Source organism: Dendropsophus ebraccatus, chromosome 11 (assembly GCF_027789765.1).
Source record: "Dendropsophus ebraccatus isolate aDenEbr1 chromosome 11, aDenEbr1.pat, whole genome shotgun sequence".
Classification (NCBI taxonomy): Eukaryota; Metazoa; Chordata; class Amphibia; order Anura; family Hylidae; genus Dendropsophus; species Dendropsophus ebraccatus.
In genome coordinates this window covers 16,511,806-16,655,984 of record NC_091464.1, presented here as the reverse complement: position 1 = coordinate 16,655,984, position 144,179 = coordinate 16,511,806, and the positions used below count along the sequence as shown (strand labels likewise).

Sequence of the window (144,179 nt, the reverse complement as noted above, 5' to 3'; positions counted from 1 at the left end):
AGAATCTTCACTGTTTAATCACACCTGTGCAATGTTTCAGCTCTATGTGTAGCCTTTCTCGAGCAGTGAGAGCCGAAACGTTGCAGTGGTGTGAATAAACAGTGAAGATTCTTTTGTACTTCTTTGGATTTCTATACGTACCAGGGTCCAGTTTGGTGACACTTGCACCTATACACTATTTTGTCTTGTGCTGCTGAGACTTTATGAATAGGTTTTCTCCCAGACTGACACAGTGCTCTCTGCTGCCACCTCTGTCCATGTCAGGAACTGTCCTGAGCAGCAGCAAATCTCCATAAAAAAACCTCTCCTGCTCTGGACAGTTCCTGACATGGACAGAGGTGGCAGCAGAGAGCACTGTGTCAGACTGGAAAGAATACACCACTTCCTGCATGGCATACAGCAGCTGATAAGTACTGGAAGAGTTGAAATTTTAAATCAATACATTTTAATAAATTTTAAATCTTTTAAAAAAACGTATTTACAAATCTATATAACTTTTTGGCAGTTGATCTGAAAACATTTTTTTTTCACCAGTTTACCCCTTTACTAGTATTCAGAATTATTTTTCTCAAGTTTGAATCAATTACCAAGAAAGAGCTTCCTCCAAGTAGAGTGATGATCCCTTTATACAGACTAACTAGCCTCCCTGTAATACTAAGCATGGAGGGACATGACTTTGGGAGGGGGATTTTAATCCCTGTAGTTCTATTATCACTGTAATAAATTACATGTTCACAGCATCCTTCTAAGCCCAGGGAAGGTGTCAGACTACAGCCATGGCTCCCTAGGGGGTTTCCGCATATGTTTTTTTATTTGCTAAGTGTTACAGGACGACTCTCAGGAGTGTTGTAGTGTTTAGTCCCTGTTTCTCGGTTTTTACTTGATGATCTAGATTAACCTAAGGGTGTAACTAGAATAGATAGGGCTCCATAGCAGTATTAGATGGGCCATAACCATTCCTAATACTATCATCGCTTATTAGGCTGGGTTCACACTACATTTTTGCAAAGACGGATGGAAAAATGGATGGAAAATGTTTTGATCCGTTTTTCTATTGATCTCTATTATAAAAGAAAATATAGAAAGAGACAAGGCACTACTTAACCCTTTCAAGACAGAGCCCTTTGATGCACAAAAGTCCGGGTCAAATTAATGCAATGTTCCTCCCCGCCTTCTAAGAGCCATAGCGCTTTTATTTTTCCACCTACAGGGCTGGTTGGTTGAGGTGTCATTTTTTAAGCCATGATCTCTAGTTTTTATTACTATCACATTGGTGTAACAGAAAAATTTTGATCGCTTTTTATACATTTTTTTTCTGATATATAATTTATTAAAATCAGCAATCCTGGTGTGTGGGTTTTTTGATTTTCCCCGTTCACCGTGCGGGAACAATAATGTTATATTTTATTAGACAATTCTGCACGCTACAATATGTTTATTTATTTATTTATATTTTTATAATGGGCAAGGGAGGTATTTTAAACTTTTATTGGGAGGGGGTTTATAAGAGGTTTTTAATACTTTTTAAAACTTTTTTTTATACTTTTTTTTACACTTTTTATTACTGTAAAATATGCAATCAGTAGATTGCATATACTGATCTATGCTATGCCATAAGATAGCATAGATCAGTGTTATCGGCAATCTCTGCATAGAGCCTGCCTGAGAGCAGACTCTATGCACAGATCACCGAACCGACAGGACAGAGGTAAGTGACTTACCCCTGCCTGTCGGTACAAGCGATCGGGGGGTCCCGATCACTCACTGACAGATGCTTGTTCTGTCACTGGCACCTTAAACGCCGCAATCACTATAGATTGCGACGTTTAAGGGGTTAAGGAGACGCAGCTGCAGGATTGCAGCTGCCTGTCATTATCTCCGGCCCCGGACACACTGATGTGTGTAGGACCGCTCTCACTACAGCGGTCCCACACACATCAGTAAGCCCCTCAGTCAGGGACGTATATATTTATTCCTACTGCACGGGGTGTGTGCGGTAGAAACGTATATACACAGATTACTGATGGGAAGGGGTTAAACAAATAACGCTGGGTGCTCAACCTAATATGACATGAAAAAACGTGAAACTAAGAAAAAAGAGAACAAACCATGCCAGATATGAATGGGTGGCACATTCACAATGAATGAACTGCCTCCTCAAATATAAACAATCTAAATCTTTATTAGTGCAAGGCACTACAAGTGCAAGACATACAAGATAAAAATCATTTAAAAACACAACAATCATAGGGCCGTGTGTTGTAAACACAGTACCAGGACCTACTGACATGTACAAATATACCCACCCCTTCTACAACTGGTTGCAATAGCCCAAGTAAAGTAAAACAAGTCCAAGGAACATGAGTATGAGTATGTAAATCTGTAACCTGAGGGACACAAAGCAAAAATGGCAAAAAATAATAAAGCCAAATGAAAGTCAAGATGAGTCTGTGTCACCAATAGAAGGGGTCCATGTTGGGGTCCAATGAACCCCATGCATTCCGTCTCTAACACGGACCATGGACCAGAAGTGACGACAACGCCATGTTAAGCCATGAGGATGTGTCAGTTATGGGCAATATGGCTCGTGACCACATCTGCTTTATTATGGACGTGTACACCATTACTTACACTTGCGTTCCACCGAATTTCCAGACAATATTCTTATTAATATTTGCGTTCCACCGTACTTCTGGTATCGGGCGCTGGCGTCCCATGTGGCGGTGCGCCATCTTGGAATTGCTGCATGCCACATGATGTCCTTCTCTCCCCTCCCAGGACCCACACCAGGTACTTGTTTTTCTTCAATCATGTTATGATATAAATACTGGACACACCACACTGTTCCTATGTATGGGAACATAACGGAACCCGTGGGGTTTAGGTGATATTGTACCAGGAGGGTTGCATGTTGCTTCATGTGATACTAGGTTATGGCACTTGGCACTTTTGGATTCATTTATTTGCTATCTTTGTACATGTCTAAGTTACATGTCTAAGTGTATTTTATCCTTTTGTGTATCTACATGCTAACCATTTGGGGCTATTTTACTTACTACCCCTGGTATTGTGGTGTTGCCCCAATGATTGTGGGGGTCACCAGTTTGTACATTTGATCCTTTGTGGTCAATTTTAAGTGGTTTAAACTTTGTTTGTGATGTTTTGACAATAAAGATTTTAAATTTTTGATCCTCATTTCTTGTGTGTATATCTGATATATAACTAGAGATGAGCGAACCTGGAGCATGCTCGAGTCGATCCGGACCCGAACTTTCGGCATGTGATTAGCGGTGGCTGCTGAAGTTGGATAAAGCCCTAAGGCTATGTGGAAATCATGTATATAGTCATTGGCTGTATCCATGTTTTCCAGACAACCTTAGAGCTTTATCCAAGTTCAGCAGCCACCACTAATCAAATGCCGAACGTTCGGGTTCGGATCGACTCAAACCCGGTTCGCTCATCTCTATATATAACACATTCGCTGTTTTCTTGGTTGTATATTATTCTAATTGGGATGTGTTGGGATGGGATTCACCACTACATGTGATATATAGCTGTGCCCACCATAGTCCATCCCAATTGTAAAAAAAAAAGGAAAAAATTGGTCAGCTCTCCTAGAACACTGTTTACACTAGGCAGGAGCACGTTGCTATGGCTGAAATTGCAAACACACAAAAACACAGAAAAATGCAACAGCTCACCGCAACAGCAAGATACAGACCCACCATAGGCATGAAAATAATTAAAAGCAGCCCCCCCAACTGCCCAAAAAATTCCCACAAAAATAATGAGTCTCTTGGTTACTATTTGCAAACAGCGTAAACTGCCTCACCACGATAAGGTGGACTCATATCGAGGCAGACCCTACACTGTATGTACACTATGGCCTCTCCATGGCGTATAATACGCCTATGCTCTGGGCATGCAAGATCCGTCTAATACCTGCAAAAATAATTGTACCACCTGGGTGAGACAGGTGGAGTGCACGACCAAATGGAGGCAGCCACTCCCCCAACTGGAACACAGAAAAAAAAAAAAAAAAAATTGGTCAGCTCTCCTAGAACACTGTTCACACTAGGCAGGAGCACGTTGCTATGGCTGAAATTGCAAACACACAAAAACACAGAAAAATGCAACAGCTCACCGCAACAGCAAGATACAGACCCACCATAGACATGAAAATAATTAAAAGCAGCCCCCCCAACTTAGACGGATCTTGCATGCCCAGAGCATAGGCGTATTATATGCCATGGAGAGGCCATAGTGTACATACAGTGTAGGGTCTGCCTCGATATGAGTCCACCTTATCGTGGTGAGGCAGTTTACGCTGTTTGCAAATAGTAACCAAGAGACTCATTATTTTTGTGGGAATTTTTTGGGCAGTTGGGGGGGCTGCTTTTAATTATTTTCATGTCTATGGTGGGTCTGTATCTTGCTGTTTCGGTGAGCTGTTGCATTTTTCTGTGTTTTTGTGCATCCCAATTGTAACCGTCTTTAACACAAGACTTTCTCAAGGGTACTGATACAATATAAGGCTATGTTCACACTACGTAAAATTACGGCCGCAGTTCTCACCGCAGAACTACGGCCGTAGTTTTGAGGGGTGGAACATAGCCTTATTTTCAATGGGATCCCGGCCGGAGCGTACACGCATCGTATGCGCTCCAGCCGGGATCCAATGCGGCGCGGGAAAAAACTGACATGTCAATTTTCTGCGGCCGGAATTCAGTGAATTCCGGCTGCAGAAAGACCTGTCAGGGTTATGGGAAGCTCCGTGGCCGGAAAGATCACCCGGCCGGTACTTAACCCTTAGACGACCCAGGGCGTATAGTTACGCCATGGAAGTCTGTCCCCAGACGACCTAGGGCGTAACTGTACGCCCTGGGTGTTTCTCCCGCTATGAAGCGTGCTCCGGAGCGGAGCGCGCTTCATAGCAGGTGGGGGCCGGCTGCAATCAGCAGCCGGGACCTCACCGGTAATGACACGCTGCAGCGATCGCGCTGCCGCGTGTCATTAACTCCTTAAACGCCGCGATCGCGGCGCGACCGCGGCGTTTAAGTGTAAGTGACAGGGGGAGTCCCCTGTCACCTACCGATCGGGACCCCCGCAGTGTGACTGCGGGGGTCCCGATCGGTAAAACGGGCCGCCGGAGCTCTCTCACCTGCCTCCGTGCGGTCCGATCGGCGCTCTGGTCACTGAGCCTGCACAGGCAGGCTCAATGAGCAGAGCGCCGATAACACTGATCAATGCTATGCCTATGGCATAGCATTCATCAGTGTAGAAATCAAACTAATGTATGTACAAGTCCCCCAAAGGGACTTCAAATGTGTAAAAAAAAAAAAGTTAAAAACACTAACACACTACCCCAAAACCCCTCCCCCAATAAAAGTTGAAATCACCCCCCTTTCCCATTATATAAATAAAACATATAAAAATAAATAAATAGATAAACATATAATATACCGTAGCGTGCGTAATTGTCCGATCTATTAAAATATAACAAGCGTCATTGCGAACGGTAAACGGCGTACACGAAAAGAGGGAAAAAAGTGCGCGGATTACCGATTTTATGTTACATTATATATATAAAAAAATTAATAAAAAGTGATCAAAACGTCCGATCTTCACAAATATGGTATTAATAAAAACTAGAGATCATGGCGGAAAAAATGACACCCCATACAGCCCCGTAGGTGAAAAAATAAAACCGTTATAAGCGTCACAATAGTCCCATTTTATTTATAATTAATTGCCAAAAAAAAGGATTTCATTTAAAAAAAATATATAACATTAGAGAATCTGCGTAACCTGCATATGGTTGTGTTCGCACTGACCTATAGAATAATAGTATCATGTCGCTGTTACCATATAGTGCATTACGTAGACACAGGAACCCCCCAAACGTTACCATATTGCATTCTTTTTTGCGATTTCACCAATTTATATCTTCATAAATAATATATTTGGGATTCCATCGTACATGTTATGGTAAAATGAATGACGCCATTACAAAGTACAACTATTCCTGTAAAAAACAAGCACTTACATGGCTTGTAGATAGAAAACTGAGAGTGCTAGAGCTCTTAGAAGGGGAGGAGGGAAAAACGGAAACACTAAGATCAAAATTTGCGCGGTCCACTGGGTCATTTTGGGCCTGGTCCTCAAAGGGTTAAAGCGTAACTGTCATGTTTTTTTTTTATTGCAGAAATCAGTAGTATAAGCGATTTTAAGAAACTCAGTAATAGGTTTCATCAGCCAAAAAAGCCTCCTTCTGTACTCAAGAAGCAATCTCCCAGCCTCCCCCCCCTGACTTCTTATCTGTGCAAACACGTCTGTGCAAACACTTCTTATCAGGCAAACACGTCTTCATTACAGAGAAGCCAGTGAAGACGGCTCTGCTCTCTCCATTGTAAGCCTATGAAGGGGGGAGGGGCTGAGGGAGATGAGGGAGCAGGAAGAGGTGACATGAAGGTCAGCTGTTTGTAGACTCTCTGGGCACCTAAAACGCTAAATTCAGGTGTCAGAAAGGTCAGTGCTTATCTATGAACTTACTGAGAGAAGATTGCAGGGTGTTGTGCTGTGCAGGACTGCTCCGTGCTCAGTCACTCCTAACAGCCCCTCCCCTCTCCATAGCCACATAATGGAGACAGAAATCCTGCTTCATCTGATGTGAGGGGGGAGGCTGGGAGATTGCTTTTTCAGTCCAGAAGGAAACTCTTTTAGTACATAAAACCTATTACAGAGTTTCTTAAAATCGTTTGTACTGTTGATATTTAATGTTTTCAGAAAAATGACCCTGAAATGACAGTTACACTTTAAGTACCCTCCGGGATGATCCGGGCTGAGACCAGCCGTTCAGTGACCCAGCCGGGGTCACAGAATGGCCGGGTGTTCACGTTGTGTGAACATAGCCTAACATAACACATATATCCCTCCGGGAAGGACCCAGCCTAGGGGTGGCTCCTGTAAGGAAACCACCAAAACCACCATATGAAGTTGCCCTATAAGTCAATGTAATGACAAGGGAAAACCAAGGCCAGGTAACCATCCACAGACAGCTGTTTCGGGGTGTTGCCCCTCACCAGTGTAGAGCAGGATTCTGGCTAGGTGGGAGCAATGCCTAGTAGAGCCATAAGAGAAACAGATCACTGATCTCAGGGAGACCAGCCAAATGATAACACTGCCAGCTGCTAGTGAAAGCGCTTAGTGCAGTGAAATCCTAGGTGCATTGCCTATGTTTCAAGACTCTTCAATAAGGCTACATTGGCTCTTCTTTTGCAAATTCATGTTTCCCAGGGGGCAATGCACCTAGGATTTCACTGCATTGAGCACTTTCACTAGCAGCCGGCAGTCTTATCATTTTACTGGTCTCCCTGAGATCAGTGATCTGTTTCTCTTATTACACATATATAGCACTTGTAATTAAGTGCAAGTGGAAAAACAGATCAAAATGGATGCACTTGAATGAATTTTGTTTTCCATCCATTTTTACATTAATGGATGAAAAAAATGGATTGCAAAAATGTAGTGTAAACCCAGGCTTAGAGAACACATGAATGCTAGATAGTATAAAGCTACCAACTTGTTATTCCCTACAAAAAGTACAATGTTCTTGAACCTGAGTATATTTTCTTAAAGGGAAAGTCCTGTGGTAATAAACCCAGACTGGGGGGGGAGTGAAATTAATAAACAAAGTGTACTTACTTGTCCCAGTGCCTCCAATGCACCACCCCCGGGTTCTGCTGAAGGCCACTGGCTGTCATCTTCTGCTGGAGTCACACGTCACATGTCCTACCCCAGTCACTGATCAACCACAGAGCCAATCATTAGCTGATCGTTGTCTTTCACCAAGTTTAAAAATCATCAGCTGCTGACTGCGCATCGCTATGTGTAATAGAAGGTGTGTGGTATAGAAAATAATAAAATTATATACTTACCTCTCTACAATCCCTGGTGTCTCCCTGCCTGTTCCCTGCTCAACGCAGCGAACGATAGCACTGATCTGAAGCCGTCCGGGCAGTGACAGGCCGTTCAGCCAATCAGTGGCCATGGCATCGACCCATTTCAGCCAGTGACTAGCTGAGCAAACTGTCACATTAGAGATGGCTTCAAACAGGCCAGAGGCAGCTGCACTAGTGACACCAGGGAGCATGGAGAGGTAAGTAAAACTTTATTATTTCACCCTAAAGGCAAGGGCTGCATGGACATCACTAACAATGTCCGTGCAGCCCTTGGTGCCCAATAGTAGGCCCGTGAAATTGCTTAGTAAACAAGCGCTGATCTAGCAGATTGGCGCTCGTTTACAGTTTATGATTGGACCATCTAATACGACCCTAAGCGAGACCCGATCTGCTACATCGCTTACAAAGCCTATTAAACGCAACAAGGGCCATATATTTATATATATATATATATATATATATATATATATATATATATATAGTTACCGATGTCCATGCAGCCCTTACTGCATATATTAAAAATAATAAAGTATTACCTTACCACATTCCTTGGTGTCTTGGGAGGCCTTCCCCAGTGTCTGCAGCTCTGCCTTCGGAGAGGTAAGCATATAATATTTAATATTTGTCGTGTCGTCTTATATGGCAGCGAGAAGTGCGATCGCCTGTACCCCCTTTAATCTACAAACTCCGAACACTTATAGCTCATGTAATAGGAGTTATTGCTGCTGTAACTATCTCGGCAGGCATACTGTAGTATTGATAGGTTTTGTGTTGTACTCCATAACTGCCTCATGTAGAAGCATTATCTATCAATATTAGTTCTCTGCAATTTTATGTTTATTCTCGGCTTGAAATCTATGGAACGAGACTGAAGTTCACTTGAGTGCAAAGACCTGAAATTAAAGAAGCAAGAAAAGAATCCTCAGACGTTCTGAGACAACTGCTAAAGAAATTGACTTCTCTGCGGTCGGCCTTCCATCTTCACAACCTAATAGACCAGCAATACAAAACTAATATTTGAAAAAAAAAACACATTTCTATCAAATTGTGCATTATTACTACGGCAAATAGACTGCGCAATAATCACTGTTCTCATTACATCTGCAGTCAGTAGTGTAGATGGTTGTAATGTGGCACTAGGGCAAGTGCAATAAACCAGCATTAAATCGACTTGACTCGCCTTATAAAAGCCTCTTTCAAGCTTTGCAGGGGTAGCGGAGACTAGGGGAGCTCTGCAGCTGTTCTTTTTAATGAAAGTCGAGAGGCTGCCTTATTTCAATGGAGTGTGGCAGCTGGAACAGCTGTTGGGGTAAGAGGAGATTTCAAACACACGGCCAGCGCTTGTGTGAAATATAATCTGAACATATGACCGGGACTTGTAGATACAATGAATGACTAATGATCTGCGGTCATATGGCCATGTACCTAATCAACACAACGAGTTTAGACCTGACATATGATAAAACATAGATTTTCCTATCTCTGTAATATTGTATTCTTTTTTTATTGTTATTATTATTATTATTATTTTATTGTATTATTATTAATATAACAGATTAGATCATGTCTGCGCTGCTGTCAGAGCCTCCTTTGGTAGCCGCCCCCCTCCCTCAGAATTGATGAGAAGAACAGTGCTGCATGCATTGAACCTTAGGATTATGGTAAAATCCTTCCAGATCAGAGTTTGTTCAATTAAGATCTCTGTAGCTTTAGGAATGAAGTGGGAAAAATTGGCACTGTGCTGCTTGGTTGATCCAATCATCTAGTTGGGGTTGAGAAACACAAATATCAAACAGGCAGCTTACAACTTATATCCTATAGAAGAAGAAGTGACTTGCAAAGCTGAAGACACCTGTTTATGACACCTCAAGCTTCTAGTTTCAGATTGGACTGTGAAAGAGTGACACCAGCTGGATATCCCTGGTATTGCAAGTTTGCCTAAAGGACATGGATTCCAACACGGAACATGGTTTGAGGGTAGCTTCGCACGTACCGGATCCGCAGCGGATTTCACACTGCGAGTTCTGCGGATCCTGTAGTGTGAAGCTGAATGGGTCCCATACATGCGCCGGATCCACTGTCTGTATGAGACCCGGCCCCTTTAACCCTCCGCAGCTGGCCACCTGCAGCCCCGACTCCGAGCATACATTACCTGCTCGGCGCCGCGGCTGTGTGAAGCTCCCAGCTCCCCTTGCTTCTCATCAGCCAATCAGTGCACGGCAGCACTGATTGGCTGAGCGGGACTGGAGCCAGGAGCCTGACATGCAGCCGCGTCACCGAGTATGCTCTCGGCGGCCGGGCTGCGGGCGGCAGGGGGTTGGGAGTATGTGCTCTCTAGGGATGAATGGGACTGGATCCACAGTGGATCTCGCTGCGGATCCGGTACGTGTGAAGCTACCTTGAAGGGGTCACTTTCTTTCCGAGACAGAACAACTCTTGTCTCCAGTTCAGGTGCGGTTTGCAATTAAGCTCCATTCACTTCAATGGAACTGAGCAGCAAAACCCCGCCCAAGCTGGAGACAAGAGCGGTGCTGTCTCTGGAAGAAAGTGGCCATGTTTTTGTAGCGTTGGATAACCCCTTTAGGCTATGTTCCTACATAGTGTTTTACTCAGTATTTTGCTACCAAAACCAGGAGAGGACTGAAAACACATAAAGAATATGTTCCCACACTTTGACATTTAATATCAAATAACGCTCGTTATTTCAAAACAATGGTCGTTGTTTTAAAGTAACAGAAATTATTTGCCATTAAATGACGGCCATCCACTAAATTTCAATAGTGTGTGAACAGAGCCTTTCTGTGTTATCAATCCCCTCCTGGTTTTGGTTGCAAAAAACTGACCAAAATACTGAGCAAAAATTCTGTGTGTGAACATAGCCTTAAAGGGATCTGTTAGTTTGGTACCATGTACAGAGCTGCAGACACAGGCAGGTAGGTGATAGGGAGATAACACAAGTGATGCCTCTGTCTTTGCTGATGGCCATTTGCAGAGTTATAAAATCCCATTATTCCTTGGAAGCTGAAGTGCTGCAGAAGTGAGGCTGAGCAGCAGCATGAATGTCTCTTCCCTCCCACACCTTCCCTGTCTTGACTCTTGAGTGATCGACATACAGGGCTGAGCAGCAGCATGAATGAGTCATTCTGTGGCACTTCAGCTTCCAAGGAAAAATGCGATTTTATAACTCTGCAAATAGCCATCAGCAAAGACATCAGGCATCACTTGTGTTATCTCCCTATCACCTTCCTGCCTGTGTCTGCAGCTCTGTACCTGGTACCAAACTGACAGATCCCTTTAAGTGTCAGAGCAACTGTGTCTGCCCAACATTTTTTTTTTAATTTATAATTTTTTTCTTAAAATTATTTGAAGTTACCGTAAATAGCAAATTACATACTGTATGGGCTCTGGACCTAAATTCGAGCCTAAGGCTATGTTCACACACAGTAAAATACAGCAGTAAAATAGATACAAAATGTATCAATATTTTGAATCTAATAATGTGCCTAATTAAAGCGACTCTGTACCCACAATCTGACCCCCCAAACCGCTTGTATCTTCGGATAGCAGCTTTTAATCCAAGATCTGTCCTGGGATCCGTTCGGCAGGTGATGCAGTTATTGTCCTAAAAAACAACTTTTAAACTGGCAGCCCCTTGCCCAACTGGCGGGGCCTACATTGTGTATGCATTAGGCTGGCACACCCTCTCTGTCCCTCCTCCCCGCCCTCCTTATCATTAGGAATGCTCCAGGCAGATTGTCTCCTATTCAGCAGCTGTGTGAATACTGAACATGGGCTGGATCGTTAAGGCACCTGTGCAGTGTTCAGTCAGGAGAAAATGTTCCAGTGGCATCCCTAATGATGAAAAGGGTGGGGAGGAGGGACGGAGGGATGATGCAAAGTTAGGGCACAGATACTTTTAGGACAATAACCGCATCACTTGCCGAACAGACCGCAGGACAGATCTTGGATTAAAAGCAGCTATCTGACGGTACAAGTGGTTTAGGGGGGAGAGATTGTGGGTACAGAGTCACTTTAAAGTCTATGGACATATGCACAGTCCATGCACACATTATACAGATGGCTGTGTATCTATAACGTAGCACATTTTCAGATTCATAATATGGCTGTGTTTTTAAAAATCGTCAGCCAGCAGGAGCAGGGGGGAAATTCGATTACAAGTACTAACTTACCTTACCCCTGCCGGGCTCTGGCGCTGACTAGTCTCAACCCAGCTGAGGACTGGCTGCTCATCCAGTCAGTGATTACGGCGGGACGCTACTCCAGCCAGTGATTGGCTAAGCGGCCGGTCCATCAGCCGGGACAAGACTTCCCCCCCCGAGTCTTGATGTCATCTCAACTTGGAGGAAAATGGCTTCCAGTGGGGGTCCCGAGGCCGGTCACGCCACTCACTGCAGACACGGGGAAAGGTAAGTTAGTACTTGTAATCAATTTCCCCTCTGCCCCTGCCGGATTTTATAATCTGCTGGACTTCTCCTTTAAACCTATTTAACTGTTAGAATTTTATTTTTATATTTATTTTTAGGTTTACTTTTATTTTACTGTGTGTGAACATCATCTTAGTTTTAGGCAAAATCTAATCCCGCTCCAGGACCAGGTACAGTATCGCTTCACGACCAACTAAATTCAAGTAATTACTATGAAGACAAACAAGGCAGTGGGCTAGCTGTCAGGGATTAATAGGTCAGTGTCAGCTATCAGGTGTCAGTGTCAGTAAATGCTGGCTCATACTCGCTGAGGACTAACATCAGACTTCCGGGTGCTTAGGACTGACAGAATAACAGCCAAGAAAATTGGAATTTGTTGTGGTCAAGTGCTAAGCAAGAATAGTAGGAGGAGGAGATGTCTGATTGGATTTATTCACAGGCTAGATAGCATTGCTTTATGGTGCGTTTACACAGACAGATTTATCGGACAGATTTTGGAAGCCAAAGCCAGGAACAGAATATAAACAGGGATCAGGTCATAAAGGAAAGACTGGGATCTCTCCTCTTTTCAAATCCATTCCTGGCTTTGGCTTCCAAAATCTGTCAGATAAATCTCCCTGTGTAAACGCACCCTTATGCTACATTTACACGGAGCGATAATTCGCCCGATCGTACGATTAACGATTTCGAAGTAACGATATTTTTTTTATTACGATCAGCGTTTAGATGGAACGATATATCGTATAGAAAATTCGTTTTGCGATCGCTTAAGCCTATCTCACACATAGGAAAAATCAGTCAACGACTGTTTACACGGAACGATCTGCAATTTTTTTTGCAAACGATCAACGACGATTTATTAACATGTTCAAAGATCAAAACAAACGATTTTTTAGCGAATCGCTTGATCGTTCGCTGCGTTTACACGGAACAATTATCGCTCAATGCCATCGTTATCGCGAAAATTCGCCGATAATCGTTCCGTGTAAACGCACCCTTAGAAAAAAAGCTCTAATACAGTTACAATTGGCAAATCTGCTTCTCTAATTTTCATCAGCTGTCCCTGTATTTTCTATGATACGATTTTGTGTTCCTCTATTCTATACTATAAAAGGGTATCTTAACTAATTTCATAGTTATACCTCTAGGGTTCGTCAAATTAAATATTACAATCATTTAGCAATCTTTCCTCCTTCTGATATGCTGCTCTTTCCCTCCCATTATTGACAGCTTGTTGTCTAGGTTACCGACCACCACTTTGCTCTAAAACCAGTGGTCTGGATGGTGTGTATATATAGCTATAATTCAGGTGTATATATACATTTATCAGTGTTGCACCCTTGGCGTACATCACGGGGGAGGCGCAGATTTTTAGCTTCTTAGCAACCTTAAAGTGTACCTGTCGTTATAACTTTCAAAATCTAAATCAACAGTAGATGTAATATAAAGCCAGGGTCAGCTTTAGGGGTGTGCGAGCAGTATGGCCACACAGAGCGCTGTGCACTCCCAGAAGGAAGGGGGCGCCACCTGCGGCCCCCTGAGCCCATATATTCGGCCCCTGCCTCGGCACAGCAGCCTTGCTGAGAGACAGCAAGGAATAAGCTCTTCTCCCCGCTCATGTGACTGCAGCATGGCCCCATCCCCCGCCCCTCACAGCGTCTGCCAGCAAACAGATGCCCCTAACCCCCCCCCCCCCCCCCCCCTCCGGACGGAGACAGATCAGCAGTGTGATCCTCCTCCTCATGGGCAGAGACATCCTCCACTGCTACTTCTGTGTGGGTAAGTATATGTATGTATCTGTCTGTGTCTATGTCTGTTGGTTAGTGGAGAGTGTGTGTGTATTAGTGCTCCTGTGTGACTGAGGTAGGACAACAACTCCCAGCATGCTCCTGTGTGGCTGAGGTAGGACAACAACTCCCAGCATGCTCCTGTGTGGCTTTGGTAGGAGAACAACTCCCAGCATGCTCCTGTGTGGCAGTGGTAGAACAACAACTCCCAGCATGCTCCTGAGTGGCTGTGGTAGAACAACAACTCTCAGAATGCTCCTGTGTGGCTTTGGTAGAACAACAACCCCCAGCATGCCCCTGTGTGGCTGTGGTAGAACTACAACTCCCAGCATGCTCCTGTGTGGCTGTGGTAGAACTACAACTGCCAGGGTAAGTTCAGAGTGAGGAATCCGTACGGACAAGTTCCCTGCGGATTCCGCCACTCACCCCCGCTCATGGCCGCACGCATCTCCGCCCGTGCCATAGACTTCATTCTATGGTTGGGCGGATTCCGCCATCTGTCCAAAGAATGAACCGGTTCATTCTTTGGATGGATGGTGGAATCCGCCCATGCATAGAATTAAGTCTCTGGCACGAGATTTGTAATTTACTTCTATTTAAAAATCTCCAGTCTTCCAGTACTTATCAACTGCTGTATGTCCTGCAGGAAGTGGTGCCACCTCTGTCCATGTCAGGAACTGTCCAGAGCAGGAGAGGTTTTCTATGGGGATTTGCTGCTGCTCTGAACAGTTCCTGACATGGACAGAGGTGGCAGCAGAGAGCACTGAATAAAATACACCACTTCCTGCTAGGCATCCAGCTGCTGATAAGTATGGGAAGACAAGATTTTTAAATAGAATTAAATTACAAATCTACAAAACTTTCTGAAACCAGTTGATTTTTTCGCCGGAGTACCCTTTTAATATATGCATGAAACTTATTGTTTCCATTCACACAATCTGATAGCACAATGCTATTAATTCTTATTCCTCATAGTAAAATGGAAAATATAGTTTCTGAAAATGACTAATAACATCTCTGACCCGTTCTTATTTCCATACATCATCCATTCTGGCCAATACAATGCTCATTCTAATGGAATTTCCATTTCCTAAGTGATACTATGATCTTTGGGTTTCTTGCTTTTCTGTAATTGAACAATTCCGAATGTTGTAATTAAAAATACAGAGAAATGCGACCTGAGCGGAACGTTCTCTGGTTTATTTCAGCAAAACAAATAGAATTTAAATGACTTTGACCTTAGGACACAGTTTATAGACTCTATTATACGAGACTCTTTTGAGAATATATGATGACGCCTATCAAGGGCGTGATGTATCAGGAAATATTGAATGACTGTGTTACTGCCTGACCGATCATCAGTAAAAAGGAAAAAAAACATGTCATTATAGAAATTAAAAAGAAATAAAAAAAATATTTATATGAAAAACTTAAAGGGGCACTCCAGGGAAAATCTTTTCCTTTCAAATCAACTGGTTTCAGAAAGTTATATAGCTTTGTAATTTGCTTTTATTTAAAAATCTCAAGTATTCCAGTACTTATCAGCTGCTGTATGTCCTGCAGGAAGTAGTGTATTCTTTCCAGTCTGACACAGAGCTCTCTGCTGCCACCTCTGTCCATGTCAGGAACTGTCCAGAGCAGGAGAGGTTTTCTATGGGGATTTGCTACTGCTCTGGACAGTTCCTGACATGGACAGAGGTGGCAGCAGAGAGCACTTTGTCAGACTGGAAAGAATACACTACTTCCTGCAGGACATACAGCAGCTGATAAGTACTAAAAGACTTGAGATTTTTTTTAAATAAAAGTAAATTACAAATCTATATAACTTTCTGAAGCCAGTTAATTTGAAAGAAAAAGATTTTCGCTGGATAACCCCTTTAAGAAGGATCTATGATTTTCAACATATAGAGCTCGAGACACTGCAGGACATGTTGTGTAAATGTCAAATCTCATTCCTCTACCGGAACAGAACTTGTTTTTTATGTTGCGCGAAGAGAAGCTGTCACTATGGCAGACCGCTTTCAATTAAAGCCTCAGTGTGATACCCTTAGACAGGAAGAAGTGCGTCCTCTGAAGAGCTGCCCCAAGTGCCAAAGGTGCTGAGAAACAAGACTCTTCCTGCTACTCAGCTCGGAAAAATATCAGATTATGAAGCTCCTCGAGTCTAGGTTATTTATGCGTGGGCGACTTGCCTCTGCTGTGCTGCTTATATGGTCCATTTCTATGTACAGCAGCAATAGAGATGAGCAAATTTACAGTAATAACAAAGTGAAGAGCTTCATTATAATGCTTGAAAAAGCTCTATATTGTAATCTGTATTCTTTTTGTTCTTCCAGCTTTCTTCTGAGATTAATACAGCCTGAACTGCTTTATGCACAGACTCTGCTCAAACTGAGTTTCGAAGCCCTCGGCGGTGACAGGTGTGCTAAGTATTTTTTGTTTTGATCGAATTTGTAGTTTTTAAGAAAGTCTCACCATCTCACCCGATCAGGCAAAGTCCTATCTAACGTTATATCCAATTACTCTAATGTGCCACCATGTTCTAATGCCCTGTCACTGCCTCCACCTCATGTACTGCACTACTGCCCCCTATAGATAATGGACTGTACTGTGTCGTTGTCTAATCATTGTATTCCAATCTTTGACTCTCCAGCTGAAAAACTACAACTCTCATCAACTGCCAGTTGGAAACAATGGGGGTTGTAGTGCTGCAACCTGAAGAGCCACATGCTGCAAAACTCCCATAATAAACTATCAGCAGGGCACGATGAAGTTTGAACTTCTGCAACCTGGAGAAGTCACCTGATATCACTTGCAGTCCTATGTAACACCACAGATAACAGTGATATCCCTCTGAGTACAGATAATGTAGTAGTCACCTGCAGTCCTATGTAACACCACAGATAACACAGTGATATCTCTGAGTACAGATAATGTAGTAGCTGTCACCTGCAGTCCTATGTAACACCACAGATAACACAGTGATATCTCTGAGTACAGATAATGTAGATGTCACCTGCAGTCCTATGTAACACCACAGATAACACAGTGATATCTCTGAGTACAGATAATGTAGTAGTCACCTGCAGTCCTATGTAACACCACAGATAACAGTGATATCCCTCTGAGTACAGATAATGTAGTAGTCACCTGCAGTCCTATGTAACACCACAGATAACACAGTGATATCTCTGAGTACAGATAATGTAGTAGTCACCTGCAGTCCTATGTAACGCCACAGACAACACAGTGATATCTCTGAGTACAGATAATGTAGTAGCTGTCACCTGAAGTCCTATGTAACAGCACAGACAACACAGTGATATCTCTGAGTACAGATAATGTAGTAGCTGTCACCTGCAGTCCTATGTAACAGCACAGATAACAGTGATATCTCTGAGTACAGATAATGCAGTAGATGTCACCTGCAGTCCTATGTAACACCACAGATAACAGTGATATCTCTGAGTACAGATAATGTAGTAGTCACCTGCAGTCCTATGTAACAGCACGGATAACACAGTGATATCTCTGAGTACAGATAATGTAGTAGATGTCACCTGCAGTCCTATGTAACACCACAGATAACACAGTGATATCTCTGAGTACAGTTAATGTAGTAGTCACCTGCAGTCCTATGTAACACCACAGATAACAGTGATATCTCTGAGTACAGATAATGTAGTAGTCACCTGCAGTCCTATGTAACAGCACAGATAACACAGTGATATCTCTGAGTACAGATAATGTAGCCCCCCCACAGTATAGACCCCCTGTGTAGCCCCCCACAGTATAGACCCCCTGTGTAGCCCCCCACAGTATAGACCCCCTGTGTAGCCCCCCACAGTATAGACCCCCTGTGTAGCCCCCCCACAGTATAGACCCCCTGTGTAGATCCCCCACAGTACAGACCCCCTGTGTAACCCTCTCATAGTATAGACCCCCTGTGTACCCCCCCTCCCATAGTATAGACCCCTTGTGCAGCCCCCCCAGTATAGACCCCTTGTGCAGCCCCCCCAGTATAGACCCCTTGTGCAGCCCCCCCCCCCCAGTATAGACCCCCTTGTGCAGCCCCCCCAGTATAGACCCCCTTGTGCAGCCCCCCCCACCCCCCAGTATAGACCCCCTTGTGCAGCCCCCCCAATATAGACCCCCTTGTGCAGCCCCCCCCCCAGTATAGACCCCTTGTGCAGCCCCCCCCCAGTATAGACCCCTTGTGCAGCCCCCCCCAGTATAGACCCCTTGTGCAGCCCCCCCAGTATAGACCCCTTGTGCAGCCCCCCCCAGTATAGACCCCTTGTGCAGCCCCCCCCCAGTATAGACCCCTTGTGCAGCCCCCCACATCGCAACATTTTTGTAAAAAATGAAAAAATAAATAAATAAACTCACCTCACCTGGATCCTTGATCTCCCTGCCAGCTTCTCTTCAGTTCAGTGAGCTTCCGGGTTGCCGGCCCTGGCCGGAAGCTCACTGATGCAGGACCGCGGCGCCCGGATTTCTCCTCTATACTGCACGGCGGCTGACATGTGACGTGATGACGTCACATGTCAGCTGCCGAGGAGGAGGAGAAGTCCCGGCGCCGCGGCCCTGCATCAGTGAGCTTCCGGCCAGGGCCGGCAACCCGGAAGCTCACTGAACTTAAAGAGGTCCGGCGGCCGCGGTCATTTAACTGCACGGGGGGACTGGATTGGGGGAGCACAGGAGGAAGTGGCAAGGGGGGCCGTGCGGGCCCCCCTAGCGTAGGGGCCCGGTCGCCATGGCGACCCCTATAGCTACGCCACTGGTTGTTGGTCTTCTACTGGGGTCTGATTCTGGGGTCTGTATTGTGTTGTTGGCCTTCTACTGGGGTCTGTATTGTGTTGTTGGCCTTCTACTGGGGTCTGATTCTGGGCTCTGTATTGTGTTGGCCCTCTACTGGGGTCTGATTCTGGGCTCTGTATTGTGTTGGCCCTCTACTGGGGTCTGATTCTGGGGTCTGTATTGTGTTGTTGGCCTTCTACTGGGGTCTGATTCTGGGCTCTGTATTGTTGGCCTTCTACTGGGGTTCGTATTGTGTTGTTAGCCTTCTACTGGGGTCTGATTCTGGGGTCTGTATTGTTGTCCTTCTACTGGGGTCTGTATTGTGTTGTTAGCCTTCTACTGGGGTCTTATTCTGTAGTCTATATTATGATGAGGGGCAGATAATGGGATTGTTGGTACATTAGCAACTATTGATACAAAGGAAAGAACTGTTTTCTTATATCACATTGTGTATAGTATGTCACTATAGTACAGCTCTCTGAAACGGCCCCATGAACTGCCTACACCTCCATAGTAAGAATAAGAGACTCTCCATGTCGGCAGCCCACGTGCACATGCTGTGTATATGAGGCCTTTAGTTGTAAAACACTTGCTGATGTTTCAGAGGAACAGCATCAGAAGATCTGTCATCTATCTCTCAATTGCCATGTTACAATGAGCTAACAAATCTATTACAGCTGTTACACAAAGACCCCGAAAACACAAGACGGTCAATTAGGCGACACATGCGGAGAGCCTGCTGACAGAAGACACTTTGCAGGAGGTCTGTGTATCTGATCAGTGCGGGTTATTGCTTTCATTTGACACTTGTAACCAGATCTATTTGCTAAGAAGTCTGATGTGCTCCTTTTATCACCACCTCTAAATGTCTACTCATAGAGAAAGGCAAAGTAACCAACATACTACTGACACTCAGCACCTGGCCAGGCTATGTGCCGCTGTGTGTTGTCTCCATATATACAAATAATTTACATGGAAACTTTATTGGGGCACTAAAAACATGACAAAAAACATATAGAGCTTAAAAAAAAAAAAAACAACCATCATGCCAAAAAATATAAAGCATGACTAAAAACATAACAAAAAACATATAGAGATTAAAAAAAAATGCCATCATACGATGCTCGAGACGAGAAATATGGCGAAATATAGCTATCTTAAATCATTCACCTTATTACACAGGATGATGATTGTTACCTACGGTTGTTCCTTTCCTGGCGACAAGGGAACGACCGAACGACTTGTTATTACACCGAACAATGTTTGAACGATTTGTGATGGATCAACGATGAAAATAGGTCCAGATTCTATCCAACGATCAACGATTTCTCGTTGGTTATTTAATCGTTGCCTGCTATTACAAAAAACAATTATTGTTTAACCCCCTCCCGCTGTTGGGCAGTAAATTAACGTGGCTGCAGCCTATGCCTGATGCTGCAAGGACCTTAATTCACAACGCAGGATGACACAGGCGCAGGGGCTGCGCCTGTGTCATCCATGGCGGGCCCCGGATGTCAGTGATAGCCGGAGACCTGTCGCAACTCTCAGCACTGGAGGAATCAATGACCCCAGGTCTAGAAGGGTTAGAGAACGATCTAGCGATTTTTTTGAACGATAATCGGCCCATGTAACACGGCCCTAAATGTTGAATTTTATTGTAAGGTATCCATAATAGCACAACTATTTTTTGGAGCAGTTCAGGTTGTTGGTAGCATTGAGGGGACCGGTCAAATTTTAGAGTTCGGCAACATTCTTCGAAGCCGAGAGCTCGGCATTTGATTCCTCACCACTGCAGAACACAGGAGTGTTCGGCAAGGCTGAGCACATAAACAAAGGGGTCAGCCGTGATTTTCCATCACATCCGACCCCTATCACCACCAACATCATCTTCAGTGGTTGTTCACGAGCGGCATGTTCGGCTGATAGAAGTCTAAGATGATCTGCAGACGAACTCGATGAATTAAGTGGCTGGGCTGCACAAACAATTATTTTATCATTCCTGCAGCCACTTAAATGTATTGCTACCGGCCGCCAGTGTGCGGCCAGTAGAAATATATTTCTACGCAGTACAAAAGATGGGATCAGCCAAGGATGGGGCATTTTCCCGCTCCTCAGTTGATCACTGTTACTTTTACACAGGTCGATTGTAGGGGAAAGGAGAGTTTCTAGCAACACTCCTGGCTGATAATCCGGTTTGGTAGGTAAGGATAGTGACATAGGAGAAGGTTTGGTAGGTAAGGTTAGTGACATAGGAGAAGGTTTGGTAGGTAAGGATAGTGACATAGGAGAAGGTTTGGTAGGTAAGGATAGTGACATAGGAGAAGGGTTGGTAGGTAAGGATAGTGACATAGGTGAGGGTTTGGTAGGTTAGGATAGTGACATAGGTGAGGGTTTGGTAGGTAAGGTTAGTGACATAGGAGAAGGTTTGGTAGGTAAGGATAGTGACATAGGAGAAGGTTTGGTAGGTAAGGATAGTGACATAGGAGAAGGTTTCGTAGGTAAGGATAGTGACATAGGAGAAGGGTTGGTAGGTAAGGATAGTGACATAGGAGAAGGTTTGGTAGGTAAGGTTAGTGACATAGGTGAGGGTTTGGTAGGTTAGGATAGTGACATAGGTGAGGGTTTGGTAGGTAAGGATAGTGACATAGGAGAAGGGTTGGTAGGTAAGGTTAGTGACATAGGAGAAGGTTTGGTCGGTAAGGATAGTGACATAGGAGAAGGTTTGGTAGGTAAGGTTAGTGACATAGGTGAGGGTTTGGTAGGTTAGGATAGTGACATAGGAGAGGGTTTGGTAGGTAAGGATAGTGACATAGGAGAAGGGTTGGTAGGTAAGGTTAGTGACATAGGTGAGGGTTTGGTAGGTTAGGATAGTGACATAGGTGAGGGTTTGGTAGGTAAGGATAGTGACATAGGAGAAGGGTTGGTAGGTAAGGTTAGTGACATAGGAGAAGGTTTGATAGGTAAGGACAGTGACATAGGAGAAGGTTTGGTAGGTACGGTTTGTCTGTTTGCTGATGACACAAAGGTGTGCAATAGGGTTGATATTCCTAGAGGTGTCAGAAATAGGGAAAACTATTTAGCATTACCAGATATGTGGTCCAAACAATGGAAACTACAGTTCCATTACAGTAAAATATTTCCATATGTAAAAGAAAACACTTGGGGAGGGGGAATCCTTTATCCGGGTATCATCTTAGCAATTCTGTGTTGGCAAAGTCCTCAGAAGACACAGAGTGCATAGTCCCCTGTACAAAAAATTTGCCTGGGCCCCCCCCATTCCCACACACTATGCATCCTGGCTGCCCCCCATCCCCACACACAGTACCCCACCTGACCCCCCAGTAGTCCTCAGGATGCCCAATGCCGCAATTGCCAATGTACGACCGCCAGGTGACGTCACTGATGTGCACGTCCGGAGGTAGGGTAGGAGCGTGGCGCCGCTGTGGCCGGCCGTGGCTGACATATCCAATAGACAAGTGTGGTATGTGGGGTGGTCTGCAGCTGCTGGCATCTCGCCACTGGTGGGCCCCAGATGGCAGGACATCTGATCAGGCGCCTGGTACATGTATGGATGGACAATATCTTATGCGGCAGGGCCCGGGCTGTGGAGGGCCCCACTAGGCTAAGGCTTAGAGTCTCAACCTGGAGGGCCCCTCTGTTGGCCTGGGCCCCTGTGCAGCTGAACAGGCTGCACAAGTGATATGTCCGCCACTGGGTATGCTTATATATATATATATATATAATGGTATGCTGGGCTGTAATATATATATATATATATATATATATAAATAATGGTATGCTGGGCTGTATGTATATAATTGTATGCTGGGCTGTATATATAATGGTATGCTGGGCTGCATATATATAATGGTATGCTGGGCTATATATATATAATAATATGCTGGGCTGTATATATAATGGTATGCTGGGCTGTATATACATATATGATGGTATGCTGGGCTGTATATATATAATGGTATGCTGGGCTGTATATATATATATTGGTATGCTGGGCTGTATATATATAATGGTATGCTGGGCTGTATATATATAATGGTATGCTGGGCTCTATATACATATATGATGGTACGCTGGGCTGTATATATATAATGGTATGCTGGGCTGTATATATATATATTGGTATGCTGGGCTGTATATATAATGGCATGCTGGGTGTATATATATAATGGTATGCTGGGCTGTATATATATATATAATGGTATGCTGGGCTGCATATATATAATGGTATGCTGGGCTATATATATATAATGATATGCTGGGTTGTATATATAATGGTATGCTGGGCTGTATATACATATATGATGGTATGCTGGGCTGTATATATATAATGGTATGCTGGGCTGTATATACTGTATATATAATGGCATGCTGGGCTGTATATATATAATGGTATGCTGGGCTGTATATATATAATGGTATGCTGGGCTCTATATACATATATGATGGTATGCTGGGCTGTATATATATAATGGTATGCTGGGCTGTATATATATATTGGTATGCTGGGCTGTATATATAATGGCATGCTGGGTGTATATATATAATGGTATGCTGGGCTGTATATATATATATAATGGTATGCTGGGCTGTTTATATATTTTGGCATGCTGGGCTGTATATCTTAGAGGTATAACCAGTAGGAAGAGGAGATTGTGATCCTCCCGTATAGAGCGCTAGTGACATCACATCTGGAATACTGTGTCCAGTTCTGGAGACCTCATCTACATAAAGTTATTGATGAAATTGAACAGGTCTAGTGATGAGCCACAAATGGTGGAGGGTGTGAGGCATAAAAGATTTTAGGAAAGACTTAAAGGGGTTACTATGAGCAGGTAAGACTAATTAAACCTGCTGATAGCCCCCTAATGCACACATGGCGCAGAGGAGGAAGGTATGTATCTTCCTTCCTTATTGGTGCTGTTCCGTACATATAGTAGTTAAATCCACGGTCGGGAGCACTGCCCCACCCCCATTGCCGACCCGCTCCATCTAATGATAATTAATGGAGCGGGCAGGCCAGCTCAGCGTGATGGGGTGGGGTGCTCCCAGCCGTGGATTCAATTACTAACTGCACGGGAATGGCCCAGAGGAGGAAGGTAAGAAACATACCTTCCTCCTCGGCACCCTGTGCACATTAGGGGGCTATCAGCAGGTTAGATTAGTCTAACCTGCTGATAATTCCCCTTTAAGGATTTAAATCTCTGTAGGAAAGAAGAGAAAGGGGTGGACATGATCGATAATAATTAAGTAATTAATTAAAATAATTAAATAATTAGTAAGATAGGAAACACTAAAAAGGCAGACTAGATGGACCCGGTTGTCTTTTTCTGCCGACAATCTTCTATGTTTCTAAATGACTATATTCTCCCTAAAGAAATATATGACGAGTCACATGACAGCTTCCGAAATGAATCGTCAACAAAGAAACGAGGACACAATCATTATAAATTTAGAAGCAGTGGGACCGAAAACTCTCGGCAAGTCTCGCCAAACAAGACGCGTTTGTCATACCCAATGACTTCTGAATAAAAAAGGGAAAAAAAATCTTACTTAGGATCTTAGTCATTTTGTGTCTATACAGAAATAAGTTCTAAATGGCAAAAAAAAGCTCCATGTCGTGTCAGTAAAGAGTGAAGCCCGTCCTTCAATCTCCAGCAGCTCCCTATGAATAAACAGAAGCATTAAAACCGAATGCTAATCAGGGCGTATTTCCATAATTCATGGTGATAATACAGTCATTTGCATATATGAGCGGCACAGCAGAACAGCTCCACAGGCTGACTTAGGGGGAGACAGCTGCCGACGTCTACTATAAAGTCATGTTGAACAACTTCAGAAATTAAATTGATCCTGAGGTGTATATTATATAAAGAAAATTGAAATTCCCTTTGTGGGAAATTATTTCCATTTTTCCCCGTGCGCACTAAATCTGCCTCATTTCCTGAAGTCTTATTTCCTGTAAATTTTCAAAGACATGTCTGGATAATTAATTCTGCTGCAGTATATGGCATAGAAAGCAAGCAGTAACATTACTTTGTTAAAGGGGAACTCTGACATTTTTTTTTTATTATTAAAACAACTGGTACAAGAAAGTTATACAGATTTGTAATTTACTTTTATTTAAAAATCTCCAGTCTTCTAGTACTAATCAGCTGCTGCATGTCTTGCAGGAAGTGGTGTAGTCTTTCCAGTCTGACACAGTGCTCTCTGCTGCCACCTCTGTCCATGTCAGAAACTGTCCAGAGCAGGAGAGGAGAGGTTTGACAATTTGCTCCTGCTCTGGTGGCAGCAGAGAGCACTGTGTCAGACTGGAAAGAATACACCACTTCCTGCAGGGCATACTGCAGCTAATAAGTACTGAAAAGCTTGAGATTTTTAAATAGAAGTAAATTACAAATATATTTAACCAGGGCTGTGGAGTCTGAGTTGAGGAGTCGGAGCTAGTTTTGGCTGGAGTCGGAAAAAATTTACCGACTCCAGCTTTAAAAAAAATCTTTAAAAAATTTAGAATTCAGTTTTGAGATGAATTTTATAAGCTTTGCTCATCAATATATATTTTATGAGCAACATTCTAATAGGACACTGGCCCTATTAGATAAGGGTGGTCGAGGAATATATCAGTAATAGGACACTGGCCCTATTAGATAAGGGTGGTCGAGGAATATATCAGTAATAGGACACTGGCCCTATTACATAAGGGTGGTCGGGGAATATATCAGTAATAGGACACTGGCCCTATTACATAAGGGTGGTCAGGGAATATATCAGTAATAGGACACTGGCCCTATTAGATAAGGGTGGTTGAGGAATATATCAGTAATAGGACACTGGCCCTATTAGATAAGGGTGGTCGAGGAATATATCAGTAGTAGGACACTGGCCCTATTACATAAGGGGGGGGTCAGGGAATATATCAGTAATAGGACACTGGCCCTATTACATAAGGGCGGTCGGGGAATATATCAGTAATAGGACACTGGCCCTATTAGATAAGGGTGGTCGAGGAATATATCAGTAATAGGACACTGGCCCTATTAGATAAGGGTGGTCGAGGAATATATCAGTAATAGGACACTGGCCCTATTAGATATGTGCTATGGCTGCAGCAGGCTGTGTGTGTTTGTATGTATGTGTGCTATGGCTGCAGCTGTGTGTGCGTGTGCTATGGCTGCAGCAGGCTGTATGTGTGCTATGGCTGCAGCAGACTGTGTGTATGTGTGCTATGGCTGCAGCAGGCTGTGTGTTTGTATGCTATGGCTGCAGTAGGCTTTTAGTGTGTATGCTATGGCTGCAGCAGCCTGTGTGTGTGTGTGTGTGTGTGTGTGTGTGTGCTATGGCTGCAGCAGACTGTGTGTGTGTGTATGCTATGGCTGCAGCAGGCTGTGTGTATGTGTGTATGCTATGGCTGCAGCAGGCTGTGTGTGTGTGTGTTTATTAGAGATGAGTGAACCTCGAGCATGCTCGAGTCTATCCGAACCGAGCATTCGGCATAGCTGGGGCTGCTGAAGTTGGATAAAGCTCTAAGTTTGTTTGGAAAACATTAATATGTTTATGTGCATATGTTTTCCACATAGCCTTAGGGCTTTATCCAAGTTCAGCAGCCCCCGCTATGCCCAATGCTCGGGTTCGGATGGACTCGAGCATGCTCGAGGTTCGCTCATCTCTAGTGTTTATGCTATGGCGGCAGCTGTGTGTGTGCTATGGCTGCAGCAGGCTGTGTGTGTGTGTATGTATATGCTATGGCTGCAGCAGGCTGTGTGTGCGCTTTGGTGTGCCCCCACAGTGACCCCTCTATATCACTATGTATGACCCCCTGTATATCACTATGGCTGACCTCTATATTACAGGTATCTGGCATTGTTAGTAGTGTTTCTTAGTGTATGGTGAATATTAGTTAGAAACATAGAAGATTGTCAGCAGTGTGATAAATAACTCCCCTGGTATATGACTGGCCATTTATGAAGGAGCAGGAGTCGGAGTAGGTCCTGATAAAATTCAGGAGTCGGAGTCGGAGCTGCGGCTTATCGACTCCACAGCCCTGTATTAACCTTTTTGGTATCAGTTGATTTCTAAACAGAAAAAAAATTGCAGGCGTACCCTTTAACAACTGCCTGAGTAACCAAAAAAATCACTTTAAGGGTGCCTTCACACGTAACGGATCCACAGCGGATTTCTCACTGCAAATTCGCAGCGAGATCTGCTGCAGATCCCTGCCCTGTACACTCTATGGGCAGACAAACTCGTAGTGGGATGGACATACGTCGGAGTGTATACATCATCTTCTCCCCGCTCCGGCTTGCTTCAGGGGTTCCCGTCACTTCCCGCTCGGCCAATCAGTGCGCTGCCCCGCCGCAACGCACTCATTGGCCGAGCGGGACGTGAGGATGCCAGGAGCCCCAAAGCAAGCCGGAGCGGGGAGCAGGTTGCTGACATACTCACAGCGGGGTGTCTGCCCATAGAGTGTACAGGGCAGAGATCCGCAGCAGATCCGTTACGTTTAAGCTTCCTATAGGTACAAATTATAAATGGTGTTTTTTAAAAACAACTAAAAATGTGTTGTATCCCCTGCAAGTCATGCGATTCTTTCATCATCTGGCTCCAAGATTTCTTTTTCTATGAAGTGGGGAAATATACACACAAAAAAACCTTGCATAGAGACATGGCGTTTTTATTCCCACCTATAGAAGTATAATGGAGGAAAATAAATAATAACAAAAGAACAAGCCATACCCCAATCATGCTGCCACAGGGCCTAAAACACCACGAAAGTGTGATAAAACACCATGTAGGTATAGCATTTCATATTCCTCTATTGACTCCAAGCTTATATCTGGTCACTGCATTTTATTTATTTATAATATAATTGATATCACCTGAAGTTACAGACAAGATCCCCCCCTTTATGCCTCTTACTACACCACCCTATGAACCAGTCCTCCATGGTATGGATTACCAGGGACCACAGACTGCATTATAAGAGCAATCCTACTAGACAACTTATAGGGACAGTGGTGCTTCATTTGATTGACATGAAGTAACTCCACACAAAGCCTTCTTCATGGTCCTTAGGGAGGCGGGCTGACGATCAATAATGTAAACAATGATTTAAGGTTTGGACCTGAAGACATAATCAGCCAATGATCGTTTTCATCAGCTGATTATTGTCTCTCTAATGGTGCGTTTACACAGAGAGATTTAGCTAACAGATTTTTTAAGCCAAAGCCAGGAGTGGATTTGGAAAGAATAAAAATCTCAGTCTTTCCTTTATGACCTGTTCCCTGTTTATAGTCTGTTTCAGGCTTTGGCTTCAAAAATCTGTCAGATAAATCTGTCTGTGTAAACGCACAATTCCATGGAGTGCTAATCGGCCGGTTATCGATCGGTGTAATAGGGCCCTAAGGATACGTTTCCGTGTACCAAGTACGCAGTGAATGCTTGTGAAAGCGGATTTTCATTGCACTGTGAGCAGGGGCGTAGCTAAAGGCTGATGGGCCCTGGTGCAAAATTTTAGCTTGGGCCCCCCCCATCTCACCCCGATCAGGCAAAGTCATATCTAACGTTATATCCAATTACTCTAATGTGCCACCATGTTCTAATGCCCTGTCACTGCCTCCACCTCATGTACTGCACTAATGCCCCCTATAAATAATGGACTGTACTGTGTCATTGTCTAATCATTGTATTCCAATCTTTGACTCTCCAGCTGAAAAACTACAACTCTCATCATGAACTGCCAGTTGGATATGATGGGGGTTGTAGTGCTGCAACCTGATAAGCCACATGCTGCAAAACTACAACTCCCATAATAAACTGTCAGCAGGGCACAATGAAGTTTGAACTTCTGCAACCTGGAGAAGTCACCTAATGTCACCTGCAGTCCTATGTAACACCACAGATAACACAGTGATATCCCTCTGAGTACAGATAATGTAGTAGTCACCTGCAGTCCTATGTAACACCACAGATAACACAGTGATATCTCTGAGTACAGATAATGTAGTAGTCACCTGCAGTCCTATGTAACAGTGAGTTCACGGTTTTGTCTACATGCAATGCCTGTATTCCTATAAAGTACACATACTAGTCATTCTAGGTCCATTGCAAATGGTCGTTACACTGCCACTACAGCTACCACAGATCACAACCAAAAAAGAGAACAAATGCTGATTTTACGTAGCAAACAAATTATGTATCTTTATTGAATATACATTAAAACAATTTCCATAAAAAAGAGAGACAGGCCAAACATTAAAAAGAACAGTGACTATCCTGGAGGTGTTTCTATAGTAACCAGATCACATGTGCTGAAATCCCTGACCAACAACAAATGTCACAGAACAGGGGGATATATTCCAAAAAATCATACAGTAGGACACTGTAATAAATATAATAAATATTAAAGTGCAAGTGCATTCAATTCATAGAGTGAACCTACAGACAATTGATAAATCTCTTATCCACCCTTCATCTATTATTATTTCCCCATCAAATCTAGAGATCCAGCCCGTTAGATACCTTTTGTGGTGATATACAATGTGTATCCTCCAGGACGCCACCACCCCCGATCCCGCGAGCTCGATGTGCCGACGGGTAGGGGTAAGCCTCTTACCTCCGTCCTGTCGGATCGGCCATCTATGAATAGAGTCTGCTCTCAGGCAGGCTGTATGCATAGATCGCCGATGGCATAGCATAGATCAGTACATGCAATCTAATGATTGCATGTTTTATAGTGAAAAAAGTAAAAAAGTATTAAAAAAACCCTTATAAATCACCCCCTTGTACATTATAAAAACATATTTCATATTGTAGGGTGCGGAATTGTCCGATCTATTAAAATAAAACATTATTGTTCCCGCACGGTGTAAAAGGAAAAAAATAAAAGCCAGGATTGCTTATTATATTAAATTATATATCAGAAAAAAATTTATAAAAAGCAATCAAAATTTTTCTGTCACACCAATATGATAGTAATAAAAACTAGAGATCATGGCGCAAAAATTGACACCCCAACCAGCCCTGTAGGTGGAAAAATAAAGCGCTATTGCTCTTAGAAGGCGGAAAGGAACTATGCACTAATTTGACCCGGACATCAAAGGGGTTAAAGATCTTTTTTTTTTTTTTTTTGTAAACCTGCTGAATCAGAAAAGGAACAGAAAAGAAAAGCGCTGCAGAAAAGCGCTATACAAATAAATGTTATTATTATTACATAAAGGTATCTGGAAACTTACAGCACTTTGATGTGCATTTCCGTGCTGTCAGTTTTCCTTTAAAGGGGTACAGTGAAAAAATTTTTTTCTTTCAAATCAACTGGTTTCTAAAAGTTCTATGATGAATCTTGCCTTTTCTAAACAATTTTTTTAATAGTGCAGATTATTATTATTATTATTATTATTCAAGTTGATTCTAAAGACGAATCAATTTTTTTTCCTATAAATCCATGTAATTTGGATGTCATGTAGATCGGGATGCAAAATCTAGGTCAGAATCCACATGGAATCCAAGTTCAGAGGGGAGTTCAGCCTATATTCCCGTTAGTGTTATGGTACAGCTTGTCTGCCCCTTCTTTGGTGTTTTTTCATTGGCAAATCCTGACACCCAGTGGCAGTAATTATTATTACAGTAATAATGATAAAGATTTTTTTTCTAAGACGGGATATATCATGTTTTTAATTTGTTCTTTTAATAAAGAACGTTTACCTAATTGATTCATTTTACATCCAGGAGCCATCGTAACTAAGCACACAGGTGACTGAGCTCCCTATTGACCTTATTGTCTTGTTCATTTCTCTTCAGTCCTTCCTGCTGAGACCTCCAGGGAGACTTAAAAGTTTCTGCTGCTTCTCAGAACAAGCAAACGTCCTGTTCAACATCCATGTTCCTGTCTCCTCAGGCAACTACAGTAATTGTAAAATGAGAGGGAGAGAAGTGGTGGAAAAGTGCTGCAAATTGAATAGAGGACTTGCCAGCCCTAAGTGTTTGTTATCCTTCACTAATTGAAAAACATTTACGCTTATTTACTATGTTGTTTATGTTGTATACATGGTCTATTCTGTTGTTGTATATGCTGTAGATGCAATGTACATACGCACACCGTACTGTATTCTTGGGTAGTTTTGCCCTGCAGTCTCTGTGCACATTTAAAGTGTACCTGTCGTTATAACTTTCAAAGTCTAAATCAACAGTAGATGTGATATAAGGCAAGTGTGCAATATACATTCATTATTATTTTTGTTGTTATCATGCTGTAAAACAAAGCTGTACTTACCAGAAATCAGGGTCCAGTCTCCTGAAGGCAGCTATATAACAGCTATACTTACTATATCCAGGTACAGTCTCCTGAAGGCAGCTATATACCAACTATACTTACTGTATCCAGGTCCAGCCTCCTGAAAGCAGCTATATAACAGCAATACTTACTGTATCCAGGTCCAGTCTCCTGAAGGCTGCTATATAACAGCTATACTTACTGTATCCAGGTCCAGTCTCCTGAAGGCAGCTATATAACAGCTATACTTACCGTATCCAGGTCCAGTCTCCTGAAGGCAGCTACATAACAGCTATTCTTACTATATCCAGGTCCAGTCTCCTGAAGGCCGCTATATAACAGCTATACTTACTTGTATCCAGGTCTAGTCTCCTAAAGGCTGCTATATAACAGCTATACTTACTGTATCCAGGTCCAGTCTCCCGAAGGCAGCTCTATAACAACTATACTTACTGTATCCAGGTCCAGTCTCCTGAAGGCAGCTATATAACAGCTATACTTACTGTATCCAGGTCCAGTCTCCTGAAGGCTGCTATATAACAGCTATACTTACTGTATCCAGGTCCAGTCTCCTGAAGGCTGCTCTATAACAACTATACATACTGTATCCAGGTCCAGTCTCCTGAAGGCAGCTATATAACAGCTATACTTACTGTATCCAGGTCCAGTCTTCTGAAGGCTGCTATATAACAGCTATACTTACTGTATCCAGGTCCAGTTTTCTGAAGGCAGATTTTCTGACCGGCCAGGACAGAGAGTCACGGCTCAGTGTGTCCATTAATCACATGACTGCCTTCTCTCTGTGAGCGCTCAGATGGCCTGAGATACACAGGACTTCCTGTTTTCTGACTGTTTCCTGTTTTTTGAGAAAAAAAAAGTCAGAAAACAGGAAGTGCCGTTTTTTTCCATGATAACTAAAAAAAAAAAGAAGTAATGAATGTAAATTGCAAACTTGCTTTATATCACATCTACTGTTGATATATATTTTAAAAGTTGTAACGACAGGGACACTTTAGGTGTTAGGATTTGTGGGCTGGTCGGACTTCACGCTGGGGTTCCACCTTAGCCTGTCATTATACTTGTCAGAGAGTTCACCGATTTGTCTATGTGCACATATAAATTGCTCCCTGTCCCCATTAGGGCTCACAATCTAAATTCACCTATCTGTATGTTTTGGATGTGGGAGGAAACTTACGCGAACACAGAGGGAACATACAAACTCTTTGCAGATGTTGCCCTTGGTAAGATATGAACTGAGAACTCCAGTGCTGCAAGGCTACAGTGCTAACCAATGAGCCACCGTGCTGCCCCTGACATAGTATATTGTCACAATAGCGCACTCCCACTAAAAACAGTATATACTAGGACTAATTCAATGCACAGTAAGAGTCCAGATAATGGCATCCTATATAAAGGTCAAAATATTATCATATATAATTTGTTACTGAGCCTGATCGTTGTCCTAGCTTCTCATAGCACCCCGCATAAGTTTGAGACCGAATATAAGTATTACCTTGTTATCAAATAAACATAAACTTCCTCCACCACCACCCTGAAATGTGTTTCGTAACCTTCGACCCCCGGACAAAGGTTACGAAACGCGCGTCAGGGTGGTGGCGTCCCAGAATCCATCAGCTGGAACTGGAGCCTGTGCTGTGCCATAAAGCCTGTGAGTTGACCCATAATTAGTGTTAAGTGGACATAGGATGAATCTATGTTTTCCTGGCAGCCCTAGGGGCAGCATGCGATGTCGTCTTCGGACGGCCGGGCCGAATCCCTCCGAGCGTCCTGGGTGCCGGCCGCCCTCTTCAGCGTCATCAGATGCTCAGCCGCGATTGGCCGAGTACAGTTTGGCTCAGCCAATCAGCCAATAATGGTTTTTATCTTAAAGAGGACCTGTCACCCCCCGTGCCGGGGTGACAGGCTCCCGACCCCCCGTTAGAGCCCCCTATACTTACCTCCCCGCGCCGGGTCCCGCTTCCTGGGCTGGTCGGGTGACCGCGATTTCAGCGCCCGGAGCCCGGCGCGCTCACAGGAGAGTCAGATGCTCATAGAGAATGAATGGGGAGTCCGATGCTCCGTCATTCTCTATGGGCATCGGACTCTCCTGTGAGCGCGCGCGCCGGGCTTCGGGCGCTGAAATCTCAGTCACCCGACCGGCTCAGGAAGCGGGACCTGGCGCGAAGAGGTAAGTGTAGGGGGCTCTAACGGGGGGTCGGGAGCCAGTTAACCCCGTCACGGGAGGTGACAGGTTTCCTTTAAAGGGGTTATCCAGCGCTACAAAAACATGGCCACTTTTCTCCCTACTGTTGTCTCCAGTTCAGGTGCAGTTTGAAATTAAACTCCATTTACTTCAATGGAACTGAGTTTCAAAACCCCACCCAATCTGGAGACAACAGTAGGGGGAAAGTGGCCATGTTTTTGTAGTGCTGGATAACCTCTTTAACCCCTTAACGACAAAGGGCGTATATTTACGCCCTGTTGTCATTAAGGGCGTTCAGAATGGGGTCGCGCGGTGACCCCGCTCTGAACCGCCGCAATCCCGGGGGCGCCGCGGCTATTAGCGGCCACGGTCCAATCGCCGTGCCCGCTAATAAGGTAATCGAATGCAGCTGTCAAAGTTGACAGCTGCATCCGATTACTGGATGCAGCCATTCGCTGGTGTCTAGTGGCGGAGACGTTGTCCCGGAAGAGCGATCTCCGAGACTGAAGCCGGCCGGGGTGTCCGCCAAGATGACGCTGATCCCAACTCAGCACTTGTTTGTTTTCGGCTCCAGCAGCTGAAAGCAAACGAGTGCCGATCTGATTGATCTTTGTTGTATAAGTATACAGCAAAGATCTCAATGAGAGATCAAAGTGTATATACTAGAATTCCCCCAGGGGGGATAACCCTAACCCCAGGGGGGAATAACCCTAACCCCAGGGGGAATAACCCTAACCCCAGGGGGAATAACCCTAACCCCAGGGGGAATAACCCTAACCCCAGGGGGGGAATAACCCTAACCCCAGGGGGAATAACCCTAACCCCAGGGGGAATAACCCTATCCCCAGGGGGAATAACCCTAACCCCAGGGGGGGAATAACCCTAACCCCAGGGGGAATAACCCTAACCCCAGGGGGAATAACCCTAACCCCAGGGCTGCTTCTAGTATAAGTGTAAAAAAAAAAAAGTGTTGTTGCCAATAAAAAGCCCCCTCCCCTTATAAAAGTCAGAATCACCCCCCTTTTCCCAGGTTTTAAATAAAAGTAAATAAATAAATAAACATATTTGGTATCGCGGCGTGCGTAATCGCCCGAACTATTAATTAATCACATTCCTCATCTCGTACAATAAACGGCGTCAGCGCAAAAAAATCCCAAAGTGCAAAATTGCGCATTTTTGGTTGCATCAAATCCAGAAAAATTGTAATAAAAAGCGATCAAAAAGTCGTATATGCGCAATCAAGGTACCGATAGAAAGTAAACATCATGGCGCAAAAAAATGACACCTGACACAGCCCCATAGACCAAAGGATAAAAGCGCTATGAGCCTGGGAATGGAGCGATTTTAAGGAACGTATATTTGTTAACAATGGTTTGAATTTTTTACAGGCCATCAGATACAATATAAGTTATACATGTTATATATCATAGTAATCGTAAACAAAATGCATGTTTGTGTTCAATTTCACCACACATTTCTTTTTTTTCTGGTTTCGCAGTATACTTTATGCAAAAATTCAGCCTGTCATTGCAAAGTACAATTAGTGGCGCAAAAAATAAGGGCTCATGTGGGTTTCTAGGTGGAAAATGTAAGTGCTATGGCCTTTTAAGAACAAGGAGGAAAAAACGAAAACGCAAAAATCGAAATTGGCTGTCCTTAAGGGGTTAATATAAACATGACTTCACTAAAATGGCGTCCATCAAATAGTGGGGCTCTCCCTGCTATATAAGAGGTCTATTATTCCTTCGCCTCTAGCAGCACGGAAATGCGTCCCCTTGGTAACCAACATGATCATGTGACCTTATGATTTATCACTGAGCTCTCCTGATGCATACAGAGATGGCCTCGCAGGACCCGCCCCCTCCTGATGACGCCCACTCTGGTAAGAAGCTCTCTGACATGCGCAGTGCGGTATCGCCAGCCTCGGAAGGCGCAGTTTGCCAACCAGTGTGTACAGTAATGGCGGGCGGAAGCGAGGGGCATTACTTCCAGGTTACACGGAGCTGGAGTGACGTGTTCCATGATGGCCGAAGACCCTGGCGGATCTCAGTTTCTTTTACCTCCTCTCCTTTCATTCCCCCGCGGTCTGTAGCCATGGCCCGGACCGAGCTTCCCTCACCCAGAGTCTGTGTGACGTGCCCCCGTACCGAGCCGCAGCCATGCCCCGCAGAGGGAACAGAAAACGGCTGAAATTCCGGCCCGATGAGCTGAGCGCCCACAGAGGTGAGAGGAGAGGCAGCTGTCACCGGCAGGTCACGTGATTGGCGGCTGGATATCTACACACACTGTATAGGGAGCGGGGTGTGGGGAGCTGTCATCGCCAGCAGGGGGCGCGGCAGGCCGGGCGTCACGTGATTGGTGTATAGCTAGACACGTGTGTGGGGAAAGTGAATGCAGCGCCCCCTGTAGGTAGGAGAGGGGTACAGCAGCTTTTCTTACCAGAACAATGTAAGTGATACATCCTTCTGCTCAGCTTCTCTGTCACTAGTTTATGCTACTCTGAGGTAGGAGAGCAGAAACCTACTGAGAGAGTAGCAGGTTGTGGCAGAGATGGTGATCCCACGGAGAGTACAGAAAGCATGTATTACTGGGGGCGCCTACATGCTGCTGTGGCCCTACCCACATGCCATGTTACTGGGAGCTGGGACTTATTATTAAAAGTGGATTTTTTTTTTTTTTTTTTTTTTTTAAATCGCTGTCTCGCCATAGACTGCTGGGCACAATGTCAGAGAGCTGTGCCCTCAGCTATAAGGTACGTGGGCCAAATCACACTCACACTATCATGCAGGGCCTGGCTCGTCGGCCAGGCCCCACTCCATCAGGGAGCTGATCGGTTCTCTTTAATAAAGCTTATACATGGAACTTGGCCGGCGTGGGTTCTATCTAGGGCGCTTGCATTGTCCTACATCAGTGCACAGAGATTTCGAGGTCGTTCCTACGCAGCAAGAGAGGTGGGAAGTTTTTCCCTAAAATCCATACGGAATCCGAGACGTCTGTGGTTTCTATGTCTATAGCAGCAGGAATCTGCCGTAACAGTGCTGCTGGTCAGAGACTATTGGTGCCGTATGCGTGAGTACTAGAGATGAGCGAACCTGGAGCATGCTCGAGTCCATCCGAACCCGAACGTTCGGTATTTGATTAGCGGTGGCTGCTGAACTTGGATAAAGCTCTAAGGTTGTCTGGAAAACATGGATACAGCCAAGGACTATATCCATGTTTTCCACATAGCCTTAGGGCTTTATCCAAGTTCAGCAGCCCCCGCTAATCAAATGCCGAAAGTTCGGGTTCGGATGGACTCCAGCATGCTCCAGGTTCGCTCATCTCTAGTGATAAATCACTAGAGATGAAGGTAATGTGACCCTCCCATCTGACTTACTGAGGGATTTCTTCTCTTCCAGTCACAGTGGCAGATTTTGCCAACTCAGATCCAGCAGTGGTGAAGACTGGACGTGTGAAAAAGGCCGTGGCCAATGCCGTCCAGAAAGAAGGTGAGAGGAAACCTAGAGACTAGAAAGATCCATCCAAACCCGGAAGTCTCGGTATGTGATTACTGGTGGCTGGAGAAGTTGGATTCAGCCCTAGGGAGTCCTGGAAAATATGAATACAGCCATAGGCTAAATGTTCACACTACGTAAGTTCCTTAGTAAGCACGTCCGTTGTTGCCGATTTTCAACAACGGCCGCGATTACTACGGAACTTGTGTAGTGCTGCAAGCTAAGGGAATCCCTGCCGGAGTATATACACATAGTAAACGCTCCGGCCGGGATCCCAAATAGCACCGCAAAAAAAACTGATATGTCAGTTTTCTGCGGCCGCTATTCATTGAATAGCGGCCGCAGAAAACCCTGTCAGTGCACGCAGAGCACGCTCCGTTGTGTGCAGCAGGCAATTTAGATGTGTGCACAGTACTGGCCGTGATGATCTTCGCTGACACTGGCTGTTCCGTGGCCGACCTGTGTCTTACGCCATGTGAACATGGCCATAGGCTGTATCTTATGTTTTCCAGGCAGCCTTAGGGTTGCAGCCAACTTCTTCAGCCACGGGTTATCAAATGCCGATCAATCTCTAATGATCAGTTATAATCTCACGCTAGCACCTTTATAAGTGTATATTTATTATTTTATACTCTTAGTGAAAGCCCTTTGTGGCCTGGAGGCCTCTCGGGTTCCCAGTGAGGATGGTTTGTCCACGTTGTCTGAGAATGGACAGTGTGGGAGCAGCGATGAAATGGAAGACATTGAAAATAGTAACGAAACCTCTTCCAGGAAAAAGAAAAGTAAGAGGCAAAAAGGTGAGGCCTGAAACGACGTCTGGACGTAAGATACTCGCGCAGATGAACCTGCTGATATTTCCAGGCAGCTGCTGATCTCCTCTTAGCGGTCTTCTCATGCTCCTAAGTGCCGCTGTTTTTGTGGTAGTCATGCTATATAAATATGCACATTTTCTGGTTAGGATCAGTGGCTGTGTTCCTCTTGTGGTCTTCTGGTATCCCTTTGTAGCCACATTTTTTGTTAGAGCCCATGCAACTGCTCCTGAGTTATAGTTACGCAACTGACCTATTTTGGTGCACAGGGGGTGGTCCCGAGCCCCACCAAGTGCGCTGTCCAGCCCATCCAGCAGCTTTTCAAACAATACTTACCTTTTAAATGTTCTTGCCTGTTCTTCCAGCCTGAGCAGTGCACTTGGGGTCTCGAGACCACCACCATTGCACTGAAATAGGTCATTTACATTGGCAGATTTTTCTTGGCAGCTGGGTCTGCATGGGGAAGCTTCTAAGGCTGCTCTGTGATGTGTACGCTTTGCTTGGAAATCTTTCTAGTTCACATAGTAATTCTGAACAACCTTGTTTCTTTATATCTTTGTCACATTCATATAGATTAGGTAACTTGATTATTTGTTGTATAAAGTATTGATGGTATTTTTATGATTTTCTTATTGAGCTCCTGTTCTTTTCCCAGAGAGCAGCATGGCAGACTGCAGCGGAGGGGACTATCCCATTGACATTTGGCTTGTACTTGCCTCCTACATCCGGCCGGAAGATGTTATGACGTTTGCTCTTATTTGTAAGAAAGCTTGGACCGTTACTTGCACTGCTGTCTTTTGGATGAGATTGTACAAAAGGTGTGATAAGCGGTGTAGCATACTAATGCCTCTAAATATAACTTCATATAGTAATAGAGGGCTGCAGCTTCATGAGAACTTCTAGAATTGCTTTAAACAGGTTATTTCCCATGGCCAAAAAATAGGCAGCGGTATTCAAATAAAGAAGATTACAATAGTGAATAGTCTTATAGAAGTCACAGAATCTGGGGAGTTTTCATGTTATCTGTGATGTGTTACAGCCTTGTATCCTACCCATCATGGTTGGCATGTAACCAGTGACAAGGGCTGACTGTTGACGTAAAGGAGGGCAGCATAAAATAGTGACAGAAATGCTGCCAGATCGGTGTATTACTTACATTATTCTGTTCAGCCGTTCTCCTAATATGCAGGAGAATAGGATTCTTGCCACACCCCTCCCCCCCCACTCTCCAGCTGCTGGTTGACTGCTTATACACAGCATGGATAGATAACTGCCAATCAGCAGCTGGTGGGCGGTGTTTACTGCTTCTCATGAATATCCAGGACTACTGGGCTCATGCACATAATGGAGAGGACTATTTACTGTCCATGTTATTCAGGAGGATATCTCTGGATCAGCTGCACAGAACAATATAAGGGATACATCATTCTGTTCAGCTTCTCTATCACTAGTTTTTCCTACCCTGACAGTCTTTAGTTTATTAGCTAAAGGCCCTTTTAAACAGGCCAATCGCCAACGAACGATCCTAGGAACCCTCAAATAGGCCATGATTGCTTTGTGTAATGGTGCGTTTACACAGAGATTTATCCGAAAGATTTTTTGAAGCCAAAGCCAGGATTAAATTTGGAAAGAGGAGAAATCTCAGTCTTTCCTGACCTGTTCTGTTTATAGTCTGTTCCTGGCTTTGGCTTAAAAAATCTGTCAGATAAATCTGTCTGTGTAAACGAACCATGAAAGTACCACAGATCAGCTGAAGAGCGCTGCCATAAAATTCATTGTTGGCCGCACATCTCTCTGTGTAAATGGGACATGTTTAGCCGGTAACAATGTGGTTTAATGGCCACCAGAATGATGCAGTGATTGATCGTGCTGCTGATTTGACAGGTCTTTGGAAAGGCACTGCAAGCGAGCGCTGATCTCCAACGACCCTATATCGGCCATGTAAAATGGCCTTCACCTCTTCAAGACTGGGGTCATTTTTTGCGGTGTGTTCCCGCTCACGGATGTACAGTTACGTCCTTGGATGACACTGGTGCAGAAACTCAGTGATAGCCAATCACCCGTGCAAAGTTGGGACTCGAGCAGTGCTCAGATCCCGGTAGTTAACCCTATAGATGCAGCGGTCAGTGTGATCACAGCATCTATAACAGGGGTGTCAAACTCAGGCCCTTAAGCTGTTGCAAAACTACAATTCCCATCATACCTGGACAACTAAAGCTGTGGCTGTCCAGGCATGATGGGAATTGTAGTTTTGCAACAACTGGGGGGTCTGAGTTTGACACCCCTGATCTATAGGGAAGAACAGAAGGAGAATTCTTCCTCCGTTTACTATCTCTTTGAAGTGCACAGGCCTAATGGTAGCTATGACAACCGGAGACCTCCCTGAGGTCCTGAATGTGATCGGCTATGACAGGCACAATACGGGGCAGTGCAGATCTGCAATGTAATGTGCCTGTAATCAGGCGATCAGACAGTGGGACAGTAAAAAAATAATAATAATAAAGTCAAACACACACATAGGGAGAGATTTATCAAGCATGGTGTATGGTGAAACTGGCTCAGTTGCCCCTAGCAACCAATCACATTCCACCTTTCATTCCTCACAGACTCTTTGGAAAACGAAAGATGGAATCTGATTGGTTGCTAGGGGCAACTGAGCCAGTTTCACTTTACACCATGTTGGATAAATTCCGCCCCCCCCCCCCCCCAGTGTGTGTATTCATTCTTCCTGCTGTAAATAATCTGATCACTGAGGGAAACGTCTGGTATTTTGTACCTTTTGGATATTTTTCCCATCAGTAATTACCCATCTTTACACCTATGCATTTTATTTCTGTAAATGCTGAGATGTAAAACCAGAATGAAGGGGCCACAGAGACCTCAGAGCGCTGTGCACACGGGAATACCTAGGTTGTCACTTGTTATACTCCATCCATTATACAGTATATACATCACATTACACACTCAGGTGCTGAATCTTTTGCAAATATTTGTTGATTTATATATTTTTCTTTTTTTTTTTTTTTTTTTGTAGTTTTGATTTAACATGTGGTTTCTTGTTTTACAGACATTACCAGCCGAGCGCCTACCTTCCTGTTCGTCTGCTCCCGGAGTGCATGTACAGGCTGCTCTCCCTCCGTGCTTGTGTTATCCGTTCCTTATTTCACATGTACGAGCCGTTTTGTGCCAGGGTGGCTAAAAACCCTTCATTACCCGAATCCACTCCCAGCACTTTGTTAAATTCCAAAGTAAGTCACTTTTTTAGCTACTGCTGTTAAATCTGTTTTTATGTGAAGACTTCAATAAAATTTTCGAGGATGATATCCTGGATTTCTGGCTTTCTACAACTAAGTCACTTTTCTGTCCTTCTTGTATGTGTTATAGCACATTTTAAGAAAGGGGGGGAGCAGATTAGAGAGATGTCAGGTGTAGAGATGAGCGAACCTGGAGCATGCTCGAGTCCATCCGAACCCGAACTTTCGGCATTTGATTAGCGGTGGCTGCTGAAGTTGGATAAAGCCCTAAGGCTATGTGGAAATCATGGATATAGTCATTGGCTGTATCCATGTTTTCCAGACAACCTTAGAGCTTTATCCAAGTTCAGCAGCCCCAGCTAATCAAATACCGAACGTTCGGGTTCGGATCGACTTGAACCCAAACCCGGTTCGCTCATCTCTAGTCAGGTGTAATAGCAATACTTACAAGGTCTAGGTTTACATCTGACCTTTTCTGTAGGTTTCTCTGTTTGGCCGATTATTATAACTTGTGCATTTCTCTTTGATTTTCAGTGTTTACTTTTCTGGTGTAGAAAAGTGGAGAACGGAAGCAGGCCTGAGCCATTGTGGGAGTTTAACTTCAAGTTTAAAAAGCTGGTAGGCCGATTTATTTATCACTTGTGCTTAAAGTTGCAGTGTATTATTACTAGTCTGTCTGGATCAATGTATGTGTTTGTGTGTGTGTGTGTATGTATATATATAATATTATTAAAAATGTGATGGCTGAACAGCACTGTGCTGACTTCAAGTCAATTGGCTTCCAGCTGGTGGGTGCAGGTCCCTTGGTAGTCGACCCCCGACTCCACAGGATAATAAATCGGCAAGTATATAGCAAGTAAATTCTATTTAAAAATCTTCAGTCTTCCAGTACTTATCAGCTGCTGTATGACCTGCAGGAAGTGGTGCATTACTTCCAGTTTGACACAGTGCTCTCTGCTGCCACCTCTGTCCATGTCAGAAACTGTCCAGAGTAGTAGCAAATCCCTATAGAAAGCCTCTCTTGCTATGGACAGAGGTGGCAGCAGAGAGCACTGTGTTGGACTGAAAAGAATACATCACTTCCTGCAGGATGTACAGAAGCTGATAAGTATAAAAAGAGTTGAGATTTTTAAAATGGAAGTAAATTACAGATCTATATAACTTTCTGACACCAGTTGATTTGAAGGGGAAAAAAAATTATAATTTTTATTTGTTTTTTGGCTGGAGTTCCTCTTTACGATGACTATACACATTGAAGGAGGGATGGGGAACCTTCTCCCCTCCAGCTGTTGCAAAATTACAATTTCCATCTTGCCTGGACAGCCAAAGCTTTGCTGGAGGGTGAAAGTTCCCCATCCCTGCATTAGATTATTGGCCAAACCTGTCAATAATCTGATTTGTATGATGTTTTCAGGAACAGAGGAGACAATGATCAGGACATTTCCTATTTCTTTCTCATTGTTATCTGATAGCCGCCTTCACCCCTCTCCTTACTCAGAGCGCCTGCATGGGCATTTGGGGATTAGGAGATTTGGATATCTGAAATGTGTGGTTAGCTTTTATTTTAATCAAGGAAAAAGTCTATGGGGGAGATTTATCAAACATGGTGTAAAGTGAAACTGGCTCAGTTGCCCCTATCAACCAATCAGATTCCACCTTTCATTTTCCAAAGAGTCTGTGGGGAATGCAATGTGGAATCTGATTGGTTGCTAGGGGCAACTGAGCCAGTCTCACTTTACACCATGTTTGATAAATCTCCTAAATTCTTATAGATTACCCATACCAAGTCTATAAGAAGGATACATTTCCCATTCCTGTGCTTATGTTGCTTCAAGCCTTTATGCACACGGAATACAATGTCTTAAGTAGAATCCTCATTGGTTTTATTTTTTAGCCTCCAAAGCAGAAGAACCATTGTCTTAATGGACTACAGCCCCCTGCAGAGTACAAAGAAGTGCATTTCAACCCAGACCAGGACTGTTGCCTACTTCAAGTTACTACGCTGAATTTTATATTCATCCCTGTGGTTATGGGTATGACGCTAACTTATGTAAGTAATACTGATTTTACTGTTCTGTATCTAAACATACAGGGGGATAGAATGTTTTTCCAATAGAAATCGATCACCGCAATCAGATTTGCAATATCTCTTGCTGTTCAAAAGTTATTAACACGGAAAGTGGCAGCAACAACCGTAAGCGTTCCGTGTTGTCCATTATGCTGAACAAAAAACAGCTTTGTGTTGATAATTTTTAAACCATCAGATAAATTTCTAATCGGATTGCATGGCCACTTTCTTCCAGAGACAGCACCACTCATGTCTCCAGCTTGGCCGGGGTTTTGCTGCTCAGTTCCATTGAAGTAAATGGAGCTTAATTGCAAACCGCACCTGAACTGGAGACAAGAGTCGTGTTGTCTCTCAAAGAAAGTGGCCATGTTTTTGTAGCACTAGATAACCCCTTTTAATTCCGTGGGGCTTTAGGATGGAGAGAACTGACAGCAGGAAAGCGCAGTGTTCCGCTTCCTGCTTTTGCCGCTGATCAAAACGTCTTTTAACATGTCAGAAGGTTTTTTTCTTTTTATATCACAGGTACACTTCAAAATCCATATCACATGGACCCCAAATAAGTATTATTAAAGTGGTTGTCCAGGCAAAAAAACGGGACAAGTAAGGGGTCAAGTAAAAGATTACAGGGGTCCGACCTCCCTACCCCCCGCCAGTCTCCATATTGGGCTCCTACTTTTTTTTTTTTTTTAATGTCATAAATACAGCCGAGGTTTAGGTGTATTCAAAACACAGAACCCGGGGGCCTGATAAGGAGATCGACGAACCTCTCGCAGTCTTAGTTGTCACTATGAAGATATATATTGGTCTATTCAGCTCCTTCTGCTCTATAACATGGTGCCAATAGCCTAAGTAGCATTTTTCATGGTGAAGGGTTTCCTTTAAAGGGGGAATACGGCAGGATAGACAAATCTAACCTCCTGATAGCTACCTAATGTGCACAGGGTGCTGAGGATGAAGGTATGTCACTTACCTTCCTCCTCTGTGCTGTTAGCAGTGTAAACCTCGCTCCGGAGTACTGTTAGTACTCGCGCAAGCTGACCTGTTCTCTGGGGGTGGGGCAGTGCTCCGGACCGAGGGTAACACTGCAGAAAGCACTGGAACTGCACTGAGGAGGAAGGTATCAGCAGGTTATATTCGTCTAAGTTTCCCTTTAAGGATAGACTAAGTATACAAGAAAACATTTGTTATTTAACCATTAAGACAAAGGCAGTTCAAGTGGTTCATTGTTGAGTAATCTCTCTGCTTTCATGTCTGTCTTTAGTTGACTATAAATGTCAGTACTGATATGAGACACCACCGCGTAAGATTCATCTTCCAAGACTGCCCAGTATTAAATGGCAAGAAACCTCGTGGAGAACAAGGAGTGCAGATTGTTTTGGATCCTGTACACAGCGTCCATCTCCTAGACTGGTGGCATCCAAAGTATCCCTTCTCAACCATGGCCTAGTGCCGGACAGATACTTCTTATACCCTGGGAGCTACATGAACAGAAGCTGAAGAAACTGAACTATTACTGGAGACTGTGCGAGCAGACGCCTGTGTTACTACTGCCAAAGTGTAGACAACCATTGAGATGGAATCTATTTATTTTCATGTCTGGATTAAAAAGAGTTAAAGTCTAATGATTAAAATCATCAAATTTCCATGGTATTAATGTAGGGGATATTCCTTTGTCTATGAAATAGTATTGAGACAAGTGACATTTGGCTACCTAAAGGAGAAGTCCGGTGAAAATTTTTATTTAAGTATTGTATTGCCCCCTCCAAAAGTTATACAAATTATCAATATACACTTATTACGGGAAATGCTTAGAAAGTGCTTTTTTTCTCTGCATCAAGGCTTCATTTCCTGGATAACATGGTGATGTCACCTCCTGGATAACATGGTGATGTCACGACCCGACTCCCAGAGCTGTGCGGGCTGTGGCTACTGGAAAGGATGATGGTCATCACCATGTTATCCAAGAAGGGAAGCCTTGGTGCAGTAGTAAGTGCAGGAAAAAAAGCACTTTATAGGCATTTCCTGTAATGGGTGTATATTGGGGATTTGTACAACTTTTGTATAACTTTTTTTTTTCAATACTTCAATAAAAAAAAAAAATTCGCCTGACTTCTCCTTTAACTTGTTGAATTTGTGTTTGTTGCTAATAGTCTTTTACCTTTTAAAGCTTTATATGGGAAGTTGTGGTATTCACAGAGGGACACTTGGGTTAGTCCTCCAGCTTCTTAAAGGACATTAGTAGTTTCTCATCTGGTTCTCCCTTAAATATACTTAGATGGTGATCACAACTTTACACGCTTTAAATTGCTACTTACTGGGATAGGATTTACCGATTACCGTATTTTTTGCTATACACACCTACCTATAGGACCTGCCCCTGGTTTAGACAACTGAATATAGGAGAGAAAATATATTTTACGTTAATAAACTTCCCTGGTGGGCTAAATCAGTGAAAGTATATTGAAATGACAGGGCCACTTTAACACTCTATGACAATGTATTATACCCACACATGCACAATACATACCCAGCTTTGCTACTTCAAAATACACACATCTCTGCTACAAAAACATACCCACAGAAACCTACAGTGCTACTATACCAGTATATAGACACACACCCACCTCTGCTACATCACCATACACAAACAGCTCTGCTACATACAGACACACACACTAATTTAATACAGATTTTTTCTTACAATATTTACAGGGCGCCCCTCTAAAGCTTTGGCTGTCCAGGCATTATGGAAATTGTAGTTTTATAACAGCTGGAGGGCCTGACTTTGACACCTCTGGTGTAGATGCTCTTGTGTTTGTCTTGTGTATACAAGTTCAAGTTAACGTCATTAATGAATAGGCTGTCATAATCCTAGTTCATGAAAGGCAGCCTGCAGTTTCCATTATCCCATTTCCATTATTTTGCAGGGCTGCGGAGCCTGATGACGGTGGCACTTTCTCTGTTCTGAGCCCTATCTGAGGACATCAAGTGATAGATCAGTGACCTAGAAACTGTCCCTTTAACTCACTACATATTCACAATGTATTCATATGTGATAAGAGTTCTCTAGAACAGTGGGATGTGGCATCTCGTAGCACACATAACATTCTGTACAGAGCACATACACGGCCAGTGTTAATCCAAGGAGTATTATACCTGCAGCTAATTATTGTAGGGACTTGTCTACTATATTACTGCATTCCTGGCTTTTCTACTATACTATATTACTGCACTCCTGATGTCTTGGCATGGGGGATATAGTAACAAAAAAGATGGCACAAGGGAAGCCAGGAGGGGTTTGATAGATGCTTATGAGACCTAGTAGTTAATAAAAGGGGGATGTACAGGTTCTACCATGGTAAAATATTGCTGGTGAGGAAGCATACATAAAAAAAAAAAAAAAAAAAAATCTGGAGATCTTTCTTACATAGATGTGACCACTTAAAAAAAAAAACTTTGACATGTTTAGAGCAGGGATGGGGAACCTTCAGCCCTCCAGCTGTTGCAAAACTACAATTCCCATCATGCCTGGACAGCCAAAGCTAAAGCTTTGGCTGTCCAGGAATGATGGGAATTGTAGTTTTGCAACTGCTGGAGGGCCGAAGGTTCCCCATCCCTGCTCTAGAGACAGAGTAAACATTTTGATCGGTCTGGGTGTTCAGACCCACTGATGATTATTAGATAGAAGCGGGAGACGCTCGCTGTCTTTTCCTTCTCGCTGCAAGTGAGGGTCTCCTCAAGTCTTGGAAGGGGGGGAACCCGGAACTCAAATAAGTGCATAAGTACAGCAACCAATGCGCAATGGGATTTGCTGAAAGATGAATGAGCAGTGCTCTTGCTTTCATGGTGCTAGTCTTGCTGCTGGTTTTTGGTTTCTTTTTGTAACAGTCATTACATTTCATAATTGCTGCCATCTCTTCAATCAGAAGTAATAAAATCCATAGCGTTTTATTTATGTCTTGCTTTAATTATTTTTGTCCACTTTCACAGTATTTGTTGTGTGAGCTACGCAAACCCTGCAACTGTCCTATCATCTTAAGGCTGTGTGCAGACTACGTAAGAGACCGGCCGTTCCGTGACCCCGGCCAGTACTGCAGTACCTCCCCACTGCACACTATGGAGCCGCTCACTCCATAGTGTGCACTGGCAGGGTTTTCTGCGACCGCTATTCACTGAATAACGGTCACAGAAAACTGACGTGTCCGTTTTCTATGGCGCCGCGAGAGATCCCAGCTGGAGCATATACTATGTGTATATGTTCTGGCTGGGATTCCATAGAAGAAAAGGCAACATATGTTTTCGTAAAAAGTACGGTCGTTGTTGCCGATTGCAACAACTGCCGAACTTTTACGAAAATATGTTATGTGAACATAGCCTACGGGTATTCTGGGCTTTTCAACAAACTTTTGGAGGGAGGCAGAGACTAAAAGGGACTCTGCTTTATTAACGTTATCTTAGCCCTCTAACTATCTTTACAAAAAGATGGACATTTACTGAGCAAATGAAAGTGCAACCGGCCCTACTATATTTATGGAAAATAGTCTAAGGCTGCATTCACACGGAACACGGACGTGCCCGGGCAGCATCTGCGATAAGATGCTGGGAGCGGGGGAACTGTATAATTCTGCGCTGCACCGTAATGAAGCAGCCGCGCGGCTCTGTCCCCCCTGCTCCCAGAATCTTATCACAGGTGCTGCCCAGGCGGAAAGGGGACTCAGTTACAGGCATTCTACGTCCGTGTTTCGTGTGAATGCAGCCTTAGGGTACTATTACATGAAGCGATTTTTTTTGATCATTCAGTTACACGGAAAGAAAATTGTTACTTATAATCGTTATTGCGTTCGTCCTGTCGTCACCACTGCAATTGACACAACAGCGAACAACCAAACGACATCTTATTACATGCAAAAGATCAACGCTAAAAATGGGTCCAAATTCTATCAACGGCCAACGATTTTTCGTTAGCCGTTTAATCATTGTCTGCTATTACACTAAACGATTATCATTCAAATCCGAACAATTTAACGATTTTTCGAAGGATAATCGCTCCGTGTAATACCACCCTTAGGCTAGGTTCACACTACTGTATGCTAAAATAACGTCCGTATTTCATAGCAATGGCTGTTATGAAATACGGCTGTTGTTTATACATAGTGTGAACCTAGCCTTAAAGTGATGGTACAAACCACACAGTGTGCTCCTCTCTGTAGATGCAGTAAACTTATCAATAGACCAGCAAATAGAAGAAATGGGGAAGGCATTCACTGTTCTGTGATTTTTTTTTTTTTTAGAAAAGTGCAAAATCCGTAAAGTGCATAGCGCCTGCATGCTTCTCCAGACAGATGAAGGTGTCTGAAGAAGCACACAGGCGTTGTGCAAAACAGCTGTCACACATGCTATGAACTTTATAGATTTTGCATAGAATGGTTAATGCCTCTCCCATTTCTTCTATTTGCTGGTCTAAAAAAAAACAAAAAAAAACGTGTCCGCTTCCTTCTAGACACAGCACAATTCTGGTCTCCAGTTTCTGTGTGCAACTTGGTTCCATCAAAGTAAATTGAGCTTCAGGCCTATCGCAGGCGTGGGGAGAGGTAAGCAATGCTTAATTGTTATGTTCTTCCAGACTTCTCCTTTAGGCCTAGTTCATACAACGTAAGCCTAAGGGTAAGGCTGCATTCACACGTTCAGTGTTTTTCCCGGTCCGTGATTGTGGTCCGGCAGCAACCTCCGTGATCCGTGCAAAACAGTCCGTTTTTCATCCGTTTTGTATCCGTGTCCGTTTTTTTGCATGGATCTGTGTTAAAGCATTTTAAATTACATTGATTACATCACATCCGTGTTGTCACATCCGTGTACATCCGTGAAAAACACGGATCTCATTGATTTCTATGGGGAATCCTTTCCGTGCATCCGTTCCGAGTAATGACATGTCCTATTTTTTAACAGAAGGGATCACGGATCCGTGAAATCACGGAACATCTGAATAGCCCAATAGAAAGCAATGGGCTGTAAAATTGTCCGTGCACACGGATCCGTGAGCACGGACAACTTCCCGGAACGTGTGAATGCAGCCTTAGGCTTTGAGACCCTCGTAGAAAGGCATTTTCCCTGAGTTCTGAAGACTTCACGATTTGGGGGAAAAGGCCTGTCCTAGCTGACAGAAAGCCTGTTCAGCCAATCGGTGGCTGGAGCTCCCATCTTGACCTGCCAGCCTCAATCCCGAGGGGGAGGGGGGGCTTCTGAGGAGTCCAGGGAGGGCGGGGCAGCTGCGGGATCAACGGGGAAACTTGCTGGGGGCTGGGGTGTTTCAGGCGGCATCAGCAGGCCCTGGGGGAGGGAGGGAGGGGGGGGCTTGACGGGATGATCGGGCGGCAGGCAGCTGATGTCCGGTCCAGTGGGGGTGGGGTTGGGTGGCGGGGTGATCTCTGTGCGTGGGGTACGGGGTTGGGTCGGGGGGACAGGCTCTCAATTGATCCGGAATCCCTGGCACTTTCCTGATGTACATCAGGAAAGTGCCTGTGATAGCGGCACTCCCATAGACTTCTATGGGGGCGTCCAGACCGGAATTCCGGACAAAAATAAGACATGTCCTGTAAAATCCGGCTCTATTTTTCGGAACAGACACTCTTCTGGAAAAATGCGGAAGAGTGTCCGTGACTAATTAAAGTCTGTGGGTCCGGAAATCCGGGTGGTTTTTCCAGACGTGTAAAGGGGGCCTAAAGCTTTGAAGCCAAAGCCAGGAATAGATTTGAAAAGAGGAAAAATCTCAGGCTTTCCTTTATGACCTGAACAATGTTTAAAGTCTGTTTCTGGCTTTGGTGTCAAATCCTTGGCAGATAATCTTTCTATGTAAACGAACCCCAACTTAGGGCCGTATTACACGGGACGATTATCGTGCGAAAAATAGTCATATTGGGGGAGATTTATCAAACATGGTGTAAAGTGAAACTGGCTCAGCTGCCCCTAGCAACCAATCAGATTCCACCTTTCATTCCTCACAGACTCTTTGGAAAATGAAAGGTGGAATCTGATTGGTTGCTAGGGGCAACTGGGCCAGTTTCACTTTACACCATGTTTGATAAATCTCCTCCATTGTTCGAATTTAAACAATAATCGTTCTGTGTAATTGCAGGCAACGATCGGAAATATCGTTCGTATGTCGTTGATCGTTGATTTAGATCTGAACCTAAAATTATCGTTAACCGTTCGCCGTTATTTCACATTCACCCGCTCGAGTTCTGCATTTGTTCACTAATCGTTCAGTGTAATTGCTCATTGTCCATTCTTTTGCTGTGATCAGAAGGAATAAACGATCATAGTAACAATCGCAATAATGATCGTAACTAACGACTATCATTCTGTGTAATATGGCGAACGATTTCAGGTTAACGATAAACAATCTCGTTTGCGACTCGTTAGTCGTTAATCGTTAAAAATCGCTTCATGTAATAGGACCCTTAGACTAGTTCTATTACCATCTCTGCAGCTTACCAGGAGACAATGCTCTTTGTTATGTAACCATTCAGTCAGTATAATGTCGCTGTGTGCTTACAGAGGTTTTAGTGCTGTGTGAAAGGAGAGCTGACCATACAATGTGAGCACCCCCAGGATTTTCTGCTACTGAATGTGGGCACGCAGCAACTGTATACATGTGAAGTGAAGGGAGACACCTAGTGGCCTATGAATTAATAATAGAAAATAATAAAAAATAAATAGAGTTAAGTGCAAAACTGCTTGCGATTTTTTAATAAAAAAAAAAATAATAACAATAAAAAATCACGACGGTGCCTCTTTAAAGAAGTGAAAAAGTTAATGTGACAATTGTGGTGATCTAGTGTAGTTTCCCCTTCCTCGAGTGTCAAGGTCTAAGTGGGTTTCACTTCTGATTCCTTAGAATTTTAAGGTAACTGAGAGGTTAGTACTTTCTGATGGTCCATTATGAGGGGGTCCAGCAATGTATCATAACTCTTAATTGAGATAAATAATAGAATTTCCAAGGATGTATACACCAAAGGGAATGGTCTATATAGCATAGCTCTGCTCCATCTGTGTATAGTTTATATCACTGGAGAAGTCCTATCTCCTGTTCCTGGAGGGTGAGAGTCTGAGCTATCGTCCGCCCACTGACAGCTAATCATTAACTGACTCTTTATTGTTTTTGTGTTGACAGACGTGTATTAAATATTGCAATTTGATTAAATACGTGATACAAAAGGGTAATACACCCAATTTTACTATACATTATAGCAGCGGGAGATTATAAAGACCAGTCTCACATTCGGTTCCAGTCACTGATGTCCTTACTGCTGCACAATGAAGAATGAACACTGGATGGTAACGTTACAGAAGGTCTTCTATCCACTTCTGGCCATTATTGGGATCCCATGTAAGTTGATATTGCTTTATGTCTTACTAACCATGACCACAACCGTAAGGTGTATCTTTCTTTCAAATCAGCTGGTGTCAGAAAATTAGATAGATTTGTAGGTTTTTTATGGGGATTTGCTGCTGCTCTGGACAGTTCCTGACATGGACAGAGATGGCAGCAGAGAGCACTGTGTCAGACTGGAAAGAATACACCACTTCCTGCAGGGCATACAGCAGCTGATAAATACTGGAAGACTGGAGATTTTTAAATGGAAGTAAATTACAAATCTATATAACTTTCTGACACCAGTTGATTTGAAAGAAAAAAAAATATTTTGCTGGAGTACCCCTTTAAGACCTTTATTTATTTTATATATGCATTTGAAGCTGCAGCAAATACAACACCCAGCTAGCTCGGCACTGATGTAGCACTACCACACTTCTAGACACCCATTTTTAGGCTACATTTACATGTTCAGTAGGCCTTAGGCCACAGCCCGTGGTTGTCACCCTCAGTCACAGACTGAAGGGGATTAAACGGGTACTCTGGGTGGGTGGCCTTAATCACTATGGCTTGGGAGGGGGTGGATGAAAGCAGCAATGTCCACTTACCTCCCTGGTTCCAGCACTGGGGCCCGCATCATGCTGTTGTGGTCCCCCAATCCCCGGCTGCTTCCTGGTCTTAGACAGGGCTTGAGACGTCTGAATAGCTGAGCAGGCTTGAAACGTCACGTCTTGAGCCCCGTCTCAGACCAGGAAGCAGCCGGGGATTGGGGGACCACAACAGCATGATGCGGTGCAGTGCTGAAACCAAGGAGGTAAGTGGACGTTGTTGCTTTCATTGTTGTGGATGTTGTTACTTTCATTTAATTGTTTTTGTTGCTTTCATCCACCCCCTCTGCGGCCATAGTGAAAAAAGGCCTGCGCCTGGAGTACCCCTTTAAAGGGGTTGTCCAGCATTTAAAAAAACATGACCACTTTTTTCCAGAGACAGCACCACTCTTGTCTCCAGTTTGGATGCAGGTTTTGCAACTCAGTTCTATTAAAGTGGATGGAGCTTAAAGGGGTTATCCAGCGCTACAAAAACATGGCCACTTTCCCCCTACTGTTGTCTCCGGTTTGGGTGGGGTTTTGAAACTCAGTTCCATTGAAGTAAATGGAGCTTTATTGCAAACTGCACCTGAACTGGAGACAACAGTAGGGGGAAAAATGGCCATGTTTTTGTAGTGCTGGATAACCCCTTTAAAGGGGTTATCCCGTGCTACAAAAACATGGCCGCTTTTAGACCACTCTTGTCTCCAGTTTGGGTGGGGTTTGAAACTCAGTTCCACTGAAGTAAATGGAGCTTAATTGCAAACTGCACCTGAACTGGAGACAAGAGTGGTGCTGTCTTTGGAAGAAAGCAGCCATGTGTTTCTAACACTGGATAAACCCTTGAAAGTCTATGGGGTTCAAAAACGGACTGTATAAGTGCAGGCCCTACTTTTTTGTGATCCAGGCTCCATACCACACATGGATCCATTTTGAAAACAGATGTATAGGCGACCCTATCGAAATCAATGGTTCCTTTTACTGTCTGTAAATCAGGATCCTGATTTACGGACAGAAAAAAAAAACCTGTTTTTATTTTACATAGCTTATTATAGCATCTTCTTCACCTTACAGCAAACCTCCTAACGTTTTTCATTTTCTGGAGAAGGAATTGTGGACTTTCGCCTTCTTGCCGTTGTTACATGATGGCAATCGCTGTGGCCGATACAATGGTCCTCATCGAGATTGTCATCTTGGAGTTAATCTTGAAGTACCATACTCTGGAGCCGTTCTGGAGTCGAGAGCCTTGGTGCCTGATCCGGGATGTGCTGAATTATGGCGCTTACAACACCTCCGTCTGGCTCGTCGTCTGTTTTACCATCGAACGATTTGTCGCTATCCGAGCCGTCTGTGTCAAGCCCAAGATGTGCACTCGAAGATACACGCTCTACCTGATAGCCACAGTCTTTTGCTGCAGTCACCTCATGTCCGTTCCATACTTTTGGTCAAATGAGTCAAGGCGGCTGAATGGGACCAGTGGATTTACATGCGTTTACAGTGCTCGATTGCCGAAGCTGTACGTGGATGGTTTGGTCTGGTTTCAGAACACTCTCGTATACTTCCTACCACTTATTATCATCTTTACCCTCAATGGCTTCATTTTAAAGCAGATCTGTCAAAGCAATAAAGTGTACAGTGAAATGCAGCAAAACCGCAAGAGTTTTTCAGCGTTTGTTATGGTGAAGAAGCAGAGGGTGAAGTCAATGGTGCTATTAGTGACTATTTCCATGACCTTCTCCTATCTGTGCTCCACGCGATTTGTTACCCAGATCCTAATTAAAACCATGCACTATGAAATCGATCGAGGAGACTATAGCAAAAGTATTAACATTGCCGCCGACATTGGCACCATGCTGGACCTGTCCAACACCGCCATCAACATGTATCTCTATGCTTGTACACAGTCAAGATTCAGGAAGGAGATTATACAGCTAGTAAAATCTTTGACAACCCCTTGCAAACATGACAAATTACAAATCAATATTCCCGTTATATCTCACATTCTGTACTAGAACCGTAAACGGAACCTGTCAGCCACACAATGCCAAGCTGCCTCTAACTCCGTAGGACTCTCCAACTTTTAGTTTAGCAGGTTTTATATGGTTTATTATAGGCAGTCCACAATATGAAAGAAACCAAGCAGGGCACTCACCCTACAGTGTGACTTCAATTTATTTCAATTGATCCATGTACTGGATTGCAGTCAGGTACGCTGGGTACACCACTTGGAATGACAGCTGTTTTGCGTAACTTGTAAGCTGATTCAATGTTGCGCCCGGTGTTCCCGGGCGTGTTTCTGTACACGCACCATTTGAGATGAATTGTATGGTGAGTGCCCTGCTCTGTTCTTTCATATTGTGAACTAATACAGCACCTTTGGCTAAATGGCAGGAGGCATCTCCAGTTTGTGAATGTGAATTTCTCCATATGGGATACCTATGCATGAGTCCTTCATGAGAGTGGTACCAATCACAGTGTCCACTTCAGTCTATTATAGGCATTGGTATTAGAATGGAATGGTGTTTGGAATATCCCACTAGCTGGTGTTATTCTAATTTCTACCATTGCATAAAGTTTCTTCAGATTCAATGAAAAAAGTGTATCTACAGTAAAAAAAATGAAAAATGCTTGTCTAGGGTGGTTATATTAGCATGTTCCATTTGTTTCTTGGGCTCATCTTCTTATTACTGTTAGGCTGGGTTCACACTGCGTTTTTGCAATCCGTTTTTTCATCTGTTTTTTAAAAAAAAAAAACGGATGAAAAAACGGATGCATTTGTGTGCATCCGTTTTGATCCCTTTTTCCATTGACTTCCATTGTAAAAAAAAACAAAAAACGGATCAGTTTTTTTTTGACGGACACAAAAACGTAGCTGATACTACTTTTGTGTCCGTTAAAAAAAAGGATCCGTTTTGATCCGTTTTTTTTACAATGGAAGTCAATGGAAAAACGGATCAAAAAGGATGCACACAAATGCATCTGTTTTTTTTCATCTGTTTTTTTTGCAAAAAACGGATGAAAAAAGCGGATTGCAAAAAGCAGTGTGAACCCAGCCTTAGTCAGTTTGAGTGCCTGTCATTGTCAGCCCTTTCTAAAGGCCTCAGGCCTCTGCTCCAGCACAAAATCTTTAAAGCAGAGCCATATCACAGAGGGGAGGTGATATGGTCCCACTGTGGGCCGACGGGCCTGACCCCAGTACTTAGAACCGGGCCAGTGCACAGCACAAATAAAAGAGATGTACCTCATGGTACATTCGCTTTAAACAGGACTCCCCACAAACCATGTGCCATAAGACAAAAGTGGGTTAGGCTGGGTTCACACTGCGTTTTTGCAATCCGTTTTTTGCAAAAAAAAAGTATGAAAAACGGATGAAAAAAACGGATGCATTTGTGTGCATCTGTTTTGATCCATTTTTCCATTGACTTCCATTGTAAAAAAAAAAAACAAAAACGGATCAAAACAAATCCGTTTGTTTTTTTTTAACGGACACAAAAGTAGTGTCAATTACATTTTTGTGTCCGTCAAAAAAAAAGGCAGATGCAAATGCATCTGTTTTTTTCATCCGTTTTTTGCAAAAAAACGGATGAAGAAAACAGATCGAAAAACCAAAGTGTGAAACTAGCCTAACTCACTAGATTTACCCTCCACTGATCATAGTGTTTGAAATATCACTACCAGGAAGTATGTAGTGCCTTCACTTCTAAACCTGGTCATGTGACATCGGTGACGTCATCTGTGGGCCTGATTTGCGAGGGCCTAGTGAAGCAAACCAGGCCCACACAGGAGAAGGGAGATCTTGTGTCATCAGTTTCTGAGGCAGGAAGAGAAAGAAGGGACTTTTTCATAGCCAGTTTTTTTTTCTACTATTTTTCTTGTTCTGTCCTGACCATAAAGATTTAATTTATTTACAAGGGCTTTTGGTCAAGTAATATAGCTCTTGGCATTTTCTTCCAATTTTTGAGTGCATATGTATATATACAGGGTGGTCCATAAGTAGGTGGACAGTAGATTTATCAAACATGGTGTAAAGTGAAACAGGCTCAGTTGCCCCTAGCAACCAATCAGATTCCACCTTTCATTCCTCACAGACTCTTTGGAAAATGAAAGGTGGAATCTGATTGGTTGCTAGGGGCAACTGAGCCAGTTTCACAAATCCAGTTTAAATATAATAAATAAATGTTATTATTTTCTGTCCACCTATTTTTCGACCACGATCTATATATATATATATATATATATATATATATATATATATCTGTAAGATGTGCAGTTAAATAGGAACTTAGGTAACATTGTGTTGCTGTATAACTATGTCCTCATTGTTCCGGGTTGCACTGCAGCTGAGTTTAGCAATCAGTTTAGCTTATTGCTTAGTGTCCCTGCCATTAGAAAGTCATAGGGATGGTCCGAACCTGCCGAGGTTCAGGTTCGTATGAACCCGGACTCTCGGCAATGATTCCTGCTGTCTTAAACCTCCGTGCAGAGGGTGGATACAGCGGGAGGACCGCCTGGAAAACTGGGATACAGCCATAGCCATAGGCTGTATCCCAGTTTTCCAGGCGGTCTTCCTGCTGCATCCACCCTCTGCACAGAGGTTAAAGACAGCAGGAATCATTGCCGAGAGTCCGGGTTTATACGAACCTGAACCTCGGCAGGTTCGGACCATCCCTAGAAAGTCACAGAGACATGTCAAACGTTTAGATCAGTCGGGGTTGGTTGTTCAGTCCCCCACTCATCTCATGGAGTTTGTCTTGTGCAGTCAGATGGAGATCGCAGCAAGCCGGAGAGTGAAGAGCATAGCCACATGCTTCTCCCCACTCATTTTATAGATGGGTAGGGGTCCGAACACTCAGACACGACTGATCAAAATGTTTCACATTTCTCTGCCTCATGTCACAAGTTTTTTTTCTAAAGACAGAGACACTTTAAAAGGGGTTATCCAGCAAAAAAATCTTTTTCTTTCAAATCAACTATTGTCAGAAAATTATCTAGCTTTGGCTTTGCATTTGGTAATTTTTCACCAGTTTATTATTTCCGTGTGACTGTATTCATATATCTTTTACCCTTTATTCATTATTAACTGTTTTGATATGTTAAATATGCAATAAAAATGAGAATAAAAAAAAAAGAAAATGATCTAGATTTGTAATTTACTTCCATTTAAAAACCTCCAGTCTTCCCATACTTATCAGTTGCTGTATGTCCTGTAGGAAGTGGTGTATTCTTTCCGGTCTGACACAGTGCTCTCTTCTGCCACCTCTGTCTGAGACAGTAACTGTCCAGAGCAGTAAATCGCCATAGAAAACCTTTCCTGCTCTGGACAGTTCCTGTCTCGGACAAAGGTGGCAGCAGAGAGCACTGTGTCAGACCGGAAAGAATACACCACTTCCTGCAGCTGATAAGTACTGGAAGACTTGAGATTTTGAAATAGAAGTAAATTACAATGCTATATAACTTTCTGACACCAGTTGATTTGAAAGAAAAAGATTTTTGCTGGACAACCCCTTTAAATTGTGCTGTAATAAGTTACATTGTCTGGACATACACACTACAATAACCATCTATATGTGAGGTAGCTTTCAGTCACGTCAGAGCTTATAATCAAACATCACATCAACAATGCGGAGACGCAATTGTACAGATAAGAGAGAGTTAGATATTAACTATTGTACTGTGTGTATTTGAGGAAGGATTTACTTATATTGGATCAAAATACACAGATTTAATCAGGTCCTTATTTTAATTGACTTTGTCCTTGTCTTATATAGAAGGTCTAAAGGCTACAAATGCATTGTAAATATTTGCTTGGATTCAACTGTACATTCGAAATGTGGAAGGATTAAGTTCTGTAAAATGAAAGGATTCCTTGTTATCACCGTCATCTGTTTTTTATTCTTTATATTCTGTTGTGTCCATTAGCTAAAGGGGAACTATCAGGAGGTTAGAAGAATCGAACCTGCTGATATCTCCCTACAGCACAGATGACAGTAAGTTTCTTCACTTTGTCCTTATGCCGTTTCTTTGCTAATTAGGTTTTTTGGTGCCCTGGTGACAGGGCACCGATCCGCCCTCCCCGGCCTGCCTGCCCTTTATAATTATTATGAACAAAGTGGGCCGGAAAGGTGGATTAGTGCACTGGGGGTGGTAGTCCCGCCCCAAGTGCACCAAATTATCGAATTAGCATATGAATTAAACTGCTATAGGAAAATATCAGAAGGTTAAATACTTCTTCCCTTTAATCTGACCCAGGGATAGATCGGCGCCGTCACGGGGAAGCCAGTGCCGCAGTCCGTTTTTTGAACCGCGGCCCGGTTCCCATGTACGGCGCCGTTCTATCAACGGGTCCCGAGCCGGAGCTGAAGCACAGGAGGCGGGCTGGCCGGCCCCCAGTGGGAGGGAATTATCTCCCCTCTATGCCGCGGCTCCATTAGAATCAATGGAGCCGCGTCATACAGGGGCGGGGGATTCCTCCCACTGTGCCCGGGACCCGTTGATAGAACAGCGCCGTACACGGGAACCAGACCACAGTTCAAAAAACGGACCTCGCCACCGGCTTCCCCATGACGGCGCCGTTCTATTCCTGGGTCAGATTTAAGATACTAGTTTCCCTTTAAGTCGAGGTTCAGTACCTATGGCCATGTAAGGCCTCACACACATGCCTTAGAGTGATTATTGATTTCAGACATTACCATGTTTTAATTGATCTAGTTATTGGCCAGTGGTCAAGAACATGCTTTTTTGCCATACACATGACTAGAGATGGGCTATCTTACAGTACGTTAACCTAACACATACCTGGTCACTATGCTATTAAATTCCACTGCCTGGAAAAGATGGATGCATCCCTTGGGCTACCATAGGTCTCCTAGGCCTGTATCCATGGCCTTCACACAGAGGATTCAATGACTGAGCAATCGGGTTAGGCCAAACTTACTAAAGGTTCGCTCTACACATGTCCCAGATTCATAGCAATGGTCCTAGTTAAGTGCACTGGACAAGAGGTCTTCATGTACCTCTGTAAAAGGAGAGAAGAGGTAGAAAAAAGGTAGAAAAATTGAAACCTGTTGTCTCAGAAAAACAACCACTGTCTTACTTAAAAAAACGATAGCTAAGTAGATGACCCCAATAGGTACATGTAGGTTATTTCTGTCCCTTGTGCCCAGTCCCCTGATGTGGCACAGGTTTTCTCCTGCAGATGGAGAAATTTTGTCATTGGGAAGCCCACAGCAGAAGACCCGTACCACCGTAGAGTCCAGGAGCAGACAGTCCTTGCCCCGTATGTATGAGGGCGCTGAGACATTCCTGGCTTTGCCCCCTTCCAGTTGGAATTGAAAAATTAATGTGATACCATAGGAAAGCTTGATACCTTGTTATGTGACGGTGCAGGTATCAGATGGTTACGATTCATTTTTTCATTTCGGGTGGAATTTGAGATGGCAGAGGCTCAAGCAATTTTCACGTCTTTGGAGTTACAGGTCGCCACAAACTTTTTGTTTCTTCAGGGAAAATCTGCAAAGGACTCTACAGGACACTAGGGGGGAAGCGTCCTTCCTACAACCCTATAAAAACCTGGCTTTCTCATTTAAAACTTGGCATTTTACTATTGAAGATGAACCCTGCAGTGAGCGTCCTACAACCTCAAAAGACCTGGCCACAAGCGATGCTCTCCATAAGCTGATTCCCGAAGACCGGTGAATATCCACCAAAGAGATAGCCCAGATACTGGACATCTTAGATGTTGGTTTCGTTATTACCAATATCCTAGACATGCACAAGTAGGTGCCAAAACTTTTGATCAGTGAACAGAAGGCGGCGGCACGAGTACAGGCCTCCAGAGCTGTCTTACCAATTTTGATGCTTCCAAGGACTTTTTGGATAGGTTAGTAACTTACCATGAAACCTGGCTCCACATTTATGATCCTATAACCAAGGAGTAGTCAAAGTAATGGAACCACATCGGATCCATGCGATTGAAGAAATTCCAAATCAGCCAAAAAAATCATGGCATCCGTTTTCTGGGACGCAAAACATATGAATTGGGGCTTGGGTCCTGGATCTTCTAAGATAGACCTGAGCAATGCCCCCGCTGATGGAACAGGCAAACCTGCAATGTTGGTGAAAATCATTAAAGGAGACCTGTCACCCGGCTGCCGGGGTAAAGCCCGTCTGACCCCCCGGTGGAGCCCCTTGCTCGAAGTCCCAGACTCCGCCCCGCCACCGAGAAATCCCTGTTGGAAGCCATGCGCTCACTCACCAAAGATGAGTCCGACGCCCATAGAGAATGACTATGGATCGGGAGCGGGACTTCGAGGAAGGGGTAAGTATAAGGAGCTCCACCGGGGGGGGGATCGGGTAAGCTTCACCACGGCAGCCGGGGTGACAGGTTCCCTTTAAGAGACTGGAAGAAAAATAGAGCCAAAATTTCCCCCAAAATATGGAAAAGATATTTTTTACACCATAATAACTGTAATGAAATAATAAAGACTTTTTATACAACAGAAATCAGATAGTGCTGTATAATGAATGAATGATGACACGCTCACAATCATGTCGCCTCCAATCTGCAGGAAGCATGAATATTTTATTACAGTAATATTACACTGTTGTCCGGGTCACACTAATGACTGTATATACACAACACTATAACTGCAATATTAAGGCACCTTTATTATTAAATGAACATGGTACTCTGGCGAAAATCTTTTTCTTTCAAATCAACTGGTTTCAGAAAGTTAAATAGATTTGTAATTTACTTCTATTTAAAAATCTCCAGTCTTCCAGTACTTATCAGCTGCTGTATGTCCTGAAGGAAGTGGTGTATTCTCTCCAGTCTGACACAGTGCTCTCTGCTGCCACCTCTGTCCATGTCAGGAACTGTCCAGAGCAGGAGCAAACCCCCATCGAAAGCTTCTCCTGCTCTGGACAGTTCCTGACATGGACAGAGGTGGACAGGGTTATAAAATAAAATAAGAATAATATATACAGTGTGGGAAATGTGTCTATTTGACTTTAGTTACAGTTCATACTGCCAAGAAACAATGGGAAATAGTTATAGAAAGTGTCCCCTTGCCTAGGGTTTTTCATCATAAAAATGTGACATTTTTTGACCCTTTCAGCAGCATATGAAAATTACCCTCTTAGTTTACCAAAGGCTGTGACTCTATATATGCGTTCAGAATGTGATCCAACACAGTGGAAACCATGCAGCGATTTCTTTACGGTAGTTGTGCGATGTTGCTGGGATTATTGAAAATGTTGTGCAGCCATTAAGGGGGGAAATGAGAGTGTAGTTTCAAACGTTACAAACACAGTGGAAACACTATATTTTTTTAGATTTATATATTATGTATTTCCACTTAAAGGGGTTGTTTTTATTGAGTAACTTTCAGCACAGTACTGTCTTTCTCCCCCATGGATTTCATCACTTCCTGGTTGTGACCCTGCTGTTGCCATGCAACTATACACACACTTTCCCACAATCCCCCTTTGCTTTCAGGCCAACTGCCAGTACTTCCTGGAGATTGCAGTGGAACTGAGCATGCCTGACCCATCTTAGTGGGTTGTTACCAAGGGCAACAAGTTATAAAAACAATGCAATTCAAACAATTTCCCGTAATACATCAGTTTAGACTCAGTTTTGTTAATGACACAACCCCTTTAACCTGTTAATGTTGCGGCTCAGTTCACACCTATGAGCCATGTGTTTAATATGTGTCCGTGCTGAATTTCCTCTGTCTTTGGAAATGATGTTTGTGATGAATAGTCCGTCTGCGCTGCCATTGGCGGATGGAATTCTGGGCCTCCAGACTAAGTTGCCTTGATATTGTGTTAAAGCTGCTTATATGAAACAAGGCTCCAAACAGAGTAGTCAGGTAGTAACCACCTAGAATAAAAGAAACATGAGAAATGTGATGGTAAAGGGCAAACAACAAACTTCAGACATTATATTCCTCAAACGGCCAAAAAAAAATAGATGTTGTGGGAACATAGCCTTAAAGTGAACAGGTCAGGTAATGATACCACCCAGCCTGCAGCATTATAATAAAAAGCTAGCCTGGATGGGGTATCTATTACATAGAGACATAGAAGATTGTAGGCAGAAAATCCCCCCTGGTCCATCTAGTCTGCCCTTTTAGTATTTCCCTTAATATTATCTTAGGGTAGATAATATGTTTTGTGGGTCCTTGGACGAGAGAGCCTCAGCGAGCCCCTCATCCATCCACACACTATGCACAATCACTTAAAGGAGTACTCCAGCGAAAAGCTTTTTCCCAGTAGTTGAAACACATTACAAAGTTATATAACTGTAATGTGTTTCAATCACCTCTCTTGCCCCCCTCAACCCCCCAACAGGAAGTTAAGTAAACTCATTCTTACCTAATGACTGTTGACCCCAGGCTGCTCTGTGGCAGCCATTCTGTGACAATGACATCATCTGCATAGGCACAGCTTCCTGGTTTGGGCTTTCCCATGATGCACTTTGTCTCCTGTGAGGTCTAACTGACTCTGTAAAACTGTTAGATGGCTCACAGCTTGTTCAGCCTATCAGATCTGAGTAACCTGAGTCATCTGACATAGAGAGGCTGGCTTAACAGGGCTTAGACTCGCCTCTCTCTTGATTATGTAATTGTCACAAAATGGCTGCCACAGAGCAGCCTGGGGTCAACAGTCATTAGATAAGAATGAGTTTACTTCACTTCCTGGTGGGGGATTGAGGGGGGAAAAGATAGGGAAGGGGGCAGATAGGTGATTGAAGAATATTACAAAGTTTTATAACTTTGTAATGTGTTTCAATTACTGGGAAAAAGCTTTTCACTGGAGTACCCCTTTAAGACATTACTAACATACACAAACAAACACACACATTATTGACACACACTTAATGACATACACATTACAGACTGACACACACACATACACAGTAATATATTCTCGTGTTGCTTCTGATCTTTCCTCCTACTCAACTCTTTCTTGAGTGTCAAGTCAATGTTTACTAGAACAGGAGCTGAGTTGCAGAAACTAGGCATGGTCACTATGCAGGGAATGGAGCCAGATGCTCCAGGCTCAATTTCCAGATAGATCTGGCCAAGGCAGCCCAGCTGAACAATAATGAAGACAGACCGTCAATCAATTTTGAAAGGCAAAACCCCAATGAAAAAGCAATTAAGAAATCTACCTTTGCTGGCCATAAACATATGAAATCTATCAGTGTGCAACAGCTATCTTTCTCAAAACAATATTTTAAAGAGGCACTTTTGTGAAAAAAATGTTTAAGAAATCAACAGGGGATGTGATTGTGTGCAGTTTTGCAATTACTGCTGACCAAACACAGGAAGTCCCAGTTCTTTGCACACTCACAGACATGGCTTGGTACTGATTGACAGCCTGAGTGAGCACAGAGTGGGCCAGGTCTTCACTGCCCATGTGTACAGCTGCTACACATTCAGTAGCAGATAATACTGGGGGTGCTTGCATTATATGATCAGCGCTCCTGTCACACATCACCAAAACCTCGGTAACCACACAGTGACTGAATTGTTACATAACAAAGAGCATTGTCTCCTGGAAAGCTGCAGAGCTGATAATATGTGGTGTCCCACTAGGGGTGTTGCAGTTATATACACTCTTCGCAAAAGTCTGTACTTATTGTGTTATTATGGTGATAAAAGTAGTACTAAAGTTTGCCACTAGAAGTCGCTATATTGTGTATATGTATATGGAAAGTGTACAGCTGAAGGATTGCAAATGGTTATTGTTTTCTAAGCGTCACCTGAATCTGTAGACCAGTAGGAGTTCTGTTTTCTTCTTTCCTATCATCTCCCTCCTTTCTTCTTCTGTTGCACTCTTTCACCCACTCACAGCGCATCTTACATGCTAGAGAGGAAGTAAGTCACATGGGTGGAGGAGGAGCAGGGTCTTTTTCGTTCTGGACGTTGTGGAGGAAGGACACGAGCCAGATAGCTCTCCACAGTGATAATAACTGGGCCCTGGCCCTCTGCCAGGTTCCCGTACCCCAAATTAGTCTTAGTTAGTATCCCGCATTGGGAAGCATGTAAGACAGCACGTCTCTCACAACTTTATTACAAGTAACACTCCAAAGCACTATGCACTGTTAAACTCCTCTTAGGAGAGGACTAGCCAGAGACAACCTCAACCCACGCCGTGGACAAAGAGAAGTCACAGAGCAGGACAAAATCCACAAAAGAGCCAAAGAGCTAGGAACTGATCTGGATAGAGCAAAGTTGCAGTAGCCCATGAACTCTGCCTTGCAGTGCGGGTGTCAGCAGACAACCCTCAGCATTCCGTAACAAGGTCTGAGGCCTGTGTCACCCATTAGGAAGGTTCAGCCGAGTCTAGTGGGCATAAGGTGGTGTGAAGACTAAAGTCAAAGGTCAATACATGGGCACAGGTGTTCTTCATATTCTTATTCTTCTTATTCTTCTAAGTATTCTACCTCATCCTCCAACATCCCAGCAGTACTACATGGGTTAGGACTCTCACAGCATCCTCCTCTTTACTACTCTGTTTCTTGTATCACTCAATACAACTCAACCAACACGACTCTATCCTACACTGCACTTATCCTACAGATCTGGTCGTTCTATTGTCAAGGGTTTTTTGGGAACTTTGTCAAATGTGTCTTAGAGACTTTATGTAAAGGAACCTCATTCTGTGGAACCTGTATTACCTGCTGCACATCTACAAATAGTAAACCGGTTCAACTATATTCTAAGACTCTGTGATTATTCGCCACCACAGACACAGCAGACACCGCAACCTTGGGACATTCTCCCCTTTCTGTGGGTGGTGGGTCCTATCATCTGGGAGGGTCATTACACCACTCTGGCCATCCGTGACATAACCCCAAGGGACCTGGTAACAACCCGGCAGGACACTGACCACAGGTGAAAGGGTACAACCGGCCTTGTAAAATAAAAGCAGACGTGCCATCACACCGGTGTGCCCACCAGGCACTGGCGTCACGTGACAACATCTCAAGGTCCGGCTCTATCTCGGCCATCCACCACTGGTGTGGTGTCACACTTCACCATCTAGCAAGTGACCGGCCGCCCCTCCGAATAGCCCCACCATGGGTACACCACAAATAGACTTACTAATCATTAATAATATAATTATCCTAAGGTAATTGCCCTCAGCTGATATACAACCTGTATGTCTTTCCTTGTGTGAGCGCATAACTACGCAAAGTGCCGGTCTATTCCAGAGCAACAGCCCAGCAGGAAGTACTGGGGGGTGCCACCGGAACCCCCTAGTTGATGCCGGTTTGTAAAAAAACTCAAATTGACATACCTAGTGTTACATTCGGCTAAAAAAAAAAAAAAAAAAAGTTTCCGCGACAGTGCCTCTTTAAGCTGAACCTATCACTGGGATTTCTCATGCTCATGGCCAGCTAACCATCTAACAAACAACAAAATTACGATTTGTTCTTGGACGTTCGGCTTTCTATTTTATGGTGAAGATGGACCGTTGTGTAACGTACCTTCTCCTTGAAGCTGTGTAGGATCTAGAAGCTCCATCATGTACTCTACATCTAGCTGCACAGAGGCTAGGTCACAGCCCAGCAAAACATAGATGAGAACTGGTAAGAAGTCATCAGCACCAAAGGCTTCTAGAGAACGTGAATAGGAGAAGACATTATCAGATGGTTATGGAAATCAATAAACTCATATCAGGGGTAGGGAACCTTGGCTCTCCAGCTGTTGCAAAACTACAACTCCCATCATGCCTGGACAGCCATTGGCTGTCCAGGCATGATGGGAGTTGTAGTTTTGCAACAGCTGGAGAGCCAAGGTTCCCTACCCCTCATTGCATCTAAGTTTCCATGGACTGCTGTATTGCAGTACAGTGACCTCACCTTTCTTTCCGCTGGAGGCCTCCATGGCCTCATAGATGAGTTTGCACACTTTCAGCAGGAGGCGTATCTTCTTCTCTGGAGAATAAGCCATGTGCATGAGAGACAGCTTCTGTGTGATCTTCTCCATAGTGCAGGGTCCTGGTACTCCCACGCGAGGTCTCTGCTCACTAAGAGAGCTAGTCTTCATCTTCTTTTGGTTATCCAGTAACCTGGTCATGGATCCATCTCTCTTGTGCATTTCCAGGAGTTGGGAGTAAATGGTATCCTTCAGAGGTTTCAGCAGACACTTGTAAAGCGAGGTTTCGATGATAAACGCTAAGAGACATAAATATGACACTATAATATAAGATTATAATATAGTCATGAGTGACCAATTCTGTTTAAAGTGTCATTAGCGGTAAAATATTTTTTGCAGTAATCAATAGTACAGGCGATTTTAAGAAACTTTGCAATCGGTTTATTAGCCAAAAAATGCATTTTTATAATAAAAAAAGCAGTTTGAAGCTCTCCCCCCTGTCTTCATGGTTGTCTATGGAGAGGGGAGGGGTGGAGGGAGATGAGGCACCAAAACAGGACAACAAAGAGTTAATTTACAGCTACATCACCAGGCTATCTCCTCTAAAGTCAGCATTGACCTCTCTGACCTCTAAATACCCACTTTCACACAGGTCCCGCTGTTTAATCCTTTGTTCTCTGCTGCCGACTAATCTCCCTCCTCCCCCTTCCCTCTCCATAGAACAGACAGGGCCCGACTGATGTAAAAGAGTCGAGATTTCCTGATAATGAGCAGTGGATGAGAGCGAGGGGGGGGGGGGGGCCTGGGGAAAGTCTTTCTGAATGCAGATAATGGAATATTTGCCTAATAAACCCATTTACAACGTTTCTTAAAATCGCCTGGACAATTTATTTCTGAAAAAAAAAAAAAATTAAACAACAGTGACACTTAAAAAATCTCCAGTCTTTCCAGTACTTATCAGCTGCTGTATGTCCTGCAGGAAGTGGTGTATTCTATATAAGCTATAAGACCTTACCGAGACTGTATGAACTTGATTTATAGCAGAGATAGCAGATTCAGGAAGGATGAGGGGAGGAAGACAATGGGTCAGATGCAGCGGAATATAGTGAGTACAACATAGCATGAGGGACAGGAAGATGAATTTTTTCCTGATACCTGATCTACTTTCCATTCTATTCCAGCACATTGCATTCCCTTTGTGGTAAAGCTACCGTATGACCAATGTTTCAGTTACAAAGATAACCCCAGCATCCCAATGTACGTCTATCACCTAACCTAGCTCACCATAGAGAATGGGATCTAACTTACTAAGGCTGGGGTCACACCTGACATGAATTTCTATGATATACAGTGGTAGCTCGATTCTCAAACTTAATTGATTCAGGAAGAGAGTCTGAGAAGCGAGCAGTGTCTTCCCATAGGAAATAATGTAAAGTAAAGTGTTTGAAGTGTAAAGTGTTTAATTGGTTCCAGCACCTCCCAATTATTACCTACAGTACCAATATATTACTTTGTACAGTGTCCAGTGTAATCTCTATAGTACAGTACAGAACAGCACTATATACTGTACAGTATATTATACACAAGAAACATTCAACAAAACCAGCAATTATAGTACAGTAGTCACCAACTTCTCACCAATTCTTTACTGTATGGTGCCCCTCACCCCAGCACTGTAACGTATGGGAGATGGTGGTGCACTGCCTGTACTACTACTGTACTGTATATGCACTCCAGCAGTCTTATACAGTACAGGATGGGAGATGGTGGTGCACTGACTGTACTACTACTGTACTGTATATGCACTCCAGCAGTCTTATACAGTGCTGTACAGGATGGGAGATGGTGGTGCACTGACTCTACTACTCCTGTACTGTATATGCACTACAGCAATCTTATACAGTTCAGGATGGGAGATGGTGGTGCACTGACTGTACTACTACTGTACTGTATATGCACTCCAGCAGTCTTATACAGTACAGGATGGGAGATGGTGGTGCACTGACTGTACTACTACTGTACTGTATATGCACTCCAGCAGCCTTATACAGTACAGGATGGGAGATGGTGGTGCACTGACTGTACTACTACTGTACTGTATATGCACTCCAGCAGTCTTATACAGTACAGGATGGGAGATGGTGGTGCACTGACTGTACTACTACTGTACTGTATATGCACTCCAGCAGTCTTATACATTATTGTACAGGATGGGAGATGGTGGTGCACTGACTGTACTACTACTGTACTGTATATGCACTCCAGCAGTCTTATACAGTACAGGATGGGAGATGGTGGTGCACTGACTGTACTACTACTGTACTGTATATGCACTCCAGCAGTCTTATACATTATTGTACAGGATGGGAGATGGTGGTCAACTGACTGTACTACTACTGTACTGTATATGCACTCCAGCAGTCTTATACAGTACTGTACAGGATGGGAGATGGCGGTGCACTGACTGTACTACTACTGCACTGTATATGCACTCCAGCAGTCTTATACAGTACTGTACAGGATGGGAGATGGCGGTGCACTGACTGTACTACTACTGTACTGTATATGCACTCCAGCAGTCTTATACAGTACTGTACAGGATGGGAGATGGCGGTGCACTGACTGTACTACTACTGTACTGTATATGCACTCCAGCAGTCTTATACAGTACTGTACAGGATGGGAGATGGCGGTGCACTGACTGTACTACTACTGTACTGTATATGCACTCCAGCAGTCTTATACAGTACTGTACAGGATGGGAGATGGCGGTGCACTGACTGTACTACTACTGTACTGTATATGCACTCCAGCAGTCTTATACAGTACTGTACAGTATGTGAAGCCTCACCAGTGCTAAACTCACCAGATATAACCCACCGTCCACGCTCACAAAAACGTTCAGATACCGAGTACCTTAAGACTGGGGGCCTGAAAAGTGTTTGAGAACCAAAGCAAACTTTCCTTGAAAATACTGTTTGAGTTCCAAGCAGTTTGAGAACTGTATATCAGCAACCCTGGAGAATGGCATGCCAACATGTACCAGCGTGTGCCCCTACTGGACCTATTTATAAAAATGTACTTCAAGGCTATGTTCCCACTGTGGGCCGCTAATAATGATCATGATCATTATTAATGGCCGCCTTTCCCCGTTATGTTCCGTAGTGGAAGTCCTTGTGTGTTTCAGGAACATTGCAGGGAAAAGTGTCTGGCTCGGTATAATCACGGCCCCAAATATTGTTCATGATCATATAATGATAATGAGATGTCCTCCCTTCCCTGCTATGTTCCCAAAGTGGGAACATAGCCTATAAATGCTTTATCTACTGGGACTAGTATCCAGGTTCACACACCGTCAAAATGATGGCCATCAATGGCATATAACATGCATTGTTTAAAAATAACAGCCGCTATTTGCCGTTAAATGACGGCCGTCCAATAGACAAGGATATCATGGTTTCCCAGGACTAGATGTAGCTTTTCAAGGCACCCGGAGAGGAGCAGCACAGAGTTTAAAGGCAGTTGACTGCTACGCTAACAAAGTGCTTTACTTCATTAAGGGTATGTTCACACTGAGTAAAACAGGCGGAATTCTGCGGCTGAACTCTCCATCACGGAATCCTCCCTGCCTCAGTGTGACACTGTTTCTCTATGTGAGAGCGCACGTTCCTCCGCTGACGCCACTCTCCGCTTAAAAAAGTGACATGTCACTTCTTTGAGAGGAGAGAACACTGAGACAGGGTGGGTTCACACTGAGGAATTCTTGCCGATAAATACAGCGGAATTCTGTCGGCTGTCCGTGCGCACTGCCTCGTGCCTTTCCGCCGGCTCCATAGACACCATTCTATGGACCGGCTGATTCTGCATTCCACCAACAGAATTGACGCCCGCCATTAACCCCTTAAACGCTGTGGTTGCGGCTTAGTGTAAGTTATAGGAGCATCTCTTGCCATTTACCAATTGGAACCAATCACACTGCCTGACTGCCGGAGGTATACTCCTTAACCCTATGCAGTCTGATCTTCTGATAGAGTCTGCCACAGGCCACAGGCAGGCTCTACCAGAAGATCACAGATTACACTGATCCCTGCTATGCTATTGCATAGCAGAGATCAGTGTATGAAATCTAATGTATGTATGTAAAAGTCCCCTAAGAGCACTTAAACAGTGTAAACTAAAAATAATAATAAAAGATTTTTAAAAAAAAACCAACCCCCCCCCTTCCCGTTTTATACATAAAACAGATAAAAATAATAAAGTTAATTAACACATAATATACCGTAGCGTGCATAATCGTCCAATCTATTAAAATAAAATGAACAGCGTGAACAAAAAGCAGTTAGAAAAACGCAGATTGCTTTTTTTAAATTACATTTTATGTATAAAAAAATTTATTAAAAGCGATCAATACATCTGATCTAGAAAAAAAAATGTTACTAATAAAAAAATAGAGATCATGGCGCAAAAGATGATGTCCCATATGAAAAAATAAAAGCGCTATAAGGGCCATTGTCATCATAACTATTTGCAAAAAAAAGTTTTACTGCTAATAAAAATAGTAAAACGTTAGGAAACCTAGTAAACATGCCCTGTATTCAGACTGACCTATAGAATAAAGAAAAAATGTCAGTTTTACCGTAAGGTGCATTACGTAAACATGGAAGCCCCCCAAAATTTGTGGTATTGCATTTTGTTACCCAAATTCACCCCATAAATGATATTTTAGGGGTTCTGTCATTCATTTTATAGCAGATTGAAAGATGCCATTACAAAGTACACCTGTTCCTGAAAAAAAACAAGCCCTTACATGGCCCTGTAGGTGGAAAAATAAAAGTGATATGGGTCTTAGAAGGCGAGGAGGAAAAAACAATAACGCAAAAGTGACAATTGGCCCGGTCCTTAAGGTCATTTCAGGTCGGTCCTTAAGGGGTTAAATATTTTTATTTATTTATTATTTTTTTTTACTTTTTAGGTGTTTAGGTGTTTAGATGTACATTTAAAGATGATGCATGAATGAGAACGGAAGTTGCAGTTTGTATTGTTAAACCACAGCCCCATGGTATTTCTGAGAAAGAACCTCTTGACATAGTCATCGCTGTCGCAAACCAGAGCAGACACCTATTGTTCATGTGACATGGTATTTCTAGAGAACTCGCAGGGCTGTGATTGGTTACTATGGGCAAAACCATTCAGTTTTGGTTTCACACAGATTGAAATGTTTTATTCATGTGATGTTCCTCAGCACTGTACATAGACTGTCACCATTCCCATCAGTCCTGACCACAATGGGGCTAACAATCTACGTTTCCTATCTAGAGGACACTCATATACTCATACAAGTGCGGGATAGTGGAGAATAGACACATACAAATGTTGTTGGCTGAACCCAGGACCCCAGAGTTCCAACATAACAGTAAAAACATTACTAACTATTGAGCCACCATGAAGAAGGCGGCCAAACCAGAATTTATCTTTTTTCTGTTGTATTATTATGAACGTGACTGGAGTATGCCCAAGTCAGATTGTTCGGCATTTGGGGGGTCATATTGTCGGTACAGAATTTCTTTAATATTTTGATCATATAAAAAGAAAGAAAAAAAAAGCAATGCTTACCTTTCCTGGCTCCCCAAGCCTTTCTTTTAAGCCACTTCTGTTACCTCCCCCGCTCCCCCTTACTTCCAAGATTAAATGCCTTAACAGGAACTGCTCACACAGGCACATTGGTGTCCTGTCTGGAATACAGTGGGAAGGTCCTGCTGGAACATCTTATGGAACAGAAGTGGCAGAAACCAGGATAGGTAAGTATCAATTTAATTTTTATTCAGTTCCCAGCAAAATATATATAAAAAATATACTGAAATACCACTTTAATTCTCCATGCTGACCATTCCAGCACTGCTAGCAGCACTTTGAAATGGCCCATGGCACCTATATACTTAAAGGGGTTATTCAGCATTAGAAAACATGGCCACTTTCATTCAGAGACAGCACCTCTCTTCTCTCTAGTTTGGGTGCAAGTTTTGCAACTCAGTTCCAATAAAGTAAATGGAACTTAATTGCAAACCACACCTTAAGTGGAGACAAAAGTCGTGTTGTCTCTGGAAGAAAGTAGTCATGTTTTTCATGGGGTTATTCAATTAATTTTTTTTTTCCTCTCCAAAAGGTGGTAAGTGTTAAAAAAAAAACAACGTTCTTTCTTTACTTTACCTCTACTGCTGTTCTCACAAAGCTTCCAGTCCCAGCACTTCAGGAATTGGGTTTAACATGAGGAATTGCCTACTCAGCCCATTAGTGGTCACAGCGCTGTTTCACCTCAGCCACTGATTGGCTGAGCTGGCCATTCCTTGTGCCGACCCCAATCCTGTAGGTGCTGCCCAGCTGGGGGGAAATAATAATTGTCTAAAGCTCCTATTACACGGGGCGATGGAGAGGAGCAAACGAGCAATGTCAGCGCTCTTTGCTCCTTGTTCCCTGTGTCGGCAGCAAGAGGGTAAGAGCAGGAGGGGTGCAGGGAGGTTGCCCGGGCGATTGCTAGATTGTCCGGGCAGCCCATAGAAGATATTCCACGGAGCGACAACAGTAAAACACTCAACATGTTGAAAGACAAACAACAGACAACGATCAGCCGACATCATTCATATCGGCTGATCGTTGTCTTCTATTATACAAGACGATTATCAGCCGTAACAGCCGATAATCGTTTCGTGTAATAGGGCCTTAAGACATAGCCAGAACAAAGACCTCCAACAGTCTGTACCTTACCTGACACTTAAAATTATGAAAGATGTAACAGTAAAAATGCCTATTATACAAATGAACATAAATGGATGTGGCTTTTACCCTAACGTTAACTATATGGCTATCTGGTTATGACCATAGTGCTAAGTTCTAGTAATGCTATGACATCCCTGGTGCCTCTACTGCGAAATGTTATCTGCAGCCTCCAAAAGATGAAGGAAGCTTTCAAGCCACTGGATGAAGAACATTGACCCAGAACATGGTAAAGATTCGATAAAACTGCAGGGTTTTTTTAGTATCCTTTTTTATAATTTGGCTTTACTAATCAGATTATCCAAAAATATTGGGTAAAAGAAAAAAAAGTTTAATCCAAGAGGGCCTGAGTTTGACACCTGTGCTGTATGTGTCTAAACTATTTCTTTGGATGCAACAAAAATTTTGGTAAAAATGAGCATAAAATCTCTCTGAAATTTGATAGTCCAACCGCTGGTTACCTCCCTCACTAATGATATAACAAATGTATAGACATAATAACTGCTATATATCGTATTTAGCCATCATACCTATTGTCGAATCATCCATTTCTTGATTCTCCACAAGTTCCATAATCTCATTGCTCACAAGCAGATAGCTCTTGATGTTATTGATCTGCTGTCGTATGGCTTGGAGCATTTCCGTGGTAGAGACATACTCTACAGACCCCTTTTTCACGTGACATATGAATGTCTGAACCGTACTACCGAAATACGAGGATGAGTCTTCGGCAAGCAGCTGGATTCTGTTTCTAAGATGTTTCTCAGAAGAAATAAGTCCAGTGAGTACAGAACTAACTGCTAGAAGGCTATGTCTAACCATGTCCCCAAGTCCATGGGAGTGCTTCCGCCTGTTCCTCTCGGAGCTGCATTCCCCCTCTTCTTCAATACTGCTGATAGAAACAGAGTCCAGTTCTGGCAATGGTGGCAGTAAGAAGCTGTCGGATGAGTTTAGAGAGGAGTCGGAATTTGATTTTGTCAAGGTGGTGCCTGAAATAGGTTCATGTTCTTCAATCCATGAAACTCGGTGAGGAACAAGTGAATGTCTCTTTCCATGGGCCTTCCAAAGTTTGCTGTTTCTATCACTGGATTCTTCTTCCGGATCTTGTAATAATTTTAACTGATCTTTGTGTGATCCACTGCGTGTTCTTACAACAGGTTTCCTGATAAACGCAGAATTCTGTAAAGGTGACCCTAAGTGGTCTGGACCTTCATGCCTCTCCACTTCAGTAGTCTTCTGGTTCATCAACGTGCCCAAGGCTTCCCTGTTGACCTGTTCCGGTTCACTTTGATGGTGACCCTCTATATCTATAAAATCAATATTAGGTTAATGGTGAAAAGATAACCCAAATATACTTAAATTTGTACATACTTACTACTACATTTTCTACAGTCATAAAATAGGTATAAAAAAACATTATTTTAATTGATCCCCTCCATTTTTTAACATTGTACCAGCAATCTTCTGATTATCGGTGGGTTTACACATGCCGGTACTGTGTGCTCGGAACAATGGTATCATATGATTGAGGGCTGTCCTTATATTTAGTGGTTGTATATAAATATGTCCCACTGCTACTACCAACCAAATCCCTGAGGAAGGCGTGGGGTGTTTTTTGTCCCCACCTGACCTCTACAGTTTTACTGCTCCTCTACATTTTTGTATAGGTGTTGTTGTGTTTAATTAAGAATTGTTACAAGTAGGGGGTGCCCGCTGCATCTTTTTGGGTTTACTCCTTTTCCTGATATGTTCGGTCTTTCCCTCCCATTGTTGACAGCTCATTGTCTAGGTTACCGATTACCCTTAAAAATTCAGCAGCGATTTTTACCTATTTTACTTTTATTTTACTGAGTGAATTGGTATCACATAATGTGCCTTCTTGTTAAAAAAAATAGTATGTTTTAGGCTAGGTTCACTCAACGTCTTTTTTTTTGGGGGGGGGGGGGGGGGGGGGGGAATAATGGCTGTTGTTTGATAATGATGGCTAATAATATTAATAATAATTTTTACCGTTATTTTAAATTATAAAAAGACATTGTATAAACATAGCCTCAAACCACTGAAGTATAGGCTGTAATACTTGTAATCCTAGTATCTCTTCACTTCTGTTTTCTGTCGTTTATATTGTAATGATTACATATAATTGCCTTAACTGAGTTCCTGTTTTAGTTTTCCTGTGAAACAGATGACTATGAATATAATGCAACAAAAATTACCAGCTATTAGACCAAACTAAATAACACATGAGCCCATAGTATAGACCAGTGATCAGGACCCCAGTCCTCAGGTACCCCCGACAGGTCATGATTTAAGGAAATCCCATACAAAGAGCACCTGAGGCACTGACTGTAATTATATCCCCGGTGAAATCCAATGGAAATTATGAGGACTGGAGTTGAGAAACACTGGTATACCTATTGGGTGAGATTTATCAAACATGGTGTAAAGAGAAACTGGCTCAGTTGCCCCTAGCAACCAATCAGATTCCACCTTTCATTTTCCAAAGAGTCTGTGAGGAATAAAAGGTGGAATCTGATTGGTTGCTAGGGGCAACTGAGCCAGTTTCACTTTACACCATGTTTGAAAAATTCCCCCCATTGTCTTTACATAAGAACATAAAAGACAATGCACAAAGTTATTATTTGTCAGTATCCACGTTCCTGTTCCACACCCGGCTCCTGTCTTTGCTCCTGTCTTGTCATCACTGAGGGCAATTAGTAATTATTTTAGAGACCACCTTCTTGGCATGGCGCCTCCTTTAGGCTATGTTCACATGCTGTACAAACAACGGCCGTTCCACCATGAACATTGTTTAACGCTACCTATGGCCAGAACTATTAATCATGATCATTAATTCCAGCCATAGGTAGTGTTAAAGGAGTTATCCAGTGCTACAAAAACATGGCCACTTCCCCCCTACTGTTGTCTCCAGTTTGGGTGGGGTTTTGAAACTCAGTTCCATTGAAGTAAATGGAGCTTAATTGCAAACCGCACCTAAACTGGAGACAACAGTAGGGGAAAAGTGGCCATGTTTTTGTAGCGCTGGATAACCCCTTTAGGGTGCGTTCACACATACAGGATCCACAGCAGATCCGCAGCAGATTTTATGGTGCAGATTTGATGCTGTGTTCAGTTATTTAAATAATAAGCTGAAAATAAGCTGCGGATCCGGTAAGTGTAAACGTACCCTTAAAGAACGTCTGTGCACATGGAAGGGTCATTGTTTGTGAAGTGTGTGAACATTCGCTTACCATTACAAGATCCCTGTTATCTACCCTCTAGCCAGTTGCAGTCTGGATCCATATTCTTAGATTCTTTATTGCCAAGTAATGCACCCAGTTAAAATGCTGGATTGCTACAAAACTCAACATTGCAGGTGTGTCTCAGGTAGATATGTAAATGTTTATAGGTATGGTCTCATTCGTCTCTCGATCTTGCATCTAAAAGGAGGGAGGGGCTAGGAAGGTGCTTCTCCCACTGCCCTATAAAAAGGGTTGTCTATAGTGTTGAGTAAACATCATCAATGTATCTTGGTTCGGCAACTTCTCCAACACTGAACGCTCGTCGTTTAACCTCTCACATATAGAGAAGGTGAAGATAGCCCGAGGACTGCCTGGAAAACATGGATACAGCCTATATCCAGCCTGTATTCAGTTTTGTTAGGATTCCTTAGAATGGAATCCAACTTGGGAGACACTGGGAGTTGCTGAACGTAGACACTTTCATAAAGTTCACTCAACACTAGTTGTGTACCTCTTGGTAAAAGACTGTTGACTCCTAGACGTAGTAGTGATATGTGTTGTCTCCCATGGCACGGCTTTTAATTGCCATTTTTCGATAATGGTCGCCACACACAGCAAGGCTTTCCCAGTTATGTATTGCCACACTTCCATGGTCTGTCTAGTTGCCAGACTTATTGCCATGTATGCATTTATTGGACAAGCTGGGACGCCATCTTTAGCAACCTGCGAGTGTGTAATATCTGCAGACCCAGCTGCAACATCAGTAGGCAAATGGGCTACAAGACGCCATATGCAGCCTGTATGTTCCTGTATCATATTGTGCTTCCAGGCTAGAGGTGGTCCAAATGGGTACTAGAACCTCCTATTAGTATAGTGTTCCCCAATAACATTACCCTTTCTCTTTATGGTAATCACTTACATATATCATCATTACATCCATACATATAGTATTTGTTTTATTATTTTTGTTTTAGTATTAGTTTTTACCTTGTGTAAGAACTAAAGTAACGTTTAAAGGAGAAGCCCATCTATTTTGAAAATCCGGCAGCTGGCAGGGGCAAATTTGATAACAAGTACAAACTCACCTCACCCATGCCTGTGGGACTGGTCTTGGGACACCTGCGGGGCTCCAGGATTTCCGGGGTGTACACGTCATGACCCAGCTGATGGACTGGCTGCTCAGCCAGTCAGTGACTGGGGCAGGACACCGCTCCAGTCACTGATTGGCTGAGCGGTCAGTCCATTAGCCGGGACAGACTTTTTCTCCCCAGTCGTGATGTCATCACAACTTGGGGGAAAATGCCGGTCCTGGGGCGGGCCTTGCCGCTCACCGTGCACACGGGGAGAGGTAAGTGCGTACTTGTTATAGAATTTCCCCTTGCCCCTGCCAATTTTTCAAAACGGCCAGACTGTTGCTTTAACATAAGATACAAGTAATGGACCATGTAAAACCATTGTATTAGTGACCATGGACTGGTCCAGAATTAAGGCTCCCATACAAATTAGTGAAAGTAGGCAAAACCCAGTAACATAAGAGGACCACCCAACTAACTAATGAGTATGGGAGACCTCCTGACTCTTCACCAGCAGAATTGTAAATGCAAAGTAAAAAATGCTTGTTTGCATTGGGGGTCCACCTACCTTCCATTGCTGGTTCAGGGTTCATTTTTTCAAGCTTTTTTTGAGAAAACCAGGGCACACTCTTTCTTTTCTCTTCAACCGAGTTGTCTGACGCAGAGGTACGCATGAGCCACTTGTCGCCATGCTCATGCACAAACAGTGGATTGACGATAAAGAGGGCGCCATTTTCTGATGTGACCTGGATAGAACAGAACTGCTGTTCCTGCTTTTTGCTCTGTGTCAGATCCACTTTCATGCTCTATATGTAAAATTCTCTATGTAATTCAGACACACTCCCCAGATTCCTGAAATCAAGTCCGGAAAAGTCACACGGTTAGAGGTTTCTATGGTAAGAATTAAGTTTTAGGCAGAAGGGCAGATGAAGAATCAAGAATACAGTGTGGCTTAACACACACATTCACTAGAGCACATGTAAGTTGCGTCTTATTACAATACCATAACTTTAGTATGGGTCTTCACAAATTACCAAAGGTACTGCTATATGGCAAAGGAAGTATCGGTTTATTTTTAGGCTATGTTCACACCACGTAAAAGTACGGCCATTGTTCCCATCGGCAACAATGGCCGTACGTTCTGCGGAGTAGAACACTGCCCCTGCTTCAATGGGATTACGGCCGGAGCGTATACACATCGTATACGCTCCAGCCGGGATGCAGTGCGGGGCTGCAAAGAACTGACATGTCAGTTTTCTGCGGCCGCAATTTAGAGTATGGGGAGTTCTGATGCGGGCACGCGCTGATGCGCCCGCATCAGAACTCTGCGGCCGGAAAGATCTTAAGTACCGGCCGTGATGATCCGGGCAGAGACCAGCCGTTTAATGACCCGGCCGGGTCACGGAACGGCTGGTCTCCTACGCTGTGTGAACATAGCCTTAATGTAAAAATAACTTTTCATATGTTGCTGCCCCTGGGGTTAACATAACAGCCTATTCTTGCCTTTCCGTGCTCCACCTGTGTCCTCCTACTTCATCTTCGGGTCACCGGCTGATCAATCTCGCCCCCACTTTCGAGACGGACTGGTCCGAGGGTGACAGCCTGCTCAACTAATCACTGACCGAGAAGGGACCGCGCCGCGGCCAGTCATTGACTGAGCAGGTGTCACCCTCAGACAAGTCTGTCTCAGAAGTGGAAGCGAGAATGATCAGCGGGGACCCGAAGATGAAGTAGAAGGACCCTGGGGAGCACAGAAAGATAAGAATAGGCGGTTTATGTTGTTTTATGTTGTCATGGACAGCAAGATATGAAAAGTTATTTTTTAGTGGAATGCCCCTTTAAGGTTAAAATGTCTTTCAAAATATGTTTAACATAAAAACATTTGAACAACGGTTCATTTTCTAATGACTCATTCCCTTTAAGGTGAACTTGAGGATCCAGAGGAAGACCTCTTCCTAACCACTGAGGCTCTAGTGAATATTTATTACTTCTCCTTTTTAAGCTAGTTTAGGGAAGTACTATATCACATATTACATAGGCAATAATGGACTCTACACACATTATGTAAGGGAAAAAAGAAACGGTTTTGACCTTACTCTTTTGGATTATGGGAAATATAAAAATATGCACTAAACGGAAGTCTGATTTTTATATGTTTAGGCTATGTTCACATTCTGTTTAAACAATGGCCGTTGGACATGTTCCTGTGGCTGATATTACCATATTGGCCGCAGGAACATTAATTTGTTTTATTTAACTGTATGCAATGTATGGCCATCAGAACGGCCATACGTTGTGTGAACAGAGCAGAGCAACGGTCATTGTTCACACTCTAACGGCCGTAAATAACTGACATTTTAATTATTTCCACGGCCATACCGAACACCGGTTGTTGTTCAATACAGTGTGTGAACAACGGCCGTTGTTCCCATAGAGTTCAATGCAGTGCACTATTTTTAAGACAAGAACCGATGTTGCTTTAATCGTCAACAACGGCAGTTTAGATATAAAATATTCTCAAATTCCTATTCCATTTCAAACTATTTTGAGGAAAGTAAGAGTGGATCTAAGAAGGTCTGTAATAAATATTATTAGGCAACAGAGCTTCCTTCTGTACTCACAAGGCTGTTTTCCCAGCTCCGCCTTTACTTCTTATCTGTTCATTATCAAAGCAAAAGCATCTACAGTGAAAACAGGTCTGTACTGCCCATTATAGTCTATGGAGGGGAAAGGGGCCTAGGGGGATGAGTGAGCAAGGTGAGGAGAGAAACAGCCTGTGCAATGTGAAGACTTTCTGGCCAGAGAAATTGCTGGATTCACATGTAAGGCTATGTTCACACTATGTAAAAAACACGTCCGTATTTCATTGCTACGTCCGTAGTTGCGCAAACAACGGCCGTTATTTCACTTCACTTCACACTAATCAGACAGGTAACGTTATATTGTGAAATAAGGGTTTTCCTTAAGTAGGTCAATGACATATGGCAGAGGATATAACATCTGAGCTTCTCGGACCTTACATATTCACGTAATGAGCTACACATATCACTGCGAAAAGCTCTGACAGCTTTCATGGACTACGATTGGTTGCTATCTGATGTGTCGGATTTTTGATAAATCTGGGCCAAAATGTTTGGGGAACAAAAACAGGTTTACCCCGTTCAATCAGATGAAGGTGTATGGATGAGAAGAAGGGGACAGGGCACAGCTTAAAACACACGTCCGTGTGCTGGCCACATATCATGGACTAAACATGATGGGACTCTCTGCACCAAATATCATGACTATGCAGTGAGATCCCGAATGGTCAAAGCCCATTCCTACTGATCTGACAAAGCTGCGTCAGGTCAGTAGCATAGTGCTCTGGTCATTTGGGATCTCAGTGTATAGTAATAAATATAGTGCAGAGAGTCCCGTTATGTATAAGTGTTTAGTCCATGATATGTGGCCAGCACACGGGTAAGTTATCACAGGCTGTACACGTAGGTGTGTTGTAAGCCTAAGGGGGAATTCACATGTGGAACCCAGAATGCAGAACGCTGTGTCAGTACAGTAGCGTGAAGATTTAAACTGTTTCTGAGCTCCCAGCATTATAATAAATCATGATGTTGAGAGACAGAGACTGTACGGACTGTAATCATGGAATGTGTCAGTTCCCTCAAAGTCTTAGAATTGCACAATGTTTCTATAGGGCAGGCGACGTAGGTAACGTAGGAACGTGTCTGTATCGCCTCGAGCACATAGTTTTACATGGAGTCACCAATGCCACATACGTCAAATCATACAATAGATTCTCATACTATGCTGCCCTATTACACAGCAGTATACTTTGGGTCAGATATGATGGACAATGAAAAACTGTGTAATATAAATTTCTTATGGTGACTAGGCTAAAAAAACTAACAAAAAATACTATGCAGTTGTGAGATGACTGTATTTAAGAGAATGGCGCTACCACCCCTAGCACTATATCTGATTGTATATACAGCTCTTAATAGGGTAAGTTCTATTGTTTTTTTGCGTGTCTCATCCTAAGGGAGCCCCTCACAAAGGAAGACTCTAAGCCTTGGATGGGGAACCTTTGGCTCTCCAGCTGTTGCAAAACTACAATTCCCACCATGCCTGGACAGCCAAAGCGAAGGTTCCCCGTCCCTGTTCTAAGCAGTCACCATATCATTATACAGTGGTACCTTGGTTTAAGAGTAACTTGGTTTAAGAGCGTTTTGGTTTAAGAGCTCACAGTTTTTCAAAATTGTGACTTGGTTTAAGAGCATAGTCTGAATAGTGGGGTCTATAGCACTGTACTCTGACCCAGGAAGTCTCCCCCACTTTCCAAATCATAGCAGATCCACTTCAGGCTGGGGCTTACATCAGGGGACAGGACTGTGGAGGTAAACACTCCGTAGCTGTAACCTCTCTCTCCCCGGACAGAGAGTGCTGCATGTATGTGCCCACATCTGCTCATTCCTTCATGCTCCCTGCAGTCTCTGTCAGTCCTAATTGGTCCACACTGAACACACACCCCTACCTATTGCTGTCATGTGACCACACAGATCTCTGACAGCAGCCCTGCTTCTCTATTCGAGCCTGTTGTACTACACTACTGCATTATGGGGATCGGCAGTTCCATCCTGTATCTGCGAATGTTTCTCAGGTTTATACACTTACTATACTGTACACAGGGCCGTTTCAAGAGGTGCGCCGACAGCTAGGGGGCGCTGGTGGCACCCCCCAGACTCCACTTAGTTGTGCGCACCCCCAGCAGCCCGCCCGCTCGCCCCATCACCTGCCTCTCTGCCCCATCACCTGCCAAGACTGCCCTCCGCCCGCCCGCAGCTCCGCCATGGACCGCCCCCGGACCGCCCGTAGCTCCGCCCTTGGATCGCTCCGACCCAGCCGAGCACGCTGCACCTGCAGACATCTTCTCCCTCCAGCAGCGCAATTACGTCATTTCGCTGCGTTTGCTGGAGAGAGATGTGTGCAGGGGCTGCAGTGGCCTGCTCCTCGCAGGCTGGAGAAGAAGAGGAGAGAGGGACCCCTATGCCAGAATAAGGTGAGTATAATGTTTTTTTTTTTTTTTTTTGTGTGTGTATGTTTGGCAAGCTCTCCCAGCATCCTGTATATCAGTGTAATGGAGATCACCAAGCTCTCCCAGCATCCTGTATGTCAGTGTAATGGAGGTCACACCTTGCAGACTTTACTGCACCAAGCAGCAGAATTACTATAGTTTAGGAGCCTATAGGAGGGAAAAGGGAAGGAAGTTGCTGGATAAGTGCGGAGCCTGAGATGTCTGTCTGGCAGGTTCTGAAGAGACGAATTGTAGCTGCAAGAAATCATCATGGTGGTCTGGTTGGAGGAGAAAAGGAAAATGGCGCCTCAGATCAAAGAAAACGTCACCTGTGAGTCCTGTATGATGATTTTGTATTCGGTTGAACATTATCTCTTAGGGGTGCAACACCGATCTATGCCATAATACACACACTGCTTCTTCCTAATAACCCGAATCCTGATAAATAAAAGCCCCCCTTCCTTCTCCAGGGCTGAATTGCGCTTTTATCAAGATTCGCCCTGTTGCCAAATTCTAGAAACTGCCCTGACTATACATTATACTCCACATGCTGATTGCTATACTGTACAGTAACTTATAATATCACATATTCAGATGTTTATAAATGTTTGTTTCATTTGTTTTACCTGTTATTCAGAATATAAAACCATTATTTTTTGGGTGTGGAACCAATTGTTTGCATTTTAATGATTTCTTATGTAAAAATTTGTTTTGGTATAAGAGTGGATTTGGATTACAAGCACGGCCCCGGAACAAATTATGCTCGTAATCCAAGGCACCACTGTATACTGCAAGCTGGGATCTTATATATACACATACATGGAGAATAAATTGGTAAGTGGAGGGCAGCCTAGAAATAAATCTTTAATCATTAGTTATATTTTATAATATAAGACCATATATTATCTAATTTTCTAATATTCTTCACTTACCTAAGAATCTCGTGTTCATGAGTCCGGAGACGTGAGCCACAAGTGAGACGCTGCTCTATGAAAAAACAATGCGTGACTTCCTAAAACCCTCTAACAGGAAGGGGTCAGTTCATTAGTCCACTCTCCCTCCCCCCTGTATTTCCTTTACAATATGTTACACGTCTCTATGTGGTTTGACTCTTCACTTCTGATACCTTGTATGTACAAAGTCCTAAACATAACCACTGCAAAGCCTCTATTTCTGGTTAGGTAAAACATGGTGAATCATCCTCCCTCCTGGAGACTAACAATTCCTTCCATACATGCCATTACTTTATTTGTCTCCTTCCCCCAATTCAGAGCTGCTACTTTTTGCTGAAGACACAGAAAACTGTGTGTGAGCTGTTCTCTCCATCTATTCTCCATCTCCATGGACAGAGGTGGCAGCAGAGAGCACTGTGTCAGATTAGAGAGAATACATCACTTTCTGCAGGACATACAACAGATGATAAGTATCGGAAGGCTTAAGACTTTTAAAAAGAAATAAATTACAAACCTCTGGTTTTCTGGCATCAGTTTATTTGAAAGAAAAAAAAATGGAGTACCCCTTTAAAATAGCTTATAACAATGAAATATATTATACACCTTATGCCTTACTCCCACATACTTTATTAAAGTTGATGTCCTTCTGGACTATGGCACCTAATCCAATGTTCAGTAAGGTACATATGATTGTTTATGATGTTACTGATAGAGCTGTCAGGTAGCTGCGGGTGTATGAATACAATTATCACTAGATACTATAGTACAGGGGTAGGGAACCTAGGCTCTCCAGCTGTTGCAAAACTACAACTCCCATCATGCCGGGACAGCCAAAGCTTTAGCTTTGGCTGTCCAAGCATGATGGGAGTTGTAGTTTTGCAACACTTGGAGAGCCAAGGTTCCCTCCCCCCGCTGTAGTACCATGAGGCTTAATGATGATGTGCATTATACAACGTCCTCTTTATCAATGACACTGTTTTCTAGGGCTCCCTCTTTATGATAAAATTTCTAACGATATGTAAACTGACCAGAATCCTGAGAAAGGGAAAATATATCCAGAAATCCTCTGTACATGTTGTAAATGCAGGAATATGTATGAAGGGAAACTCCCCGGACCGTCACACTATATTTTTACCCACACTGTGATCTTAGGGCCCTATTCCACCGGACGATTATCGCTCGCATAATCGTTAACGATCTCAAACGACCGCTATTGCGAAAGACCTGAAAACGTTCACTCATTTCCATGGAACGATAATCGTTACTTATGATCGTATTTGCGATCGTTTTTCTTCGCTATTTCTTTGCTATCATGTTCGTATCTACTGCGAACGACGTCTTATTCAATGCGAACGAGCAACGATAAAAATAGGTCCAGGCCTTATAAAGCGATCAACGATTTCTCGTTCAGTCGTTAATCGTTAAGTGCACTTCAACCGAACGATTATCATTTAGGTTCGAACGATTTAACAATAATCTAAACGATAATCGTCCGGTGGAATAGGGCCCTTAGTCCTAGCTATGCTTGTGGTATCCATATATACAGGGTGGTCCAAAAGTAGGTGGACAGTATGTGTAATAGGGTTATGAAGGGGGAGATTTATCAGACATGGTGTAAAGTGATACTGGCTCAGTTGCCCCTAGCAACCAATCAGATTCCACCTTTTATTCCTCACAGACTCTTTGGAAAATGAAAGGTGGAATCTGATTGGTTGCTAGGGGCAACTGAGCCAGTTTCACTTTACAGCACGTTTAATAAATCTCCTTCACTGTGTCAAGTGAAACTCTCTCAGTTGCCCCTAGCAACCAATCAGAATCCACCTTTCATTTTCCAAAGAGTCTGTGAGGAATGAAAGATGGAATCTGATTGGTTGCTAGGGGCAACTGAGCCAGTATCACTTTACACCATGTCTGATAAATCTCCCCCTTCATAACCCTATTACACATACTGTCCACCTACTTTTGGACCAGCCTGTATAGTATCCTATAAACATCTACACCTAACCGATCTACTATGTTCACTATTCTAGAATAACTAAACAATTGTAAAATATATAAATCTGGCTTCCTGCTGTGACTACTAAAACGCTAAAAATGCCTACCTTGTGCCTGAGGAGCGCTGCATGAATGGGAGGTGTGGGCGACACGGTGTCACAGAAGAAATCTTTACTGGAATCTGCTAACTGCATGATCACCTTGTCATTTCCTACACTGTGTGTTGTCTCCTGTTGTTGTAGTAAGATATATACTGTGTAGTAACCACACAAAGGCACAAAGAAAGACAAAGCAAACTTCAACCCCTTAGCAAATTCTGCCATATATGTATGTACCAGTCATTTAACCACCTACATGCCACAGTCAATGATGACCGCAATGTATGCTGGTCATTTCCGGCAAGGGTTTCTGGAGATGACACGTCTAATCCCTTGTAAATGGATAACTATCCTAAAAAAAACAATAGTAACTTCTCACAATGTTAGCGGTGTGCAGGGGCATAGATTGGCCCCCAAAATATCAAAATGAAACAGTTTGAACTGCACCTACCTGCACCTACCTTGCCAGCTACCTACCAGCTTGGCTGCAACTAAACTACTTACCTATGTATGCAGCTGTATATGTCATCACAGCCTTGATGACATCATCATGGGACGTTTCCCTGGCAGGCTAGTTGTAAACAACCTATGACAGGACAGTGCTGTGTGAAAGGGGCATTAGAAATACCCAGCATCTTATGCACCCACCCTGCAGGGGGTTTATTTTTTGAGCAACATATTTAGGGGGCCAGCTAAGCACCCAGCAGGCGGTTTAGTATTTGGGGAACATATTTGGGGGATTAGCTACGCACCCTGCAGGGGGTTTATTATTTGGGGAACATATTTGAAGGGGGGGGGGGGGAGCTACGCACCCTGCAGGTTTTATTTTATTTGAGGAATATATTTGGGGAATGGGTTACACACCCTGCAGGGGGAGTTATTATTTGGGTAACATATTTGGGGCGCAGCTACACACCCTGCAGAGGGCTTATTATTTGGGTAACATATTTGGGGCGCAGCTACACACCCTGCAGAGGGCTTATTATTTGGGTAACATATTTGGGGGCGCAGGTACGCACCCTGCAGAGGGCTTATTATTTAGGGAACATATTTGCGGATGCAGCTACACACCCAGCAGGGGGCTTATTATTAGGGTAACATATTTGGGGGCACAGCTACACATCCAGCAGGGGGCTTATTATTTGGGTAACATATTTGGAGCACAGCTACACACCCTGCAGAGGGCTTATTATTTGGGTAACATATTTGGGGCGCAGCTACACACCCTGCAGAGGGCTTATTATTTGGGTAACATATTTGGGGGCACAGGTACGCACCCTGCAGAGGGCTTATTATTTAGGGAACATATTTGCGGATGCAGCTACACACCCAGCAGGGGGCTTATTATTTGGGTAACATATTTGGGGGCGCAGCTACACACCCTGCAGGGGGAGTTATTCTTTGGGTAACATATTTGGGGATGCAGCTACGCACCCTGCAGGGGGTTTATAATTTGGAGAACATATTTGGGGGAAGAGGGGGTACGCACCCTGCAGGGGGTTTATTATTCGGGGAACATATTTGGGGACGCAGCTACGCACCCTGCAGGGGATTTATTTTTTGGGCAACCTGGAAGCCCTGCAATACAGGTGAATGTTATAAAGCAATCAACGATTTCTCATTCAGTCGTTAACTGCATTTCAACCGAACGATTATCGTTTAGATTCAAACGATTTAACGATAATCTGAACGATAATCGTCCGGTGGAATAGGGCCCTTAGTCCTAGCTATGCTTGTGGTATCTATATATAAATGGTGGTCCAAAAGTAGGTGGACAGTATGTGTAATAGGGTTATGAAGGGGGAGATTTATCACAAATAGTGTAAAGTGAAACTGGCTCAGTCGCCCCTAGTAACCAATCAGATTCCACCTTTCATTCCCCACAGACTCTTTGGAAAATGAAAGGTGGAATCTGATTGGTTGCTAGGGGCGACTGAGCCAGTTTCACTTTACACCGCGTTTAACCCCTTCGGGACCAGGCTAATTTTTGTTTTTGCGTTTTCGTTTTTTCCTCCTTGTGCTTAAAAGGTCATAGCACTTGCATTTTTCCACCTAGAGACCCACATGAGCCCTTATTTTTTGCGTCACTAATTGTACTTTGCAATGACAGACTGAATTTTTGCATAAAGTACACTGCGAAACCAGAAAAAAATTCAAAGTGTGGTGAAATTGAAAAAAAAAACAACATTTCTTTTATTTGGGGGGAAGGTCTTTTTACGCCATTCGCCCTGGGGTAAAACTGACTTGTTATATATGTTCCTCAAGTCGTTACGATTAAAACGATATATAACATGTATAACTTATATTGTATCTGATGGCCTGTAAAAAATTCAAACCATTGTTAACAAATATATGTTCCTTAAAATCGCTCTATCCCCAGGCTTATAACGCTTTTATCCTTTGGTCTATGGGGCTGTGTCAGGTGTCATTTTTTTGCGCCATGATGTGTTCTTTCTATCGATACCTTGATTGCGCATATGCGACTTTTTGATCGCTTTTTATTACAATTTTTCTGGATTTGATGCGACCAAAAATGCGCAATTTTGCACTTTGGGATTTTTTTGCGCTGACGCCGTTTACCGTGCGAGATCAGTAATGTGATTAATTAATAGTTCGGGCGATTACGCACGCGGCGATAGCAAGCATGTTTGTTTATTTATTTGTTTACTTTTATTTATAACCTGGGAAAAGGGGGGTGATTCAGACTTATTAGGGGAGGGGGCTTTTTACTTATAACAATACTTTTTTTTTTTTTTTACACATATACTAGAAGCCACCCTGGGGTTAGGGTTATTCCCCCTGGGGTTAGGGTTATTCCCCCCTGGGGTTAGGGTTATTCCCCCCTGGGATTAGGGTTATTCCCCCCTGGGATTAGGGTTATTCCCCCCTGGGGTTAGGGTTATTCCCCCTGGGGGACTTCTAGTATATATACTTTGATCTCTCATTGAGATCTTTGCTGTATAGATATACAGTAAAGATCAATGAGATCGGCACTCGTTTGCTTTCGGCTGCTGCAGCCGGAAACAAACGAGTGCTGAGCCGGGGACGGCGCCATCTTGGACGAGTTCCCGGCCGGCATCAGACAGGGAGATCGCTCCTTCGGGACAACGTCCCGGAGGAGCGATCTCCGCCACTAGACACCAGGGAAGTGCTGCAGCCGGTAATCGGATGCAGCTGTCATGTTTGACAGCTGCATCTGATTACTGTATTAGCGGGCACGGCGATCGGACCGTGCCCGCTAATACCGGCGGTCCCGGGCTACAAGCGGCACCCGGGACTGCCACGGTTCATAGCGGGGTCGCCGCGCGGCCCCCTTCTGAATGTCCGCACCCGCGCGAGGACGTACAGTTACGTCCTCGTGCGGGAAAGGGTTAATAAATCTCCTTCACTGTCAAGCCCCTAGCAACCGATCAGATTCCACCTTTGGGTAACATATTTGGGGGCACAGGTATGCACCCTGCAGGGGGTTTATTTTTTGGGTAACATACTTGGGGCGCAGCTACGCACCCTGCAGGGGGCTTATTATTTGGGTAACACATTTGAGGGCGCAGCTGCGCACCTTGCAGGGGGCTTATTATTTGGGTAACATATTTGGGGGGGGGGGGTTTACGCACCCTGCAGGGGGTTTATTATTTGGGGAACATATTTGAGGGTGCAATCTGGAAGCCCTGCAATACCAGGTGAATGCCTGCAGAGGACAGAACAAGCTCCCTGTCCATCTCCCTGGCATAAAAACCCATTCCGCACCCGGCCCCCAGATACAGTCGGTCATACTGCCACTTCTTGAGGAGACGCCACGCAAGACACATGAGACAAAGCACGGCGGGCAGCCCTCTCTTCTCACTGAATATCACTGCGCCTGTCTCCCCTACCTAGCAGCACCAGCCCCCTTTTTTGTTACTACGCCCCTATTCACACTATGCATTCTCTAGATAACATACACCCATGCAGCTGCCTGCCTATCTATCTCCTATCTATCTATCTATCTATCTCCCTATCTATCTATCTATCTATCTATCTATCTATCTATCTATCTATCTATCTCCTATCTATCTATCTATCTATCTATCTCCCTATCTATCTATCTATCTATCTATCTATCTATCTATCTATCTATCTATCTATCTATCTATCTCCCTATCTATCTATCTACCTGTCTGTCCATTCATCCATCCATATAGATAGCTAAAAATTAGTAACTATTCTTAAAAAAACTAAATTAAACGGTTTAAACTGCACCTACCTGCATCTTTCTTGCTTACTACCTACCTTTCCTACCTACCTGCTTGGTTGCAAATAAGCTGCTTGCCTATGTATGCAGCTGTATATGTCATCACAGCCTTGATGACATCATCAATGTTTCCCTGGCAGGCTAGTTGTAAACAACTTTTGTTGCCACGGCAACAGAGACAGGACAGTGCTGTGTGAAAGGGGCATTAGAAATGGCCAGCATCCTATGCACCCACCCAGCAGGGGTTTATTATTTGGGTAACATATTTTGGGGGGGGGGTTACGCACCCTGCAGGGGGTTTATTATTTGGGTAACATATTTTGGGGGGGGGGGGTTACGCACCCTGCGGGGGGTTTATTATTTGGGTAACATATTTTTGGGGGGGGGGGGGGGGGGTTACGCACCCTGCGGGGGGTTTATTATTTGGGTAACATATTTTGGGGGGGGGTTACGCACCCTGCAGGGGGTTTATTATTTGGGTAACATATTTAGGGGGGGCTACGCACCCTGCAGAGTGTTAATTATTTGGGCAACATAATTGGGGACGCAGCTACGCACCCTGCAGGGGGTTTATTATTTGGGCAACCTGGAAGCCCTGCAATACCAGGTAAATGCCTGCAGAGGACAAAACAAGCTCCCTGCCCATCTCCCTTTTATAAAAAAACCATTCAGCACACAGTCTGACACAGCGCTCTCTGCTGCCACCTCTGTCCATGTCAGGAACTGTCCAGAGCAGGAGCAAATCCCCATAGAAAACCTCTCCTGCTCTGGAGAGTTCCTGACATGGACAGAGGTGGCAGCAGAGAGCACTGTGTCAGACTGGAAAGAATACACCACTTCCTGCAGGACATACAGCAGCTGATATTTTTAAATAGAAGTAAATTGCAAAACTATATAACTTTCTGAAACCAGTTGATTTAAAAGAAAAAGATATTCACCGGAGTACCCCTTTAAGTGTCTGCATTTTTACTTTAGTACCTGAAATTATATGATGGGTTCCCTTTAATTTCTAAATTGTGAAAAACATGCATATTTGTATGTAAACTGGTTATATTACATCCAAAATGAGTACAGCATACTGTGCCACATGTGAATCGTTAAGTTATTTTCTCATTAAATTCAATGGGAATAAAATGGACATTTAATGGATGTAATTTGAGCCATAAAACAGACATTTTACACATAAAAATTTAATTCAAACCTATGTTTGACCACAGCTTCAAACTGTGTAGGGTCTTTTCTGCAGGACCCTGTACTCACCACTAATCCCTGCTTAGAACAGCAGCAGCCAGGACTTTGCAAGAGCAAATAAACACTAAAGATACATCTGCGCTCTGCAATCTATCTATCTATCTATCTATCTATCTATCTATGTATCTATCTCCTATCTATCTATCTATCTCCTATCTCCTATCTATCTATCTCCTATCTATCTATCTATCTATCTATCTCCTATCTATCTATCTCCTATCTATCTATCTCCTATCTATCTATCTCCTATCTCCTATCTATCTATCTATCTATCTCCTATCTATCTATCTATCTATCTATCTATCTCCTATCTATCTATCTATCTCCTATCTATCTATCTATCTATCTATCTCCTATCTATCTATCTCCTATCTATCTATCTATATATAATGGGGTAAAAAATCAAACCTAGATCATGTGCTGCAAGAAGGCAACTCCATACAGATAGATCCCTACCCTGTGCCCCATCAATGTCTGCACTTGACCATTCAGCTGGAAGGACATAGAGATGAAGGGAGAAGACGGCAGACATTTTGTAGGGCTGTAATAATAACAGACAATATTAAGATTCAATTATTTTAATACAACAAATAATAAAATGACAGAATGCATTCCACCAGTTTCCTTATGTATTAAATGCTTAGAAATCAATGCACAAAAAGCCATTAAGTAGCTGAACTCTCTTTACTGGGATGAGATCTCCAATGTGGATGTTTCAGAATCTATACAAACCATAAATGCACGGCCTATTAGTTATACAGAGACGATAAGGCTGGGTTCACACACAGTATATTTCAGGCAGTATTTGGTCCTCATGTCAGGTCCTCATAGCAACCAAAACCAGGAGTGGACTGAAAACACAGAAAGGCTCTGTTCACATAATGTTGAAATTGAGTGGGCGGCTGTCATTTAATGGCAAATATTTGCTGTTATTTTAAAACAACGGCTGTTGTATTGAAATAATGGCCGTTATTTACCGTTATATGGCGCCATCCTCTCAATTTCAACATTGTGTGAACAGATCCTTTCTGTGTTTTCAATCCACTCCTGGTTTTAGTTGCTATGAGGACCAAACACTGCCTGAAATATACTGTGTGTGAACCCAGCCTAGAGGTAGTGGGAGAGTAAAGAACTACTCCCCATTTATGCTGCTGACTGGACTGCAAGTTATAATTCATTATAAAGTGAATAAAATCCATCAGTCCTACATAGTGTTCAGTGGACTTGAGGAAACTGTCGGAGTTTCAGCAACTTCTCCAAACTAAAACGGCCTTTGATTCCTGGTGTCTGCAGAAGTTGGATGCCACCCTAGGGAGTCCTGGAGAACCTGGATACGCCCATAGGCCATAGACCATATACATATACTAGGGCGACATCCAAATTCTGCAGCCACTGGAAGTCAAATGTTGTTAGGGTTCGAAGAACGTTGCTGAACCCAAATAGTTCGGCAAGACCGCTCAATGCTAATCCTAAGAATTGCAGATAACAGATCCCAACAGAATGCAATGTGTAGAGTTCTGTCACCAGGATATGTAACCAAGAAGTGAACCCACCACACTTGTATATGAGGGGGCTGCAGAGAAGATCGTTACCTAATATACTTCTAATCATTCCCTCTTGGAGTGATCCAGGGATATACTGCAGCAAGTCAAATACCCTTAAATTACCCTAGAAACCTCTCATCCAGCATATGGTATAACTAGCAGCCTGTATTATGGCTAGCCAAGTAAAATAGTAGAAAGGACCCGGCATTCACTAGATGATACTTGCTAATTTATTGAGGTGCAAAAAGCATCAGGGGACGCGTTTCAGCCAAGCATAGCCTTCATCAGCTAAGAGTGTACCCTCTTAGCTGATGAAGGCCATGCTTGGCCGAAATACGTCCCCTTTGTACCTGATGCTTTTTGCACCTCAATAAATTAGCAAGTATCTGGTGAGTGCCGGGTCCTTTCCACTATTTTACTTGGATACCCTCTGCCTCGAGCACCACCACTACAGAAGTGCTGTCCTCAACACATCCTTCTGTATTATGGCTATGGCACTGCAACCTAGACTACCATTAAAGGGACTGAATGCATGACTATACTGAGAACCGCTGTAATGATTCTCTCGGTCACACAGCTCTGACGTATTTCTCCATACTAGTTATAGTATATACGTCTATAAGTTATCCCTCCACTATGCCTAATATGCTACTTTCTGACAATGAATGGGTCAAAGCATTTTAGGAAATCAATCTATTAACATTCACATGATGACATAGGACAAGGACTTCTTACAAAGAACAACATGGTGTCCAGAATGAGGTTCATATTTATCACAGCTATCAGTTATTGCAATAATCCAAGGTGATATCATTGAGATGAGCCCTCAATGTAATACTATCAGTAAGAAATTACATACATGAGCTTGGAAGAAATGCTCTACCGCCATGGATGTAAATGTGCCGGAAGAGCCACATTATAAACACTGGGAGCTGCATATAAAATTAGTTGGGATTTTTCCCCAGATAAGTACGGATGGCATATACATAATGTGACACTGTTACATATGTATAAACTTACTATCTGCATCAGTACATTAGCAGGTTTCTACTTAGAAGGGAAATTACACACTTAGGAGGTTACAACAGTAAATCATCACTTAAAAGATAATCTGTCAGTAGGTTTATGTTAGTTTAAATCAGGGCTGTATAAACTAGTGACAGAAATGCTGCTAGATTGGTGTATTACAAACATCATTTTGTTCAGCCGTTCTCCTAATATGCAGGAGAATAAGATTCTTGCCACACCCCTCCCCACGCCCACTAGCTGCTGATTGACTTCTTGTACACAGCGTGTAGATAACTGCCAATCAGCAGCTGCTGGGCGGAGTTTACTGCTTCTCATGAATATCCAGGACTACTGGGCTCATGCACATAATGGAGAGGACTACTTATTGTCCATGTTATTCAGGAGGAGATCTCTGGATCAGCTGCACAGGACAATGTAAGTGAAACATCATTCTGATCAGCTTCTCAGTCACTAGTTTATTCTACTTAGAGGGCCCTTCCACCATAACATAACATTAGTAAATACAAGCAGAAGCTAGAATCCGGTAGTAGCGTCTGTTGTTCAGAGATGTGGACTGTCACTTTGTCATGAACTAAGCATAGTGACAAAATGATATTTTTCCATAAATTACTGAAAAGCTGACTAAATGGCGACGGCACTTCCTGCTACAACTTAAAACATACCAGTCATTGTCCCCCAATCCTTGTGCAGTTGTTGCTAGCACATCGATGCCACATGAGTTCCATGCACCAATCTATACGACAAAAAAGGGCTTGTTCGCGGACCTCAACTGGCGTGGACATATCCATGGCAACTCGATGTTCTGGCGGCAGCAATAACTGCATTAAAAACTGGATTAAAAAATGCAGCATAATGACAGGTACGCTGAATGTCAACATCTTTGCAAACGCATAAAATATAACAATTCGCTGTTCTACTTGCTCCATCGTTATATGGAGAATTTTATGTTTCAGGTGGACAGTCTCTTAAAGGGGTATTCCCATCACTTAAATATTGGTTAGGTGATGGGAAATGCAAAAGAAAGTAATTTTGCAAATGCTTTTGTTGATAGCTCATTGCCTAGGTTCCCCTCCAGAGTCTCCTACTGAGATCACACACACATCTCCCAGGCTTGGATTGTCCCTGGAGACGTGCATAACCTTAGTGTAAGACATAGTAGAGCAGAGCTGATTCAGCTCGGCACCACTGCGTCCTGCCGCTCCTGCTCTGAACCAGGAAGTGAGTGGGGATGCAGCAGTGCCAACCTTACTGAATTTTCAGCAGGTGGGAATAACCCTTCAAATATGCATTAATGGATATTGAGAGAGTCCATCCAATACAGCACTCCATTAGATAGGACTTACTATAGGACCAGAGTTTGCCGGGTGGTACACTTTTTTCTGAGGGGTCATGGCTCCATACACTGATGGTATATCTATTCCCTATGACATCAATGTATAAGAAAAATTTTCTAATATTTCCCGGTATGGGTGTTTCAAAGGAAATCCTCGAATGTAAAGTCATATTTATATCAGAGGTCACTTATATATATCTATATATTCTTCATTCTAGACATTCAGATTTCTTGAGCCACATTACAGATTGGCGGCTTGAATATAGCTGCTGTCTATATAGAGTTACCACTGTTATATGGTTATAGAGCAGAAACAGCTGGGGCCTGAACACCATTACTGGGGGGCTTTATCCCCTTTATATAAAACTTTTGCCATAATGACGGAAATGAACTTCAGATCTGCACGATTCCTCCATAATTCTGTGGGAAAAGTGCCAGGAAAGGTTCCCAGGTAGCATCCTGTATGAAGAGCCAGAAGTGTGGCGGCAGCGTCCATGGAGATGAAGGAGACGGCTCCGCTTACTCTGATGATTTATCACTCTGCTTCTTCTCGGGGGACGGCTTCTCTTCTGTCTTTTTAGGGGAGCCCTTCTGTGCGGCTGCATCAATGGCTGCGTGTTCTTTTTTCACCATTTCTTCCAACTCGGCCTAAAACAGAAGGTAAAGAAACTTCTGTACAGTCACAGTTATACACTAGTCACACTAAAATATCTTCTTGAAGAGGAACTCAGATTACTTTTTCTTTCAAAACAACTGGTGTCAGAAAGTTATACAGATTTGTAATTTACTTCTATTTAACCCTTTAACCCCTTAGCGACCCATGACGTATCTGATACGTCATGGTGCCGCGGGGGGTGTTCAGAGCGGGGTCCTGCCGGGACCCCGCTCTGAACGGCGCTGATCCCGGCTGACACGTGCAGCCGGGCAGTGCCTCTATTAGCCGGCGCGGGTCCCGTTGCCGCGCCGGCTAATTAAGCACTTCAATGCAGCTGTCAAACCTGACAGCTGCATTGAAGGGCTTCAGACATCACATCCCTGGTGTCTAGTGGGTCGGATCTCCCCCCCGCGATGCGATCGCGGGGGGGAGATCCGTTCTTCTGCCCGTGCCGGGCCTCAGCGTCGGAGTGACGCTGATCCCGGCTCGGCAATAGATTGCTATGGCCTGCAGCAGGCCATAGCAATCTATGACCGATCTGATCGATCTTTGCTGTGTATATACACAGCATTGATCTCTATGAGAGATCAGTGCTGTCTATATACAAGTCCCCCAGGGGGGCTTCTAGTACATGTAAAAAAAAAAGTAAAAAAGTGTTTTTATTAATAAAAAATCCCCTCCCCTAATAAAAGTCCAAATCACCCCCCTTTTCCCATTTTATAAATATAAATTAATAAATAAACAAATAAACATATTTAGTATCGCCGCGCGAGTAATCGCCCGAACTATTAATTAATCACATTCCTGATCTCGCACGGTAAACGGCGTCAGCGCAAAAAAATTCCAAAGTGCAAAATTGCGCATTTTTGGTCGCATCAAATCCAGAAAAAATGTAATAAAAAACGATCAAAAAGTCGTATATGCGCAATCAAGGTACCGATAGAAAGAACACATCATGGCGCAAAAACTGACACCTGACACAGCCCCATAGACCAAAGGATAAAAGCGCTATAACCTGGGAATGGAGCGATTTTAAGGAACGTGTATTTGTTAACAATGGTTTAAATTTTTTACAGGCCATCAGATACAATATAAGTTATACATGTTATATATCATAGTAATCGTAATGACTTGTGGAACATGTATAACAAGTCAGTTTTACCATAGGGCGAACGGCGTAAATGCAAAACTCCCCGAAATCAAAACAAATTCGTTTTTGTTTTCAATTTGACAGCGCAAATGATTTTTTTCCGGTTTCACAGCATATTTTATGGAAAAATAATGCCGGTCATTGCAAAGTACAATTGGTTTCGCAAAAAATAAGCGCTCATATAAGTCTCTTGGTGAAAAAATGCAAGCGCTATGGACTTTTAAACATAAAATGGAAAAACCAAAAGGCTTTGACCTTAAGGGGTTAAAGAAGGGGCCAATTTTCGTTTTAGCGTTTTCGTTTTTTTCCCTCCTTGTATTTAAAAGGCCATAGCACTTGCATTTTTCCACCTAGAAACCCACATTAGCCCTTATTTTTTGCACCATTAATTATACTTTGCGATGACAGGCTGAATATTTGCATAAAGTACACTGCGAAACCAGAAAAAAATTCAAAGTGTGGTGAAATTAAAAAAAAAAACGCATTTCTTTTATTTGGGGAGGGGGGGTATTTGTTTTTACGCCATTCGCCCTGGGGTAAAACTGACTTGTTATACATGTTCCTCAAGTGGTTACGATTAAAACGATATATAACATGTATAACTTATATTGTATCTGATGGCCTGTAAAAAATTCAAACCATTGTTAACAAATATACGTTCCTTAAAATCGCTCCATTCCCAGGCTTATAGCGCTTTTATCCTTTGGTCTATGGGGCTGTGTCAGGTGCCATTTTTTGCGCCATGATGCGTTCTTTCTATCGGTACCTTGATTGCGCATATGCGACTTTGATTTGATGCGACCAAAAATGCGCAATTTTTCACTTTGGGATTTTTTTACGCTGACGCCGTTTACCGTGCGCGATCAGGAATTTGATTAATTAATAGTTCGGGCGATTACGCACGCGGCGATAGCAAACATGTTTATTTCTTTATTTACTTTTATTTAAAACCTGGGAAAAGGGGGCTGATTCAGACTTTTATAAGGGGAGGGGGCTTTTTACTACACTTATACTAGAAGCCCCCTGGGGTTAGGGTTATTCCCCCCTGGGGTTAGGGTTATTCCCCCCACGGGTCAGGGTTATTCCTCCTGGGGTCAGGGTTATTCCCCCTGGGGTTAGGGTTATCCCCCCTGGGGTTAGGGTTATCCCCCCTGGGGTTAGGGTTATTCCCCCCTGGGGTTAGGGCTATTCCCCCCTGGGGTTAGGGTTATTCCCCCCTGGGGTTAGGGTTATTCCCCCCTGGGGTTAGGGTTCTTCCCCCCCCTGGGGTTAGGGTTCTTCCCCCCCCTGGGGTTAGGGTTATTCCCCCCTGGGGTTAGGGTTATTCCCCCTGGGGTTAGGGTTATTCCCCCCCTGGGGTTAGGGTTATTCCCCCCCTGGGGGACTTCTAGTATATACACTTTGATCTCTCATTGAGATCTTTGCTGTATAGTTATACATCAAAGATCAATGAGATCGGCACTCGTTTGCTTTCGGCTGCCCAGTTGTCCCAGAGGAGCAATCTCCCCCACAACTTTGACAGCTGCCTACGATTACCTTATTAGCGGGCACGGCGATCGGACCGTGCCCGCTAATAGCCGCGGTCCCGGGCTACACGCGGCACCCGGGATCGCAGCGGTTCAGAGCAGGGTCGCTGCGCGGCCCCGCTCTGAACGCCTCCTACGGACATATGACGTACGGGTTAAAAATCTCAGGTCTTCCTGTACTTATCAGCTGCTGTATGTCCTGTCTTCTCACCAGTCTTACACAGTGCTCTCTGCTGCCACCTCTGTCTATGTCAGGAACTGTCCACAGCAGTAGAGGTTTTCTATGAGGATTTGCTGCTGCTCTGGACAGTTCCTGACATGGACAGAAGAGGCGGTAGAGAGCACTCTGTAAGACTGGAAAGAATACACCACTTTCTGCAAGACATACAGCAGCTGATAAATACTGGAAAATGTAGGATTTTTAAACAGAAGTAATCTACAAATCTGTATAACTTTCACACCTGTTGATTTAAAAACTTATAATCTCCGGCGTACCCCTTTAACTGCAAAGAATCATTTCCAATGCTGGAGTAGTCACATTACAGAATGCCCCATTTCAAGAGGTAGCGATGGCAGAAACCATGACAGTATTCATGGTTAGGTGCTTCCCAATAGCTAATGGCACTGAAAGTTATAACAGATGTAAATATGGGTTGATATATATATATACATACACACACAGTGGTACCTTGGTTTAAGAGCGTTTTGGGTTAAGAGCTCACAGTTCTTCAAAATTGTGACTTGGTTTAAGAGCATTGCTTTGGTTTAAGAGCTCCCTGTACTGGGTGGGAGGACGCGTTGGGGAGCTGCATGGTCTGCATAGAGCGCAAATCCACTTCAGGCTGGGGCTGCTATACTATGCCCACATCTGCCCTGCTCATTCCTTCATGCTCCCTGCAGTCTCTGGTCAGTCATGATTGGTTCATGCTGAACACACACCCCTTCCCCATAGCTGTCATGTGACCACACAGACCTCTGACAGCAGCCCTGCCTCTCTATTCTAGCCTGTTGTACTACACTACTGCATTATGGGGATCTGCAGTTCCATCCTGTATTCATAATATAAAAATCATTATTTTGGGGTGTGGATGCGGATTAACACTATACAATGAGAAAACTCTTCGTTTAAAACTCTTTGCAGAAACTGCAGGGGAAAAAGTGATGTTGCAGTTCTATAAGCCACGTATGGAAAATTCCATGTTGTGTCAATAGCAACAAGGATTCGACTTGTACCCGTACTAAACGCCCTTGTGTTATGCAGGTTGTGTAGAATTGGTGCGTGTGAAGTTAGCGAGATGTGCAATTTGTTTGGGGGAGGGGGATTTTTTTTTACTGTGTTATTTTTATCACATTGACACATTCCGGCATTTACCAGGAAGTTGCACGCACACATTGCAGCTTGTCATCCAGAACACCTACAAGAAGGCAGCGCTTTAAGACATGCTGCAACCACCGGATTATCTGCCAGTAAACACATAGAATGATGGGGGTCGTGTTTACATGTGTAGTGGTCGATATGGTTATATATATTAATAACCACGATGCAGCGCCCTGAATTATAGAGCCTTATGAAGAGGATCGTCCACAAACAAAGACAGCTCATATTTATTAGGGAAAGTCATCTTATAACACACACACACTATGCTGGGACCTACGCTCTGCCAAAGCAACAGACAGGCTCTTGTTCTTTTGTTGCCAGGAAAGCTCTAACCCTTCAGCTTCTCCTGAGTAGTATAGGGGAAAGGAGACACTGTTGTTCCATCTCTCTCTCTCTAATCAATGTATATAGATAGATAGATACTGTATTTACAGTGCAAAGCAGAAGTAGATAAAGCCAGGTAGGGGTTGATAATACAAGCCAGGGGCGGGTACACTTGGTTCGGAAATGCAATGCATGCTGGGAGATGTTTGAATCTGGGGCTAGAAGCATCTTAGACAAGTGGTAAAGGTGTCAAACAATCGGTGGGGGATCAGTGAGTGCACCTATATGCTTTTTGTGCATGTTATTTTTTTCATGGAATCACTGGAATTCCCCTTTAGGCGTTACAGTCTCTGTTTAATAAACAAAAAACCTTTGACATGTCACACAGACATATAAGAATTTGTAGTCAGCCTAGGTCTCAAAGCTAAGTCAGTCTTGTTGCAGGAGAAGGAGGGCCCTATTCCACCGGACGATTATCGTTTGCATAATCGTTAATGTTTAAGGATCTCAAACGACCGCTATTGCAAAAGACCTGAAAACGTTCACTCATTTCCATGGAACGATAATTGTTACTTATGATCGTAATTGCGATCGTTTTTTCTTTGCTATTTATTCGCTATTGCGTTCATATCTTTTGCGAACGCCCGAACGATGTCTTATTCAATGCAAACGATTTGCGAACGTTTTGCGAACGAGCAACGATAAAAATAGGTCCAGGTCTTATAAAGTGATCAACGATTTCTCGTTCGGTCGTTAATCGTTAACTGCATTTCAACCAAACGATTATCGTTTAGATTCGAACGATTTAACGATAATCTGAACGATAATTGTCCGGTGGAATAGGGCCCTAAGGCTACAGAGCTGTTTTTGTTTTTTATGCTCATCTTGCATCCCATCCCTTTCATAATCAAAAGGAAATAAAAGTTAAAAAACAAGTTATACGCATTCCAAAAGTATACCAATAAATATTAATAAAGACTAAAATGATCAAACTATGCACTGCAAATAGAACACAGGTTACTTTTTTTTTTTTAAACATAGATAACAGACCTTCTCACGCCACCTTGTGGCTGAATACTGAATTATGTATGTGGCTGGTGTATATATATATATATATATATATATATATATATATATATAATATATATATATATATATATATATATATATATATATATATATATATGTTTGGACATATTGTACTTTAGCTATATATACACCAGCCAGACCACTGCTTTTAGAGTAGAGTGGTGGCTGGTAACCTAGACAATGAGTTGTCAACAATGGGAGGAAAAGAGTAGCATATCAGGAGAAGGAGACAAGTTTGCTGTCATAATGCATTTGAAAAATTATTTAGGGTACCTTTCCATATTATGTATTGCAGCGGATTTCACGCTTCCTTCTGTACTTAAAAGACTGTTTTCCCACCTCACCCCCCCTTATCATTATCAAGGCAAAGCCATCTACAGCAGAGAGAAGCAGAGTGAAGACGGGTTTACACTGCCCTTTGTAGCATATAGAGGGGGGATGAGTAAGCAGGAAGGGGAGACAAATAGCCTGTGAACTGTGCAGACTTTGTGGCCACAGAAAACGCTGGATTCACATGTTAGACTGCTCAGTGCTGGTCTGGAAATTTATGAAGTACAGTGAGGTTATTTTCTGTTTGTATTTAGTGTAGTGAGGCAGTGCATTTTAACCAGAGAACATTACCCGAAATATCCCTACTTTCTAGATTCACTCTATAGAGAATAAGAATCCACCACTAAACCACAGATCAGGAGTATGTAAAGTGTTTACAAAACTCTATGGATGTATTGTACACTTCATTCACAATAAAAGCTACACGTACCTTCCATCCTAAGAAGTCAGCTAAAGCCAGGCAACCATCATCGCAATTTCCAAGCCAGGCCACGTCTCTTTAGAGAAACACATTCAGCAATTAGAGAGACAAGGATACATAGACAGGGAATGTCAGACATACTCAGAACAGAGGGGGGTGTATTTTGAGATAATTTGTACATAAGCATTCCTCTAAGGCTGCTATAGGTTCAACCCATAGGCCTTCAGAGAAACTGTATACAAAGGAGTTTGGTAAGTGTTGACCTGCAGTTACCATGTCAGGTAGCTATAACCTTAACGCCTCCTTCACTTATGCGGTAAATTTATCTGGATTTCTTACCAGGACATCCAGATACAAATCAGGAATACGGGAAAATAACTCTGGAAAATATAGGACATGGCCTGTTTTTATCCGGCACGCATGCCCCATAGAATCCTGTGGAGGCATCCGGAATTCTGGACAGCTCCAGATGCATATCCGGAATCTGTCTGGAATTCCAGATACAATGCATGGCAGCCCTGGCCAGCTTCAGCACCCGAGCAAGTGCCGCCAGGTGCTGACTCTGGCCCTTTAACTGTACACGCTAATCAGGAGCCCATACAGTTAAATGCTGAGGGGCTGGGAGCCATTGTCTCCCAAACCTGTCAATCACTCTTGTGGCCAGAAGTAGCACCATATCTCCACCACAAGGGGGTACTAATCACCCCCTACCCTTCCCCCTTCAGCGTTGCATAAGTGACATCACTCATGCTCATACAGCGCCAGAAGAGCGAGGCTGGAGGGGAGCACCACTGCAGTCTGCCTCAGGTGAGTATGATTTTTTTCTCTCCTCTGTTTGTATGGCCAAGAAACCCAGATGTTTTCTGTAGCCTCTTGATCAGAGTTTTCTAACTGTAAAAATGGCTACGAACATGTGAAGGGGAGCCTTGGGTTAGCGTCTGGGTGCTGTGCCCCCCCGCCCCCCCCCCAAAAAAAAAAAAAAGCAAGGAGAAGCCCTGAGCTAAGCGCTACTCTCCCCATCCCTCTCCCTGATGCAGAAGACAGAGTCTATAGTCAGTCTATGGAGCCCATCTTCTGCCGCAAGGAGCGAGACAGGAAAAGAGGCCCTAAGCTAAGCTCTTCTCTCCGCTTGTTCTGGCAATCGGTGGTAGTCCCACACCCAGACCCCCACTATTCTTATAATGTGTCAAATAGCACTTTAAGGACAAATATATGAATAATAACCAAAATGCTGTATTACCTGTAAGCTTTCTCTGAGTCAAAGTCCATGCCACCTCCCAAACCAAGGAGTCCAAAAAAAGAGTCTCCCTGTGGTGTCAGATCAGAGATTGTTAAGAAACTAAATACAATTAAAAGTCCTGAAGAAGATGTCATTTTATTGTGTTCATACCTCTCCAGTCTTTTCTTTGTTGATAAGAAGACGGGGTGTTTTACTAGGAACCCTGGAAACACAAATGATCTGTTACTTCTGATTCTGGATTTTTTTTCTTTCCAGCAACCCCAGGTCCTATGGATGTAATTTACTTCCATTTGAAAATCTCCAGTCTTCCAGTACTTATCAGCTGCTGCATGTCCTGCAAGAAGTGGTGTATTCTCTCCAGTCTGACACACGGCTCTCTGCTGCCACCTCTGTCCATGTCAGGAACTGTCCAGAGCAGTAGCAAATCCCCATAGAAAACCTCTCCTGCTCTGGACAGCTCCTGACACAGACAGAGGTGGCAGCAGAGAGCACAGTGTCAGACTGGAAATAATACTCCACTTCCTGTAGCTGATAAGTACCGGAAAAGCTTTTTTCTTTTTTTCTTTTTTTAAACAGAAGTAATTTACAAAACTGTATAACTTTCTGATACCAGTTAATTTTAAAACAATTATTCTTAACTGGAAAGCTCCTTGAATTACACTACTAAATACATATGCAAAGATAAAACAGTACTTACTTGCCAACAAGTGAGGCAAATGGCTGGACCTGGAGAGACGTTCCCATCACAATAAGGAGATCAACTTTTTGGAAATCCTAAGAGACAAGGAAAACAATGGGCACATGTCAGTAACTGAGAAGTTAGCACAGTCATATCTAGTCATGTATAATTTTTCTAATACACAGGTATTGACACTGTTACATTCTGATAAGTTAGTACAACAGTAATCACACAAGGGGTTATATGTGAAAACCATGGCTGCTATTTTCCAGAAATGTAAAAAAATAAAAAAAAAATAAAAAAAATAAATAAACAGCAACCAAAACGTCCTTTTTACGCCCAGTGTGTCCAGTGCCAGAGGTCACACATGCTCAGTAGCTTAGTCCCTTTGCCCCAATAATCTTGATGAGCATTGGAATAAGTGCACAATAGTATAAGCTGCCAATTACTCAACGTACCGTATTTTCGTATAAGCTGACTGGGCGTATAAGATGACCCATGACTTTTAAGCAGATTGTCAGGGGTTCGCCTTATACACCGGAAAATGTTAACCCCTGCCTGACCGCAGCCCTGCCGTGGTCAGACAGGGGTTATCTGCAGCTAAATAAAAAAAAACACAAAAACATTTAACTCACCTGCATCCGTGCGCCCCTCCTGTACTGTTTCCGGTGCAGGCAGTGTGACGTACACCGCCTGCACTGGAGATTGCCGAACCTCTCCCGGGCAGCCGAGCGTCTCATTGGAGAGGCTCGGAGACGCTCGGCTGCCGGGAGAGCTTTGGGAAAATGAGAGAGGCTTCAGGAACTTCCGGCACCTCTCGCATTCTCCAGAAGCTCTCCCGGCAGCAGAGTGTCTCTGGGCCTCTCCGATGAGACGCTTGGCTGCCCGGGAGAGGTTCGGGGATCTCAAGTCTCCGGCAGTGTACGTCACACTGCTTGCGCCAGGAACAGTATGGGAGGCGCGCGGATGCCGGGAAAGGGCCCCAGGTGAGTTAACTGTTTTTTTTTTTTTTATAGTGGTCGCCCCATACAGTGGGGATGCGGCCGTTTTTGAGCTCCCCCCCCACCGAATGGGGCGACCATACCAGTCGTATAAGACAACCACCGACTTCTAAGAAAATTTTTGGGGGTTAAAAAGTCGTCTTATATGCCAGAAAATACGGTACATGGCGTGGCTGCTCCTGACTGGCAATGGGCACAGTAGGTGGTTCTCCTGAGATGGAATCAAGTACTCAAGTATAAATACCATCAAGATCTAGACACATTGTTTAATCTTTCATAGCAGATAATAATTACTTTCTGGGACAATGTGCTTATGACCTGTGTGTGCATACTGGTAGGTTAATTATAGAGATGAGCAAATTTTTTAAAAGATTCGTTCAGCAGGTTTGCAAAATTTGTTTGAGTTTGTCTGAATTGAAACTTAAACGAACAGCACTAAAACAGCTAAACAATGGAAGGCTGTGTGGCTGTTTTAGTGCAGTTCAAAAAATTTGCTTATCTATACTTTACTGTTCGCGCTCCCCCAAGTGTCCTCCTTCTTCAGGCCGTGCAGCCACCGAAATCCTGTTCAGTCAATCACTGACTGAAACGAGACAGCATCACTCTTGTCTTGAGAGTGACAGCCCGCTCAGACAATCACTGGACGTGCCACTGTCCCATCCCTGTCAGTGATTGGTTGAAAGGGATTTTGGTGGCTGGAGAAACTGGAGTCCCGGAGGAGGACACTAGGAAGCACATACAGGTGAGAAAACCATATATTTTTTGTTTTTTAGATGTTTGGCCGCCATCTTTCGAAACTTATTCCAAACTTATTCCAAGTTTTGCAAAATGTTTGGTTCAGAACGAATCTGTTTGGGAAGTTCGATTCGCTCATCTCTATCTAATTATCAATTGAGGGGAGGGGGGTGAAGGGGGGAGTTGTGGCATTTACTATAGAACATGCAGGTAATGTAAACATTTTCTCACTTTGCACGTTACCATACTTTTAACTATTTACTTACAGATTTTAAGGCAGAGAAGAATCGGGAAGGCAAGCTTTCGCCAAAAAACACAATATCTGGAAGAAGCAAATATTATCATTACTATCTCCACAAGTCCATATCGTAGTGTTAAGTCCGACCAAGTGTACAGAAACATTGCTGTGTACGTCATGCTAAAAGGCTGGGCTTAAAGCGAATGTACCATCAGGTACATTCACTTTAACATGAACCACGGATAGATCCGCATCATAGAGGGGTGGGGGATTCCATCCGCCGGCCCGCCTCCAGTGCTTCAGCCCCGGCCTGTTACCCGTGGATAGAACGGCGATAGAACGGGAACCAGGTCGCGGTTCAAAAAATGGACCGCGGCACCGGCGGGTCCCCATATTGGACTGGTTCAGTGGATCAGTATGTGCACCAATGCATCATTCACTGTAAAACCACCACATATGAAGTCTCCAGGTAATTATGGTGATAATGCTTTGCATAGGTAATGTCTTACCTGGTTTAACCAAGCTATTACACGTCTCACATTTTGGGATCAGATCAGAGAAGATTTTTTCTAAAAGAAAGAACTGAAATCATTATCATATGACAATCACAGCTTCAAAATAGTGTATATGTATATAAACAATATAAAAAACATATAAAATAAAGTGAGAACATGTTTGACACTGGCTTTCCAAGGTGATATTGAGCAGAAATGAAAGAATCATCATCAGCAGCAGCATCACAGCAAGGAAGGGAAATCACTGCTAAACTGCTGCTGAATGGAGAGGGAAGCCTTGATTTACCTTTCAGGAACAGTAACAATAGTCTAAAAGAGGAAGACATGTTTTCAGACTGTAGGTGCACAAACCACAGGGTTCTCTCTCCTTCTTTCCTGTACACAGCACCAGCTAAGCCCCGCCCCCACTACCTTATAGGGAAGTTAGACACCTAGTGGTTAAGATATTAAAACTTTTAAAGAGTAAAGATGAGCGTGACTCAAGCATGCTCGCTTGGCATTTAAATAGCTGTGTCTGACGAAGTTTGATGCAGCCCTATGGAGTTCGGGAAAACATGGATACAGCCATAGGCTGTATCCATGTTTTCCAGGAGTCCCTAAGGCATCAAGCAAAACTCTAAGAGGCACATAAGATAACATATACTCCAGTTAAAGTTTTTTTTTTTTTTTTAAATCAACTGGTTTTAAAAAGTTATACAGATTTGTTATTTACTTCTATTTTAAAATCTCCAGTCTTATAGCACTTATCAGCTGCTGTATGTCCTGCAGGAAGAGGTGTATTTTTTCAGTTTGACACAGTGCTCTCTGCTGCCACCTCTGTCCATGTCAGGAACTGTCCACAGCAGATTTTCAAACAGAAGACATTTACATATCTATATATCTTTTTGACACCAGTTGATCTAAAAGAATTTTTTTTTTGCTGGATAACCCCTTTAAAGGGGTTATTCAGCGCTACAAAAACATGGCCACTTTTCCCCCTACTGTTGTCTCCAGTTCAGGTGCGGTTTGCAATTAAGCTCCATTTACTTCAATGGAGTGGAGTTTGAAACAAGAGAGGGGGAAAAGCGGCCAAGTTATTGTAGCGTTGGATTACCCCTTTAACACCTACAACTGTCACTCTCCATGTGGTGCAGAGAAATGCAGAATAGTTATAAATTATTTTTGGCGGTAACATGAAGCATGTTTGGTTTCTCAGCATGATGCATGGAAAACAGGAGAAATATGATGAGTGCTGATAAATATATTACCTTTCATCCAAGAAAGTGGATATTCAGCTCTACAGAAAGTTCCAACGCAGTGAGAGGTGTGGAAAGTTCCATGAGCCTCAACCAAGTCATCAGAGGTCAGACCGGCCACTCTCTCCAATGTGTCAATGTTCTTTGTAATGAGAAAACTATTGTTATGACCATGACGGACAGGTAGTGAGCGGAGCGATGTAAGGGCAGCTGTATTACCTGAGTGTAGCAGCGGAGCAGCAGGCCCTTCTCTTTCATTAGCCGCATAAAATAATGGCAAACAGTCGGCTGGAAGAGAAGATTACATCTTGGTAAGGCTGGGTTCACACTACGTTTTTGCAGTTCATTTTTTTCATCCGTTTTTTTGCAAAAAAAAAGGTGAAAAACAGATGGAAAAAACGGATGCATGTGTGTGCATCCGTTTTAATCTGTTTTTTCATTGAATTCCGTTATTAAAAAAAACTAATCCGTTTTTTTAACGTACACAAAAACGTAGACCTTATTTTTGTGAACGTTAAAAAAAAAACGAGCTGTTTTGACCAGTTTTTTTTATAATGGAATTCAGTGGAAAAACGGATCAAAACGGATGCACAAACATGAATCCGTTTTTTCCATCCGTTTTTTTTTGCAAAAAACAGATGAAAAAAAACAAATTGCAAAAAAGGACCATAAGGGAAATGAATGAAATGTTGTTCACATTCAGAGGCTGCAGCACATACACACCATGTCTTCCTGTAAGCAGATACAAGCGTATTGTCTATGTAATAATCAGTAACATAACATAAATAACATAACATAACATAAATGATGGTGATCTACTGTCAGATAAACAAAAGTGATTTAAAGAGGTATTCCGCTCAAAATATGTAGTGATATGTTGCTGATCATGGGGAAAAAATAAACGGCCTTCCAATACTGTTCCCCATTCCCCGGAGATCTTCCTACAAAGGGAGATGTTCCCGCATCCACTTTCGAGACCAATCAGTCTGGGAGTGAAAGCCCACTCAGCCAATCACTGGCCACAGTGCTGCATTGTCTAAGTCAGTGATTGGCTTAGCAAACTGTCACTCCCCCAGGCGAGTCCATCTCGGATCGTCTCAGCCGGGACTCAAAGATGCCGTTAAAAAAACGCTTGGGAGTGTGGACAGGTAAAAATTGTCTGTTTATTATGTTATCCTCACGGGCGGCAACATATCAAAAGTTATTTTTGAGCGGAATACCCCTTTAAGGTCAGCAAACTAAGGCCCCATTCACATGTCCGTAATGCTCGCACGTCTGCAACTATGGACAAGATTAGGGACGTGTACCCGTAACGTCCGCATTTGCATGGACCTATTGGTTTAAATGGGTGGTCAAGGTCACAGTAACAACTGTGTGTATGGGCCCAAAGAAATCAATAAGTCAACATTAGAACTTAATCAATGGAAATATATCCTCTATCATGCTGATTGATTCTGAAAATTAACTGTGAATTCATCACTGAAGCCTCTTCATTGTTTGTCCCCAGGAAAATGCAGTTGGCCCCATTCAATTCCATGGGAGCTGAGCTGCATTCAATCTGAATGGACACTACACAACGTATAAGGCGGTCTGCCTTCATCTCTTTTTACTTAGTATACTGGAATTGTGGCTCTGTAAATCTGTGTATGTAAAAAGACCCTTAGTCATCAATAAAAAAAAACCCTTTAACACATGTAACATTATGCTAGTATAGCCATAGCAATGAATTCTATGCAGGCAAGAAATAATTACTAAAATACAGAAGTGATGGCAGACAGATCTTTAAACAATGAGTCATCCATGGGCAGCTTCACTTAAAGGGGTACTCCGGGCGGGGGTTATTTTTAGGGCATGGCCAGGGAAGGGGTGGAAATAAAGGCCGCCTGTCACTTACCTACCTGGTTCCAGTGCTGGGTCCCAGATCGCACCGCCCTGTTCTCCCGTCCCGATGCCACTTCCTGGTCTGAGCTGCGGCTTGAGACGTGACGTCTCAAGGCAGTTAAGCCATTCAGCGGCCGAGGCGGGGCTCCGCTACGACCGCTAAATCGCTGAGCTGCCTTGAGACGTCACTTCTCAAGCCGCAGCTCAAACCAAGAAGCGGCAGCGGGACGGGAGAACAGGGCGGTGCGATCAGGACCCGGCACTGGAACCGGGTAGGTAAGTGACCGGCGGCCTCTATTCCCCGGCCATATAATAAGAAAAACATATGACAAAAACCAGCCCGGAGTTCCCCTTTAGGCCCCTATTACACGGGGTGACATAGAGGAGCAAACGAGCACTGTCAGCGCTCGTTTGCTCCTCGCTCCCTGCTGCCGCGGGTAAATGCAGGGGAGGCCGCGGGGAGCTGTAGGAGGGGCTGCCAGGGTGATCGCTAGAATGTCTGGGTAGCACATATAGGATAGCAGTGGTCTCCTGCCGCCGTTCCTATTCCACGGTGTGACAGCGGCAGATCGCTGCTATCACAGTCGTTTGTCTTTTAACATGTTGAAAGACAGACGACAGCAACGATCAGCCGACATCGTTCATGTCGGCTGATCGTTGCCTTCTAGGGCCTTTACATTCTGCCAAATCAGATACGGACTGGCAGGTGTGGTGAATCTGGGTCATATTCCTGGGCATAAACTCATCATACCTACATTACTATTTACCTTCTATATACTGAATTAGCTGTTATTTTAGTTGTGGCATCTATGTGTCCAGTATAGAAGGGATATTATAAGAGATGGAACTGAGAGAAGAAATAACACCCTGAGGTATAGTTCCAGTTGTACCACATAGTAGACGGACTGACTTATCTTCTGTAGCTCACTGACCATATACATGGACTAACCTTGAACTGTCCGGGGTATAGCTCTCTAGCCAGAGCAAAGAATGGTTCTGGATTTTGCTGCAAGAAACAAAAAAAAAAAAGAAAGAAAGAAGTCACAAAAGTAATTTTCCACCATTGCCTTTACAGCAATCCTTGTAAATATGGTCTATTATTGGGGTCACAGAGCGGGCTCCTATACTTTAGACCAGGGGTAGGGAACCTTGGCTCTCCAGCTGTTCCAAAACTACAACTCCCATCATGCCTGGACAGCCAAAGCTAAAGCTCTATACCAGGCATGATGGGAATTGTAGTTTACCAACAGCTAGAAGGCTGAAGTTTTCTGATTTAGACTGGTGTCTGCCCTGTATGCACCTACCCCTATTTCTGCAGTAAGTGCCCTTATACCACAGTAAAGTAGAAAAGCAATTTATAGGAAAGTATCCAGCCTGTATCCACCAGCCTTTCTATGCGATCAGTACATTATTATATACGTTACCATATATTTAGTATATAACAGTACACACACTATGAACAAATGTTCATTCACATTTGTTAGTGTTACCTTAAAGAATCCAACTTCAAAAATGGCCTCTGGATACGGCAGGTTGTATTTCTGTAGATTAGAGTACAATCCGCTACCTGGAGAACGGAAATCAGGGATTCCAGCCGCTACAGAAAGGTTAGAGGGATAAATTAAAGACGCTGCACAAACAGGTGTCCTATAAATTGTCAGCACTACTACATCTTCAGCTAAAACTTGGGAACTTACGTTCATTAAAAGGGATAAAAGAGTTTATAAATCAACTAGTTTCAAAACGTCATTCAAGTTTGTGAATTACTTTTATAAAAAAAAAAAAAAAATCTCAGGTCTTCCAGTACTTATCATCTGCTGTATGTCCTGCATGATGTGGTGTATTCTTTGCAGTCTGACACAGTGCTCTCTGCTGCCACCCCTGTTTATGTCAGGAAATGTCGGGAGCAGGAGCAGCAAATCCCCATAGAAAAACCTCTCTTGTTGATGACAGTTCCTGACATGGAGAGCGGTGGCAGCAGAGAGCACTGTGTCAGACTGGAAAGAATACACCACATCCTGCAGGACATTCAGCAGCTGATAAGTACTGAAAGACTGGAGATTTTTAAATAGAAATAAATAACACACCTGTATACTTTTCTAAAACCAGTTGATTTGAAAACTATTTATTTTCTCCAAAGAATCCCTTTTAGGGTCTGTTCACACGTACAGACTCGCTGCGTATTTATAGCTGTGAGTTTCCTGCACATAAATTCACAACGATACTGATTGCTATCAAGCCAATGTATGTGTATTCTCGCTGCGTGTTTGGTGCGATTTTTACATGCGAGTTTTGATTTTCACATGATTTTCACAGGCGAGTTCAACACCACAAAAAACTGCGAGTTCTGTGCGAGTTTTACGCAGCGAGTCTGTACGTGTGAACAGACCCTAATGGTTTATTAGACATAGACATGGGCCCTTCTTTGGTCAACTATACTGACTATAGAGACTATTCTTTACTTGTAAATGTAAAATGTTGGTCCGCTTCTGGCCTCACTGCTGCCCGTACATCACTTCCAAATGATTTTATCATTTTATCAATGGAACCTTTATAGTATACACATCCATGACTTTTTTCTCCAAAGTAAAGTATTACAAACATGGTGACCATTCATAGTCTGTAGATTTTGTTACATGAGCAGGTGAACAGAAAGGGCACAAGAAATATACAAATATACTCACATGTTGAGATTCCCGCTCCAACCATAAACACCACATTCTTACCTTGAACATAGGTAGAACATAAGGATTAGAAAATGTAATGGAAAGACTCAGGCTATGTTCACACTGAGGAATAGGTGAGGAATTTCAAGCTCATTCTGCGCTTAATTTTATGTGTATTCCGCATGAAATTCTGCCTGTAAAATATGTGCAGAGCAATGTCCCATTGTGGTCAATGAGATTTCCGCTCTGTTGTTCACATTGCAGAATTTACATGTGGAATGTTTCATATAATGGCATGGGAACAAAGCAGAATCCCTATACACTGTACAATTAAAATATCCACAACAATGAGGGAATCGTACAATAAAGGGATCCCCCGGGCCTGCAACACCATGAACAATACAGCTCACAAACACGTGGCGACCCATAATGCCCTACGCGTTACACCCCAACAGGAACTTCCACTTCCTGTTGAGACGTAATGCGTAGGGCATTATGGGTCGCCAGGTGTTTGCTCCTCTCCCTGCTGAAATGGTGATATAAGCGCTTATTCTTGTGCTCACATTTGCTAAATACACTTTTTGCACCAGCTCACTTTGCTTACTTATTTATATTTATATGGTTTATTATATGGTACTTCATACACCATGGGTGCTCGATTGATATAGTGTTTCACTTTGTTATTTAGCACATGGCACGTTATGTGTTATAACAGGAGGGTTTGTGGGCTGTATTGTTCATGCTGTTGCAGGCCGGCCCGATCCCTTTATTGTACGGTTCCCTCATTGTTGTGAATATTTTAATTGTTTTTAACAGTGTATAGGGATTCTGGTTTGTTTCCATGTCATTATATGGACTTTTTTTTGTTTTGCATTATAATGAACCTTTGACCCCTCCCCTGGAAGTATCAAAACGCATACTTATGTGATCCCTGCTAACCACGGCCGACGCCATCTTGTTTCGATAACAACTCACAGAGGAAGGCTGGCCTAACTATTTAGTTAAGCCCCCCTCTGCTACATTGTCAGATGACTCAAAGCTTGCTCAGCTCCAACTGGCTAAGTAAGCTGTCAGTCATCGGACACTCTTCAGCCCCCTCTGCTACGTCAGCAGGTGACTCACAGCTTGCTCAGCTCCAACTGGCTGATCAAGCTGTCAGTCATCTGACGTTCCCAGCCGAACAAATGAAAGAAAAGAAAAACGGATACTGTGGACCAAAGCTCCGGGGACCCGTGAATGGCAAGAAATTCGAACCCAGGACCCAAGAGTGAAGCTGAGTGTAGAAAAGGTGTTTGACATAGTTTTTTTAAAATAGCGCCGGAGTTGTCCTTTAAAGCAAATGTACCAGCAGTACATTTTCTGTTTTTACCATGAATGGACCGACGCCTGCTGCGGTCCTTCTTTGAACCGTGGCCCAGTTCCCGCGCACATCGCCTGTCTATTACCAGGCACCGGCCGGAAGCACTGGAGGCGAGCCTGCCCGCCCCCAGTGGGAGGAAACCCCCGCCGTCTATGACGCGTCTACATTATAATCCCGGGCTGGTGCACGGGAGCCAAGCCGCGGTTAAAAAATAGCGAATGTGCCACTGGCGTCAGTCTATTTACCACAGAAAAGCGATTTACCACTGGTACATTTGCTTTAAACCTTACAGTGATCCCAAATAAGTAGTTGGGGTGGAAAGTATTCCTCTGCAGTATAGAAAAATATCCATAATAATTTTTCTATACAGGCTTCCTAATCTGTCACATTTCAGTATATATGACTTGACCTACATTTATCACTTAGCAGGAACCTTCCTACACCTTCCAGGCTCAGTTCGTCGAGGACTTTCTCCGGGGTTCCAATGCCCAGGGTACGGCTGAAGAGATCACGGAGGAAATCCACTGGAAAATAAAAATAAGGACGTATAATATAGAACAAAATAAGTGACAAAGGGGCATATTTATCAAAACTGGATCAGAATGGGGGTCGCATGCATTATGGTCATAGCATCTGAATTTCCGCGTGAAGGTTTAAGGTCACCACTGATCTGGCAGCGACCGTCATGACAGGTACAATTTCAGATAATAAGGCACCACCTGGCAAATTGGCAGGTTCACATTACACTGTGTCCTGGTGCCATTTACAGCTATTGGCCCATGTTACCCTTCCAGCATAAGTTTGGAAAGTTTTTCCAACTGTATCAACTACTTTTTTTTGTATGGTATAAGTTTGTTATATATGGGATACTATGGGTGGTATATGACGTGGGATGATAAACCTGTGCCATACATGGAGGTTTTTCATTCAATACATACAGGGAGAGATTACAACACAAGGCAATGTGAAAGTTCAGTCCCTTGCACCACTGAGGAGGAGGAAGGGTGAGGACAGAGATCATGTGGGAAAATAAGGCCTTATTAGGGGAGAAGTCCAGCTAAAATTTTTATTAAAGTATTGTATTGCCCCCCAAAAGTTAGACAAGTCACCAATATACACTTTTTATGGGAAATGCTTATAAAGTGCTTTTTTCCCTGCACTTACTACTGCATCAAGGCTTCACCTCCTGGATAACATGTTGATGTCACTTCCTGGATAACATGGTGATGTCACTTCCTGGATAACATGGTGATGTCATGACCCGACTCCCAGAGCTGTGGGGGCTGTGGCTGCTGGAAAGGATGATGGCAGGGGGACACTGAGGGACACAGGGCACTGGAGGGACACTGAGCATCCCTCTGCCATCATCTTCTCCAGCAGCCACAGCCCGCACAGCTCTGGGAGTCAGGTCACGACATCACCATGTTATCCATGAAGTGACATCACCATGTTATCCAGGAAGTGACATCACCATGTTATCCAGGAAGTGACATCACCATGTTATCCAGGAAGTGACATCACCATGTTATCCAGGAAGTGACATCACCATGTTATCCAGGAAGTGACATCACCATGTTATCCAGGAAGTGACATCACCATGTTATCCAGGAAGTGACATCACCATGTTATCCAGGAAGTGACATCACCATGTTATCCAGGAAGTGACGCCTTGATGCAGTAGTAAGTACAGGGAAAAAAGCACTTTATAAGCATTTTCCGTAATAAGTGTATATTGGTAATTTGTATAACTTTTGGGAGGCAATACAATACTTTAGTAAAAATTTTCGCTGGACTTCTCCTTTAAACATACAACTGGGATCCTGACACGAATCTCTTACTTTCTGATGCGCCGCTGTTTCCTTCACTGGAGTCAGAATCCTAGAAAAGAAAGAACTTGTTACATCTGAACAGCCTTATGTCATTTGCAGAAGCCAACTTCATAAAGTGAAGGTTTTAATGCATTTTTGTGCTTCCCAAGATTTCATTTTTTTTAAAGTAAAAATACATATAGTATTTTTTGCTTTATAAGATGCACTTAACTATATGACACACCCCTGGTTTAGATGGAAAAAAACTGGAAAAAGATATTTCATGCTAATTAAACTTCCCTAGTGGTCAAAGGCAGTGAAGGGGTCAAAGTGTTTTGAAATGAAAGGGCCACTTTAACACTCTCTATGACAGTACATTATATCGACACACACACACACACACACACACAGGTCTGCAGCATTATAAAATACCCAGCTCTGCTACATCACACAGACCCAGCTCTGCTTCATCATACACACAGCTCGGCAGCATGCACAATACACACCCAGCTCTGCTACATCATACAGACCCAGCTCTGCTACATCATAAACACCCAGCTCTGCTACATCATACACACCCAGCTCTGCTACATCATACACACCCAGCTCTGCTACATCATACACACCCAGCTCTGCTACATCATACACACCCAGCTCTGCTACATCATACAGACCCAGCTCTGCTACATCATACACACCCAGCCCTGCTACATCATACACACCCAGCTCTGCTACATCATACAGACCCAGCTCTGCTACATCATACACACCCAGCTCTGCTACATCATACACACCCAGCCCTGCTACATCATACACACCCAGCTCTGCTACATCATACACAACCAGCTCTGCTACATCATACACACCCAGCTCTGCTACATCATACACACCCAGCCCTGCTACATCATACACACCCAGCTCTGCTACATCATACACACCCAGCTCTGCTACATCATACAGACCCAGCCCTGCTACATCATACACACCCAGCCCTGCTACATCATACACACCCAGCTCTGCTACATCATACACACCCAGCTCTGCTACATCATACAGACCCAGCCCTGCTACATCATACACACCCAGCCCTGCTACATCATACACACCCAGCTCTGCTACATCATACACACCCAGCTCTGCTACATCATACACACCCAGCTCTGCTACATCATACACACCCAGCTCTGCTACATCATACACACAGCTCTGGAGCATGCACAATACACACCCAGTCCTGATACACCATGCACACAGTTCTGCAGCATAAACAAAACACAACCAGCTCTGCTACATCACCCAGACCCAGCTCTGCTACATCATACACACCCAGCTCTGCTACATCATACACACCCAGCTCTGCTACATCATACACACCCAGCTCTGCTACATCATACACACCCAGCTCTGCTACATCATACACACCCAGCTCTGCTACATCATACACACCCAGCTCTGCTACATCATACACACCCAGCCCTGCTACATCATACACACCCAGCTCTGCTACATCATACACACCCAGCTCTGCTACATCATACACACCCAGCTCTGCTACATCATACACACCCAGCTCTGCTACATCATACACACCCAGCTCTGCTACATCATACACACCCAGCTCTGCTACATCATACAGACCCAGCCCTGCTACATCATACACACCCAGCTCTGCTACATCATACACACCCAGCTCTGCTACATCATACACACCCAGCTCTGCTACATCATACACACCCAGCTCTGCTACATCATACACACCCAGCTCTGCTACATCATACACACAGCTCTGGAGCATGCACAATACACACCCAGTCCTGATACACCATGCACACAGTTCTGCAGCATAAACAAAACACAACCAGCTCTGCTACATCACCCAGACCCAGCTCTGCTACATCATACACACCCAGCTCTGCTACATCATACACACCCAGCTCTGCTACATCATACACACCCAGCCTTGCTACATCATACACACCCAGCTCTGCCACATCATACACACCCAGCCCTGCTACATCATACACACCCAGCTCTACTACATCATATACACCTGTCTCTACTACATCAAACACACAGCTCTGCAGCATGCACAATACACACCCAGCCTTGATACACCATGCACACAGCTCTGCAGCATAAACACAACCAGCTCTGCTACATCATCTAGACCCAGCTTTGCTACATCATACACACCCAGCTCTACTACATCAAACACCCAGCTCTGCAGCATGCACAATACACACCCAGCCCTGCTACATCATACAGACCCAGCTCTGCTACATAAACATACCCACAGGCACACACAGTGCTGTAACAGTGTATAGACACACACATCACCATACACAAATAGCTCTGCTACATACAGACACACAAACAAATTTTAATACGGATAATTTTGTGTGTGGAAGGTGAAATGGGATGCCGCAAATAAAGATCGAAATGAAACTCTTTATTCTACTTACCTCTGAATCTTCCGACGCTGTGGGAGGTTCCTTGACGTCTTTTGCTTCTACATCCAGAAATAATAATAATAATAATAATGTTAGTACATTGCTTGTAAACCGGAATATATGTCAGCTCTGATATGTACTTCTGCTTATAACTTTCCATTTTTTGCAGCTACATCTACAATATACAGACAGGTAGGAGGGACGCTGGTTGTAAGTAACAAGAGTTGCGCTGGAATCTCACTTTATCTGTACTGGTCATATATTACCATGAGAGGGCCGAAGCGCCATGCCAAATGGAAACCGGTCCAAGTGACCACCCTATGTCTAAAGTAGCATCAGGAACCAGTCACTCTGGTATAAACCAGTCCTGCTGGGCAGGGGGACACACAGCAGCACTCATGTCATTCTGGCATAAACCAGTCCTGCTGGGCAGGGGGACACACAGCAGCACTCATGTCATTCTGGCATAAACCAGTCCTGCTGGGCAGGGGGACACACAGCAAAAATATACAGCTTGCTACACTATAACTGGCATAAACCAGTCCTGCTGGGTAGGGGGACACAGCAGCACTCATGTCATTTTAGCATAAACCAGTCCTGCTGGGCAGGGGGACACAGCAGCACTCATGTCATTTTAGCATAAACCAGTCCTGTTGGGCGGGGGCGGGACGGGACGGACACAGCAACAATATACAGCTTGCTACAATATAATTGTACAATGATTGATCCTTGTGTATCAGATGACCTTACTAATACAATGAGTATGATTGGTGGAACTTGTTTTGCCGCTTACTGATATATGCTATACCTACCACTCAAGCGTTCGATATATTAACCCTTAGAGCAGTACCCCCATGCGACGAGATGCTCCAGCCGAGTACCCCCAAGGAAGCCATCCATTAATAACATTGCCCAGGGTAGATTTACGTGTACGTTTCACAGCAAAATCCACTGCGATACTCTGTACTGTTATGGCCTATGTATCTGCATTCTCACAGAGGATTTTCAATCTGCTGCGAGAATGTAGTCACAGCCTATTTACCTAATTAGCTGTCGGCCCTTAACAGATCCTGCTTACCTGCCTGTACTTCCACCTGCTTCTCTGGCTCCCAGCTCACTGACAGCCCGCTCATCCAATCAGTGGTTACAGTGGGACAGTGCACTGATTGGCTGAGCCTGCAGTCAGTGAACCGGTTGCCAGAGAAGCAAGTTGGATATAACCCACAGAGATGGATATGTCCCCCTGCAGCCAGATACCTCTCCCCATGTAGTCAGATACTTCCCTCTATGTAGCCAGATACCTCCCCCCCATGTAGTCAAGAGGCCTTCTTCTATGTAGTCAGATACTTTCCCCCCATGTAGCCAGATACTTCCCTCTATGTAGCCAGATACCTCTCCCCATGTAGTCAGATACCTCCCCCCATGTAGTCAAGAGGCCTTCTATGTAGCCAGATACCTCCCCTATGTAGCCAGATACCTCCTAATATGTAGCAAGATATCTCCCTATGAAGCCAAATACCTCCCCCAATGTAGCCAGATACCTCTCCCCCATGCAGTCAGATACTTCCCCCCCCATGTAGTCAGATACCTCCCCCATGTAGTCAGATACCTCCCCTTATGTAGTCAGATACTTCCCCCCCCATGTAGTCAGATACCTCCCCCATGTAGTCAGATACCTCCCCCATGTAGTCAGATACCTCCCCCATGTAGTCAGATACTTTCCCCCATGTAGCCAGATACCTCCCCCATGTAGCCAGATACCTCCCCCCATGTAGCCAGATACCTCTTTCCATGTAGCCAGACACCTCCCCATGTAGTCAAATACCTAACCCCATGTAGTCATATACTTTCCCCCATGTAGCCAGATACCTCTCCCCATGTAGTCAGATACCTCCCCCATGTAGCCAGATATCTCCCCATGTAGCCAGATACCTCCCCCATGTAGTCAGATACCTCCCCCATGTAGTCTGATACCTCCCCCATGTAGTCTGATACCTCCCCCATGTAGTCAGATACCTCCCTCATGTAGTCAGATACCTCCATGTAGTCAGATACCTCCCTCATGTAGTCAGATACCTCCCTCATGTAGTCTGATACCTCCCTCATGTAGTCTGATACCTCCATGTAGTCAGATACCTCCCTCATGTAGTCAGATACCTCCCTCATGTAGTCATATACTTTCCCCCATGTAGTCTGATACCTCCCCCATGTAGCCAGATACCTCCCCATGTAGCCAGATACTTTCCCCCATGTAGCCAGATACCTCTCCCATGTAGCCAGATACCTCCCCCATGTAGCCAGATACCTCCCCCCATGTAGCCAGATACCTCTTTCCATGTAGCCAGACACCTCCCCATGTAGTCAGATACCTAACCCCATGTAGCCATATACTTTCCCCCATGTAGCCAGATACCTCTCCCCATGTAGTCAGATACCTCCCTCATGTAGTCAGATACCTCCCTCATGTAGTCAGATACCTCCCCCATGTAGTCAGATACCTCCCTCATGTAGTCATATACTTTCCCCCATGTAGTCTGATACTTCCCCCATGTAGCCAGATACCTCCCTCCATGTAGCCAGATACCTCCCCCATGTAGCCAGATACTTTCCCCCATGTAGCCAGATACCTCCCCCATGTAGCCAGATACCTCCCCCATGTAGCCAGATACCTCCCCCATGTAGCCAGATACTTTCCCCCATGTAGCCAGATACCTCCCCCATGTAGCCAGATACCTCCCCCATGTAGCCAGATACCTCCCCCATGTAGCCAGATACCTCCCCCATGTAGCCAGATACCTTCCCCCATGTAGCCAGATACCTCCCCCCATGTAGTCAGATACCTCCCCCTATGTAGCCAGATACCTACCCCCTTGCAGTCAGACATCTTCCCATGAAGTTAAGATACCTCCTTCTATAGCCAGATACCTCCCCATGTAGCCAGACATCACTTTTCCTTTGCGTCTCCATCTGGCCCAGACCACCATGATGAGTTCTCGCAGCTACAATTTACCTCTTGCCAGAGAACCTGCCAGACATCTTAGGCGTCACAGTTTTCCTTTACCTTCCCTCCCTTTTTCCTACCTATAGGCTCCCATACAGTAATAATTCTGCTGTTTGGTGTCATGCGCTGTAAAGTGAGTAGGTGTGTGGGTTATGGGGGTAGAGAGGAGGTGGAACAGAGGTAATGATGGGGGTAGGGAGGAGATGATGTAGTGGTGCGCCGGGTTACCCCGCCGGGGGCTTCTGCTGCAGTGGTTTGTGGACCGGGAGATCGGGCACCCCACTTCCACAGGCAGCAGCGTCAGTCGTAGGACGTGGGGGGCCCCATCTCTTGGTCCACATTCCAATGCAGGAGCTCCGGGCGGGGTAGCCTTGCGCACCACTACCCCCTCACAACTGACTGACTCTGAAACCCTGCCGGTGCGGCCGCCTGCGGAGACATCAGACTGCCGCCGCCGCATCTCCTCTCCGCCGGGTCACCGCAGGCAGCCTGTTCGGGATTCGTCCCCAGGATCCCGCATATCCTCCTGCAGACCCTCGGCTGGACGCTGCAACCCGATCCGGCAGCCTCATGCTCTTCCCCCGCAGGCGGCCAGACCAGCAGGGCCTCAGAGAGACAGTCAGTTGCGAGGTCTGTGATCTGTGATCTCCGACTTCATCCTTCCCCCAGCAGCCTCACCAAGTCCCGTACCCCACAGAACACTGGTGGGAATGCTGGGGGAAGGATGAGCAGCGGCGGAGATAGGTGCCGGGACACTACTGGGTGATAGCAGTGTCCCGGCACCCAAAACTATTTTTTCCCCCCACCTCCCGGCGTACCCCCTCAGCCTGCGGCGTGTACCCCCTGGGGTACGCGTACCGCAGGTTGAGAAACACTGCCTTAGAGGACCCGGCCAATTTAAATTTTTGCGTTTTCAGTTTTTCCTCCTTGTGCTTAAAAGGCCATAGCACTTGCATTTTTCCACCTAGAAACCCACACGAGCCCTTATTTTTTGCGCCACTAATTGTACTTTGCAATGACAGACTGAATTTTTTCATACAGTACACTGCGAAACCAGGAAAAAATTCAATGTGTGGTGAAGTTGAAAAAAAAACAAACACATTTTGTTTATTTGGGGGGTATTTGTTTTTACACCGTTCGCCCTGGGGTAAAACTGACTTGTTATATATGTTCCTCAAATCCTTACGATTACTATGATATGTAACATGTATAACTTTTATATTATGTGATGGCCTGTAAAAAATTTAAACCATTGTTAACAAATATACGTTCCTTTTATCCTTTGGTCTATGGGTCTGTGTCAGGTGTCATTTTTTGCGCCATGATGTGATCTTTCTATCGGTACCTTGATTGCACATATACAACTTTCTGATCACTTTTTATTACAATTTTTCTGGATTTGATGCAACCAAAAATGCGCAATTTTACACTTTGGGATTTTTTGGCGCTTACGCCGTTTACAGTGCGAGATCAGGAATAGGATAAATAATTTGGCCGATTACGCCTGCGGCGATAGCAAACATGTTTATTTATTTGTTTATTTTTATTTATAACCTGGGAAAAGGGGGTGATTCAGACTATAATTAGGGGAGGGGGCTTTTTATTATTAATGATACTTTTCTTTGTACTTTTATACTTATACTAGAAGCCCCCCTGAGGTTAGGGTTATTCCCCCTGGGGGACTTCTAGTATAAGTACTCTGATCTCTCATACAGATCTATGCTGCATAGATATGCAGCACAGATCGATGAGATAGGCACATTGATTGCTTCCGGCTGCAGCAGCCGGAAGCAATCGAGTGCCATTACGGCGCTGACCCTGGACGGGGTAAGATGTGTGGATCGCTCCTTCAGGACAATGTCCCGGAGGAGCAATTCTCCCCACTAGACACCTAATAGCCGCGGTCCCGGACTACGAGTGGCACCCAGGACTGTGGCGGTTCAGAGCGCGGCCCCGCTCTGAACCCGTGGAGGCAGCTCTGGACGTACGGGTAGTTCCAGGGTCGCCTAGGGGTTAAAGGGGTTGTCCGGCGATAAAAAATTATTCACAGAATAACACACATTACAAAGTTATACAACTTTGTAATGTATGTTATGTCTGTGAATGGCCCCCTTCCCCGTGTTTCCCCCCACCCACGCTAGACCCGGAAGTGTGGTGCATTATACTCACCGCATGTCGTGTCGTCCACGGTCTCCGATCGTTAGCAGTGACGTCTTCTTCGTGAGTCCGGCGAATCTTCCCGAGTGCCGGCCGCCCTCTGCAGCGTCATCCGAAGCTCAGCCGCGATTGGCTGAGCATAACTGTGCTCAGCCAATCGCGGCTGAGCGGCTGATGACGCGGCCACGTCATCAGCTGCTCAGCCGCGATTGGCTGAGCACAGTTATGCTCAGCCAATCGCGGCTGAGCTTCGGATGACGCTGCAGAGGGCGGCCGGCACTCGGGAAGATCCGCTGGCCTCCCGAAGAAGACGTCACTGCTGAGGATCGGAGACCGTGGTCGGCACGTGACAGGTATGTATAGCGCACCACACTTTCGGGTACACGGGTGGGGGTGGTGGGACACGGGGAAGGGGGCCATTCACAGACATAACATACATTACAAAGTTGTATAACTTTGTAATGTGTGTTATTCTGTGAATAATTTTTTATCGCCGGACAACCCCTTTAAGCATAATATATTATAAATAATAATAATAAAAATAATAATAAATAAGCATACAGATACATGCAGACTTGTGTATATTTATACATGTTCAGCTCTCAGTATCCTTATTTTTCTTATTCTGTGTGGATTTCTACTTTTAAAGGGGTTGTTCACAAAAAGAAACTCTTTCAAATGAACTGGTGCCAGAAAGTGCCAGAGATTAGTAATGTAGACTGGTGTCAGATTTGTAATTTACCTGTACTCAAAAATCTCCAGTCTTCCAGTACTTATCAGCTGCTGTGTGTCCTGCAGGAAGTGGTGTATTCTTTCCAGTCTGACACAGTGCTCTCTGCTGCCACCTCTGTCCATGTCAGGAACTGTCCAGAGCAGGAGAACTTTTCTATGGGGATTTGCTACTGCTCTGGACAGTTCCTGACATGGACAGAGGTGGCAGCAGAGAGCACTGTGTCAGTCTGGATGTAATACACCACTTCCTGCAGGACATACAGCAGTTGATAAGTACTGGAAGGCTGGAGATTTTTAAATAGAAGTAAATTACAAATCTATATAACTTTCTGACACCAGTTAATCCGAAAGAAAATGATCTTCGCCAGAGTACCTCTTTAACGGTAAGGATCCAAAACAAAGAGATTGATATACATTTATTCTAAAATTCTGAGCATATATATATATATATATATATATATATATATATATATATATATATTATACATATGGTAAAGACCATAAAATAGTATATATATATATATATATACCATAAAGTTATAGTCCCTATGTCTGTATATATATACATATATATATACACACACAGACATATGGACTATAACTGTATGGTATATATACATATATATATATATATATATATATATATATATATATATATATACATACCATAAAGTTATAGTCCATATGTCTTGTGTGTGTGTATATATATATATATATCATAACGTTATAGTCCCTATGTCTGTGTGTGTATATGTATACAGGCACAGACATATGGACTATAACTTTATGGTCTCTGCTGTTCCTATCACATTGCCCTGTATATACCGCTGCCCCCTGTATGTATACACCACTGCCTCCAGGTGACCCCTGCACACAGTGACAAGATGTCAGGAGACCCCGTACTCTGCGCTGTACCTGCAGCCATGTAGACTCCCTGCAGCTTCCGACTCTGGAAGAGAACGGTGGATCAGCTGACCAAAGAAAGCCCCGCCCCTGCACGAACCACATGAGCTGCAAAGGGAGACGATCCTGATTGGCTGAGTAGTGTGATTGGCAGATGGCTCGTGCAATAAGGGTGGACGCACGCTGTGTGTATGTGTGCCGCGACTTCATTACACACATTACCCCCAACCACATAAAGAAGCCAATAGTGCAACTCCCAGCGCCGCTGCCTGTCCGGGCATGCTGGGAGTGGTAGTTACAGCAACAGCTGCAGAGTCAGGGGTGGGGGATAGGCGATCTGCAGTATGATAATATTCAGGGACGGCCTTGTGGGGGTGGGGCAAACAGGGCAACTGCCCAGGGCTCCCATCCCCCGGGGGGCGCCCTACCGCGCTTACAGTGAGTGTTAGGGGCAGGGGCAGAGGCTGCAGGACGCTGGGCTCCCAACCCCTCCCTCCAGCCCCTCCGTCCTCCTGCTGTGCTCACTGTATGGCAGTAATATTGGTCTGTATATATTGTGTATATAGTGTCATTATGCGGCAGTCACTATATGGCGGTAATATTGGTCTGTATATAGTGTATATAGTGTCATTATGCAGCAGTCACTGTATGGCGGTAATATTGGTCTGTATATAGTGTCATTATGCGGTGGTCACTGTATGGCGGTAATATTGGTCTGTATATAGTGTCATTATGCGGTGGTCACTCTATGGCGGAAATATTGGTCTGTATATAGTGTCATTATGCGGCAGTCACTGTATGGTGGTAATATTGGTCTGTATACAGTGTCATTATGCGGTGGTCACTCTATGGCGGACATATTGGTCTGTATATAGTGTCATTATGCGGCAGTCACTGTATGGTGGTAATATTGGTCTGTATATAGTGTCATTATGCGGTGGTCACTGTATGGCGGTAATATTGGTCTGTATATAGTGTCATTATGCGGTGGTCACTCTATGGCGGAAATATTGGTCTGTATATAGTGTCATTATGCGGTGGTCACTGTATGGCGGTAATATTGGTCTGTATATAGTATCATTATGTGGTGGTCACTCTATGGCGGAAATATTGGTCTGTATATAGTGTCATTATGCGGTGGTCACTGTATGGCGGAAATATTGGTCTGTATATAGTGTCATTATGCGGTGGTCACTGTATGGCGGTAATATTGGTCTGTATATAGTGTCATTATGTGGCGGTCACTGTATGGTGGTAATATTGGTCTGTATACAGTGTCATTATGCGGTGGTTACTGTATGGCGGTAATATTGGTCTGTATATAGTGTCATTATGCGGTGGTCACTATGGCGGTAATATTGGTCTGTATATAGTGTCATTATGCGGTGGTCACTATGGCGGTAATATTGGTCTGTATATAGTGTCATTATGCGGTGGTCACTGTATGGCGGTAATATTGGTCTGTATATAGTGTCATTATGCGGTGGTCACTGTATGGCGGTAATATTGGTCTGTATATAGTATCATTATGTGGTGGTCACTCTATGGCGGAAATATTGGTCTGTATATAGTGTATATATAGTGTCATTATGCAGTGGTCACTCTATGGCGGTAATACAGTGGTACCTTGGTTTAAGAGTAACTTGGATTAAGAGCATTTTGCAAGAAGAGCTCACAGTTTTTCAAAATTGTGACTTGGTTTAAGAGCATAGCTTTGGTATAAGAGCTCCCTGCACTGGGTGGCAGGGGGAGTGGTGGAGGGGCGGGGTCTACAGCCCTGTACTCTGACCCAGGAAGTCTCCCTCACCTTCCAAATCACAGCAGATCCACTTCAGGCTGGGGCTTACATCAGGGGACAGGACTGTGGAGGTAATCTCTCCATAGCTGTAACCCCTCTATCCCCGGACAGAGAGTGCTGCTATACTGTGCTCACCCTATACCCTGCTCATTCCTTCTATACTCATGTACAGAAAAGTTCCTGCCTCTGTCCTCCTGCACAGCTCTGTGATTCTCACTTCCCGATTGGTCCATGCTGAACACCCCCCCCCCCTTCCCCATTGCTGTCATGTGACCACACAGACCTCTGACAGCAGCCCCACTTCTCTATTCTAGCCTGTTGTACTACACTACTGCATTATGGGGATCTGCAGCTCCATCCTGTATCTACAAACTGCTGCTGTGTTATCAGGGTTATGCAGTTACTATACATTATACCCCACATGCTGATTGTTATACTGTACAGTAACTTATAATATCACATATTCTGCTGTTTCTCATTGTTTGTGTCATCTCTTTTACATGTTATTCAGAATAATAAATCATTATATTTGGGGTGTGGAACCAATTGTCTACATTTCAATGATTTGTTATGGGAAAATTTGCTTTGGTTTAAGAGTGGATTTGGATTACAAGCACGGTCCTGGAACGAATTATGCTCGTAATCCAAGGCACCACTGTATTGTTCTGTATATAGTGTCATTATGCGGTGGTCACTCTATGGCAGTAATATTGGTCTGTATATACTGTATATATAGTCTCATTATGCAGCAGTCACTGTATGGCGGTAATGGTCTGTATATAGTGTCATTATGCGGTGGTCACTGTATGGCGGTAACATTGGTTTGTATATAGAGTCATTATGTGGTGGCCACTCTATGGCGGTAATATTGGTCTGTATATAGTGTATATATAGTTTCATTATGCGGTGGTCACTCTATGGCGGTAATATTGGTCAGTATATAGTGTATATATAGTGTCATTATTCAGTGGTCACTCTATGGCAGTAATATTGGTCTGTATATAGGGTCATTATGCGGCAGTCACTGTATGGCGGTAATATTGGTCTGTATATAGTGTGTATATAGGGTCATTATGCGGTGGTCACTGTATGGCGGTAACATTGGTTTGTATATAGTGTCATTATGCGGTGGTAACTCTATGGCGGTAATATTGGTCTGTATATAGTGTGTGTGTATATAGAGTCATTATGTGGTGGCCACTCTATGGCAGTAATATTGGTCTGTATATAGTGTATATATAGTTTCATTATTCAGTGGTCACTCTATGGCAGTAATATTGGTCTGTACAGTGGCGTAACTACCAGGGTCGCAGCTGTCGCCGCTGCGACCCGGCCCGCCACAAGGGGGGGCCCGCGGGGCCCGCGGGGCCCGCTGGGCCCCTGAGGCCCCCCCTCATCAATCACTCTTATGACCGCAAGCATTGTGTTGCTTGCGGTCACAAGAGGCCGCCTCCGTCTGCCCCGGATCATGCGCTGCTGCCGGGGGTGTTGCGTCCTATCCCCGGCAGCGCGCGCATCATAGAGTTCACTGCTCCAGCACAGGGAGCGCACATTAGAGACGCTCCCTGTGCTGGAGGTCCCAGCACAGGGAACTCTATAATGCGCGTGCTGCTGGGGATAGGACGCGACACCCCCGGCAGCAGCGCATGATCCGGGGCAGACGGAGGCTGAAGAAGAAGAGGATCGCCGGGGGAGCGCGTTGTTAGGTGAGTTGTGTGTGTTTTTTTTATTTTATTTTTATTTGTTTTAATAAAGGAAAGAGGGGGTTATCTATAGGAGGGAAGGGGCCATTTATAAAGGAGGGGGGAGAGGTGGCCATCTATAAAGGGGGGCAAGAGAGGGGGACCTTCTAGAGGGGGGGTATCTATAAGGGGGGGGGAAGGGGACCATCTATAAGGGGGGGAAGAGGGGGACCATCTATAGGGAGGGGGGGAGGAGACCATCTATAAGGGGGGGAAGAGTGGGACCATCTATAGGGGGGGAGGGGACCATCTATAAGAAGGGGAAGAGGGGGGCTATCTATAAGGGGGGGGAGAGGGAACCATCTATAAGGGGGGAAACAGGGGGATCATCTATAAGGGGGGGGGGAGAGGGGGACCATCTATAAGGGGGGGGGGAGAGAGGACCATCTATAAGGGGGGGGGGAGAGAGGACCATCTATAAGGGGGGGGAGAGGGGACCATCTATATAAGGAGAGGGGAGAGTGGGCCATCTATAAGGGGGGGGAGAGTGGGCCATCTATAAGGGGGGGGAGGGGCCATCTATAGCAGAGGGGGCCATCTATAAGGGGGGGGGAGGGGCCATCTATAGCAGAGGGGGCCATCTATAAGGGGGGGAAGGGGCCATCTATAGGAGAGGGGGCCATCTATAAGGGGGCAATATATAAGGGGGGGAAGGGGCCATCTATAAGGGGGGGGAGGGGCCATCTATAGCAGAGGGGGGCCATCTATAAGGGGGGGAAGGGGCCATCTATAGGAGAGGGGGCCATCTATAAGGGGGCAATATATAAGGGGGGGAAGGGGCCATCTATAAGGGGGGGGAGGGGCCATCTATAGCAGAGGGGGCCATCTATAAGGGGGGGAAGGGGCCATCTATAGGAGAGGGGGCCATCTATAAGGGGGGGAAGGGGCCATCTATAAGGGGGGGGGCATCTATAAGGGGGGCAACATAGGGGGAGAGGGGGCTTTCTATAAGAGGGGATATACAAAGGGGGCATCTATAAGGAGGCTACATAGTAGGAGGCATATACTATAAGGGGGGATACACAGAGGGGGCATCTATAAGGAGGCTACATATAGGGCATACACTATAAGGAGGTCACATAGTGTCAGGGTTACCCACTAAATGAGGCCAATACAAATGTGCAGTTTGTAGAGAGATTACGATGGTGTCAGAGTGAGGAGTCTAATATGTCTGTCTGGCAGATTCTGTGGATTCGTGGCTCGGAGAAGTTCTCATAATGGCCGAGAGCAGATGGAGAAGATGAAGAGGGAAGAACTCCGATCAGAGAAGACGTCCCCTGTGAGTCACCTGATGTAACTGCACTGTAATGTATATGGTGTCTAGAGCCTGTGTGGAGCTGCGTCCACCTCTATATGACTGGATGCGGTGATACGTGTACAGTGGATGTTATTCAGTAGCAGCGGTGGTGTTAGTAGGTGGTGGTGTTAGTAGCAGCATTGGTGTTAGTCAGTATGTGGTGGTGTTAGTCAGTATGTGGTGGTGTTAGTCAGTAGCAGTGGAGGTGTTAGTCAGTATGTGGTGGTGTTAGTCAGTATGTGGTGATGTTAGTCAGTAGCAGTGGTGGTGTTAGTCAGTATGTGGTGGAATTATTTGTTACTTGCTATCTGGTACGTATGGTATGTTTTATTGGTCTTAGTATACAGGATTTGGTCAGTAACAATATGGCGGTAATATGTGTGGTGATAATATTTTCTCTTCCTATCTTAAGATCGTTATTCGTAATATCTGTCTTGGTGTGTATATAATATATATATAAATATACACATATACCAATAGCATCACTTGGTCGAGGAAGGGGGGGGGCCCAAGTTGACCTCTCGCACCAGGGCCCAGGAGTCATTAGCTACGCCCCTGGGTCTGTATATAGGGTCATTATGCGTCAGTCACTGTATGGCGGTAATATTGGTCTGTATATAGGGTCATTATGCGGTGGTCACTATAGCGGTAATATTGGTCTGTATATAGTGTCATTATGCGATGGTCGCTCTATGGCGGTAATATTGGTCTGTATATAGTGTCAGTATGCGGTGGTCACTGTATGGCGGTAATATTGGTCTGTATATAGTGTCATTATGCGGTGGTCACTGTATGGCGGTAACATTAGTTTGTATATAGTGTCATTATGCGGTGGTAACTCTATGGCGGTAATATTGGTCTGTATATAGAGTCATTATGCAGTGGTTAGTCTATGGCGGTAATATTGGTCTGTATATAGTGTATATATAGTGTCATTATGCAGTGGTCACTATGGCGGTAATATTGGTCTGTATATAGGATCATTATGCGTCAGTCACTGTATGGCGGTAATATTGGTCTGTATATAGTGTTGTTATGCGGTGGTCACTCTATGGCGGTAATATTGGTCTGTATATAGTATCATGCGGTAGTCACTCTATGGCGGTATTATTAGTCTGTATATAGTGTATATAGAGTTTTTATTATGCGGTGGTCACTCTATGGCGGTAATATTGGTCTGTATATAGTGTATGTATAGTGTCATTATTCAGTGGTCACTCTATGGCAGTAATATTGGTCTGTATATAGGGTCATTATGCGGCAGTCACTGTATGGCGGTAATATTGGTCTGTATATAGGGTCATTATGCGGTGGTCACTGTATGGCGGTAATATTGGTCTGTATATAGGGTCATTATGCGGTGGTCACTCTATGGCGGTAATATTGGTCTGTATATAGTGTCATTATGCGGTGGTCACTCAATGGCGGTAATATTGGTCTGTATATAGAGTCATTATGCGGCAGTCACTCTATGGCAGTAATATTGGTCTGTATATAGTGTATATATAGTGTCATGATGCAGTGGTCACTCTATGGCGGTAATATTGGTCTGTATATAGTGTCATTATGCGGCAGTCACTGTATGGCGGTAATATTGGTCTGTATATAGGGTCATTATGAGGTGGTCACTGTATGGCGGTAATATTGGTCTGTATATAGGGTCATTATGCGGTGGTCACTATGGCGGTAATATTGGTCTGTATATAGTGTCATTATGCGGTGGTCACTCTATGGCGGTAATATTGGTCTGTATATAGTGTCATTATGCGGTGGTCACTCTATGGCGGTAATATTGGTCTGTATATAGTGTCATTATGCGGTGGTCACTTTGGCAGTAATATTGGTCTGTATATAGGGTCATTATGCGGCAGTCACTATGGCAGTAATATTGGTCTGTATATAGTGTGTATATAGGGTCATTATGCGGTGGTCACTTTATGGCGGTAATATTGGTCTGTATATAGAGTCATTATGCAGTGGTTAGTCTATGGCGGTAATATTGGTCTGTATATAGTGTCATTATGCAGTGGTCACTATGGCGGTAATATTGGTCTGTATATAGGATCATTATGCATCAGTCACTGTATGGCGGTAATATTGGTCTGTATATAGTGTGTATATAGGGTCATTATGCGGTGGTCACTGTATGGCGGTAACATTGGTTTGTATATAGTGTCATTATGCGGTGGTAACTCTATGGCGGTAATATTGGTCTGTATATAGTGTATGTATAGTGTCATTATTCAGTGGTCACTCTATGGCAGTAATATTGGTCTGTATATAGGGTCATTATGCGGCAGTCACTGTATGGCGGTAATATTGGTCTGTATATAGGGTCATTATGCGGTGGTCACTCTATGGCGGTAATATTGGTCTGTATATAGTGTCATTATGCGGTGGTCACTAAATGGCGGTAATATTGGTCTGTATATAGAGTCATTATGCGGCAGTCACTCTATGGCAGTAATATTGGTCTGTATATAGTGTATATATAGTGTCATTATGCAGTGGTCACTCTATGGCGGTAATATTGGTCTGTATATAGTGTCATTATGCGGTGGTCACTCAATGGCGGTAATATTGGTCTGTATATAGAGTCATTATGCGGCAGTCACTCTATGGCAGTAATATTGGTCTGTATATAGTGTATATATAGTGTCATTATGCAGTGGTCACTCTATGGCGGTAATATTGGTCTGTATATAGTGTCATTATGCGGCAGTCACTGTATGGCGGTAATATTGGTCTGTATATAGGGTCATTATGAGGTGGTCACTGTATGGCGGTAATATTGGTCTGTATATAGGGTCATTATGCGGTGGTCACTATGGCGGTAATATTGGTCTGTATATAGTGTCATTATGCGATGGTCGCTCTATGGCGGTAATATTGGTCTGTATATAGTGTCATTATGCGGTGGTCACTCTATGGCGGTAATATTGGTCTGTATATAGTGTCATTATGCGGTGGTCACTCTATGGCGGTAATATTGGTCTGTATATAGTGTCATTATGCGGTGGTCACTTTGGCAGTAATATTGGTCTGTATATAGGGTCATTATGCGGCAGTCACTATGGCAGTAATATTGGTCTGTATATAGTGTGTATATAGGGTCATTATGCGGTGGTCACTTTATGGCGGTAATATTGGTCTGTATATAGGGTCATTATGCGGTGGTCACTCTATGGCGGTAATATTGGTCTGTATATAGTGTCATTATGCGGTGGTCACTCTATGGCGGTAATATTGGTCTGTATATAGAGTCATTATGCGGTGGTCACTATGGCGGTAATATTGGTCTGTATATAGTGTCATTATGTAGTAGTAGTATATATTTTTATTATTTACTGTATACAGCAAGGGCTGCACAGACATCACTGCGATATAAACACATAGCCTTTGCTGCATGATAATAGAGCCATGTAGTAGGCTCTCGAGCTCCATTCTACCAGATCGGTGCTCACTTCTTTGGAATATCAGGCCGTGTAATATGGCCCTTAAAGTGGCCATACACTTTCTGGTTCAATGTTTTTATTGAAAGATTTTTCATTTACAGCAATATTATGACACAGTGACATAGTGGCATAAAGAATAACAGTACAATCGTACAGTAACCGTATCAGTAGCGGATTATAATAGGTGCTTTTCAGGCAGTAGCCCGGGGCCCTGAGCTTCTGGGGGGCCCATGGCCACCCAAAAAGACTTATACTTTCAGTGGTGTATTGTCTCCTGGCTACAGTTCTTCCATGTTTTGCAAAAAATGGCCGCTTTTGTTTACCGTAATTTTGCACAATAATGGGCATCATGATATTATCTATCCTGTACTATGGACATTACGCTAGTGCTGCCAAAGTGTCCTGGGTTCGGTGACATAACCAAACTGGTGACAGAACAAACCAACCTTAGTAAAAGTAGGGTGTGGCTAAGGGGCCATATGTTCATAATGCTGAGGGTAAGCATGGAAAATATTCCAAGGAATAACTCAAGAATGCCAGGATAAACTGGGTAAGGAGGGGTCCCACTCTCACTGCCTAGGGTGGGGGTTCAGTGCATGTACAGGGTTGAAAAGAAGAGGAGGGGAAGGGAAAGTTGCAATATGTCAAACATATTAGTGGGAGATGCAATGTGGACTCCTTCCACAGTTTCCATTTGTTGGCAAATTTTTTATAGGACATAGCTCCTACGGTAATAGTTTTTTTCATGTATAAAAGTGGTGTTGATAGCAGTGATGTGGCCATACACTTTCAGTAACTGCTTGCTGAACAATCCTTCAGCTGACCATTATCTCTCCCATCCGACCCCATCCTCCCCATACACAGGAATGTTCTGCACAGCGGAGTGTTCCTGTTTTCTCTATAGGAGGGGTAAGCCATAGCCAGACAGATCTGATGGCGGCTTATCTCTCTGAGAACAAAAAGGTTGGGCGTTGATTTTCCATCAAGCCCAACCACCTTTGTCCACTGATCTCATCTGTCAGAGGACTGTCCAGAGAGCCTCATACACCTTACACTGATGGCCAAACACACCACGAGCAGCAGGAACCACCAACTAAAGTGTAAAATGTGACCTTTGCTAGCACAGTCTATATCAGGGGGGGTCAAGCTGTAGCTCTTCAGCTGTCGCAAAACTCCCATCATGCCTGAACAGCTTTAGATTGGGCTGTCCAGGCATAATTGGAATTGTAGTTTTGCAACAGCTGCAGGGCCCCAAGTTTGACACCCCTGATATAGACTGTGCCAGCAAACATCTGCCTATACCCAGTGTCTGCCAGGGCTTTCCCATCACTAGACTACCATCACAAGGCGGGGAGAGCTAGACTACCATCACAGGGCGGGGAGAGCTAGACTACCATCACAGGGCGGGGAGAGCTAGACTACCATCACAGGGCCGGGAGAGCTAGACTACCATCACAGGGCGGGGAGAGCTAGACTACCATCACAGGGCCGGGAGAGCTAGACTACCATCACAGGGTGGGGAGAGCTAGACTACCATCACAGGGCGGGGAGAGCTAGACTACCATCACAGGGCGGGGAGAGCTAGACTACCATCACAGGGCGGGGAGAGCTAGACTACCATCACAGGGCGGGGAGAGCTAGACTACCATCACAGGGCGGGGAGAGCTAGACTACCATCACAGGGCGGGGAGAGCTAGACTACCATCACAGGGCGGGGAGAGCTAGACTACCATCACAGGGCGGGGAGAGCTAGACTACCATCACAGGGCGGGGAGAGCTAGACTACCATTAAAGGGCGGGGAGAGCTAGACTACCATCACAGGGCGGGGAGAGCTAGACTACCATCACAGGGCGGGGAGAGCTAGACTACCATCACAGGGCGGGGAGAGCTAGACTACCATCACAGGGCGGGGAGAGCTAGACTACCATCACAGGGCGGGGAGAGCTAGACTACCATCACAGGGCGGGGAGAGCTAGACTACCAACACAGGGCGGGGAGAGCTAGACTACCATCACAGGGCGGGGAGAGCTAGACTACCATCACAGGGCGGGGAGAGCTAGACTACCATCACAGGGCGGGGAGAGCTAGACTACCATCACAGGGCGGGGAGAGCTAGACTACCATCACAGAGCCGGGAGAGCTAGACTACCATCACAGGGCGGGGAGAGCTAGACTACCATAACAGAGTCAGAAAAAATGTGTTAGATGAGGGGAGGGTGGTCGGGGAATATATCAGTAATAGGACACTGGCCCTATTACATAAGGGGGTCAGGGAATATATCAGTAATAGGACACTGGCCCTATTACATAAGGGGGTCAGGGAATATATCAGTAATAGGACACTGGCCCTATTACATAGGGGGGTCATGGAAAAGTTGTTGGCTGTTCTCTCCCGGGATGCTGGATGACTGTATGTGAGCAGCAGTGTAATATCAAGATATCCTGTGTAATATAGAGGTGGAGGAGAAGACATAAGTAGTGTAGTAGTAACCTGTATCCTCAATGTGGTGTTTTCTTCCTGGGAGAAGATTGTGTGTTTTTCTTCAGTGTTCTATGGCCACAGCAGGCTGCGTGTGTGTGTGTTTGTGTGCGCACGCGTGCGCTATGGCTGCAGCAGGCTGTGTGTGTGCGCGCGCTATGGCTGCAGCAGGCTGTGTGTGTGCGTGCTATGGCTGCAGCAGGCTGTGTGTGTGCGCTATGGCCAAAGCAGGCTGTGTGTGTGGGTGTGCACGGGCTATGGCCACAGCAGGCTGTGTGTGCTATGGTCGACAGGGATCAAAGACAGATGCTAAGAGATATTTCTTCAAACCAAGCAACTACTACTTTTACTATGCAGTGCTAAGCTCACAGTAGGGGAGAGCAGCCACTTAGGAACACCCTAGCCTACGCCAGGAACCTCTTGAAAAAGTGCGGGGCAGACTCCTGAACCAAGAGGAGCTGACCTCAGTAGGACAAAGCTACCAGAGTGAAAAGATCTATGTATCCTACTGTGCAATGCAGGGCAACTGCTAAATCTTCGGGACCCGCTACACCCAGATACCTGACGACTGGGGCTCGTGCTACCCACCTAGGACGGGTTCAACAATACTAGGGGGCAGAAGGCACTCAGACATTGTCTAAACGTGAGTACAAGTATCGCTTATCTACCTATATATCTACAATACGCACCTACCTGAAGGAGGAGTCGTTCTGGCTCAGAAACAAATCTTTTTATTTGTCGTGTTATGCTTTTTTAAATAAATTCTTAATGTTTTTTTTTTTTTAAATTTGGAGCAGCGCCTTACACGGTCCTTTTTTCTGTATTTTTCTCATCTTCACACACTACAGTTCCAGAAGAGTACAGGATCTACATTGGTAAAGGGCTCCTCTGGCAACCCCTCCCCTTTTCTCTCTACGTCTACAGAGCACTACTACTTCTACCAAAGTTCTTACTATCTTCCAGCACTTTTTCCTAAAAGTACCAAGTCTACTTCATTGTCATCACTTAAATTTGTGTCAAGGTTTGCACTATGCGTAGCGTGTACTGTCTATTTGCAAAGTTATGCAGTAAACTGTTCTATTTTTGTATGAAACGCACAAGACTCTGTCTTTCTCTGTCTGCACCTTCACCCATACGCACACCACCGTACACCTTGGGTTATTTTTCCCCTTTTCTGTGGGTGGCGAACTGACATCCCTGGTGGGTGAACTACCACTCCAGGTTGCCGAGACAAGAACCCAAGGGACCCACCACAAAGCTCGGAGGTTACCGACCATTAGGGGATATAAACCGGCCACACAAAACAGGTACCAACATCATACCTGTGCACTACTACAGTGCTGGCATCACGACAACTAACATCCACACTACTGGCCAAGTGACCACATCTGTCAGCTGGGTCGTGATGTAGCCGGAAGGGAGCTAAGAAGACCGCCGTCTGAGGTCCAGGAGCTGGCGCCGGGACAGGTGAATATGACCCTTTTTTTTTTTTAATGCTTCAGTAGAGAATTTTCTATCCAGACTGTGTATATAAAATATTTCCATAAGCAGCTCTAAGCACATTTAGAGCCTTTCTCTTAATAAAAGACTAAATTCCCAACAGAGTCATTGAACAAAAACATACATGGACTTCTGACAATTGTGCAAAACAGTTTTCAAAAAGTTGCACAGGTCAACAGAGGGATATACATGGTTACCTGCAACAAAGCCCTCCATGACTACACAACAGACTTTGCCCTCTGCTATTGTTATATAATGTTATTTATCATATATAGGCAGGTACATAAAGACAACTCTCTCTTACCTATCTTCATCCCCACTGTGTGTGAGAAGAGTCGGCTATGTTAGGCATTATATCTTAGTGCAGGGATTGCAATCTTCTTACATGTAATCTGATTACACCTGTACGTTTGCATGGTATCTGTGCACAGATTCTAAACGGAGTGTATACTACATGGATGCAACAGTTCCTATTGCTCACCCTGTGTCGGACTGGGTTGATGAGGGTCCACCATTGGACTTGTTGCGGAGGGCCACCCTACTGTTACTGTAAATCCAAATATTACATGATCACTTTTATGTTTTGTGCACATAAATACATACCCGTACCCTTACCATCATTGTTCAAATAGAAACATAGAAGATTGTTGGCACCTGGTCCATTTAGTCCGCCCTTATATTATCTCCTTTATCATTATCTTAGGATATATGTGTATTCCAGTTAGGCCTCCTTCACACTGCACCATAAAAACGGAGTTGAACAAAAAAAAAAAAAAAATACATACTCACCTTCCGCTGCCCTCTGTCTTCTGGCTCTGCCAGTGCACGTTACATCACTGCAGTGCTGGGGAGGAGTGGCCTCCTGTGGCTGGAGGTATAAGGCTGCCTCCGGACACAAGAGTGATTGACTGGGTCTGTGGTGAACTGGAGATGGGCTAGCTCCCCCAATGGACTGATATCTTCTACCATATTAACTGCTCATTTCCCTTGCCTCCGTCTCCCTGAAAAGAGTCCTGCCCTGTTTGCAAATCAGCGCTAAAAAGTCATGTGGGCGGCGTCTCTCCCTCAACTAGTCAGAGCTCCCGGGATGTAAGCGCCCCCCTCTACACTATACCCCCGTCTCTGGGTGTGATTCACAGGCGAGGACCCTGCTACATCAACCAAAGGCTGGTTACAGCACAGAGGGCAGTGATTACAGCCCGGTAGATTAGTTGAGAGAGACTCCGCCCACATGACCAGGTAGCACTGATTTGCATACAGTGCAGGAAGAAAAAAAACAATATTTTGCGGTGATGTAGGAAACGACAAACAATCAGTTTATATGGAAACGCTGAAGCATTTTTCAGAACATCATTATTGTAACTTAAAATGCTAAATCCTTATGATTCGTTCCCTTTAAGTCTTTCCTGATATGTTTAAAGTGAGAAAGTCAGGTACTTTCGCTTTAAGTATTACCCATGTAAGAACGGCGCCAGGGAATCCGGTGCCGCGGTCATTTTTCTTGAACCGCAGACCGGTTCCTGTGTACTATTCTATACTGTATATATACTGTATACTATACTGTATATTGTGTACAGTCTATGCACGTGCATTGGGCCGGAGGTGAATCACTGGAGGCGGCTCCATTGATTCTAATGGGTAATACTTAAAACAAATGTACATTTGCTTTAAGGGAACAACTGCAATGACCATGGGATCACCATATACAGGACTATGTGGAGCTGTGGTGCACAAGGTAGAGAACTCCGAACTGTAGTATATAGAGGGACCCCGCACTCTCCAAGGTCCGTAGATGCTTATTTATTCATTCAGTAAAACATAAAATGGCATCTCTGAACCTTGGTGAGTGCGGGGTCTCTCTATATACTATCATGCAATCGCCATGACCTAATAGTAAGTCATGGAGCGGAGCGCCTATCTGAGCCCTTGTTGTACGGGGATGTCAAGGTATGGTAAGGGGTTAACCTTACAGACAATTTTAGCTTCTTCCCCCTTTAAAGATCTGTTATTGTTTAATTTTTGTTTGTTTTTTTCTGGACCAGTTTTATTTTTAAACAGCACCCTTTGTTTTACCATATGATGTAATCCGGAAAGCCAGGCCATCTGTGATTGGCCTAACACCCTGGAGGTCCTCATAGGCTGCTGGGCCGTTGAATCACTCAGCCCAGGCAAACCTAGCTGTCTGGGGTAACTGTTCATGTAGGGGTCAAGGGAGGAAGAAGAGACATGACAACCATCTTGCCACTTGCACAGCTGTTTAGTCACACAGTGAGTGACTGTGTCTCTGTTAAAACTAGACAGAGGTCAGCTCAGGGGCCACTGGGGGATTGACCTGTTTCCCTTTGGGTCCATTCCGGGTCTGCTCTGGTACATTACAGTCACTTTAATCTTGGTGATTTGCTTTTGAGCATGGTAAACAGTACTGCATGTCTGCCTGACCACCAGGGATCAGATCTGCTGATCACTCTGATCTTTTGTAACTGAATACAAAGAAGAATGGGAAGCAGAGAGACCTGCGTGATATTTGTCCAAGCACCCGAACAATCCTAGTACTGGGCCACAGAAGCCCTACAGTTTAGGGTATGCCCAGCATTGTCCGGACCTGCAGCTTATATCCATTATAATACAGCAATACACTGTGTAACTCTGGTCTTACTGACATCCAGGTAAAAACATGAAGGAATCCTTAGAGACTGTATGAATTCCACACAATGATGCAATTGCTGTATTCTGCCCCCTAGCATACTTTATGGGCATTGTATTATATGGACACAGGTACTGTATAAAGAGACAATGTTATGGGGTTGTATGGCATAGTTAGGGCCGATTATCGCTTTGTGTAATAGAGACAACAATCAGCTAATGAAACGATCATCGGCTAATCATTGGTTTAGGTCTGGACCTAAAATAGTCGGGCCCCTAACACCTGATACCTCACCTCACACGCTCCCGATCTTCTCTCCTGTGCTCTGCAGCTTCTAGGTCCTAGCGGCAGCTGAAAGACCACTCAGCCAATCACAGGCCGCGGCGGTCCCGCCCTGTGATTGGCTGAGCGGCCTGTCAGCTGACAGGCCACTCAGACGCTGCTGCTGCTGCCACTGGGACCGGGAGGCTGCAGAGCACTGGAGAGGTAAGGTATCAGGTTTTAGAGCAAGGGCTGTATGGACATTGCTAATGATGTCCATGAACACTTAGGCTATGTGCACACTGAGGAAAAGGCGAGGAATTCAGCTTGAAATTCAGCTTGAAATTCAGCTTGAAATTCCTCCTGTAAAATATGTACAGAACAAAGTCCCATTGTGTTCAATGGGTTTTCTGCTCTGTTGTTCACACTGCAGAATTTCTGAGCAGAATTTTCTGCTGTAGATCTGCTAGAGGAATCCTATAGAAGTCAATGGGGGGCTTAAATTCTGCTTGAATTCTGCCTGAAAACTTTCTGCTTCAATTCCTCGAGAATTGCTGAGTGTGCACATAGCCTTACTGCCCAATTTTAGCAGATCCACGCTCATGATACCATTACATAATACCGCCACACCATGACCACTATCACTACAGAGCCTATAACAGTGCAGTGAGTGCAGTTACATCCAGTGACTCACAGGGGCGTCTTCTCTGATCAGATTCTTTCACCTTTTCATTCTCTCTATCCAGCGTAGGCCATCTTGAAGTCTCCCCCGGCTGTGAATCCTCTCTCCAGAATTTGCCAAAGAATCATTTAAGGCCCCAGCTCATACAATAGTTAGGTCCCCTGTACCCCTGTATAGTAGTTACATCCCTCTGTGCCCCCATAGTTTTAAGGTGTCCCTGTGCACCCACTTAATAATAATAATAATAATAAAAATAATAATGATAATAGGAGTGATCCTGGAAACTACAGGCCCGTAAGTCTAACATCTATAGTAGGTAAAGTATTTGAGGGGTTTGTAAGAGATGCTATACTGGAGTATCTTAATGAAAATAATCTTATGACGCAGCACCAGCATGGATTTATGAGGGATCGGTCCTGTCAGACTAATCTGATCGGCTTCTATGAAGAGGTAAGTTATAGACTGGACCGGGGGTAGACTGTGGATGTTGTGTATCTGGACTTTTCAAAGGCATTTGATACTGTGCAGCATGAAAGGTTGGTCTACAAAATGAGGATGTTGGGACTTGGGGAAAACCTATGCAAATGGTTAACTGGTTGTGTGATAGAAAACAGAAGGTGGTCATTGATGGAACATATTCAGATTGGGTTTTAGTTACTAGTGGGGTACCACAGGGGTCAGTGTTGGGTCCACTTCTGTTTAATATTTTTATTAATGATCTCGTAGAGGGGCTACACAGTAGAATCTCCATTTTTGCAGTTGACACTAAACTGGGTAAAGTAATCACCACAGAGGAGGATAATATCATATTACAGAGGGATTTGGAGAAGCTAGAGGCTTGGGCGGTGAAATGGCAAATGACGTTTAATGTGGATAAATGTAAGGTTATGCACTTGGGCCATAGAAATAATAAGTACAGTTATGTGCTAAATAATAAAACACTGGGTAAAACTACTTCTGAAAAGGACCTGGGGGTATTGGTGGACAGTAAACTCAACTTTAGTGATCAGTGCCAGGCAGCAGCTGCCAAGGCTAATAAAATAATGGGACGCATCAAAAGAGGTATAGATGCTAAAGATGAGAACATAGTTTTGCCTCTTTATAAATCACTGGTCAGACCACACATGGAATACTGTGTACAGTTTTGGCCACCGGTATATAAGAAGGACATAGGTGAACTGGAGCGGGTGCAGAGGAGGGCGACAAAGGTCATTAAGGGAATGGGTGGGTTACAGTACCAGGACAGGTTATCACGCTTGGGGTTATTTACGCTAGAAAAAAGATGTCTTAGGGGCGATCTGATCACAATGTACAAATATATGAATGGACAGTACAGAGATCTTTGTAGTGATCTTTTTACTCCTAGGTCTGTAACCATGACAAGGGGGCATCCTCTACGTCTAGAGGAAAGAAGATTTCATCATCAGCATCGACGCAGGTTCTTTACTGTACGAGCGGTAAGACTGTGGAACTCTCTGCCACATGATGTTGTCATGGCCGATTCATTAAATAAGTTCAAGGGAGGCCTGGATGATTTTCTTGAAAAATATAATATTACAAGTTATGGGCATTAGATTTCTGGTGATACGTTGATCCAGGGATTATTCTGATTGCCATTGGAGTCGGGGGGGAGTTTTCTCCCTGTGGTGGGGTGGTTGTCGTCTGCCTCATAGGGGTTTTTGCCTTCCCCTGGATTAACACAGTAGGGTTTCCCTAGGTTGAACCTGATGGACTCTTGTCTTCTTTCAACCTTATTTACTATGTTACTATGTTACTATGTATGTTCTGTGCCCCAGTATAGTAGTAAGGTCCCTATTAGAGATGAGCGAACCTGGAGCATGCTCGAGTCGATCTGAACCCGAACTTTCGGCATTTGATTAGCGGTGGCTGCTGAAGTTGGATAAAGCCCTAAGGCTATGTGGAAATCATGGATATAGTCATTGGCTGTATCCATGTTTTCCAGACAACCTTAGAGCTTTATCCAAGTTCAGGAGCCCCCGCTAATCAAATGCCGAACGTTCGGGTTTGGATAGACTCGAACCCGAACCCGGTTCGCTCATCTCTAGTCCCTATATAATATAGGACCCTCTGTACAGACCCCACATAGTATAAGGCCCCTGTGTGCAGCCCTTATGTAGTATAGACCCCTGTGTGCTGCCCTTAGTAGTATAGACTGCTATGTGCTGCCCCCAGTAGTCTATACCCTTTGTGCGCTGCCCTCAGTAGTATAAACCCCTTGTGTCCTGCCCCCAGTAGTATATAGATCCCATTGTTCTGTCCCCAGTAATATATAACCCCCTGCGTGCTGCCCGCAGTAGTATATACCCCTTTTGTGCTCCCTCCAGTAGTATATAGACCCCTGTGTGCTCCCAGTTATATAAAGCCCCCCCTGTGCGCTCCCCCAGTAGAATATAGCCCCCGTGCACTCCCTCAGTAGTATATAGACCCCTGTGTGCTTCTGCCAGTAGTATATAGACCCCTGTGTGCTCCCCCAGTAGTATATAGCCCCCCCAGGCGCTCCCCCAGTATTATATAGACCCCTGTGTGTTCCCCCAGTAGTATATAGCCCCGTGAGTACTCCCCCAGTAGTATATAGCTCCCTGTGCGCTTCCCCAGTAGTATATAGCCCCCGTGCACTCCCCCAGTAGTATATAGACCCCTGTGTGCTGCCGCCAGTAGTATATAGACCCCTGTATGCTCCCCCAGTATATAGCCCCCCTAGGCGCTCCCCCAGTAGTATATAGACCCCTGTATGCTCCCCCAGTATATAGCCCCCCTAGGCGCTCCCCCAGTAGTATATAGACCCCCGTGTGTTCCCCCAGTAGTATATAGCCCCCGTGAGTGCTCCCCCAGTAGTATATAGCCCCCTGTGTGCTCCCCCGTAGAAGTATTGACCCCTGTGCGCTCCTCCAGTAGTATATAGCCCCCTTGTGCCTTCCCCTAGTAGTATATAGCCCCCCTCTATGCTCCTCCAGTTATATAGACCCCCTGTCCCCTCCTATCATAGAGCATAACAAAAAAACAAAAACAAAACACTTCTACTCAACTGGGTCCGGTGTCTCCCCTTCTCTTCGCTCTTGTGGCCGCACTGCAGCGGTCACTAGAGGCCGCTCTGTCCTTGTCCTGGTGCACGGGTGACGTCACTGGAGCACCAGGACAAGGACAGAGCGGCCTCTTGTGACCGGCCACAAAATGACTAACAGGGAGGGAGCGGAGCAGCAGCGGGGGGGCCTGCAGGGGGCGCCATGGATGGGTAAGTAGATTTATTACTTTCCTATCCCGATGGCGCCCCCCCTGACAGGCTGTCGGACGGAGCCCTGTGTGAGAATTGCTTCAGGCTTCCCTAGGTTTCACACAATGTTTTTTGGAGCTGAAAAAGCCGCTGATCTTTTATCCTGTGCAGGTCAATAAGTGTTAGAAAGTCATTCAGATGTGTACATTATTTTGCAATTTATGTGTAAATTATATTTAGCTTCGGCTGCCTAGGCATGATGGGAGTTGTAGTTTTGCAATAGCAGACCTTTCACTATAGCCTGTTCTGCAGTGAATCCACCAGAATGGATTGTCTCCCTACAGCAACTACTCCCATATACACACACTCCATTCATTGTACAGAACCTCATGCTCTACCACAGAACCACCGAATCACGTGACTTGACACAGTCACGTGACTTGATGCTAGACAGACCCGATATTCCGATTTGAAACGCACTCATGCGTTCCACGGACCGGAAGCTACTCCAGATACGGCCTGTAGTTCCGGGGTCTTGCGGCTGCGGTTGTTGTGGACATGCTGTGCCGGAGGTAGATGCAGCCGGGAGACAGAAGGTATGAAGTATGCGTGCTGGAGGGCAGTCACGTGGTACGTGCCGGGTTGGAGCGGCAATGTATACGAGTAACTGCAGCGATTATTACAAGCTGTGTGCAACAATGGGATCTATAGAGAGCCGGGCAGTACTATGTATGGGGAGCAGGGGAGCCGGGCAGCACTATGTATGGGGGAGCAGCAGGGGAGCCGGGCAGCACTATGTATGGGGGAGCAGCAGGGGAGCCGGGCAGCACTATGTATGGGGAGCAGGGGAGCCGGGCAGCACTATGTATGGGGAGCAGGGGGGGAGAGCAGGGGAGCCGGGCAGCACTATGTATGGGGAGCAGGGGAGCCGGGCAGCACTATGTATGGGGAGCAGGGGAGCCGGGCAGCACTATGTATGGGGAGCAGGGGAGCCGGGCAGCACTATGTATGGGGAGCAGGGGAGCCGGGCATCACTATGTATGGGGAGCAGGGGAGCCGGGCATCACTA

The 144,179-nt window shown here is 44.2% G+C and overlaps 5 protein-coding genes across 14 annotated transcripts in view; 3 read left to right on the top strand and 2 right to left on the bottom strand.

The window, feature by feature from the left end:
* The first annotated feature begins 35,350 nt into the window (after positions 1–35,350).
* TMEM183A (transmembrane protein 183A) lies at positions 35,351–44,750 on the top strand. The gene is made up of 8 exons (XM_069945385.1): positions 35,351–35,705; positions 36,881–36,970; positions 37,615–37,773; positions 38,441–38,603; positions 40,853–41,033; positions 41,574–41,657; positions 42,934–43,089; positions 44,369–44,750. Exons 1-8 carry the CDS (start codon positions 35,642–35,644, stop codon positions 44,552–44,554), a joined length of 1,083 nt encoding a protein of 360 aa, XP_069801486.1. The 5' UTR covers positions 35,351–35,641; the 3' UTR covers positions 44,555–44,750.
* Positions 44,751–53,210: 8,460 nt separating this feature from the next.
* Positions 53,211–54,077, top strand: LOC138767371 (probable G-protein coupled receptor 139). Its single transcript, XM_069944870.1, has one exon. The coding sequence runs from the start codon at positions 53,211–53,213 to the stop codon at positions 54,075–54,077; it is 867 nt and encodes a 288-aa protein (XP_069800971.1).
* A 6,929-nt stretch (positions 54,078–61,006) lies between these two features.
* On the bottom strand, positions 61,007–89,455 carry LOC138767817 (ras and Rab interactor 3-like). 9 transcript variants are annotated; one of them, XM_069945617.1, is made up of 8 exons: positions 89,440–89,455; positions 85,167–85,289; positions 83,044–83,098; positions 77,612–77,895; positions 73,259–74,035; positions 65,942–66,256; positions 65,567–65,695; positions 61,007–61,948 (listed from the first exon to the last, which is right to left on the bottom strand). In XM_069945617.1, exons 4-8 carry the CDS (start codon positions 77,844–77,846, stop codon positions 61,770–61,772), a joined length of 1,635 nt encoding a protein of 544 aa, XP_069801718.1. In that variant the 5' UTR covers positions 77,847–77,895; positions 83,044–83,098; positions 85,167–85,289; positions 89,440–89,455; the 3' UTR covers positions 61,007–61,769. The 9 variants fall into 9 exon arrangements, with proteins under 9 accessions (XP_069801718.1, XP_069801716.1, XP_069801721.1 ...); XM_069945615.1 differs by lacking the exon at positions 89,440–89,455 and adding an exon at positions 85,414–85,499; XM_069945620.1 differs by lacking the exons at positions 83,044–83,098; positions 89,440–89,455 and adding an exon at positions 85,414–85,499.
* Positions 89,456–94,213: 4,758 nt separating this feature from the next.
* Positions 94,214–124,093, bottom strand: SIRT2 (sirtuin 2). The gene is made up of 16 exons (XM_069945076.1): positions 124,032–124,093; positions 117,239–117,285; positions 114,807–114,846; positions 113,382–113,492; positions 111,627–111,668; positions 110,433–110,539; positions 109,892–109,948; positions 107,281–107,349; positions 107,074–107,203; positions 105,821–105,880; positions 105,340–105,395; positions 103,356–103,432; positions 102,809–102,860; positions 102,659–102,726; positions 101,428–101,494; positions 94,214–95,193 (listed from the first exon to the last, which is right to left on the bottom strand). The coding sequence occupies exons 1-16, from the start codon at positions 124,039–124,041 to the stop codon at positions 95,065–95,067; spliced, it is 1,122 nt and encodes a 373-aa protein (XP_069801177.1). The 5' UTR covers positions 124,042–124,093; the 3' UTR covers positions 94,214–95,064.
* Positions 124,094–143,629: 19,536 nt separating this feature from the next.
* Positions 143,630–144,179, top strand: part of GPR161 (G protein-coupled receptor 161) — a 19,902-nt gene continuing 19,352 nt past the window's right edge. The window contains exon 1 of one of the 2 annotated variants that reach the window (XM_069944555.1): positions 143,630–143,706. The gene's annotated coding sequence lies outside the window, so the exon portion shown is untranslated. Of the gene's footprint in view, positions 143,741–144,179 lie in introns of both variants that reach the window. The other variant, XM_069944556.1, reaches the window with a different exon arrangement.

Coding starts and splice junctions, on each gene's coding strand:
- TMEM183A (XM_069945385.1), top strand. CDS start 35,642: ATGCCCCGCAGAGGGAACAGAAAACGGCTGAAATTCCGGCCCGATGAG. Junction 36,971..37,614: donor CAATGCCGTCCAGAAAGAAG/GTGAGAGGAAAC, acceptor TTATACTCTTAG/TGAAAGCCCTTTGTGGCCTG. Junction 37,774..38,440: donor GAAAAGTAAGAGGCAAAAAG/GTGAGGCCTGAA, acceptor TTCTTTTCCCAG/AGAGCAGCATGGCAGACTGC.
- LOC138767371 (XM_069944870.1), top strand. CDS start 53,211: ATGGCAATCGCTGTGGCCGATACAATGGTCCTCATCGAGATTGTCATC.
- LOC138767817 (XM_069945617.1), bottom strand. CDS start 77,846: ATGAAAGTGGATCTGACACAGAGCAAAAAGCAGGAACAGCAGTTCTGT. Junction 66,257..73,258: donor AATGGATGATTCGACAATAG/GTATGATGGCTA, acceptor TATGTCTCTTAG/CGTTTATCATCGAAACCTCG. Junction 65,696..65,941: donor GGCCTCCAGCGGAAAGAAAG/GTGAGGTCACTG, acceptor CACGTTCTCTAG/AAGCCTTTGGTGCTGATGAC.
- SIRT2 (XM_069945076.1), bottom strand. Junction 114,847..117,238: donor CAGCGTCGGAAGATTCAGAG/GTAAGTAGAATA, acceptor TTTCTTTTCTAG/GATTCTGACTCCAGTGAAGG. Junction 105,396..105,820: donor TAATAGCTTGGTTAAACCAG/GTAAGACATTAC, acceptor TGCTTCTTCCAG/ATATTGTGTTTTTTGGCGAA.